We start from the raw sequence: 127,702 nt of genomic DNA, 5'->3' as shown, positions 1-127,702 counted from the left end.
AGCCTCCATGTCCTTCTGGTAGTGTGGCGACCAGAACTGGACACAGTACTCCAAATGTGGCCTAACCAACGTTCTATACAGTTGTAACATCAGGTGCTAATTTTTATACTCTATGCCCCGTGCTATAAAGGCAAGCATGCCATATGCCTTCTTCACCACCTTCTCCACCTGTGATGCCACCTTCGAGGATCTGTGGACTTGCACACCTAGGTCCCTCTGTGTGACTATACTCTTGATGGCCCTGCCATTTATTGTATAGCTCCCCCCTACATTAGTTCTACCAAAATGCATCACTTCACATTTATCTGGATTAAATTCCATCTGCCATTTCTTCACCCAATTTTCCAGCCTATCTATATCCTGCTGTATTCTCTGACATTGTACATCGCTTTCCGCAAGTCCAGCCATCTTTGTGTTGTCCGCAAACTTACTGATCACACCAGTTATACCTTCTTCCAAATCATTTATATATATCACAAATAGCAGAGGTTCAAGTACAGAGCCCTGTGGAACACCACTAGTAAAAAGTCTGACAACACCAGGTTTTAGTCCAACCTATTTATTTGATAATATACTCACAAGCTTTCGGGGTTAGCCCCTTCGTCAGGTGAATGGAGAGTTCTGGCCTCAGACAGAGCATATAAAGCACAGACAGTTTAGAGATTACTGATTAGAATGCGAATCCTTACACCTAACCTGCTGTTCAAGACCTGAAGTGGCTGATAATGTGAGTGGAAGGAGCACTGATCACAGTTTAAAGAGATGTGTATTGTCTCCAGACAGTATAGTGAGTGAGGTTTTGCAAACCCAGGCAAGTCACGGGGGTTACAGATAGTGTGACATGAACCCAAGATCCCTGTTGAGACCGTCCTCATGTGTGCTGAACTTGGCTATCAGTCTCTGTTCAGCGACTCTGCGCTGTCGTGTGTCGTGAAGGCCGCCTTGGAGAATGCTTACCCGAAGGTCAGAGGCTGAATGCCTGTGACCACTGAAGTGTTCGCCAACAGGAAGGGAACAGTCTTGCCTGGTGACTGTCGAGCGATGTTCATTCATCCGTTGTCGTAGCGTCTGCAGCTAGTTCTCCACCCATCCAGCCACCTCTCCTTTTATCCCATGAGATTTAACCTTTTGCACCAACCTGCCATGAGGGACTTTGTCAAATGCTTTACTAAAATCCATATAGACGACATCCACGGCCCTTCCCTCATCAACCATTTTTGTCACCTCCTCAAAAAACTCCACCAAATTTGTGAGGCATGACCTCCCTCTTACAAAACAATGCTGTCTATCATTAGCGAGATTATTCCGTACTAAATGTGCATATATCCTATCTCTAAGAATCCTCTCCAACAATGTCCCTACCACAGACGTCAAGCTCACCGGCCTATAATTGCCCGGGTTATCCTTCCCGCTACTCTTCTTAAATAACGGTACCACATTCACTATCCTCCAATCCTCTGGGTCCTCACCTGTGTCCAATGAAGAGACAAAGATTTCTGTCAGAGGCCCAGCAATTTCATCTCTTACCTCCCTGAGCAGTCTAGGATAGTTGCCACCAGGCCCTGGGGATTTGTCAGTCTTGATGTTCCTTAAAAAACCTAACACTTCCTCCCTTGCAATGGAGATTTTCTCTAACGGGTCAACACTTCCCTCTGAGACACTCCCAGTCAACACGGCCCTTTGTGAATACTGATGCAAAGTATTCATTCAGGATCTCCCCTACTTCCTTGGGCACTAAGCATAATTCCCCTCCTTTGTCCCTGAGAGGTCCGTTTTTTGCCCCTGACAACTCTTTTGTTCCTAACATATGAATAAAATGCCTTAGGATTCTCCTTAATCCTGTCTGCCAAGGACATTTCATGACAAAATTAGCAACAACTTTTATCAATTACAAACAAGAAATAAAATAACCACTATAATGTGTAACTCTTCATGAATAACATAATGTGTTCCAATTAAAACCAAAATCCAATAAACAAGACCTTTTAAACAGATTTATCACTGTACATGATAAAGGTCACTTAATACTAGAATCCTGTTCCCTGGGTTGAATGCTGATTTCAAATGATCTCGAAAACGCAGAGCACCTTGTGGTCTTCAGCTCCCCAAAACATCAAAACACAAGTGTTTTGCTGCAAGAGGCAAACAAGATGTGCTTTCAGCTAACTGGTAAAACTTTCAAAACAAAAACAGAGAGAGAGACTTCTTTCAGCTAAGGCATGAGTGGAGAAACACTGACTGTGGGAGGTGCAGGAATCATGTTTTAAAAAACAATCTCTTAAAGGGACACTGACATCACATCAGTGACTTCGATAAAGAGACTATTTCTAGAGATTTTGTTACCTTATGTAGGCAAGCATGTACTTTCCTCACAGAGGTTGAAAGAAAGGTTCACTGGATAGATTTCTGAGAGGATTATCCTATGAGGAAAGGCTGACTGCGGGGGGCTCTGCTCCGTAAAGTTCAGAAGAATGAGAGATAATCTCACTGAAGCTTATAGGAATCTGAAAAGACTTGACAGGATAAATGCTGAGATCTGAAATAAAAACAGAAAGTCCTGGAAAAATCCAGCAGGTCTGGCCGCATCATAAGAACATAAGAAATAGGAGCAGGAGTAAGCCATCTAGCCCTTCGAGCCTGCCCCGCCATTCAATAAGATCATGGCTGATCTGTCGTGGCTCAGTTCCACATTCCCGCCCTCTCCCCATAACCCTTAATCCCCTCGCTTATCAAAAACCCATCAACCTGCGTCTTAAAAATATTTAGCGAGGTAGCCTCCACCACTTCAACGGGCAGAGAATTCCAGAGATTCACCACCCTTTGAGTGAAGAAGTTCCTCCTCAACTCCGTTCTAAACTGCCCCCCCTTTACCTTGAGGCTGTGCCCCCTAGTCCTACTGTCTTTTTTGAGCAGGAAGAGTCTCTCCACTTCTATCCTATCCATCCCATTCATCATCTTATACGTCTCAATGAGATCTCCCCTCATTCTTCTAAACTCTAACGAGTACAAGCCTAGTTTATTCAGCCTCTCCTCATAGCTCAACCCCCTCAACTCCGGCATCAGCCTAGTAAACCTCCTCTGCACTCCCTCCAAGGCCAAAATATCCTTGCATAAGTACGGCGCCCAAAACTGCACACAGTACTCCAGCTGCGGCCTCACCAATGCCCTATACAGCTGCAGCAAGACCTCCCTACTTTTATATTCAATCCCCCCCGCTATGAAGGCCAGCATCCCATTAGCCTTCCTGACCACCTGCTGCACCTGCAAGCTGGGTTTTTGCGACTCATGCACAAGGACCCCGAGGTCCCTCTGCGCCGTCGCCTGCTGCAGTTTTTCGCCACATAAGTAATAATCCTTCCTACCATTATTCCTACCAAAGTGGACCACCTCGCGCATCTGTGAAGCAAAAGTCAGAGGCCTGAATTTTCAGGAAGGTGAGTGTTTGCCATCTGTCATCCTGAGTCAGCAAGAAACTCATCCAAGCCAACTCTAACAATCCACTGTCACTTCATGCTCAGTTGAACTCCAATTGATATCAGGTGGGACTACCATCTGTTCTTGGACAGAGGTTCCACCTTGGAGATATGCCGGCCAATCAGATTGGCCAATAACTCTCCAACCCCTCCAGAAGTGGTTCTGCAGCACCATGCCTGAGACCAAGTCCCTGGACTGCACTTCAGTGAAGTACCAGGGGTCTTGGGAGAGGGGAAGTTAGGGGATGCCCTGGAGGGTTGGAGAGAGACAATCTTGGTGTCGATGGGTAGGCCTTGGGTAGCGAGGAATTGAGCTGCCAGGTCGATGAGGGGAGAACGCACCCCTCCTGCCCAAGATTGATGGTGAAAATGTTTTCAGCTCCCCATTCTGAGTCATCAAGCGCCTGTCAGCCTAAAAATTGAGGCTGGGTGGGAAAAGGCCTTCACGTGATCATTCAGAGTGTAAAATTCTGGCCAGAGTTGATGCTTCAGGTCCAATATGATTCTTCTTTGGAACAGCTGAGAGCTGTTTACCTGGCTGGAAAATCTCAAACTCAAGGTCAATGTAATTTAGTGCAGAGAAATGTGAAGTGATTCATTTTGGTAGGAAGAATGTGGTGAGACAATATAAATTAAAGAGTACAAACCTAAAGGGGTTATAGGAGAAAAAGGTGTATGAGCATAAATCATTAAAATTGCCAGGGCAGGTTGAGGGCACAGTTACAAATCTTACAGTATCACAGGAGGACATCATTGCATCATGGTAATGTCACTGAACTAGTAATCCAGAGAAGCAGGCTACCACTTTGTGGACATGGATTCAAATCCCACCACAGCAGGTGGTGGAATTTATATTCATTAATAAATCTGGAATTTAAAACTAGTCTTAGTAATGGTGACCATGAAATGGTGACCATTGATTGTCATAATGACGTCCTGGTTCACTAATGTCCTTTAGAGGAGGACATTCCTTTTCTCTAACCATATTCCATTGTCCTTAAATGGTCTGGTCTACATGTGACTCCAGACCCACAGCAATGTGATTGACTCTTAACTGTCCTCTGATTTACTCAGTTCACGGGAAATTAGAGATTGATAACAAATGCTAGCTTTACCCACATCCCATGAAAGAATAAAGGGGAAAAAAAAACCCTAACTTGATCAGGAGGGGCATAGAATAAGGAAATTATGTATAAACCACTGGTTTAGCTTCAACTGGCATATCACGTCAAGGTATGGGCACCACACTTTAGGAAGGATGTGAAAGCATTAGAGAGAGTGCAGAAAAGATTCACAAGAATGGTTCTAGGGATCAGAAACTTCAATTATATAGATAGGTTAGCAAAGCTAAGGTCTGTTTTCCTTGAAGGTAGGAGGTTTGATAGAGAAGTATTCAAAATCATGAGGTGTCTGGACAGAGGAGATAGTAAGAAACTGTTGGTGAGAGGATCAAGAACCAGAAGGCACAGATTTAAGGTAACTGCAAAAAAAGACAATGGCGATATAAGTGAAAACTTTTCGCACCAACAATGATATATGGAATGCAAAGCCTGAGAGTGTGATGATAACAGGCTTTCAGAAGGGAATTGAATCATTCCCTGAAAATGAAATATTTTGCAAGAAAACTTAGGCAGTGGCCCAAGTTGAATTGCTCCTTTAGAGAGCTAGCATGGTTGTGACTGGCTGAACGTTCTTCTGGGCTGTAATGAGGGTGGCTAGCGCTGCTGCCTCACAGCGCCAGAGACCCAGGTTTGATTCCCAGCTTGGGTTGCTGTTTGTGTGAAATCTGCACGTTCTCCCCATGTCTGCGTGGGTTTCCTCTGGATGCTCTGGTTTTCTCCCACAGTCTGAAAGACGTGGTGATTAGATGCATTGGCCATGCTAAATTCTCCTTCAATGTACAAAGAACAAAGAAAATTACAGCACAGGAACAGGCCTTTCGGCCCTCCAAGCCTGCATTGACCATGCTGGACGACTGAACTAAAATCCCCTACCCTTCCGGGGATCATATCCCTCTATTCCTATCTCGTGTACTTGTCAAGATGCCCCTTAAAAATCCATTTCCACTACCTCCCCTGGCCACGAGTTCCAGACACCCACCACTCTCTGTGTAAATAATCTGCCTCATACATCTCCTTTAAACCTTGCCCTTTAAACCTGTATCTGGACAGGTGCCAAAGTTTGGCCTCTTTTAGGTCAAACCAAATAAACAAACTCAAATTAAATTAGGACAAAGTAAAAAGGGGCAGCCTGAACAAAGCAAACTTAAAAAAAAATTAAATTATGATGTGATTATTTGGGTCAATAACGCACCCAAGCCCCTGCGGTGCCCAACGGGTGCGGAAGGCGTCAACTGTGCCCGTGGACACCACATGCTCCCTCTCCAGGGGCACTTGGCCACGAATGTAGCCGCGGTAGAGGGGCAGACAGTCTGGATGGATGGCCCCCTCGATCGCCCATTGCCTGGACCGGTAAATGGCACGTTTCACTAGGCCCAGGAGCAGGTTGACGAGGAGGTCGCCATCCCAACCCATCCCTCTCCGCGCCAGGTGAAAGAGTGGCGACTAGGGGGAGTTTCCCAGTAATTTCATTGCAGTGTTAATGACACCAGTGAACAAACTTTTGACCATTCTGTGAATTGAGGGACTACAAATCCCATCATGCCGTTCAGCACTGCGCATGCCCAGTGCCTTCCTGGCGCGGGGCCTAGCGCCGGCACCGAGCTGGAGTGAGCGCTGTCAACCCGGGAGTGCGGGGTAGGGGGGGGAACGCAGAGAGAGAGAGAGAGACAGACACAGAGTGTACCGGGGGCTAAAACCCTCCTCCAAAGCCTCCGGCCTCTTTACCACAACCGAAGGTGTTGCTGAAGGAGCCCCCGAGATGTCTCAGTTCCCTGCGCCCGGTTCCCAGCAGCGGGCATCCGCGGGCGGCAGGAACAAGGTGAGGGAGGGGGGGAGGGGCGATTGGAGGCGGGGGGGCTGGGGCCGGGGGTGGGGGCTGGGGGGTGGGGGAGGGGCGGCGGGGGAGGGGGAGGGGGACCGGGGGCGGCGCGGGGGAGAGGACCGGGGTGGGGTACCGGGGAGCCACCGCCGCAGCCACTCAGCTGTCAATCAGGCCGGGCCGGCGCTGTCACGTGCTGCTGATGATGTGGGTATGCCGGCGTTGGACTGGCGTAAACACAGTAAAAAGTCAGACTTTTTAACGTGCTGCTCATTCCAGGGGCTTGTGCCGGTCGCGGCGGCGGCGGCTCTGCGCGGACAGCTCCAACTCCAGCAGCAATTCCCCACAGCAGCGAGCAGGGCCAAATTACAGTGTTAGATTTAAGAGAGAGGCCCCGTCAAAGGAACGTCTTCCTGCCTGCTTTTGCTCTTGTTGCAAATTTATGCTCTGTTCAAACCGCACTCTGTTGAAATTTCAGCTCGCATTTTGGACGAGGGTCATTCTTAAAACGTTTACCGTTTCACCGGTGGCACAGTGGTCAGCACTGCCTCACTGCGCCAGGGACCTGGGTTCGATTCCAGTCTTGGGTTCCTGTGTGTGCAATTTACATGTTTTCCCTGTGTCTATGTGGGTTTCCTCCTACAGTCCAAAAATGTGCAGGTTAAGTGGCTGTGTTAAATTGTCCCTTAGTGTCCCATGATGTGTAGGTTGGTGTGCAAATGTGTGTTTATGGGGATAGGGCCTGGGTGGGATGGTCTGTTGGAGAGTTGGTGCAGACTCAATGGGCTGAATAATGGCCTCTATGATTTCTATGATCCTTTGAATTCAAGAGTATGGACTTTTTAAAAAAAATCTTTTACTATTAACGTTGAAGAACGTATGTGCAAAAGCAATTAATAATGCACTAAAGTTCTTACCAATTTAATGTTTTGCTGGTCAAGCGACACTTCTTTTTTTAAGGTGGCATAGTTGTGCATAATAACTGTGGTTGGTAAAGCCAGCATTTATTTCTCATACTTCGATCGTGGTCTGGATTTTGTGGTCTCAATGATAGTGGTGTTCACTAACACTGACAGTGATATCGACAGTGTTCACTGTCATTACGTCTCTGAAATTGATAACAACTACTTCTGGAATCTGTACATGAGTACCAAAACAGGGATATGCAGAATGAAAGTGATTTACTGCAGATGCTGGTGTGACAATACTGTGCTATTGATTTATGTTTAAGGCAGGACTGCATTAAGATTCAGTGTGTTTTTTAAACAGTCGGTTTGTCTGGAAGGAATACACTAGGTGCTGGAAAGCAGAATAATTTTAGCCATGTTTATTTAGAAAGCTTAATGAAGTTCTGCTTATCAAAGGGGTGTTTTCTTGATTAAAGAAATTGAAAGATTAGTTGGGTATACAGGATCATACTGTCATTTGATACTAGAAGTGGAAAGAGCTAAGTTTGTAGCTGGGAAAAACAGCCTCTGAGTTCAGTTGCTAAAGAGGGCAGTTTAAAGATAGAAACCTACAAGTGGCTCTCTCAAAATCTCCAAAGCTGCCAACCCAAGTCAAAGCAAGTATGAGAAAGGCAAAATACTGTGGATGTTGGAGTCTGAACCAAAAACAGAAAATGTTGGAACACCTCAGCAGGCCTGACAGCAGCTGTGGAGAGAGAATTGAACCAATGTTTCGAGTCTGATATTTTGTCCGAGCTAAAGACAAAGAAAATAGGATGAGATTTATTGTGGGGGTGGGGGGTAATGCTGCAATTGATGGGAACGGCATAAACAAAAGGACAACAAAAATGTAAATTATGATGATGAGGACTAGGAATGGTGCTAAGAGCATCCATTAAAAGATCGGACTGTATAAATAACAGAACAAAGGTGTAGAGTATAGGAATGTGGCTGGTGGCACTAGTATGTGGGAGGGGGAGGTGAAACAAGATGGAAAGCAACTTATTAGAAATGGAAAAATGAAAATATAAAGTAATAAAAATGGATTAATGAGATGAAAAGAACAATTGAAATAAAAATAAATATAAAAGGAATGGAGATAGAGGAGCGAGTTCATGCTCCAAAGTTATTGAACTCATTGTTCAGTCCGGAAAGCTGTAAAGTGCCTAGCTGGAATATGAGGTGCTGTTCCTCCAGTTTACGCTAGTCTTCACTAGTGCATTGCAAAAGATGTAGAGATGCCGATGTTGGACTGGGGTAAACACAGTAATAAGTCTCACAACGCTTGGTTAGAGTCCAACCAGTTTATTTGATAGTAATCCCACAAGCTTTCGGAAATCTTCCACATACCTGATGAAGGGACACCGTTTCTGAAGGCTTGTGGGATTACTATCAAATAAACTGGTTGGACTCTAACCTGGTGTTGTGAGACTTCTTACTGCATTGCAAAAGGCCAAGGATGGACATGTGGACAGGAAAGCAGGGTGGTGTGTTGAAATGGCAAGCAACAGGAAGGTCTGAGTCCTGCTTGCAGATGGATTGAAGGTGTTCCACAAAGCAGTCACCCAGGCTGTGTTTGGCCACTCCAATGTAAAGTAAGCTGCATGCAATAGACCAGATTAAAGGAGCTGCAAGTGAGACACTATGTTACCTGAAAAGAGTGTTTGGGCCAGAAGATGGTGAGTGGGGAGAAGGTGAAGGGGCAGTGTTGAACGTTCTGCGAGTGCATGGGGATGTGTTGGGAGTGATGGAGAAGTAGACCAGGTGCTTCAGAGGGAACAGTCCCTGCAGAATACTGACAGTGGGTCTGAGGGGAAGATGTGTTGTGTGGTGGCATTGTGCTGGGATTTGCAGAAATGGCAGAGAATGATCCTTTGACTCCGGAGGCCAGCACAATGAAAAGCGAGGATGGGGGACCCCCTCCTAGTTTTGAGAGGGAGGGATAGGGGTGTGAGCAGTGGCCCAGGAGGAGTCAAAGCAAGAATGCCTGAATTGCTAGCTTTTTAAAGAGGGGTTTATGTCTGAGAAAAATATTGCTTGATTGGAACTGAATAGTAATACATCAGAAGTTTAGTTTGTTTCTTTCATGTTTAAAGATTGTTCAATGGTTAAAGAGTTAAACTGTTTTGTTTTGTTAGAGGTGTAATTAAACCATGTTATGAATAAAGCTTGTTTTGATTTTAAAAATCTCTAAATTGTCAGTGGAATCACTTCTGAGGCAACATGTCATTTCCTCACATTTATACCAAAATAGAAAAATTGTCAGGGTCTAGTCTAGCTTCATAACATACTTTGGAGTTTCTGATCTGGCACCCTAACACTGTGGGGAGAAAGCAGAACTAACATTTCAAGTCTGGATGACCCTTTGTCAGAGCTATCAGAGATAATCAGAAGTTGTTCTCATTGTATTGAATGCTGGAGTAGGCACATGGGGCTGTATGATCTATATCTGCTCCTGTTTCCTGTATTCTTATGCTTTTCTAAAGAACGTTCTGTTGAATTTCCTGCAGATGGCAATATTGAGAAATCACTAAGCTAACCGGAACTTTTTATTAATTCGCAGGGTGTGGGTTTCATTTGCTAGCCCAGCATTTATTGACTATCCCCAATTGCCCTTGAGAAGCTAGTAGTAAGCTCCCTTCTTGAACTGCTACAGTCCATGTGGTGTAGGTACACCCACAGTGCTGTTAGGGAGGGAGTTCCAGGATTTTGACCCAGTGACTTTAAGATCATTGAAAATTTTTGAAAAAGGAGGCATAACAAATTTTTTAACATATGAAGTCACTAGCTTTGCTGAACAATCTGGTTTAGGAAAACTACATTTATTAACTTCTCCATAGTAAACATTCCATAGCTTATTGAAAATTTGTTTTACATTATTTCAGCTCCACCTCTTCAAAATGTACAAAGAGTGAAATAATTTAGTGCATTTTTTTGGTTTACGTCTGCTTTGCTGCCTGTGAGAAATGATCGATGTGATTGGCTGTCTACTCTGCTCGATGACATCATTGTTTCTGGGTCCCCTTGACTTGGTGCTAGATTGAATTAACATTTTCAAAAGTGAAATCCATCCCACAAAGACTGTCGGATCTTTTGAGGTTAACAACAAGCCACGTTACTTTGACCACAAAATCCGGGCTAATGCAGTTGTGCTGCTGTTTCCACTGGTCCCACAAGGTGATTTTTATTGGCAGTTCCAGATGCAGCAGTGCTCAGTGTCAAATGTGAATACTGTTGGCAGATTGGTTTTCTGGCTTCAGTGGAAAGAAACTGCACAAGAGCTACAATGCAAAGACTGTTGTGTGTTTTTTATTTTTTATTGGAAATTTGAGTAGTTGCATCTTCGTGACTGGATGTCCAGCTTAGATTGTCTTCTGCTTATATCACCAAAACACTTTATAGTTATGATTAAAGTAGCTGTATTTATATTTTCTGTACGATTTATTTGCGAATTTGAATCTCTCAGTTGTCTCCTTTTCAGGCTAAAAGCTGAAGTTTCTCCTGGAGCATAATCCATTGTCAGAATTCAATTTATTGGTTCTTCTCAGCCATACAGCCACAATTTACAAACAACAGTATTGACTGTGAACCATTCATCCAACTGCAATGTCAGGAAATGCAGCCTTGGTTCCCCATTCACCAACAGTCTGACAATGTCTTACCTCCCACCCCATTCACCAGTAGTCCCACACCTTACCTACTCCCCCTGCACCCCTGGCCCCCTCAGCTCTCTATTCACTGATAGTCTCGTACTTTATGACCATCACAGCATCTGCTTGGCCACAATGCAAAAATAAAAACCACCACAAAATAAACATCCCAAATCATAATTATTATTAAAACATACCATTTGGAAGCAAAAGTCAACTAATTGCCCTTCCCTTTCTGTTTGTGTGCTCCAATGCAGTGCTACTCCACTGGCTGCATCATGGCTCGTGGAAGTTTTCTATCTTTCACTGGGTGAGACAGCAGATTCCTTGCTGGATGAATTTGAGCTGGCCCGAGAACGATTGGCTTTGAACTCCAGAATTTCGGCATGGATGGCAGCACTCTGGATTGGCTGACTGGCAACAGTAAGGTCACTGGTGAAATTATAGTAATGGAAGGGTGCTTGCTGTCATCCTGAGAGCGTCAGCAAGTGACTGATCCACAGGATCAGGATCACTCACCTGATGAAGGAGCAGTGCTTCAAAAGATTGTGATTCCAAATAAACCTGTTGGACTTTAATGAGATGTGATTTCTTATTGTGCCCACTACAGTCCAATGCTGGCATCTCCACATCATGGCTACAATCCACAGGGTCACTGCTGCAGCAGCACCTTAACAAACCTAGCAATCTGGGTGGCATGGTAGCACAGTGGTTAGCACTGCTGCCTCACAGTACCAGGGACCCGGGTTTGATTCCTGGCTTGGGTCTCTGTGCGAAGTCTGCAGTTCTCCCTGTGCCTGCGTGGGTTTCCTCCAGGTGTTCCGGTTTCCTCCCACGGCCTGAAAGACATACTGGTTAGGTGCGTTGACAATGCTAAATTCTCCCTCCATGTAGCCGAACAGGCGCCTGAGTGTGGCGACTAGGGGATTTTCACAGTAACTCCATTGCAGTGCTAGTGTAAGCTTATTTGTGATACTAATAAATAAACTTTACTGTTCTTAGTAGCACCAAGTTGAACTTGCATGGATGAAATCTGAGGTTCCACTGCACAACCCAGACTTTGGGTGGCTTCTGCTTGTGTTGTAGTTGTAGAATAAACATCAGCAGCAAGTGCTGCATTGTGGTTGGGTCCGCAAATGTGCTCATGGAAAAACGAAACACAAAATATTGCAGATGCTGGAAATTGACAATGTAGAAATACATTGACGAAAGACTTGAATAAGGCACTCACTGAGTGTTAAAATGGGCGGCACGAGCTTGTAGGGCCAAAGGGCCTGTTTCCTTTGCTGTGCTGTTCTTTTTTTCTTTGTTCTTTGTATTGCCAGAAATACTGAGCAGGTCAAGGAAAGTCTGGAAATAAGAACTTGAGTCAACATTTCAGGTTGATGATCCGTCATCCGAGCTAGAAAACATTAGAGATTTAACAGTTATTCTAGTAAAACTATGTTCTCTGGTCCTTCCCAATCTGTTAAACTGGAATAATTGAATGCTTATCCAATCCATTAATTAATTTATGTTCCTCTACCAGGTCTCTTCTAGATCTGTTCTCTAAAATCCAAGATCCTTAAGCCTTTCTAGGTTGCTGAGGTTATTTAATCTGGGAATACTTCTTGTACCTCTCCTGTGAACCTTTTCCATGGTCACCATTATCATCCACCATGTGAAAGGAGCAAAAATAGGTTTTTACTTCTTGGCCCTTTGGATGCAGTCTGATGAGGTGGTACATGATAACATGAAATCCTTTTGATTTGCACCGAATGACTTTATTAGAATAATTAATTTATTAGAATTAATTAAATTAATCTGTGTTAGCTACAGATTCTCAACATTGGTCATGATTTGAATGTCTCTGAGGTCTCTGTGTTCCCCCAACTCCATTGTATGCTTGTTTTTTTTGTTCCACCATTGGGACTGTGTTTTTAGCTGCCTAGGGCTCACGCTCTGGAATTCATTCCCTAAACGTCTTTTCCACTCCACCTCCTTTCCTCCTTTTAAGACAAACCTCTAAACCTACCCCTGTGACCAAGCTTTTGGTCATCTGTCCTAATATCTCCTATGTGGCCTGATTTCAAAGAGATGTAAACATCCTGGAAAGAATAGCACAACAAGATTTCAACTTTCAAGATGTTTAATGCTTTTAGTTATTGCAGTTTTGACTAAATATTACTTGGGCACTTGATACTTTAAGCTACAGAAAAGGCATTTTCACCATTGTGATGCTAGTGTGCCTTTTAAGAAATGTCTTTTTTAATCGTATTCTCTGCAGTTTGTAAGCAGGATTTTTGCTTTCATTATGGTACCAACTGTCTGCTAAAAGTCCTTTCATTGTTTCAATGGTTTAAATAGGGTTTTGTTTATTTTTGCTCTGGGACTCAGGTACTTTCTAGGATTTGTTTTATGACCCTGCATTGTTGGGGGAGGGGAAGAATGTTTGACAAGTCAGATGACAGAAGCTTTTTGTTTTCAGTTTTGAGCTGCTGTTTTTGTTTGGAAGGTTGGACATCAGACTGAAAAGTAGTGTTTCTCTCTCTGTCTCCCTGGTATTGGAAATTCTGCTGGTGAGCTGGAAGCAAGGCTGCTTGCCTTCCTGGAGTGAAAATTCTGCTATTGGTAGTTTGCTAGCTAGTAATTAGAGTCTTTGTCTCTCCTTGGTGTTTTGAGAAGCGGTTCTGACTTCAAGCTTGTTTGTGCGTGTATTAAGAGGGCTGCTGGAAGTTACAACACTGGGAAGTCAGTGTTTCAATTCTCCAACCAAGGGACTAAGTTCCAGCATCACGTGAGCATTTATATTTTCTGTGCTAAACCTGTGGCTAGGGTTTTGTTTGGGAAAGGTATTTAGCTGTTAAAGTTCATATAATATCATAGTTGTTTTTTTTTCCCTTGTTTGTAATTGGTAAAAGTTATTGCTATGTGTTAACTGTATTCTTAAATAAACTTTATTTGTTAAAAGCTCCCTAGTGGATTAGTTCAATCAAACCTGAAGTGAAACATCTCATGCTTACTCTAGCCAAATTCAAATTGCAAAACTTATGATCCAGATAGATTTCATAAAACATTTTGGAGTTTCTGACCTGAATTTCAGCACTGCAGTTTCACAGCGCCAGGGAGTCAGATTTGATTCCAGCCCTGGGTGACTGACTATGTGGAGTTTGCATGTTCTCCCTGTGTCTGTGCGGGTTTCCTCTGCGTGCTCCGGTTTCTTCGCACTGTCCAAAGATGTGCAGGTTGGGTGGATTAGCCATGCTAAATTGTTCCAAGATGTGTAGGTTAGGGGGATTAGCAAGATAAGTATGTGCCGTTGTAGGGACAGGACAGGCAGTTGGGCCTGGATGAGATGCAGAGTTGGTGCAGACTTAATGGGCTGAATGGCCTCCTTTTGCACTGCAGCGATTCTGTGAACTCTTTGAAGCATCAAATTCTTAAAGGACTTCGTAGGGTAGATTCCAGATGGATGTTTTATTCTGATCTGGGAATCTGGAATGAGGGCTCATGGTCTCAGAATTTAACTTAAGACTGTGACAAGGAGAATTTCTTTAATCTGAGGTTTGTGAATCCTCTGAGTTCTCTGATGTTAAGGGAGATGTTGATGAATCTAAACGGGGACTCTAAGAATGAAGGAATGTTGAAATAGAATATAACATGAGATCGAGGAGCAGGAATAGGCCATCCGGCCCCTCGAGCCTGCTCCGCCATTCAATAAGATCATGGCTGATCTTTTCATGGACTCAGCTGTACTTACCTGCCCACTCACCATAACCCTTAATTCCTTTACTGTTCAAAAATTTATCTAACCTTGCCTTAAAAACATTCAATGAGATAGCCTCAGCTGCTTCACTTGGCAGGAAATTCCACAGATTCACAACCTTTTGAGTGAAGACGTCCCTCCTCAACTCAGTCCTAACTGTGCTTCCCCTTATTTTGAGGCCATATCCCCTAGTTTTATTTTCACCCGCCAGCGGGACCAACTTCCCTGCTTCTATGCTATCTACTCCCTTCGTAATCTTATATGTTTATATAAGATCTTCCTTCATTCTTCTGAATTCCAATGAGGATAGCCTCAGTTTCTCCTCATAAGCCACTCCCCTCACCTCCAGAATCAACCTAGTGAACTCTTCTGTACCCCCTCCAGTGCTAGTATATTCTTTCTCAACGAAGACTAAAGCTGTACACAGTACCCCATGTGTGGCCTCACCAGCACGTTATACAGCTGCAACATAACCTTGTTGTTTTTAAACTTCATCCCTCTAGTAATGAAGGACAAAATTCATTTGCCTTCTTAATTATCTGTTGCACCTGCAAACCAACTCCTTGTGATTCTTGCGTAAGGACACCCAGGTCCCTCTGCACAGCAGCATGCTGCAATTTTTTACCATTTAAATAATAGCCCATTTTGCTGTTATTCCTACCAAATGGATGACCTCACATTTACATCTACCAGACCTTGCCCACTCACTTAGACTATTTACATCCCTTTGCAGACTTTCGATGTCCCCTACACACTTTGTCCTGCCACTCATCTTAGTGTCATCTGCAAATTTTAACACACCACACTTGGTCCCCAACTCCAAATTATCTATGTAAATCGTAAACAATTGCGGTCCCAACACTGATCCCTGATGCACACCACTAGTCACTGATCACCAACCAGAAAAGCATGCATTTATCCCCACTCTGCTTTCTGTTAGTTAACCAATCCTCTATCGATGCTAATACATTACCTATGTCACCATTCATCTTTATCTTATGCCTTTGGTGTGGCACCTTGTCAAATGCCTTCTGGAAATCCAGATACACCACATCCTACAGGTTCTCCATCATCTACTGTGCACGTAATGTTTTCAAAGAATTCCACTAAATTAGTTTAACGTGACTTACCTTTCATGAACCTATGCCGCATCTTCCCAATGGGACAATTTATATCCAGATGTCTCGCTATTTCTTCCTTGATGATTTTCTTGATTTTCTTTACTACACAAGTTAAGCTAACTGGCCTATAGTTACCACCTTTTGTCTACCTTGTTTTTTAAGCAGTGTCATCACATTTGCTGTTTTCCAGTCTGCTGGAACCACCCCAGAGTCCAGTGAATTTTGATAAATTACCACTAGTGCATTTGCTATTTCCCTCACCATCTTTTTTAGCACCCTGGGATGCATTCCATCAGGGCCAGGAGACTTGTCTACCTTTAGCCCTATTAGCATGTCTAACACTACCTCTTTTGTGATAATAGCTTTTAGGTCCTCACCTGCCATAGCCTTCTTGTCATCAATTTTTGGCATGTTATTTGTGTCTTCCACTGTGAAGACCGACACAAAATTTCTGTTTCCTCACTTCCAGTTATTACATCCCCCTTCTCATTCTCTAAAGGACCAATGTTTACTTTAGCCACTCCTTTTCTTTTTATATATTTGTAGAAACTTTTGCTTTTGTTATATTATGAGCTAGTTTACTCTCGTAATCCATCTTTCCTTACTTTATAGCTTTTAAGTGGCTTTCTGTTGACCTTTAAAGATTTTGCAATCCTTTAGTTTCTCACTGTTTGCCACTTTGTGTCCATTTGCTTTCAATTTGATACCCTCCTTTATTTCCTTAGATACCCATGGCTGATTATCTCTTTTTCTATAGTCCTTCCTTATCACTGGCATATACTTTTGCTGAGCACTGTGAAAAATCGCTTTGAAAACCTTCCGTTGCTCCTCAGTTATCCCACCATAAAGTTTTTGCTCCCCAGTTTACTTTAGCCAACTTCTCCCTCATCCCATTGTAGACTCCTTTGTGTAAGCACAAGACACTGGTGTTAGATTTTACCTTCTCACACTCCATCTGTATTTTAAATTCAACTGTTCTGTGATCGCTTCTTCCGAGAGGACCCCGAATTGTAAGATCATTAATTATTCCTGTCTCATTACACAGAATCAGATCTAGGTTAGATTGCTCCCTCGTAGGTTCCATTACATACTGCTCAAGGAAGCTATCGCAGATACATTCTCTGAGCTCTTCCTCAAGGCAGCCTTGATTAACCTGGTTTGACCAATAGACATGCAGACTAAAATCCAGCATGATAATTGCTGTACCAGTTTTGCATTCATGAGCTATTTCTTTGTTTATTTCTTGCCCCACCATGATATTATTTGGTGGCATGTAGACTACATCTATCAGTGACTTTTTCTCCTTACTATTTCTAATTTCCACCCAAATGGATTCAACCTTTTTATTCCACAGAACCTATGTCATCTAGCGCAGGGGGGTGGAGTTGTGGAATAAGTAAGATCAGCCTTGATCATATTGAATGGCAGAGTAGGTTCAAAAGGCTAAATCGCCTACTCTAGCATCTATTTCTCTGATCTTCTGAATGTACGTTGTTGCTATTCTCGAATCTGTCTCCTGCTGACCAGAACAGGGAAGTGGTGCAGTCTAACCATAGCCCAATGTTAGTTGATTCCCCAGGCTTGCACTCTGCTGATCTGAATACAAAGTTTTAACAGATTAATACCTCAGGCATAATTAAATGGTTGTAATTAAATCAGAGTTAAATTATAAGAACAGACTAAAGTTGTATGAATGTTTGAAGACTCTCTGGGACCTGGATTCGATTCCCAGCTTGGGTCACTGTCTGTGTGGAGTTTGCACATTCACCTTGTGTCTACGTGTCTTTCCACCAGGTGTTCCAGTTTTCTCCCACAGCCCAAAGATGTGCAGGTTAGGTTGATTGACCATGTTAAAAAAAAATTGCCCCTTAGAGTCCTGAGACGTGTAGGTTAGAGGTATCAGTGGGTAAATATGTAGGGATATGGGGGTAGGGCCTGGGTGGGATTATGGTTGGTGCAGACTTGATGGGCCAAATGGCCTCTTTCTGCACTGTAGGGTTTCTATGATTCTATGACTTAGTATCATCATTATTGGACATGTGTTGTCTTCCAGGTATTAAATCTTTTTATAATTATCTGAATTTTCAGGTGAGAAAAGTACCATTTCTAAGATGTCTTTATTAAACTGTTCTTTGCATCCCTTAAAGGTGCAGCTAAAGCCAGGTCGAAGTCTGATGGACTGGATCCGCCTCACAAAGAGTGGAAAGGATATGACAGGGCTACGTGGAAGACTTATTGTGGTAACTGAGGAAGAACTGGCTAAACACAACAAGAAGACCGACTGTTGGATGTGTATCAGAGGTAGGGCACGAGGAATGCCAGCTTAAAGAGACATCAGTTGAAGTAGTGATTTGAAAAATGTGGAAGATAGCTTATGTTAAACAGAAATGTTTAACAATCATGGACACAGTTTACTTAAAAAGAAAAAAGTGTGGCACTGATAAGACATTTGTCTGGAGCCAGAGGAAATGGGTGAGGTATTAAATGAGTACTTTGCATCAATATTCACCAAAGAGAAGGATTTGGTGGATGAATCTTGAAGGGAATTGCTTGATAGGGCGGACGCAACACGGTTTCATTAAAGGGAAGTCGTGTCTGACAAATTTACTGGAGTTCTATGAGGATGTGTCTAGGGCAGTGGATAGAGGAGAGCCGGTGGATGTGGTCTTTCTGGATTTTCAGAAGGCGTTTGACAAGGTACCTCACAACAGGTTATTGCAGAAGGTCAGGGGACATGGAGTTGGGGGTAGGGTGTTAGCGTGGATAGAGGATTGGTTGTCAAATAGGAGGCAGAGAGTGGGGGTCAATGGGTGCTATTCGGATTGGCGGTTGGTGACTAGTGGGGTGCCCCAGGGGTCGGTGCTGGGGCCTCAGCTATTTACCATTTATATAGATGATCTGGAGGAGGGAACCGAGTGCAGGGTGTCGAAATTTGCTGATGACACCAAGATTGGGGGAAAGGCAAATTGTGCGGAGGGTGTGGAGAGTCTGCAGAAGGATCTAGATAGGCTGGGCGAATGGGCCAGGAAATGGCAAATGGAATTTAATGTTGGCAAGTGTGAGGTGGTCCACTTTGGTAGGAAGAATGGTAGGAAGGACTATTACTTACGTGGCGAAAAACTGCAGCAGGCGACGGTGCAGAGGGACCTCGGGGTCCTTGTGCATGAGTCGCAAAAACCCAGCTTGCAGGTGCAGCAGGTGGTCAGGAAGGCGAATGGGATGCTGGCCTTCATAGCGAGGGGGATTGAATATAAAAGTAGGGAGGTCTTGCTGCAGCTGTATAGGGCATTGGTGAGGCCGCAGCTGGAGTACTGTGTGCAGTTTTGGGCGCCGCACCTGTGCAAGGATATTTTGGCCCTGGAGGGAGTGCAGAGGAGGTTTACTAGGCTGATACCGGAGTTGAGGGGGTTGAGCTATGAGGAGAGGCTGAATAAACTAGGCTTGTACTCGCTAGAGTTTAGAAGAATGAGGGGAGATCTCATTGAGACGTATAAGATGATGAATGGGATGGATAGGATAGAGGTGGAGAGACTCTTCCCGCTCAAAAAAGACAGTAGGACTAGGGGGCACAGCCTCAAGATAAAGGGGAGGCGGTTTAGAACGGAGTTGAGGAGGAACTTCTTCACTCAAAGGGTGGTGAATCTCTGGAATTCTCTGCCCGTTGAAGTGGTGGAGGCTGCCTCGCTAAATATTTTTAAGAAGCGGGTTGATGGGATTTTGATAAGAGAGGGGATTAAGGGTTATGGGGAGAGGGCGGGAAAGTGGAACTGAGCCACAACAGATCAGCCATGATCTTATTGAATGGCGGGGCAGGCTCGAAGGGCTAGATGGCCTACTCCTGCTCCTATTTCTTATGTTCTTATGATGAGTCTGGGCAAGGATGTGTAGGTAGTTTGAGTCGTGTTGAGATCAAAAAGGAGGAGGTATTGGGCTTCTTGAGAAACATCAAGATAGACAAGTCTCCATGGCCTGATGGAATATACCCCAGAATACTGAGAGAGGTAAGAGAGGAAATTGCTGGGGCCTTGAGAAAAATCTTTGTATCCTCACTGGCTACAAGAGAGGTCATGATATGGAGATGCTGGCGTTGGACTGAGGTAAAACACAAAGAAATCCCACAACACCAATTTAAAGTCCAAACAGGTTTACTTGTAGCAAACGCCGCAAGCTTTCGGGACAGCCTATCCCTTCGTGAGGTGGCTAGGAGTTCCTGGTGTTGTGGGATTTCTTTGTGTTTTACAAGGGAGGTTCCAGAGGATTAAAGAATAGCCAATGTTGTTCCTTTGTTTAAGAAGGGTAGCAAGAATAATCCAGGTAATCACATGCCAATGAGCCTCACATCAGTGGTAGGGAATTTATTGGAGAGGATTCTTCGAGACAGGATTTATTCCCACTTGGAAATAAGTAGACGTATTAGTGAGAGGCAACAGGTTTTGTGAAGGGAAGATCGTGTCTCACGAACTTGATCAACTTTTTCAAGGAAGTGACGAAAATGATTGAGGGTAGGACAGTGGATGTTGTCGACATGGACTTCAGTAAGGCCTTTGACTGGTGCAGAAGGTGAAGTTGCATAGGACCAGAGGTGAGCTGGCAAAGTGGATACAAAACTGGCTCAGTCAGAGAAGACAGAGGGTAGCAGTGGAAGTGTGCGTTTCTGAATGGAGAGCTGTGACAAGTGGCGTTTCTCAGGGATCAGTGCTGGAACCTTTGCTGTTTGTAATATATATAAATGATTTGGAGGAAAATGTAACTGGATTGATTAGTAAATTTGCAGATGACACAAAGGTTGGTGGATTTGCAGATAGCGATGAGGACCATCAGAGGATACAGCGGGATATAGATCAGTTGGAGACGTGAGCGGAGAAATGGCAGATGGAGTTTAATCTGGACAAATGTGAGGTCATGCATTTTGGAAGGTCTAATACCGATAGGAAGTATACAGTAAATGGCAGAACCCTTAGGAGTATTGATAGGCAAAGGGATCTGGGTGTACAGGTACACAGGTCATTGAAAGTGGCAATGCATGTGGAGAAGGTAGTCAAGAAGGCATACGGCATGTTTGCCTCCAATGGCCGGGGTATTGAATTTAAAAATTGGCAAGCCACATTGATGTTTTATAGAACCTTAGTGAGGCCGCATTTGGAATATAGTGTTCAATTCTGGTTGCCACACTACCAGAAGGATGTGGAGGCTTTGGCGAGGGTACAGAAAAGATTTACTAGGGTGTTGTCTGGTATGGGGGTCATTAGCTATGAGGAGAGGTTGGAGAAACTTGGTTTGTTCTTACTGGAGCGACGGAGGTTGAGGGGAGACCTGATGGAAGTCTACAAGATTGAGAGGCGTGGATAGTCAGAAGCTTTTTTCAAGGGTGGAAGAGTCAATTACTAGGAGGCATAGGTTTAAGGTGCGAGGGGCAAGTTTTAAAAGAGTTGTACGAGGCAGATTTTTTACACAGAGTAGTGGAACCCGTTACCAGGGGAGGTAGTGGAAGCGAATATGGTAGTGACTTTTAAGGGGTGCCTTGACAAGTGCGTGAATGAGATGGGAATAGAGGGATATGGTCCCCGGAAAGGTAGGGGGTTTTAGTTAAGTTGGGCAGCATTGTCGGTGCAGGCTTGGAGGGCTGAAGGGCCTGTTCCTGTGCTGTAATTTTCTTTGTTCTTTGTTCATTTGAGGAGAAATTTTCAATTTTAATTTGAGGTCAGTCCAACTTAGTCATGATCCATCATGAAGTGGATCTCTTGGTGGGCCCAAGATTGTCCTGGCATAAAATAGGTCTAGAAACGGTCAAGCATTCACTATTTTAAGTGGTGGGGTTTGTATTCGTAACTGTGGCTATGAGTTTGTCAAACTGTCTGAAAAACCCACATATATATTAAACAGGGTTAAATTCCTGTATAGTATCTCTGGAATAGTTTCAGCCCTACATTTGATAACAAATATTTAGTGCAAACTTTTTATGGGTCAATTAATTAATTTTTTAAAAATTTGTTTAAATAATTTTGTAAATGAACTAAAATAAATGTTCAAGACAGAATGCCTAAATTTTGACGTTGCTTGGATAACTAAATGATGAATGCCCATTAGACCTCACTTGTAAACTTCCTGTTTTGACCGTGAGGGAGGAAACACATTACAATGTAGCTGAGTTTCTTTGTCCTTTTCCCATTAAATTATTTCAGACAACTCGTATGAGTCCTAGTTTGCCAAGTCCTAAAAGTATATCCAGTCCTCTTAATATCCCAGTAAACTGTTGCAATGTAGAAAAGATAATGAACAGCTGGTTTTAGCTAACATCACATGCTGAACCTATCACAGAATATATTTCAAAAGTATTTTCACTAATTTACTTTAGAAAAGGTGACCTTGCCTATAGCTGACTTTAGCCTCATTCCAACCTGGATGACTCCTGACTTCTAAAATAAAAGCAAACTGCTGTGGATGCTGGAAATATGAAATAAGAAAGTGTTTGAACAACTCAGCGCGTCTGGCAGAATCTGTGGAGAAGTAACTCTAACTCTTTCTCTGTCCACAGATTCTGCCAGATCTGCTGAGTTTTTTCAGCACTTTCTATTTTTATATTAGCTCCTAACTTTCCTCCGCAGGGACCTAAATATGAACAGAGTTTTGTTAATCCCAATGCCATCAAAAAAATTTTAACTAACCCATGAGTTGTTAAATAACTCCATTTTTTATTCTAGATCATGAATTCTAAGAGTTTGACCACAACTTTCGTTCTACCAACGAGTCTATTATTATCTCCCCCCCCCCCTTGTCAATTTTTCTTGGCATTTCCTCAAAGAACTTGAGACACAACCTCCCCTTCTCAAAACCATACTGCCTATCGCTAGTAAGTCTATTCTCTTCCAGACGTGAATACATCCTGTCCCTAAGAATTTTCTCCAATAATTTCCCCACCGTTGATGTAATTAAGGATATTATCTAATTATCAGCCTCATGGCAAGTTTTGGCGATTTGAGGTTGTAGTTAGGACAGTGAACAAAGAACGATGCAGGACAGGAACAGGCCCTTTGGCCCAACAAATCTGTGCTGACACAGATGACTTTCTAATTTAATATTTTCTTGCCTCTACATGGTCCATATCCTTCTATTCCCTGCCTATTCATGTATCTGTCTAGATGTCTCTTGAATATTGTTTTAGAATCTGCTTCCACCACTTCCTCTGGCAGCTCATTCCAAGCATTCACCACTCTCTGTGTGAAAAGCTTGCCCCTTACATCTCCTTGAAACTTTCCCCCTCATATTTAACCTACGTCCTTGAGAAATTGACCCTTTGACCCTGGGAAAAAGATTTTGACTATCCACTCTGTCATAATCAGCTTCCCCCTCTCCTCTGATGCTCCAAAGAAAACAATCCAAGTTTGTTCAACTATTCTTCTCGGTCTGTGTCCTCCAAACCAGGCAACATCGTGGTAAATTTCTTCTGCATCCTTTCCGATGCATCAACATAGTAGTGTGGTGACGAGAACTGTACACAATACTCCAAATGTGGCCTAACCAAAGTCTTCTCCAGCTGCAACATGATATTCCAATTCCTATACACACGCCTTGATAGATGAAGGCCAGCATGTCACTTGCTTTCTTAATCACCTTGTCCACCTGAGTTGCCACCTTCAGGGAACTGTGGATCTGCACGCCTAGATCCCTCTGTATGCTAATATTTCTAAGGGCTGTACCATTAATTGTATATTTTCCTTCTGCAGCAGACCTTTCAAATCTCATTACCTCAAATTTATTCGGGTTAAATTTCATCTGCCATCTTTCGGCCCAGGTCTCCAACTGATTTGTATCCTCTAACACTCCTCACTATCAGCTACTCCCCCAATTTTTATATCATTTGCAAATTTACCTATATTTTCCTCCAAATCATGTTTCTTGTCACTTCCTCAAAAAACTCAATCAAGTTTATAAGACATAGCCTCCCCTTCACAAAACCATGTTGCCTATTGCTAATGAGCTTGTTCTCGTCCAGATGTGAGTACACCCCATCCCTAAGAACCTTCTCCAATGGTTTCCCCACCAGTGATGTAAGGCTCACAGGTCTGTAATTTCCCAGATTGTCTCTTTTGCCCTTCTTAAACAGAGGAATAATGTTAGCTACTGTCCAATCCTCTGGTACCTCTCCCGTGGCTAAAGAAGATTCAAAGACTTTGGCCAAGGCCTCAGTGATTTCTTCTCTCATCTCTCTCAGTACTCTGGGATAGACCCCATCTGGTCCTGGGGACTTATCCACTTTAATGTTTTTCTAAACTTCCAATACCACCCCCCTTTTTATCTCAACATGTCCTAAAATGTCAACATCCTCCTTTCTGCATTCACCATCCACCATATCCTTCTCCTTTGTAATACAAATGCAAAGTACTCGTTAAGGACCTCATCTGGCTCCACACAGAAATTCCTTCCACTGTCCTTGAGTGGACCTACCCTTTCCTTAGCTAGCCTTTTCCTCCTTTTTATATATGCATTAAAAGACTTGGGATTCTCCTTAATCCTGCCTACCAAGGACATTTCATGGCCCCTTTTAGCCCTCCTAAGTTCCTGTTTTAGCTCTTTCTTGCTATCTTTGTTTCCCCAAGGGCCTTACCTGTTTTCAATTTCCTGAAATTTATGTATGCCTCCTCCTATTTCACTAAGCTCTCAATCTCTCTTGTCATCCAGTGTTCCCAAATCTTGCCATCTTTAGCCTTCATTTTTACAGGGACATACTTGTCCTGAATTGTTAACAACTGAGTTTTAAAAGGCTCCCTTGTATTGGATATATATTTACCCTCAAATAGCCAGTCTACATTCCCTAGCTCCTGCCTAATACTGTCATAGTTAGCCATCCCCCTGGTTTAGTCCTTTTACTCTGGGATTACCTCTATCCTTTTCTTCAAGTATATTGAAACCTATTGTGATCACTTCCTAAAATGGTCTCCCCCACTAAGATATCATTCACCTATCCAGGCTCGTTTCCCAGAACCAGGTCTAAGATAGTCCAATTCAGGAAGGAGCTATCTACATATTTGCATCAAGAAGCACTTTTGGACACACTTAAGAAATTCTGTCCCATCCAAACCCCTGCATTAAAGGAATCTCGGTCTAGAATGGGAAGATAAAATCGCCCATCACAATAGCCCTGTTGTTTTTACATCTTCCCATAATCGGCTGACATATCATTTCCTCCACTTCACACTGGCTGTTGAGAGATGTGTAGTACAACCCTAGCAGCATGATTGCACCACTCCTGTTCTTGAGTTCTACCCGTACCGCCTCACTGCATGATCCCACCAAGGTGTCCTGCCTCTATGTAGCTGTGTCATTCTCCCTAATCAGTAAAGAAACACACGACTTCTTTTGTCACCCCCTCTATCTCACCTGAAGCATCTAAATCCTAGAATGCTAAGCTGTCAGTCCTGCCCTTCTTTCTTCCAAATCTCCGTAATTGCCACAATATCATAATGCCATGTAGTAATCCAAGTTTAAAGTTCATCCACTTTACCTGTCATACTCCTTGCGATAAAGCAAGCACAACTCAGACCATGTGTCCTGTCTAGTTTTGTACACTCTGCCTGTGTTTTTTATTTTTCTTAGCCTCACTTGATCTATTCACTGAGTTCTCCACAGTCTCTGCACTCTCTGGCCTTGTGCTGTGGATCTCTTTCCCCCCCCCCCCCCCCCCCCCACCCCGCCTTATTAATTTTAAATCCACCCAAACTGCACGACCAGATCTCCCTGCTAGGATGTTAGTGCCCTTCCAGTTAAGGTACAATCCATCTTTTTCGTATTGGTGCCATCTGTCATGGAACTGATCCCAGTGGTCTAAAAATCTGAAGCCTCTCTCCTGCATTAACTTTGAAGTCACTTATTAAGCTGCGCTATCTTCGTATTTCTTGTCACGCTACCATGTGGCAAAGGGAGTGCTCCTTCAAACACAACCCTGAGATCCTGCATTTCAGCTGACTTCCTTACTCTCAGAACTCATTTTGCATGGCTGCATTTTCCCTCCTACCTATGTCATCCATTCCAATATGGACCACGACTACTGTCTGTTCACCTTCCCACTTCAGAATGTCCTGTGACCACTTAGAGACATCCTTGGCCCTGTTACCAGGGAGGCAACAGACCATCCTGGAGTCTTGATTGCGGTCACAGAAGCACCTGACTTGCCCCTTACTATTGAATCCCTGTCTACCATTGCATGCCTGCACTTTGATCATAGCAGAGCCAGCAGTGGTGCCACTCTCCTGGCCACTGTTGTCATTGTCCTCTGATACACTGTCCTCCCCAACAGCATCCAAGATAATGTATCTATTTGAGATCCACCCCTTAGGGGGACAGTCACTGCTTGTGACTGTCACTCATCTACCTTCCTCAACCTTGGGTGCGGTCACCTCCATGAAACAACTTCTGTTGTGTTTTATTTAATCTGACTTCTAGTGTTTGCACAACCTTTTAAGCTTTATATTTTTAAGGATAGATGTATTAACATTTTGTTCCTGCTTTTGCATTTCAGTCTGGATTCTATATTTGTGTGATTAATTTACCGCCATTTCAAATGTGTACTTTTTAGTGCCATTCCAAGCACATCTGGTTTTACCAAATCTGTACTCTTTTTATTTCCAATTCCCAAAATTTCTGATTCCTTCACCTTCCCCTTCAATTTCAAATTTGTTTTTCACTACCATTGTTTATAGGTTTCGTTTCAAACCGTAGTATGTTTTACCTTCCATTCAATCTAGTCTGTTTTTTAATTGTTGCTCTTTACTTTTTAGGTTTAGCTCTGATATGTTTTTAAAACTTAGGGTCTGACACTGGGGTCAATTTATCATGGCCAATCAACCTAAGCCACATATCTTTGGAGTGTGCAAGGAAACCCACGCAAACACAGGGAGATTATGCAAACTCCACGCAGACGGTGATCCAAACTGGGAATCGAACCCGCTCCCTGGCGCTGTGAGGCAGCAAGCAGCGCTAACTACTGTGCCATCATGCTGCTATGAACCTGTCTGTTCCCATTCAGGAACTGCCTATCTAGCTGTTTATTTCCAAAGTTTTTATTAATGCTTTAGTTTATATGATGTAATATGATTTTTGAACTGTCCTTCTCTGGCAGGTATTAATATTGTAATCAAAATTATTTAAAATTTTAACATTACCCAATTATGTGCATTATACCAGCCATTGCTTTTTGTTTGTAAATTTTTAAAACACTGTTCAAAATCTTAGAATGTTATGTTGGGGAGTTTGAATTTGTGCTCTCTGGAGTACTAGTCCAGTAGCATCGCCACTAACAGTGTCATCCCAATGTGAACTCCACGCAATAAAAACCTTCCCCAAGACTTCCACCCTGATTTATATATTTGTTTTTACCTTTTCCCAGTATTTTCATTCAGCATTCATTCAGTTGTAATAACCCCAGCTTCCTCTTTGCTATGTGAGCTTCATTAACTTGCTTTCACCAGTACTCAATTCTCTGACGCACCTAATGTTCCTTCTGAGCATTTTATCACTAATCCTTTATGACCACTTGCTGCCATCAAAATTTTAAGTGTAATTTCTGTGCCATTTGATCCACCATTTTTCTCCAACAATATATCACTTGATTGAATGTGTGTAAGACCTCAAAAAATGAATTTGTTCCTTTTAACTTTGTTGAACTCAGTGGAAAAATATTGATTTGACAGTGCAAGTTTGAAAGATTTGACAATGCAATTCAGGGATGTATGAAATGGAGGCCTGTGGATGGTATACCTGCCTCTGAACCAAAATCTCTGAGTTTGAACCCAACCCAGAACTTGATGGCCAAGAGATGTGTGTTCATAATACGGCCAAAATAGGTCAGGTATTAGCCTGCAAATTTTTGCAACACACACCAATGGTAAATCCTTCCAACTTACATCAATAATAGGAGTGGGAGATATTTCTACTCATCCATGTGATACCAATTACTATTTATAGGTCTGGCATGCTTGTTGCCACAGTAACTCTGATTTCCTGTGTGAATTGCAACACAACGGGTTTTCAACTTTCCTGGAATGCCAAAGCGTCTCCTGAAATTGTCATCAATCTCCTAGTGGCGAAAGAAAGCCTTCTGGAAAACCTTAAAACAATGTTATGGGTGGCAAGATAGCGCAGTGGTTAGCACTGCTGCCTCATACTACCATGGACACTGGTTTGATTCCAGCCTCAGGTGGCTGGCTGTGTGGAGTTTGCACATTCTCCTCATATCTGTGTGGGTTTCCTCTGGCTACTTCGGTTTCCTGCTATTGTTCAAAGATGTGCGAGTTAGGTAGATTGGCCAGGCTAAATTGCCCCTTAGTGTCAAGGGTGCTAGCTCGGGTAAATGCATGGAGTTGTGGGGATAGGTCCTGGATTATGGTTGGTGCAGACTCAATGGCCTCCTTCTGCACTGTAGGATTCGATGTGCAGGTGAGATGCATTGGCCATGTGAAATTGCCCTGTAGTATCCAAAGATATATGGATTGGCCATGCCATAGGATTAGGAGGATGGGGTTGAGGGGTGGGCATAGGTGGGATGCTCTTTGGGAAAGTTGGTGCAGACTTGATGGGCCAAATGGCCTTTTTTGGCACTGTAGGGATACTATGATTCTATTCTATTTCATTGATGCCATTGAATTAATTAGGCCATTTTGGTCAACGAGCATCATTATCTTCCCAAACCAGGAAGGATGACCCTGCAGCAATGGCTCATTAATGTAGTCTCTCCCCCCTCCCCTCAATCATTGCACATCAATATCAGTAAGAGAGGTGGGGCAGGATTTTTATTCATGTATCTCTGTTATTAAGCCAACTCATAAACGTAGAATCTCTCTATCTTTGCATGGCGGAGAGTGGGAAATTAGGTGGAGAGTGGACTGCAGCTCCCAGAGGACAGTGTGACCAGGTGGGAGTTTGGGGGAGGGAATGGAGATGTGACTTGTCAAGCAAAGATGGGGTATAGGGTGAAAGCAGTGACTAGGTACAGCTGTGACAGAGGACAAGTAGCAGTTCGGCTGAGATTGAAAGTTGTTTTGTTGCTGATATTTCCACTATCTCTCCTGCTCCTCCTCCCCCAGTCATTGCACATTGATGGCAGTAAGAGAGAGAGTGCAGGATTTTTATTCGTGTATCTCTATTTATGTTTTCAAGCCAACTCCTAAACCTAAAATCTGCTCAGAGCTTGCTGTCGGCTTTCCCTGACATCACTTCCGCTGACATATCTCAGAATTTGTCCAACCAGAGTTGGCAACCTTAGTAACACACCACCTTGTCTGATATATAAATGGCCGGTGTAGGTTTCTCTGGAGTGGACTATACTGAGGCATTTTGTTAATAACATGTATCTGTGATCTATACTGTGAACACAAGGAGACATTTGCAGACCGCATTATAATTTGTCAGAATCTTAAATTTCACAAATATTTACAAGGTGATGACAGAAAAATTTCAACATGCCCTTCAACTTATTGAATTACAGACCAGAGGCATACAGCAATATTCCTCAGCAGCAAATAACGTAATTTCACTTTCAAACATCAAGCTATTAGAACAGTTCCAATTTTCACTGGGCTTGACTGGGACGTTTAGTAAACTGTCTTAATTTTTCAGTTGAACAGCAAAGCCTTTGGAAAAAGTGGACAAAATAAATGCTTCAAAAGATTTGTATTTGTAAGAAAAATGTTTGCAAAGGCAAAATAAGTTTTGAAATGAAATAGAAAGTAGATGTAAGCAAGATCTGACATGTTTGTCAAATGACATCTTGGGAGCGGCAGCATGATTTCCTCATTGTAGATTTGTTTCTTAGAAGCTGTTAATAGGGGAGAAAACACAAGGTATAGTATTGGAGTGAAAACAAGTCGATGCACAAGCTGGTACTTTGGATCATTTTGTTCCAGTTGCTAGTTTGCTTTTTTGTCTCGAGTTGAAAAATGCAGTGTGCCAAAAGCAACATATTGCTGTGATCTTTTTCAGTCATGGTTGGTTGATCACTGTTGATAATCCTCTGCAGATTGGAGCATTCTCATTGATTCCAAGCAATGCCTGCCCCTCACATTCAGAATTGCTTTAGCTTTCTCTCTGCCTTTATGTGGTAAATACATATTTGTGAAAGCTGAAGTCATTTTTTAAATAGTGGATGACAAGTAGCCCTGATAATTGACTGTCATGTTCTGTCTGAATACACTCCTGTGAAGCCCCTCGGGATATTTTATTCCATTTAATTTGCTCTATAAATGCAAATTAAGTGAAGCATTGTTAACTTCAGGAGATATATTCCATGAAGTATAATTCCGTTTAGCTTCTAATATTAAACTGTTACTTTAAATATTTATTTAACAATTATCCTGTTGAACACATATATTTATGTGCAAGACTATGAATGTACAGCAGGGGAGAGGGTAGGAGTCGACAGCAAGCACAGGGATGGCTCTGATCTGGTCTCTTGAAGAGGCTTGGCTCTCAGCAGGTACTTTGATCGGACACTGACATTGACACTGCTGGGTGCCCACAAGCAATCCCACACAGGTTCGTCTGTCGTACTGCCTGCCACAGAGAGGATATAAGATTCTACCCAGAGAAAGGACAATGGAAGCAAATTCATTAGTAAATGAATGCATAATTGAAAAGGAAAAATGAACAGTGCTCTGGGGAAAGAGCAGGAGAGTGGGGCTATTTGAACAGCACATGAGGCAGTCTGCACCATCAGTAGCAGCAGAATTGTATTCAACCGCAATCTGTAACCTCAGCTCAACATATCCCCACTAGGGGATCAATCCTGTTTCAATGGAGAGTACAGGAGGGCATGCCAGGAGCAGCACCAGGCATACATGAAAAATGAAGTGTTCACCAGGTGAACCGCAATGCAGGATTACTTGCGTGCCAAACAGCAGGGGAGCATGCAAAAGACTGAGCTAATTGATCCCACAACCAATGGATCGGATCTAAACTGTGCAGCCCTGCTGCATCAGTCATGAATAGGGGTGGACAACTAAACGTCTAGCAGGAGGAACAGCCTCCACAAATATCACCATCCTCAATGATGGGGGAATCCAGCACATTCATGCAAAAGGCAAGGCTGAAGCATTTGCAACCATCTTCAGTCAGAAGTACTGGATGGATAATTCATCTCGGCTTCCTCCTCAGGTCACGAGCATCACAGATGCCAGTTTTCAGCCAATTCAGTTCACTCCATGTGATATCAAGAAACCACTGAAGGCACTGGATATTGCAAACGCTCTGGACTCTGACATCATTCCAGCAAGCATACTGAAGACTTGTGCTCCAGTCAAGCCGTTCCAAAATAGCTGCAGAATTGCCCAGTTATGTCCTGTCCACAAAAATCTGACTATCCCATCAGTCTACTCTTGATCAACAGCAAAGTGATGGAAAGGATTATCGACAGAGCTATGAAGCAACACTTGTTAACCCAAACCCAGTCAGCAGGTTATTGGTTATGTCAGGACCACTCAACCCCGACCTCATTAGATCCTTGACCCAAATATAGACAAAAGAGCTGAACCCATAAAGGTGAGATGAGACTGACTGCCCTTAATATCAAGGCTGCAATTGATTGAATGTGGCATCAAGGAGACCTAGCAAAACTGGAGTCAATGTGCATCAGGGGAAAACTCTCCACTGTTTGGAGTCAGATACAGCACTCTGGGAGGTAAGTGTGGTTTCTCGAGGTTAATCATCTCAGTCCCAGGACATTGCTGCAGGAATTCCTCAGGACCAACCAACTTCAGCTGCCTCATCGATGACCTTATCTGCGTGGTAAAGTCAGAAATGAGGATGTTTGCTACTGATTGCACAATATTCAGCACCATTTGTGACTCAGATACTGAAGCAGTCTCTGTCCATAAACAGCAAGACTTGGGCTGATAAGTGGCAAGTAAGCCCAAGTGCCAGACAATGACCATCTCCAACAAGAGAAATTCTAATCATGACATGACATGACATGACATTCAGTGGCATTACTGCCGCTGAATTCCCCAGTATCAACCTTCTGGGGTTACCATTGACCAGAAACTGAACTGGAGCAGCCATATAAAAACTGTAGCTGCAAGAATAAGTCAGAGGCTAAGAATTTGGTGCTGAGTAATTCCACTTCTGACTCCTCAATGTCTGTGCACTGACTACAAGGAACAAAACAGGAGTATAACGGCATACTCCTCCTTGCCTGGATAAGTGCTGCTCCAACAACTCTAACTTGACATCGTCCAGGACAAAACAGCCTACTTGATTGGCACCCCATCCACCACCTTCAATATTCAGTTGCTCCATCATCGACACAGTGGCAGCAGTGGGTACTATTAAGAAGATGCACAGCAGCAACTCATCAAGGCTCCTTCAAAAACATCTTCCAAATCCACAACCTGTGTCACTTAGAAGGTCAAGGACAACAGATGCATGGGAAAACAACTACCTGCAAGTTCCTCTCCAAGCTCCACCAGCTCACCGTAAGCTTTTCAATATGGGTGGAGATTTTCATCCCATTCGTGGTGGACACAAATCCTGTTATGGCCAGAAACTATTGCAAGAGGGCCAGAACGAGATTTGTACCTAGGAGATTACCAGTGACGTTTGATTACCGTGGATTAATATATATTTAACTATTTAAAAATGTCTTTATGCTGTTGCTTCTGGGTTTGCTGTATGTACACCCAGCACATGACATCATATTATGAAGCTTGTAAAAGATGTTAAAGATTAATTTGTAGAATAACATTTGCAGGGCACATTTCTCCCAAAAGATGCTAAATGCTGTCTCTGGTGGGAATTGTGGTGCAATTGGATGCTAATTGCAATCCATCCACACTTAGACTTTTTTTTTGGAGTCTGGGTGACTTACACCATGAAAGAGATTTGCGGCATCTAAAGACATCGGTAAGATCAGCTGCTCAGAGATCAGGGTTTTTATTTTTTAAAGACTGCCCCCTGGTCTCAAAGTAAAATCAAAGCTCCCCCCCCATCCCTGTAGACATTGCAACCCTGTGCAAACATGAGGAACTCAAGCAGCCCTTGACCACAGACGGGCAGTCACACCTGTTGCTGAATGTCTGGGTCATCCCCCCCCAAACCCCTATAGCATGCAGTCATCAAAGTGATTCCCTCCTCCCAACTCTTCAAATCCATCCTTCCTGGCATCTGATGACATCCCGCTATGTCACCTAAGGCCCTACTACTTTCAGGCCCTGCCCCCTTTCAGGCACCCCTTTCATGTCCTGTTCCTTACCAATGCCAACTTAGCACTGCCCCTGGCACCCTGGCAGTGCTAACCTGGGTCATCACATCTCATCTCTGTTTTTGGAGTTCAGTAGTGATTCCTGCCAAGTTCATGTTACTCCGGCTGGTGGGAAAATTGCAGGGGCCTGGTGAATTTGGCTTAAAGTAGAATCTGAATATGTAAATGAAGTTTTAAATATGCTAACCTGGCAACCAGATTACCTTACTGGTGAGGTGGGGGCAGGGGAAGAGATATATCTCAAAATTAGCTTATCCCCAGTGCAAATTGTATTATTGCCTTGTCATGAAAGTCTCTGGTCGTAACCGGATTTGCAGCTGCGCGAGAGAGACTGGAGAATTGCCCCTGCTATATTTTTATTGATGTGGGTATGCCGGCGTTGGACTGGCGTAAACACAGTAAAAAGTCTGACAACACCAGGTTTTAGTCCAACCTATTTATTTGATAATATACTCACTAGCTTTCGGGGTTACCCCCTTCGTCAGGTGAATGGAGAGTTCTGGCCTCAGAGGCCAGAACTCTCCATTCACCTGACGAAGGGGGTAACCCCGAAAGCTAGTGAGTATATTATCAAATAAATAGGTTGGACTAAAACCTGGTATTGTCAGACTTTTTACTATATTTTTATTGGCCATCCAATTCTCTGGAGTTTAGAAGCTGCAGAGGAGGTAAATAAAATTTTAAAAGGGATTGGTAGAGTAAATGTAGATCAAATGTTTCCTCTTGTGGGGTAATCTAAAACAAGAGGTATATGTTGAGAGGCAGTAGATTTAAAACTGAGATGAGGAGGAACTACTTCTCACAGAGGGTGGTGAATTTGCGGAATTCACTGCCCCATAGCCGGTGGAGTCTGAATCATTGGTTTCAAGAAGGAGGTAGTTATATTCCCAATAAAGGGCGGCACAGTGGTTAGCGCTGCTGCGTCACAGCGCTAGTGACCCAGGGTCACTGTCTGTCTGTGTGGAGTTTGCACTTTCTCCTTGTGTCTGCATGGGTTTCCGCCAGGTGCTCCGGCTGCCTCCCACAGTCCAAAGATTGGCAGGTTAGGTTGATTGGATGTCCTAAATTGACTCTAGTGTCAGGGGGATTAGCAGGGTAACTGTGTGCAGTTACAGGAATAGGACCTGGGTGGGATTGTGGTCGGTACGGATTTGACGGGCCAAATGGCCACCTTCTGTACTGTAGGAATCCTGTGAACATCTATGAAAATAAGGGTTAAAGGGATATGGGAAGGTGGATTTGAGACCAGGGAAAGGTCAGCCATGACCTGATTGAATGGCCGAGCAGGCATGAAGGACTGAATTTGCCTACTTCCTGATTCCTATGTTTCATTTCTCTGACTGTAGAAAATTCTATGAAACCGGAAATTTATTCTGTGCTTCACCCCATTCTGCTGAGGATTTGCCAGGCAGTAAACTAAATAAGCAGTGGTGATTTCAGACTGCATTTCTGATACCTACGAATTCTCCAAACAGCAGCTTGATATGTTTTGTTCCCTTTTCTTGGGAGAAACTGTGATGTTGAAAGCTTCCTTTAAAGGGTTGTTTGACCAGTATGCATTCACTTCGTTGGTCAGCTTTGACAAATATTTGGCACACGAGTATGTTTCATCGAATCTGCTTTCTTTGACCTATTGTTGACTAGCATCACTTCATAATAACTTGCTTGTAAATATTGCTTTGCAGAGGGCATTAAATAACAGAATAGTGTATGCCACATATGCCTAACTCTTAACAATTCACCACGTTTGCCTTTGTAGGCATGGTTTACAATGTGACACCGTATTTGGAATATCATCCTGGAGGAGAGGAAGAGCTTATGAGAGGTGCAGGAGCTGATGGAACAGAATTATTTGATCAGGTGAATTTGTCAACTAGAAGATTATTTCAGATTAATTTCTCAAATTTTGGGATAGCAATCGAATGTGTTCTTTTGGTCAGTCATTTGTTACAAACAGAGTTGTTGGGGTGGGGGGGGACGGTGTCGGGGCAGTGATTTTTGTCCACAATAGACTCTGATGGGGGTCTGGAACTAGAATCATACCTTCATGTAATAGACCCTCGGCAACAATCTCAGGATCATCCCGCCAGAGCCTCCACTCAACTGTTGCAATTGTTCCCTCTGAGCCCATGATTCTCAAGGTTTAAGAACCCTTCCACTGCAGCCTCTGAATCAGAAGGTGCAGAGTTGGACTGCACTCAGTTAGTCCTACCGAATGCAAACTGGAGCACCAACTCTGAATTCTGGGTTGACAACCAGTGATAATGCACCCAGTGGATTTGGGTGGGGGACCTCTAATCACAGGTGGGTGAGAGACTTGTAATCTACCTGTCATGTAGGAATAGCTAAATTGGAATTGAGATGGTTACAACTCAGGAAGGAGCATTCCAGTGAATCCTTTTGATTTTGTACCTAGAAAACCATACTTTCTACTATTAATATTTCTCTCCTGTGAGAAAGCTGCTTCCCAACTGCGAAGAGATTCCTAGGAAGGAAAACAGTAACTATTCCCTTTTGACCCAGTTCAGATTAAAACCTCAACTAACTTGCTTGAACAATCATCTTTGAAAATGTTGGTTATTTTTATGTAAAAGCATGGTTTCTGATCAACTTCTGGGCTTGAATGCAGATTCTCTACTCAGACATCTGTCTCTCAGTATTATGCTGTTGCACTTGAGCACTGAGTCCCTTTAGTTATGCTACTAGTGGTGGGGCTTTATGCTGCATAAAATGTCCAGTTATTTGCTGCTAATTACATCCTTCCTCCCTGAAGTGAGGATAAATTTGAATCTGATGACTTTCTGATAGTTGCATTTATGAAGAATGAATTATTCATTAAGCTCTTTGTAAGATACAGGTGCAAAACAAAACCATAGAAATGAGAGGGGTGAAGAAGTGTTTTTTAAAGTTGTTAGGCCTCTAAGGAGCAGAAGGCAAAGCAGAATCCTTGAGGAGAGAATTCTAGAACCTAGGCAGTTGATTGCATACTTGACAGTGGATGTTGTGAAAGGTAATTGGGGAGATGGGTTGTGGTTGAATACACAAAAGGCCCAAGTCAAAAGATCAAGTCGGCTGGAGGTTGTTGGAGGTGGGGAGAGATAAAGCCCTGAAAGCATTTAAATGTTTAGATTAGAGTTTAAATTAGAGGCATTGGGTGACTGAGGATAAGGCAGGTAAGCGAACAGGATTTGGTGCAGGATATGATGCAGGAAGCTGAATCATAGGTGAACTGAAGTTCATGGAGAATGCAGAAGGAAGACTAGGCTGGGGAAAAACTTGCAAAATAATCGAAAAACAGAAAATGCTGTAAAATCTCAGCAGGTCTGACAGCATTTGTGGAGAAAGAACAGAATTAACATTGAGTCTGAATTACCCTCAATCAGAGTTGCTCTGACAAAGGATCTCCAGATGCAAAGCATTAGCTTGGTTCTCTCCACACAGATACTGTCAGGCCTGCTGAGATTTTCCAACATTTTCTGTTTTTGTTTCTGATTTCAGCATCCGCAGTAAGTTGCTATAATTGAAGTAGTTGAGTCTGGAGATGATGGATATGGAAATGATAAATTTTGGTGATAAATAGGCTAAGAGAGCAGGTAGCTGTAAATATTGCAGAAATTAGACATGAAAGTATTTCTGATAGAAAGGATACGGGGTCAGAAGCTAATCTTGGGTGGAATAGGATGCCAAGATTGCAAATTGTCAGAGATGTTGGATTCTTCTGAATTAAACATAGAACACTTAGAACCTAGAACAGTACAGCATAGTACAGGCTCTTCAGTCTTCAAGGTTGTGCCAAACTATGTCCAAACCCAAGATCAAGCTATCTCACTCCCTATAATTCTGGTGTGCTCCATGTGCCTATCCAATAACTACTTGAAAGCTCCTGAAGTGTCCGACTCCACTATCACAGCAGGCAGTGTATTCCACACCCCAACCACTCTCCAAGTGAAGAATCTACCTCGGACATCTCGCCTGTATCTCCCACCATGAACCTTATAGTTATGCCCCCTAGTGGCAGCTACATCCACCCGAGGAAATATTTTCTGCACATCCACTCTATCTATCCCCCTCATCATAAACCTCTAAGTCACCTCTTGTCCTCCTCAGCTCTAAAGAGAAAAGCACCAGCTCCCTCAACCTTTCCTCATAAGACCTACCCTCCAAACCAGGCAGCATCCTGGTAAATCTCCTCTGCACTCCCTCCAGTGCTTCCACATCCTCCTTATACTGAGGTGACCAGAACTGAACGCAGTATTCCAAATGTGGTCTCACCATCATCCAGTATAGTTGCAGCATAACCCCACGGCTCTTAAACTCAAACCCCTGTTAATAAACGCTAACACCTATAAGCCTTCCTCACGGCTCTATCCACTTGAGTGGCAACCTTCAGAGATCTCTGGATATGAACCCCAAGATCACTCTGTTCCCCCACATTCCTCGGAACCCTGCTGATGACCCTGTAATTCGCATTCAAGTTTGTCCGACCAAAATGAATCACCTCACTCTTATCAGTGTTAAACTCCATCTGCCACTTTTCAGCCCAGCTCTGCATCCTATCAATGTCTCTTTGCAGCCTACAAGAGCACTCCACCTCATCCATTACCCCACCAATCTTGGTTTCATCAGCAAATTTACTAACCCACCCTTCAGCCCCCTCTTACAAGTCATTGATAAAAATCACAAATAGCAGAGGACCCAGCACTAACCCCTATGGTACACCACTGGTAACTGGTCTCCAGTCTGAAAATTTTCCCTCCACCACCACCCTCTGTCTTCTATGTGATAGTCAGTTACTTACCCAATCGGCCAAATTTCCTTCTATCCCACACCTCCTTATCTTCTTCATGAGCCTACCATGGGGAACCTTATCAAACGCCTTACTAAAATCCATGTATATGACATTGACTGCTCTACCTTTGAGGAGGTAACGAAGTGTGTAGACAAAGAATTCAATCAAATTTGTGAGGCAGGACTTACCCCTCACGAAACCATGCTGACTATCCCGGATTAAACTGCATCTTTCCAAATGGTCATAAATCCTATCCCTCAGGATCCTTTCCATTAACTTACTGACCACCGAAGTAAGACTAACTGGCCTATAATTACCAAAATTGTTAGAAATATCAACTTCAACTACTGACATAGCGTGAACAAAAGTAATTCAACATTTACACAATGAAAATTGGAGGTAAACATAGAAACTTAGAAGCAGGAGTGGACCGTTGGGCCCTTCGAGCCTGCTCACCATTCATCTTGATTGTGGCTGGTCATCAGGTTCAGTATCCTGATCTGCTTCGCCCCTTCCTCTCATATCCCTTGATCCCCTCCTCTCATATCCCTTGATCCCCAAGAGCTATGTCTAATTTCTTCTTGAAATCTGACAACATTTAGGCCTCAACCATATTCTGTGGTAGTGAAATCCACACATTCAGCACCCTCTGGGTGAAAAAATTTCTCCTCACCTCAGTTCTAAAAGGTTTACCCCCTTTACCGCCTTAAGTCATGGGTAGATAGGTTTCTGATAGACAAGGGAATTAAGGGTTATGGGGAGAAAGCGGGAAAATGGAACTGATCCACTTCAGATCAGCCATGATCTTATTGAATGGCGGGGCAGGCTCCAAGGGCTAGATGGCCTACTCCTGCTCCTACTTCTTATGTTCTTATGTTCTCCTCAAACTACGACCCATAGTTCTGGACTCCCCCACCATTGGGAACATTCTTTCTGAATATACCCTGACCTAACCCCTGTTAGAATTTTATACGTTTCTATGAGATCCCCCTCACTCTTCTGAACTCCAGTGAATATAATCCTAACCAACTTAGTCTCTCCTCATATGACAGACTTGCCATTCCAGGAATCAGCCTGGTAAACCTTTGCTGTACTCCCCCTATAGCAAGAACATCCTTCCTCAGATAAGGGCACCAAAACTGTACGCAATACTCCAGGCGTGGCCTCACCAATGCCCTATATAATTGCAACAAAACATCCCTTTCCCTATACTCACATCCTCTCGCTATGAAGGCCAACGTACCATTTGCCTTCTTTATAGCCTGCTGTACCTGCGTGCATGCTTTCAACGATTGATGCATGAGGACTCCAAGATCTCATTGATATCCATTTCTCTCAATTTACACCCATTCAAGTAAAAATCTGTCTTCCTATTATTGCTCCTAAAGTGGTCTTGTGATGCAGTAGGTAGCATTCCTGCCTCTGAGCCAGAAGCGCCAGATTCGAGCCCTACCATAGGAATTGATGACCAAGGAATGTTTAAAGTTTATTTATTAGTGTCACAGGTAGATTTACATTAACACTATAATGAAGTTACTGTGTGGCCATATTTTGGCGCCTTTTTGGGTACACTGAGGGAGAATTTAACATGGCCAATGCACCTAACCAGCGCTTCTTTTGGGCTGTGGGAAGAAACTGGAGCACACGGAGGAAACCCACACAGACATGGAGAGAATGTGCAAACTCCACACAGACAGTGACTCAGGGTGGAAATTGAACCTGGGTCCCTGGTGCTGTGAGACAGCAGTACTAACCACTGTGCCACCATGCTGCCAAATGAGTTCTGACACAGTCAAATAGATTATCAATCTGCAAATCTTTCCAACACTTGATCGTGGCCGGCTGGGAGATTGGGAGAGATTCTTGTTCGGCGACGTATTGGAAAGAGTATCTACTATTGCTATCCATAGCTCCAGACTACAACATTCACTACATACGACACAGAAACTTGGACTCCCTGGATGAATTGTTAACATAGCACTGCTGCCACTGTAAAATTATCTTTTTAATAAACAATAATTGTTTGAGTTCTGAAGTCTTAATTTTGCACTCAGAATTACCCAAAATTAAAAATTCAGCATTTGGAGATAGTGTAAATCTTAACTTGAATCCGAACAATCTTTCAAAATTCAAATTAATTCTAAAACTGCTTGTCAAGCCACTGGGTAAAAACCAAGAAGTTCAGAAATCCTGTTCCAGCATGAGGAAAATACTTGCACTGATAGAGTCACACCGAAGAACCTTTAGAAATACTTTGCACTGTACATACTCAGACTGAAGCATCCTGAGAATTAAATGCATAGGTGTCATTGATATATGTGCAAAATTTGGGAAAGATTTGTTGACCCTTAAGTCTCAACTTTTGAGACTGAATGTAAAAACATAGAAGAAACAGGAGAGACCGTTCGACTCTGAGCCTTCCTTGTGTCACTGAGGGCAGCATGGTGGCATGGTGATTAGCACTGCTGCCTCACAGCACCAGGGACCTGGGTTCAATTCCCAGCTTGGGTCATTGTCTATGTGTTCTCCCCATTGTTGCATGGTTATACTTAAGACATGCTGGTTAGTTGCATTGACCGTGCTAAATTATCCCTCAGTGTACCCTAACAGGCGCCAGAGTGTGGTGACTAGGGGATTTTCACAGTAACTTCATTGCACTGTTAATGTAAGCCTACTTGTGACACTAAGAAATAAACTTTAAAACTTGTCAATGCCGCTAAATAAGATTTGCTACCTCAAATTCTACCTGTTCCCCATAATCTCTGGTCTATAGATCTCCATCTCGAATAGAATAAAGGATGGAGCATCAACAACCCTCTGGAGTATACAGTTCCACAGAAAAGAGATTGTAGAAGGTCAAGTTGCAGAGTTCCTGCTTTCTGTAACAGCTTCACCTCTGAGTTGAGTGTTTTCATGTTTGCACTCATGTATGAGAATAAACACCAGTGTGTGTGTACTTTTGGATTCATTCTCAGGATGTGGGCATTACTGGCATTGGTACCATTCATTGTCCATCCCTAGTTGCCCTGACAAGGTGGCATTGGACTTGTTACTTTACACAGGCTTGCTAGGGCACCTCAGTGGACAATTAAAAGCTGGTCACCTCACTAGTTACATATAGGCCAAACCTATAAGGATGGCAGATTTGCTTCTCTGAAGGACATTAGTGAGCCAGTTTGGAAACATAGAATATTTTTATTTTGTGGATTTAATGACTTGAAATGACCTATTCTAATTGAAACATCTACATTTCAAAAAGTTGTAATATCCACTAATCTTGCGCAAAGCAAGGATTTAAAGAACTGTTTTCTAATTCTGCAATTACAGATAATAGTGCAGCTGCTACACTGTCCATTAGTCCCTTTTCAGGACAATGGTTTAAGCTGCACTATCCCAATTATACCACCATTAACACTTATTTTTTGTGTCAGGCTACTTACTATAAGAACCTTTTAGAACCTCTCAATAATCCATTATTTGAACAAACTCCTGGAGCATTTTGTCAAGAGTAAGTACAGTAAGGATAATGAGCTGTGGTTTTATCCATCTCTCTACAGTTAAACTTTCAACGTATGTTTCACTGCCAAATACATTTTGGAACACTTAATTGTAGAATCACAGGTAAATATAGCACAGAAAGAGGCTTTCTGGCTCTTTGGAGGAGCTATTTAATTAATCCTACTCCCCTGTTCTTTCCCCATACCATGTGACATTTCTCCATGAAGTCTTTATCTAACCCTCTTTTAAATGTTACGATTGAGTCTGCTTCAACCATCCTTTAAGATATGCAATCCAAATCACAACAAAATCACCTTGAATCATTGCCGTATGGTTATCAGTCTCTGCTGCAGCAAACTGGTTCTTCTTATTTACTTTATCAAAACCCTTCATGATTTTGAACACTTCAGTCAAATTTCCTCGTAACCTCTGCTGTGCGGAAAATGCTAGCTTCTCTAGTCTAATCAGTCATGGTAAGGTTGGGCCGTAAAAGCTGTAAGAAGTCTCACAACACCAGGTTAAAGTCCAACCAGTTTGTTTGACAGTAAACCTGCAAGCTTTCGGAAACGCTGTTCCTTCGTCAGGTGTGTGGAAAGTTCTGATCAAAGAAGGGCATATAAAGGGCGTATACCTTTATATGACTATCTGTGATGAAATAGAGTACAGCCTGTCCTGGTCCCTCTTAATTTTAGTTAAGAAATTTCACCAATGCCTCTACTTCCTCCATGAGGCTAAGGAAATTTGCCATGTCCACTACAACTCTCACCAACCTTTGCAGATGCACTATGGAAAGCATTCTTTCTGGTTGTATCACAGCTTGGTATGGCTCCAAAACCGCAAGAAACTACAAAGGGTAGTGAATGAAGCCCAAACTATCATGCAAATCAGCCTCTCATCCATTAACTCTGGCGAGACTTTCTGCTGCTTCGGAAAAGCACCCAGCACAATCAAGAACTCCACACATCCTGGGCATATTCTCTTCCACTTTCTTCCATTAGAAAAACAGGACAAAAGTTTGAGGTCACATACCAACCGACTCGAGGACAGCTTCTCCCATGCTGCTATCAGACTTTTGAATGGACCTACCTCATATTAAGATGATCTTTCTCTCCACCCTAGCTATAACACTACATTATGCACCTTCCCCTTTCCTTCTCTATGTACATTGTGTTTTGTCTGTATAGCTTGCAAGGAACAATATTTTTAACTGTGTAGTAATACATGTGACAATAATCAAATTTTTTCTGGACAAATTCAGGTGGAAAAAGTCAAGAACAACACCTTCATTACATTCATTGAGCTGAGCAAAGCATTTAACTCAATAAATTGTGAGGTTCTGTGGATTGTACTCCAAAGAATTGGATGTCCAAGAAATTTAATCACAACCTTGAAGTTTCTTCATGATGATGTGACTGCAACTCACTTGAGTGCAGGATCTGGATAAACACATTCAAAATCTGGACCAGATGCAAGTGAGGCTGTGTGAAAGCCGCCACACCTGACCGTGGTTATACACCTCATCAGTGATCAGCTACCCTCTAGTGTCGGGATTAAACATTGTCTAGAGGGAAAACTCTTTAACTGCTGTAACCTCCATGCCGTAGCTAAACTGACCATCGTAAATTTGCATGTTCTACAGTTTGCAGATGACTGCAATATCATTTCCCACTCTGCTTGCAAGAAACTTGGCCTGTCCTTGAATGTTGCTAAAACAAACACGCAGGTCAGCAAAATATTGCACTTTGCATATATGTTGAAGGAAAGGTTCTGGAATATGTTGTACTGTTTCTGTGGCAGCCAACTCTTTCAAAAGGCCATCATTGATGAAGAGATCCAACGTTGCATCAGCTACACCAGCTGGCTCAGTCTTCTACAAATTATAAAACAACAATCATACAATATAGAAAAGGCCTTTTGGCCCATCAAGCCTGCACCGACAATAACTATCACTAAAGTAGCACAAATTCATTGACCAGCACTTGCCCAGTGGGTGGCACAGTGGTTAGCGCTGCTGCTTCACAGTGCCAGGGGCCTGGATTTGATTCCTGGTTTCGATCACTGTCTTTGTGGAATCTGCATGTTCTCCTCGTGTCTGCATGGGTTTCCTCCCACATTCTGAAAGACATGCTGGTTAGGTACATTGACCCGAACAGGTGCCGGATTGTGGTGACTTGGGGAATTTCACAGTAACTTCTTTGTAGTGTTAATGTAAGCCTTACTTGTGACTCTAATAAATTAACTGCAACTTGTCCATATCCTTGAATGTTATGATATTTCCAAGTGCTTACCTAAATTCTTTTTAAAGGTTGCAAGGATTCCGGCTTCCACTCCCAGGCAGTGCATTCCAGATTCTTACCAACCTCAATGAAAAATAGTTTTCTCGAATCCCCTCTGAATCTCCCACCCCTTACTTTAAAACAATGCCCCCTCTGATTGACCTCTCAACCAAAAGGAAGAGCTGCTTCCTATTCACGCTGTCCGTACCACTCATAATCGCAATCATGTCCCCTACTTAGCCTTCTCTGTTCTAAAGAAAACAATCCAAACCTATCCAGTCTCTCCTTATAGCTCAAGTGCTCCATCCCAGGCAACATCCTGGTGAATCTCCTCTATGTCCCCTCTAGTGAAATCACATTCTTCCTATAGTGAGGTGACCAGAACTGTGTATGCTTCAGCTGTGGCCTAACTAGCATTCTGTACAGCTCCAACATTATCTCCTTGCTTTAATAATCTGTACCACCGCTGATAAATGCAAGTACCCCATATGCCTCCTTAACTACCCTGTTCACCTGATGTTCCACCTTCAGGGATCTGTGAATAAGTACGCCAAGATCTGTCTGTCCCTCTGAGCTTCCCAGTGTCCTGCCATTCCTTAAATGCTCCCTTGTCTTTTTACACTTCTTCCAAAGTGCATCACCTTGCACTTATCAGGGTTAAATACTATCTGTCAATAGTTTGACCATCTGACCAATCTGTCTGTATCTTCTTGTAATCTAAGACCTTCTTCTTTATTAACCACCCTACCAATCTTGAAGTCATCTGCAAACTTACTTACTTATTCTCCACATATTAACATTCTCTATCATTTATGTATATGATAAGCAATAAGGAACCCAACACTGAACCTTGTGACCGCTGGACGCGTGCCTTCAGTCACTTAAGCAGCCTTTCTGTGTTATTACCAAGCCAGTTTTGGATCCATCTCACCAAGTTTTCCTGAAATCCCCATGCACGATCAGTCTCCCAAGTGGCAGTGAGTGTTTGACAATAAGATCTCCGCAAGGCAACAGAAGTTACAATATACAGAGCAGTTACCATCACCATATCCTGTATTGTAGTGAGACCCAGAGTGTGCATAATAAGAGCATGGGAGAAATTCCATGGACATTGCTTCTGCTGTTTCAGATTCATTGGCGGACTGTCCAGTACATGTTGGTGCCTTCTTGAAGCCGACTCCACGCGCATTCAGGTAAAACTCCTGCAAAAACAACTTCAATGGCCAGATTCTGTTTACTCAACTCTCAAATCGCCATTGTCCTGGGAAAGGCAAAGATTCTTGAAGCTCTCCATGAAGTGAGGCACCTTCACATGTGTTCAGCTTTCAGATGAATACACATAGCATGTGGCCCTACCACTGTAGAGTTCTAAGGTACAGTAGTAGTTATATTTCTGGGCTAGTAATTCAGAGGCCTTTGACTTAGTTCCCGGAGTTCTGTGCAGATAATGGGCAGTGAGATTTCTCCAGTAGTCCATTGCAGTTCCTTTCACGTCAGCCCACGCGGCATCCTGCTCTTGAAGATCCTCCTTAAATGTACTTCACCAGGTCGTCTTTGGCTGTCGTCCACTTCTTCCATCTGCTGGTGTCCATTCTACTGCCACTCTAGCAGGACATGGACTAGTAATCCATAGCTTGTAAATTTAGTGCCCACTGCTTGTGAATTTGAATTTTAAAGGTCTGCAATAAAAAGTTGGTATCAGTGAAAATGATCATGAAGTTATTGGATTAAGTTTACCGACTTCAGGCCTAAAGTTATTATCTTCTACTTTGTACCTGCTTGTCTAATTCTCTGCACTTGAAAGTTACTTGCCACACTGTTTCACTGCCTAACTCATCTACTTTCGCATCCTCTTCTGGTTTGATGGCTTTCACAGTCTGCAAATTGAAACACCACTGCCTTTTTATTATTTTCAAAGTACGGATAGCCATGACTTTTCCATTCATTCTTGCTTCAAGAAAACTCTGCTGCAGGAAATAAAACCCATCATTTATTTTTGTTATAAGGAATGATCTTTGTATGTATGTTGTTGTCCATCTCTCCTTTCAGTTTGTTATGTCCTGCATAGCATGTTTTTCATTTTCCTTAAATAATCTGTCTTTTCATTTCAGGATTTTTTTTTTAAAAATCAGAATCTTTTAAAAATGCTGAAGTAGTGCAGACACATTCATGCAAATCTTAGTAAACCAGTTAATGTGACCATTTTCTTCAAATTTCAGATTCACAGCTGGGTCAACTCCGAATCCATGCTGAAGGAATGCCTTGTAGGGAGAATGGCTTCAAAGCCTAAACCTGTTGCTAAAGGTAACTTTCACTTTCTCATTACATTAGTAAGTGAAGGATCCTCAAAAGAAAAGCCATGGCGTAAGAAGTAGACAGAACAAACAGCTATGTGTCTGTTTGGCATTTCTACCAATAGGTCCATGAAGTACCAGAATTTTTGGCGCAATTTCCCACTGACACCCAAAGCAGTAAACAAAGGAGGGAAATCTATTTCTGAGTCTTTATGCCAACAGCAAGTGTGTTTTCTGTATTAAAACTCAGCTTCAATTCCAGCCTTGGGTCACTATCTACGTGGAGCTTGCACTTTCTTCCCATGTTTGTGTAGATGTCCTCCAGGTGCTCCAGTTTCCCTTCTCAGTCCAAAACGTGCAGGTTGGGTTGATTAGCCATGGCAAATTGACTCTTAGGATGGTATTTTACCATTTTTAGTTATAAGTGCTGGGTGGGTGAGGAATTGGGAGAGTTCGAGATTCATTTTTTGGATGTATTTTTAAGCCTTCCCTTATGCACTCTGGCTGCAAAATTCTGAGCGAGTCTATTGCTCGCTGCAGAAACCTGTGGCCGGGGCTTAACGCAACCAAAAGCTTGCAGAGGGAGATAGTGCTCATGTACAGGCCTCTAATGCTGCATGTACATTAGTAATAGCAGGGGTCTGACAGACAAAGAGAGATGTCAGGCCCCTGCTCCAGCAGGCAGCCTGAAGCAGCCCCCGCCACCCCCAACCCTCAGAAATTGTGGGGCCCAACCGCCTATGGCACTGCTGCCCTCCCCCCACTGATCGCTGCAAAATGCCAGCGGACACCGTCTCCCTCACTCCCCTCGACCAATTGCTGCAGAGTGGCAACAGGTCCCCTCCCCCAATAGCCCCACCCCCCTACTGTCAGGTGGGCATTACCCAAGGACCCAGTGGGCTTTGCCAGTCTGGCAGTGTCCAAGAGCCCCCCTTTATCCTCGGCCTCCCCGGGACCTCAGTGGCCTCCATTTCCACCAGCGAGGCCAAGTTGATTACTCCCTGTTCACGGATAGCATGTTTATTCTTCGCTGGCGAGAAACTTTTCAGGCAGTGTCATCGAGGGTCCGAGCCTGGATGATTGAGCACCAGGTTGGCTAATGACAATGAAATGCTTATATAAATAAATTTCAATAAATTAACCTGCCTCTTACCCATTGTAAAATGGTGCTGGTCACGAAAATCGCTGCTAATTGCTTTATGCCCCACTTTACAGTCGCAACATGATGGTTAAAAACCTGATCTTAAGAGTCAGGAAGATCTGCAGGGTAAATATGTGGGGTTACAGGCATAGGGCCTGGGTGGGATTTTTGTTGGTGCAGGCTGGATGGGCCAGATGGCTTCCTTCTAGATTATAGGGATTCTATGATTCTGTGGATTCTACGATTCTAAGCATAGCTCAATGTTGTAATGAAGGAAACTCAGCAGCTAATTTGTGCACAAAAAACTCCCACAAATTGTAATGTGATAGTTATATAATTTTGTTGTAATGTTGATTAAGGAACAGATGTTGACCAGGACACAGTCAATAATAAAGTCAGTTGTCAGTAATATAGTTGATTTTCTTTTGAAAAATCATCAGGAGACATGTAGCTTTAAATTGGAAGGGAACATGAGCAATTGAATGAGTGTTTTCATCGCTGCTGAAGTTTAGGTCATCTTTAAAACTTTCTTTCTATTAATATTCAGCAGAGCAGCCTATGACTGGAGGAGCTGATGACGTGGTTATGTACGCTAGCTTTTTGCATAAATAATGATAACTAAGTATGCCGTGAGGGAGTGGGATTGCTTGATCTTGGGTTCGGACATATCTCGGCACAACATTGAGGGCGGAAGGGCCTGTACTGTGCTGTACTGTTCTATGTTCTATGTACTGATTAGCTTAAGTTTAAAGTTTATTATTGTCAGAAGTAGGCTTACATTAACACTGCTATGAAGTTACCACAGTCCAACGTCATTTCGGGTACGCTAAGGGAGAGTTTAGCGTGGGCAGTGCCCCGAACCAACACGTCTTTTGGATGTTGTTCGGATGCTGTTGGAAGTCGTAGTGGCTAGAATACAAGGGCAAGGATGTACTTCTGAGGCTCTGGTCAGACCCGATTTGGAGTATTGTGAACAGTTTTGGACTCATATCTAAGGAAGGATGTGCTGGCCTTGGAAAGGGTCCAAAGGATGTTCACAAGAATAATTCCTGAAATGAAGAACTGGCATATGAGGAATGGTTGAAAACTCTAGGTCTGTACTCATTGGAGTTTAGAAAGTTGAGGGGGGTATTTTATTGAAACTTAGAGGATACTATGAGGCCTGGATAAAGTGGATGTGGAGAGGATGTTTCCATGAGTAAGAAAAACTAGAACTAGAGGGCACAACCTCAGGCTGAAGGGACGATCCTCTAAAACAGAGATGAGGAGGAATTTCTTCAGCCAGAGAGTGGTGAATCTGTGGAACTCTTTGCCGCAGGAGGCTGTGGAGGCCAGGTCATTAAGTATCTTTAAGACAGAGATAGGTTCTTGATTAATAAGGAGATCAGGGGTTATGGGGACAAGCCAAGAGAATGGGGATGAGAAAAATATTAGCCATGATTGAATGGCACAGCAGATTCGATGGGCCGAGTGGCCTAATTCTGCTCCTGTATCTTATGGTTGTTGCACATTAGCTGATCAATGTAGATTTTTAGCTTTGCAAACTTTGTATATGCTTGCTCGCTAGATGACAGCTGCTTCTTCCCTTCACTGCGTTTGTTCTCAATGTTTTGACCAGTCTTCACTTCCACTCTCTCTTCCATTTGCCCACCACAAGAAGTAGAAACAGGAGTGGGCCATTCAGCCCCTGAAGCCTGCTCCACAATTCAAGCCCCTTTAAGAATCAATAGGAACATGATCTGACATTCCTATGTTCACTTTCCTGCCCTTCCCCCAACTCTGGATTCCTTATTGATCAAAAATCTATCTAAATAGACAAAAGGGGTGGGATTTTTCTCCATCTCCACAGGTGGTTTTATGGCAGAGGCAGGCAGTGTGCCGTGTGCAGTCGGCAGGATCTTCTGGTTCTGCCATCGTCGACATGGTTTCTCATTGAATGTACGTCTCTCTGCCAGGAAACCCAGGGGAGGGGGTATGAACAGCAGCAATATTTCGGTGCAGGACTCTGCTAACACAGCTCTCTGTCAGGAAGAGCTTCAAACCCCTCAATCCTCTGAGAGAAGAAATTCCTCTTCATCTGTCTTAAATTGGTGCCCTTTTATTCTGAGACAATACTCCTGGTCCTTGACTCTCCCATGAGGGTAAATATCCTCCCAGCATTTATCCTGTCAACCCTTTAGGAATCCTATATGTTTCAATGAGATAGCTCTCATTCTTCTCAATTCCAATGAATAGAATTCCAACCTGTTTATCCTTTGCTCATAAGACAATCCCTCCGTACTGGGGATCATTCCATTGAGCCATCTGAGTTCCCGCCACTGAAATATTATGCGGAATTTTCCCCGAAAAATTATGTGCCATTAAAAAGTCTGAAAACGGGATTGTTCCACACTGGCCTTTTAAGTGAACTCGGCGCTGCAATCTTCCGACATTGTCAGTTTTTCTGACAGCTGTGAGCTTTGAGTCGGTTTGGGAGGACGGAGCCTAAGTATGGCAAGAAGGCCAGCCTCCCCTCTCCCCTTCAGTGGCAACATCGCTACTCCCAACACTGTGGGTCTTTGGCATCGGGGCATCAGGACCCTTCCGAAGAGTCCCCTGATGGATCCCAGACATGCCGCTCGCCCCCCGCCCCATCACGACTGCCTCCAAAGCACCCACTTGCGTGATACCTTGTCAAACACCCTCTGGAAGTCCAAATATAACACATCTATTGGTTCCCCTCTATCCACTCTGGTTGAGACTTCCTCGAAGTTAGTCAGATACGGTTTTCCTTTTTAAAGTTTAAGGTTTTAAGTTGATTTATTAGTAGACTTACGGTAACACTGCAGTGAAGTTACTGTGAAAATCCTCTAGTCACCACACTGTGGCGCCTTTTCAGATACACAGAGAGAATTTAGCATAGCCAGTGCACCTAACCAACACGTCTTTCAGACTGTGGGAGGAAACCAGAGCACCTGGAAGAAACCCACACGAACACGTGGAGGATGTGGCAAGTCTGACATTCAGACAATGACCCAAGCCAGGAATTGAACTCAGGTCCCTGGTGCTGTAAAGCAGCAGTGCTAACCACTGTGCTGCATTCATGGAATGTGCTCACTTAGTCATATTGCAACTGGACAGTACAATTGGTAACACTCCCACTCACTTGCAGCCATGTGACTTTTTGGGTGAAGCAAAAAAAGTAGATAAAATCCCTAGGCCGGTTTGAAGGAAAAATATAATTCTGGGAAATTCCTTCTTTCATACCATTAACACGATGAATTTTGATGTCACGTTGTTTTTATGTTATACTTATAGATCACAGAAACCCTGCAGTGCAGAAAGAAGCCCTTCAGCCCATCAAGTCTGCATGGAACACAATTCCACCCAGGCCTTACTCCCATATCCCTACGTATTTACCCACTAATCCCTCTAACATATGCGTCCCAGGACACTAAGGGGCAATTTCTTATCATGGCCAATCAACTTCACCTCAATCAATCACATCTTTGGACTTTACAGATACTGTTACCAGAATTAACAGTTTGTGTCTTGCAGCAACAACATACTATGTGCATTTTCTGTTTGTTGCTTTGTTGCTTGTGAATTTGTGGTTTACTTTATCTTTCTTTCTTTCCCGCAGTTTCTGAGAATCAATCAGGTTTAAAAGTGCCAATGCCGGCACCATTAAATGGTATGTGAAAAAGAACTGGTACCAATCATCAATTCATCATTTTTGTTGTGCCTAACTCCTGTTTTTAGGCTTGATGTTGTTGCCCCACTCACCAGTTCTAATAACTGAAGGCAGGTCTTGCATTCTGAGTGTTCAGTGTAGCTTCCCAGAATTCTTTGCTCTTGCTTTCCATTTCTCCATAATATTTTTTCAAAGTTTGTTGCCAAAATTGTTTGAAAAGGAAAAGAGGTCAAATTTCAAATCTTTATTCGGGTAAAGTGTATATGGAGATTTAAAAAAAGAATTGGTATGTGAGTAAGTGCATGTGAATATGTGTAAGAAGAAGAGGAAAGTTCATAGTGTCTTGACCTGGCTGTAAACTGCTTTGGAATTGCACATCTTGAAGTTGTCAATTTATGGCTGGCACATGGGAATATGATATTCTAATCAACCCATAAGGGAAGGACAGTTGGGAAATTCCTAACTTAGATCATTTTCATTTTCTCCTTGTAAGGCCTTGTACAGCAAGGTTATAACATGGAAGGGGTTCTCTGACCTCCCTATGGCATGTTTCTCCTTGGTGACAAGTGGCATGCCCCTGCTACTAACAGTGGGTTTTTCCATTGACTACACCCCATGCAGCTGGGAAACCTGGGTGTACCTTTGGTGGGACCAGAAAAACCCCACCGGCATGAACAGCCGGACAATTCCGGCCTTGGTGGGTTTTTTTTCCTCCATTATCCATAATAAATAGGTTTTTCTGCCCTCACCACCTCAATGGGAAATTCTAAAACTACTGTACACTACTAACTTTGTTAGGACCAAAACAAAATATAATGAATCCTGGAAATCCAAAGTGAAACAGAAAATGCCAGAAACACTCAGCCCAGCATCTGTGGAAACAGAAATTGAGTGAATGTTTCAAGTTGATGGCCTTTCATCTGAACTTGCAGAGCTTCCACATGTTCTGTTTAAAGGTCACTGTCCTGAAGTATTGGGGATAATTTTAGCCCCAATAAATGGATGAACTTAATACAAGTGGGAGATGAATAATTTACAAACCTCCAAAATCTTCCCATTTCCAAATGCAGCAGACCCAGGACAAAGGCCAGAGCGATCATCCAGCTTGTAGGGAAAGGTAGGCAACAGAGACCATAGTAAAGTGGTTGACTCTTAAATGGCCAACGTGCCACCTAATTGGATTAAAATTGCTACAGCTTTCACCACATGGATGATGATTCACTACCAACTTCTTGAGGGCAGTTAGGGATGGGAAATAAAGCTGACCTTGCCAGTGATGTTCAGATTCTCTGAGTGAATTTTTATAGACCCTCTGAATTTCGGGCCAGAAATTTCTGACCGCTCACACCAGATCTTCTGGTCCTGCCGACGGCACATCTTTGCTGCAAGTTTCCCAGTGTCGTAGGGTACAGTTAATGAGAAATACCATCGACAACGGCGGGACTGAAGATCCTGTGGCCACGGGAACATACTGGGGAGGCCAGAGAATCCCGCCCTCCCCCACCTTGGGGTCTTTTCTGGGCCCCATAGCAATGACAAGGTTGTCCAATGGGTAGCCATCAGTAGTACCAGTATAGACACAAGTCAATCTCCTGGCAGTCTTAGTTTTCAGAATGAGAGTTTTTGACTAAGCCACTTAAGGCATCTAGCTGCTTTATATAACTGCAAAGGAATGTTTAGCGTTAGCTCATGGTGATACAATAGTTGTCTTTTGTAGAAACACTTGCAGCAACCAATCAGCTACACATGAGCTGACCTGTACTGTCAAGGAAAATAGCATCGGAGGAATTCAGTAAAACCAGTTCCATACAATAATTGACTGGCATTGCCATCTGTTCGAATCTGAGCCGTGTTCCCATAAGAAATTATTTTCATAGCTCTTCTCTTTAAATGGATTATAGTGTAATTGTAAATGTTTTTCATAGGCACAAGTGTTCCAGATGGGCTTGAGAAACAATCCAAAGATATTCCCCTAAGGTAAGCGTTGTATTTCTTTTGTTTGCAACTTAACTGGGGCCAAGTCTTTGTTCTTTATGGCTTAAGTGACCTGTTATACCACTGCCTGTAGTTTCAGTATTTTACATCCACAATACTTAAAGATCTTTACTAAAAAGTGATATTAGTATATGAACAAATTAAAATATTTGGCATTCTTCAACTTGCATAGTAACAAAGATATTATCTGTATGATCTAACTGGCTTAGTTACACTATTCAGAGTGAATGCAAAAAATGTACGAATCATTAAATGATCAGGAGATTATTTGACCTATCACTCGTGCTTGCTGTCTGGGTGGGCTATCCAATTTGGACTATTATTCTGTTCTTTCCCCATGTTCCTTTGTAAAAAAAATGCAAATAATCATTCCCATAGTTTTTCAAAGCTGCTATGGATTGTGAATCCAATGCATAAAAATCTAAGTTCCTGACTTTGTGTTTTGATTGATCTTAAATTTATGCCCTTGAATTCTTGGTTCATTGATCAGTAGAAATCATTTTTCTGATTTTTTTTTTTGTTTTTGCCATCGAAGATTTTAATGTCTGTATCAGTTTTTGCCTTAACCTTATTTTCTGTTGTCTATCTCCATTAATAAGCCTCTGACCCATGTGTCATCTTTGAGAATCACTGATGTGCATTTCCATTACCTTGATGTCCTTCCAAAAGGAACGTGTCCAGTTTTGGGCACAATAATCTAATTGTGATCTAGCCAGTAGCAGGATCAGTTTTGTTATCCATCTGTTGATATTGTCAACAGTGACTCCAGTACCCTTCACTGCTCATTGTCCTTGACAACCATAAGGGACTTTGTGGAAATTGTAACAGGAAATGTACATATGATATGGTGTTAATACCACAATGTTGAAAACTGTACAATGAAATGTAGAAATTTACCTCAAGTTACACATTGTCATAATTTTTTCAGGAAGCAAGAACTGCAACATCATATTAGTATTAGATATTTGATGCAGAAATAGTGCAACGGTGTGGAGGTTTTTCGACTTTTGATAAATGTGATAACCCCCATGATGTGCATGCAGAATCATTAATTGACCTTCCAGTTGTCTCATTGAATACGAATGGGGATTGGTAATAAGCCAAGCAGGTGAAGCTTGTATTCAACGAGCCCAACTAGGAGACCAATTAGTGATTTCCCCAGCAGATGATGGGAGTTATCACAATAAATAATCGAATAATAAGGCAAGAGGAAGATCTAATGTAAATTTTTGAAGGAGTTCGCTGCTTCCTCAAACAGCTGTTCTCAACTTCCAAGAATATTTCCATAAATTTGTAGTTCTTGGGGTTTCACTTCGTTTTTGTAATCTGGTTCACACCCTGAGTTTTCAGCTTTTAATCATGAATTCGGTACTGTTTGCAGTATTTATACAGATGAGGGTGGCCATTCAGTCAATTCTTCCAAAAGTGAAAAGCCTATAGCCCCTCCTTAAGGTATAGAATTGGCTTTTCAGTGATTTTAAGGTATCACCAATTGATCAGAAGTCCATTTCAAGTATTGGAAACACTTCCAAGTGAAGGCATTCTTTCTGACATCAGTTATTTTTTACATCCATTCTCTGTGGTTTTTCTAGTTTTCTGTCAGTTCCCTGTTCTTTGAGCCCACAGATGTTACTCACTCACTTTGGTTTGACTACAAAAATGTATTTTGGGTTCTGAATTAAAAATGTTTTAACATCAACTCTAATTGTTTGTTAAAAATAATGTTAACAATATGGGTATCACTAGCAAGGGTGGCATCTAATGCCCATTCCTAACCTATCCCAAGGTCTTAATGAAGGTTCTCCTTGAACTACATGGTAATTTGATAAAGCAGCATGGTTTTGTTAGGCTAGTTCAGAAGGCAGTTAAGACTCAGCCCCCTTGGTACAGGATGACTGCATCATGGGTAAGGAGGGTATGTCTTCTTTGCTAAAGTACAAATTTGCCTTTCATCACTTGAATCTATGATACTCGACCTGCACTCACGGCCCACAATGATATCGAGCTTTAAGTTTGTCTTTTCTCTATTGTTTGGTATTGTGCATCTTCTGCTGAATGTTCTCTGTCACATTTTTCACACAAAGGATCCCCAGCTGCTTCTTTTTCTAGTTTTTCTATTCCATGTCCATTTTTTGAGACTATGGATGTTACTAATTTCAGTTTGATAGTGAAAATATATCCTGTATTCTGAATTCAAAAGGTTTTGTCATCTACTTCAAATTGTGTTTTTGTTTTAACAATTTTACCAGACATGAATGGTTTCAAACAGAGGATACAATCACAGTTGTTATATATACCAAAAAGAAGGTATGTGCTCAAGAATAAAACCACTGGCAGAAATGCCATTTGATAGATGATGTGTGATCTTAACTGATGGCAATAGTTTTGCTTACCACAGGCGTGTCTAGCATTCTATAGGACATGGCGAAGGACCATGAAACTCAGACTTTGAATAATACTGAGGATCTGTTTAACAGTTAAGAAGCCAACTGTCATCCTTTTGAATTGTGTAACTAAATGTTTAACAAGCTGTGCAAACCTTTTGGTAAATTAAACTTTGAAATAGACTTTGGTCAATTTTAACATTGATCTTAGTTTGAGCTCTGTTGTGTTGCTTTCAGCAAAATATGGCAGATGAATTATTGCTATATCGTACTATGCAAAAAATCTTGCAAGTAAATCCAGAATTTATAACTTGTGGGAATTGAATTATAGACAACTACTTACTTAGTTAAAATTAGATGACTTTGAAAGAACCTGCGTTGTATTGGAAATCATAGATTCAATTTGTTATTGGCATCTCATTGTCCACTTGTGTCTACTTCAAAATGTTTGTGTATATGCATGTATGTACAACCCTCTTAATTCTGTAACAGTTGTTCTACTTAGCTTTTCTCCCATGCTAATATATTTAGTTTGATTTTAATTATCTCTGAATGCAACATTTTGTCTCCAAGATAGTTGTTGCTGATGCCTCCTTAACTCTGAGTAGGCACAGAGAACATCACCCTGAGACTTCTACAGCATTGAGATCAGGTTTTCCTTTTGCTGAATTATTTTTGGATGTATTTTAAAATAGATTTTATCTTCAGCTAGGTCCTCTATGGTCTCATCACTGGTTCTTATTGAGCCACCACCAGATGCCATCAAGTCCCTGACTCAGTTGCCAAGCTGTTCTGCCTCTAAGTCACAATTATAATTATTTTTACATTCATTTAAGCTCAAACTGGCTTTGTAGTTAAAGTGGCAGTGTATTTACAGTGAATAGAAGGAAATGGGTAGGGAGAGTATGAGCATAGTGGGGAGCAGAAATGTTGTGGAAGGGAGCTATAAAAGGAGGAAATGTGGAGGGGGAAATTGGGTAGCAACTGGGGGGTAAGATGAAGCAGAAGAAAGAAATGTTAGGGTGGGGTGGGGTGAACCCAGAGTAAATAAATGTCACTGGCTGCCAATTTTCTCTACACTTTATTGGAATAATGCCAACCCCTCATTTCCTATTTCAGTAGCTTCTCCAGTTCCCCCTCCAACTTACAACCATCAACACCTTTCCTCTCTCCCTGCCTCTTTTCTTTCGTCCTTTCCTTGGCCCACCTATCCTTCATCCCTGCTCCTCTTTCAACTCTGCAACCTCCCTCTCCCAAACATATTTATCCCCTGGTTATCCTAAACACCAGATGAAGTCTTCATACAGCTGTGCAATCTCAGTAGTTTAACCATAGTTTTAGCAAACTGCAGGATCTCACTGAAGTTCATCAAAATGGAAGGTCCCTCCACTTTCCCAGTGGGAAGTGCATGTTAATGTTGGAAGACAGAACAAGTCTGAAAATGAGAGAAAAAGAAATCTGGGTAAATCAAGGGAATATTAAGGGAGCAGAAGCGAAGGAGCAGTAAATCCTTGTGGTCTGCCCTACCCAAGTGCTCCAAAATACCAGGAATCTACTCCTACCCTCGTGCATTTTGTCTATTCTTTTTCAGAAGATTCCTGGTCTCTGAAATGGGAGAGAAGGTTACGGGGTCTGGCAGCAGTGAGGAGGGATACCTGGGCTAAACAGCACGGCAGCAAGATGTATGGGATTTCAAAGCTCTGGAGGAGCTTTTGGAGTTTGGTAAAGCGGCCAGCATATCCTCTGACTTATGTGTAATGTCATGGGAGGTCAACTAGTTGATATTGTCAAGAATCTGTGAAGCGTGCGTTCTGTGTCACTATTAATTCTGTACACTTTTCATGGTGTATAGTTTTCTGGTCACTATTTCTGTCGCTTTCCGGCTTTCTGATTTGAGCACTGATTCAGTTCCCTCAGGAAACTTCAAGCTAGGTGACAGTCTTCCACTTTATTTATTAGTGTCAGAAGTAGGCTGATAGTAAGACAGCAATGAAGTTCCTGTTAAAATCCCCTAATTCCGTATTTTTCCCTGTTTAATAAGCTAAACATGTGATCACCTTGTGCCTGTGTTCTTTCATCTCCCCACTCTCTGCACATGCATTCTTTTTCACACACTACCTCAAACTTCTTTACTTTTAAATTGTTTGATGCCCTTTTATCCACCATATTTTTGTTCTTTCTTTTTTTTTTACTGTTCACTGAAATTCCAGGGCCAGATTTTGGCCAGTGAAGCTGGTAGCTTGAGATGAGAAATTTCCTAACTTGCCAGTACAGTTTCAGTACAAATGTGCCCTGAATTGTGCAATTTTCACTCCATGGAACGGGTGCAAGGTGGAGTTGTGCCCATCGACCACTGAAGCAGGGTGCAGGTAGCCAAGGGGGTGAGCAAATGCCCCTAATGTAAGACCTCCTTCAGTTTCCTGGGACTTTATCACAGTTGCTTCAGAAGCCTTTCACCCAGTTAGCCCCTCACCCCTTTTGGGAGACTGGCATAGTGGTAATGTCACTGGCTAGTAACCCAGAAGCCTAGGCTAATCTCTGGGAACAAGAGTTCAGCTGATGGAAATTAAATTCACTTAATTAATAAATCTGAAATTGGAAGCTAGTAATAGTGACAATTAAACTATCATCAATTGTTGTAAGTTCCCACCTGGTTCACTAATGTTCTTTAGGAAAAGAAATCTGCTGTCCTTATCTGGCTTAGCTTGCATGTGACTCCAGATCCACTGCAATATGGTTGACTCTCAACTGTCCACTGCAATGCCTTAGCAAGCCACTCAGTTCAAGAGCAGTTAAGGATGGGTAATAAATGCTGACCTGATAGCGATGCCCTTATCTTTCCAAAGAATGAAGAAATCCCTCACACCCACCCATGTCCATGACCCTTCACACTGACCCACTGCCATGAGCCTTCTTGACCTTCATGCTTATTTACCCAACAAATTTACAGAACAAATGAGCCACACAATAACAATGGCAAGTATGGAAATGCTGAGGGAAAAGAAAGACCCATTCAGAAATCTTTTTTGGAAAAAATGCTATGCTTATAACCTTATTAAAATGTCAATCAGGCGCATAAGCTGTAACCAATTTACACTTAATAATCTTGTCCAAATATTGAGACATTGACAAAAGAGATCACAGAACAGCTTACTGTAACTACCTAAGTATACCAATCAATCAAAGACCAACAATCTATTTCAGTTGTCAAAACAAAATCCCTGCTGAGTTAATGTATTTGTCAGTTGCAGCTCTCAGCCAAGCTTTTATAATGAGCACAATTGGAAAATCCAGCTATCTGGCCATCTGTTTCTACAGAAACAATTTCTATCCATGTTCAGTGCATTTCAGGTCACAACAACTCACTACCCTTATTAAGTATCACTTTAAAAAAAATTGCGTTCAAGATATGGGTGACATTGGCTCAGGTGTTTTACTACCCATCCTCAGTTGTTGTAGTTTGCACAGCAGGTTATCTTACTAGGCCATGAAGAGTGAACTGCTGCTTGGACTTCAATCACATTGAGGCCAGATTGGGTAGCGATGACAGAATCCTTTCTCTGACAGACTTCAGTGCATTAGTTAAGTGTTTATAGTAATCAGCTTTAATGATCACCTTTTCTGGTACCAACTCTCATTCCTTTCAAAAAGAGCGGAAGGAATTTGATATGATTATTTATAATTTACCTAATGGTACCAGTAATTGAAATGCTACTTGCATGAGAAATGAGCAGTTATTCCACGTATATGTAAATCTGCTTATTTAAATTCTTATTCTAAACCTGTTAATTGTGGGGAGCATAGAATTTGCAGCAGTCCTTAATTTGTGAAAAATTCTTTCAAAGGACATCAACTCAAATTCCGTGATTGTAGACTTGGAAGGTGGTGTGTTAAGAACAGAGGTTCGTCAACAAGAATATTCTTATATCCTTCATCTTGGTATGTAGGTGTTTCACTTGGTTAACCAAATCAGAAAATTAGATGAGTGTGTTCATTATGTATGTTCATTATGTCATTGATATTGTGCTTTTGAAGGCTTTGCTGAAAGTTTGTTGTTTAAAATTCAAGCCTGAATTTGTTCAATGTTGCATGCTTAAAGCCCAGATGGGTCAGCAGCAAATTGTGAAATAAACGGTTTAAACTATTTTAAAGAAAACCATCCACTCCTGTTGTTCTAAATATTTTAAAAATGAAAATTACAAGTAGATTTTTTTGTGATAGCCTAAACTAAAATAAAGTAGGAGATCTTAAAACAGGGCATGAAATACCTCTGGCATTTTTGATAATCCTGGAAATTTTTCTTTGTCCACTCACCTAAAAATATGGGACCTTAAGAAGAGGATGATGACCCATGCAAGTTTTGTCACATTTACCAATAGCTTATAACGTAGTAAAACATCCTGACAAAATTTCACAGAAGGTCTGCTTAACCTGCATTTTGAAGATGAAATGCGTGAGCTCCTTGCACCTCAGGTTAGAGATTAAGATGGACAGGATGATTAGGGAAGGTTAAAGAAGCAAACTTGCAGTGAAAAGGAGGAATTTGAAGCTGTCCTTGATTCTAAAGTAAAGAAGGGAATTTAGCCATGAAGAATTCAAATTCATGTTATCTGAAGTAGAGAAGCAGAACCAAAGGGAATGATAAACATTGAAATCTCCAGCCAGGGGATTAGAGCAGAAAGGAATTGATTAGATCTCTTTTTCTGGAGAAGCATTTGAAAATTTCGCAAGATATGAACTTGAGAGCACTAGAAACAGTTGGTTAAAATGAGAGAAGTTGTTTATAGCAAAAGATCATCAATGGAGCAATATCAGCATTAGATGGAAGGGATATCCTTTGCATCTATGTCAGGATTCCAGTGGCAAAGTGATGGAAGGTGTAATTGGTAATGCTGTTAAGTAATCCTTACTCAACAATAATCATTGCACAGTATTTGGTACCCATTCTCAACTCCTTACTGAAGAGGTCTGCCTGCATGCAGCAAGACCTGGTCTGGCAAGTAACGTTCATGCCACACAAATGCCAGGCTGTGACCATCCCCAACATGAGAGAAGCTGTCTCCCTTTGACAGTCAACTGCATTACTATCACCTGACATTTAACATCTTGGGAGTTACCATTGGCCAGAAACCTAACTGAACCAGCCAGATTACATGAACAAGTTGGAGGCTAGGTATTCTACAGAAAACTCATTTGCTGACTTCCCAAAGCATGTCCACTTGTACAAAGCACAAGTCAGGAATATGGTGGGATATGCTCTATGTTTATGCACGATGAGTCAGTTGCAGCAACACTCAAAAAGCTTGACAAAGTCGAGGACAAAGAAGCCCATTTGATTGTGATTTATCCTAGTGTACCACTTAGTTGTGAAAACAATCAATGTTGGAAGATGCTGCATTAGCGGTTTAAGGCAAACACAGATGGGTAATTAATGTTTCCTTGCCAGTATGGTTCACAACCTGACAAATATTCAGACTAAGATTGGGTAATTTATCACTCGCCACATTGATCTTGGAATCTTTCCATCTAATATGTGGCTTGGTTCCATGCAATGCCTTTCACCCATTCAGCCAATGGGAGCATAAGTGCACAGCATTTAGATGACATTCAAGTGTCTTGATCTCAGTTTCTCGTGCATATGGATTTTGTTTTACTTTAACTGTAAATGTTTTGAAATATTTTCTAACACTAACAAAACACCTCTTTCTTATATAGAGTTAAGCCATGAAGTACGAGAGGTAGTTTCTGGTATGTAGAATTTTAATAAAATTGCCTACTTTCAGGTAGTAGTGAAATTATCATTTAATGTTATTCATACATGAAAATATTTTTGCATTTACTTCCTTGCAAGATAATTGTTCGCATGTATATCTCTAAACGTCTCATTTATAGTAATCTTGAAAAATTCATCAATAAAAGGGTGTCGCAATACACGGTGGTCAGCACTGCTATCTCATGGTGCCAGGGACTCAGGTTCAATTCCAGCTTCAGGTCACCGTCTGTGCAGAGTCTGTACATTCTCCCCATGTTTGCGTGGATTTCCTCCGGGTGCTCTGGTTTCCCGCCACGCTGCAAAGATGTGCAGGTTAGGTTGATTGGCCGTGCTAAAATGACCCTAATATCATTTTAGCATTAGCAGGGTAAATGAGGGTAGCGGGAATAGGCCTGGGTGGGATTGTGGTTGGTCTCCTTCTGTACTGTAGGGATTGTGGTCGGTCTCCTTCTGTACTGTAGAGATTCTATGATTCTAAAATATCAATATATTTTGGAAGCTCTCCATTGTTCACACGACCTATGAGGACAATTTTCCAAGTCCATGATGTCGACTTTGGTTTTATCCTGCCCATAACACATTAGAAATTTAGACAGGGATTTCCCACAGTTTTCTGTTAAATTAGTCTTAAAGTTCATGTTCAACCAAAAGATGTATGTTTCTGATAATTACAACTTTGGCTCCAGCCTAATGATGCGTTGGGAATTTAATGCAGTACTCCTGTACTATACTGCTTTCTGTTAAATACCATTTTCTATGTATCCTGCTTGGTATAAGTAAATTGCGTTTTTTTTAAGTGCACTGCGCCAGTAAGGTGGGAAAAATAGAAGTGAGCCTGAAGAAGCTTAACAGTGCTCTGTGGAGTGACCTTGGAAAACCACAGGAACATCATAACTCGTACAAAAAAAATACTGATGGAGGTATGAATATGTATAATTGTCTCATTTGAACATTATTTTGTAAGACGTAGAGGGTGGGATTCATTGGGCCCCTCAGCCGCTGGCAGGAATCCTGACAGCCTCTGAATTATGCATCAGAGCTAAGAAGGATTCACAGTGGGTGTCAAACCTGATCTGATTCACCTGGCCAGGCCCGATCAGGTTCTCACCCATTCTGTTGCAGTTTGGCAAGACGTTGACGGACAGCTTAATGGTTTTTGCACAGTATAGTGTTTATCTTTCCCTTCACAGTTGAATGCCTCTGTATTACCCCCACCATTATTTAAGGGAAATGTTTACACCAAAGAGGAACTGAAAGCAAATAGATGCTTTTGAAGTTACCTCAGAGGCTTTCCAAACATCTGTGCTCTCTAGGAAGACTGACACTAGGAATAAATGCAGAATTAAAAATATGGGGCTGAGTGAGTAGCTGTGAAGAAGGGACACCTCCATCCCGACATCCTTCTCCCCGCCGAAAGTGACTTCTGTTGTCAGTCAGAGGACTTGAAAGGACTTGAGAGAGAAAGAGAATTCCTTTCTGCATAATGGAATGGTGCTGTGATTTGGAAGCCTGCTCAGTCTCCAAGGGACATGGAGATTAAAGTGACCAAGCCACTTAAATTTTTTCACAGTCCACAGACCAGAATGAAGACGTTGATTATATGGATGTCTGAAATCACCATGCCAAAATTGATATTCAGGTTTCCCAGGACTAAAAGGGGGAGTCGAGCTACAAGACCCCAACCCAGGCGAGGTCAACCCCTTGTTCCCAGCCCGAGCTCACCCAAATCCCAGGACTCTTGAGGGATGCTGACTGCAGTGTGGCAGCATCAGAGGGGCATATTTTGTTTTTATTTCCCACTTGCCTCCTTGACCTCCCCTCAGCGTCCAACATGCTAAGTCCACATTGGTCATGACTGGCATCAAAGCCTGTCTGGTGCAGATCCCACTGGCGAGGTGGATGAATGACAGCAACGGGGCATTGAATCGGGCTTGAAGCCCACTAATGATGTTTAAATTGACACTTTTGTATAATCATCAGATTCCTCTCTGCTCTGGTCAGGAACCTGATCGGAGCCAGCGGGATGGGTCGGGTGAATTAGAAAAGTTTCAAACGGCAGCAATTCCATTTTAGTGGTGATGCCTTAGTCAGTGAGCTGTTGGGATTCCTGCCAGCGATGTACTGGGCTTGTGATTCCCTCCCCTTCCCCGGTAACGGATTAATTCACCTTATTTTATCATTCAGCGCAAGATGGGCAAGAGTGCTAAGTCGAAGAAATCTAGCCCTCCCTGTTCAGGTTCCAACATTGATTAATGCCAAGGAAATGCATGAGACCACCCTCTACTTCAACACTTCCTCCCTTCCTCAGTTCTCTGCCTCATCCTGCAGCACTGTAATCTCCACCCCACATTGGGAAAGGAGCTGGGTCCTGCATCCATCCTGGCCGAGAGAAGGATCAAACTCTGCGCTGTTGGCAGTAATCTGATCCACACTGGCTATCCAGCCAACTGAGCCAGCACCAAGTGTGTCAATTTCTCCGTGAACATGCCTCTTTGTCATTGAGGACTGTAATTGTCGATAGTAAATAAGCCTTCAGGCATAGAAATATCAACTACCATGACGTGACACAAGCTGCACTGCATATCTTCCACAATATGTTACAGTAATAAACCATTATAATGGGCATCAGTTTGTAAGGAATAAGGAATGTAGAGAAGTGTTCTTATTACATACAGATTTATATGAGCAAGTAATCAATTTCAACAATGTAACAAAAAATGTGAAAATTGGCAGGGGTAAATGAAATTAAAGTTAATAATACTAGTAACTGTGTTATAATTTTTAAAAATGCCTTTCTTTCCCTGTCCCAACCCTTAGATCTTTCTTACCGTAAGTGCACCTTACTGTCAAAGGTGGATGTGTCACATGACACAAGATTGCTGTGCTTTCAACTACCTCCTGGATGTTATATGACAATACCTGTTGGACAACACGTTTATCTCAAAAGTAGCATTCAAGGTACAACAATATACAATGACATGTATTCACCATTGCTGACAGCATGTAAACTAAATGCAAAAGAAGTAATGACGTGAATTAGGAGAATTAATTTGAAATTCTATTTTGTGTAACATCTAAGGTTTGTGATGGTGTATGTGTTAAATAGTTCCTTGATTATTAGGTATCCTTTTAACCTAAATCTACTTGCGAGCCATTGATCCACTAGAAGGGTGTGCCTTTTAACTACCAGGGAATTGTCTACACAGAAAACAGTGTGATTTTTGCTTTTATTTGCAAGCAATGATTTATAAATCACATTCAAATCTATTAAGACTCTATAAACTGTGTATTGTGAACAACTTTAATGCCTCCTGCCTCCTCAAGCAGAATTTAAGATTTTCCAACCACTTTCATCAACAAATGCTTGATCTTAGCAGGACACTGCTGTGATTACCTTCCTGGTGTAGTACATTTTCGTTTCATCCCTGTAGCCCTGATCCAACAGCAGTGAATCATGTTGGTGTAATGTTGGCATGATAACCTTCCCTAATCCACCATTTTAAACGTTTGGATCTTGGATGATCGCGGAGTGAAAACATATCCTTACCTGGTATCCATATGGTTCTAGCAGGAGGCATGGTTTGCAGTTTAGTGGGGAAATGATGGTGCAGTGATAATGTCATTGGACTAGTAATTCAGGAGTCCAGATTAATGATCCAGGGACATGAATTCCAATCCCATCACAGCATTTGATAAAACTTAAATTCAACTAATAACATCTGAAATTGGAAGCTAGTCTCAGGAATGGAATTGTAGAATGGGTTACAATAAAGAAGGAGATCCTTTGGCCCAATATCTCTATGCCAGCTCTCTGCCTTTATGCAGTTATTATATGCCACCCTCAGACTTGGCCTGACCTACAACAGTATGATTGACTTTTAACTACCCTCTGAAATGACCTAACAAGTCACTCAGTTCAAGGGCAATTAGGGATGGGCAACAAATGCTTGCCTTGCCAGTGATGCCCATGTCCCATGAAAGAATTTTTAAAAAATTGGCACTAAGAATTACAACTGGATATCGCTCATCCCTCAACAGGGAAACAGCATGGACATAGTCCATATAACTGTTGTCCAAGGGCAAAGAAGAATCCAGGACTCCCTCCTCTCCAAGGCCCAGTGACATAAAATATTGCCTTTTCCATGGCTGTTAGTAAATATGTGGTTTGTTCTAATTGGACCATAATGACATCTTTGACTTCAATTGCTCGACCAAGATGTGGTTTTATTATTCTTCCCTTTCAATTTTCTCTTCTCCTAGATGTTGAAGTGGTTCGGCCATATACCCCTGTGCTACCATCTTTGTGTGCAGAACCAAAGGATGGTGGTCTGACCTGTACAAATATCTATTTAATGATCAAAATCTACCCTGATGGATTGTTAACACCACTTATTGACAAGCTTCAAGTGGGTAAGAGAATGGGTTTTGGTTTTATTTGCTTGATCCCACCGTTCTGCCTTTCGATGAGATGCAGATTAATTCATTGCAATAGTTTTCATTTGCAAAGTTTTTGCATTTAGCCTGAACTAGTGACTCAGCAGTTTGGGTTCTTCAGAATTAGGAAGCTAATTGTGATTTAATTAGTAGGCTAAAAGAGAGTGGGTAGTGAGTGTGATTAAACATGAACAAATAACTGCAGGGGGTGATTTGTGGTTTCTCAGTTTAGATATTGTGAAATTGTGTTAGACAATTAACAAATAATAAATGTTCCCAAAGTTTTCTGATTTTAACAAGTAATCTTCATCACAATCATAAATATAATTTCAAATGAAATATTTTCTGGGTCTAGTTATATTTTTTAAAGAAAAGTTCTTCACAGAATTCATCTGACAGTCATTGATTCAGAGCAGGAATCTTTGGATGGGATTTTCTTGCCAGCAGGATCTTACAGAGGCGGGTTTCCTGAGTGCCAGGTTGAGCGAGCTACGCAAAATACCAACGACATTGATGGGACTGGATGATCCCACTGGCAGCCAATAGCGAGTCTTCTCCGCTGTTGGAAAACATGCCATGTGGGGGATAGAAAATCCTGTCCTATGCGTTTTCTGTGTCCATACAATGTACTCGGAATTGACAACCCAGTTTCAGGTTCACACAGGCAGACATCAGCAAAATTAAATCCTAGAAACTGCTTAATCAAACCTACTAACCACTTTCTTTTGAAAATAAACTCCACTTATACCCTTTCATAGATTAATTTAGTCACTCTAAATCAGCACCCATAAGACAGAAAATTTGAACTGAAACAATAATTATTACAAGTGCACAGTTGGCACCTGATCTGTAAAGAGAAAAGACAGTATAATGGTTCAGATGTATGCTCTTTTATTTCAGCATGATTTGTCTGTTATATTTGATGTAATTTAAGGCCACCGAATCGAACTGTGAAAATATAACCAAAGGCTAATTTAATTTTATGCATATTCTTTGATATTTACTTCAGTATGTTACAGTCTGTTGGTGCCTGCTTCATATATTTTGTGTCTGGATGATACAAATTGCTAACGTTTACAGTAGTAGAAACTTTTATTTTTCTCTGCAGAGGACTATTAATTAAGTTTTATGGCAATGTCTCTTTGTGAAACTGAGACTTTGTTAACAGTAGTATGTCAGCAATGTATTGTGACCTACCTTAATGAATCACTAATTTTTCTTAATCACTTGCACCAGCGTAGCACATGATTCAGCTATGTGGTATATATTTACCAATGAAATGATTGAATTACAATATTGAAAAGGCTGATATCGCAATGAGTGCAGTTTTTCATAAGGAAGACAAGTGCATTAAATGAAGATAGAATTAGGCTTTCGGGGCCAGAGAGGTTGATCAGCAGTTATGACTCAGTGCACTGTCAAAAACCCAGTTATACCTCATTAACAAGACATAACATTCACGGGGTTCAATGGCAATATTATAGAATAAAAGAGAAGGTTCTCATTAATTCAGTGGTTTCTAAAACAAGCATATTGCTAGAGGAAAGATACAAGGAAAACAAATGCTTATAGACTGGCTCCCCTGGACCCGATGGCGTGCATCTTAGCCTCTTAAAAGAAGGGACTGCAGGGATAGTGGATGCATTGTAATCTGCCAAAATTCTCTAGATGCCAGAAAGGTCCGAGTGGATTAGAAAACCACAACTATAACATAACATCTCTGTTCAAGACAGAAAGCAGAAAAGTACAAACAATTTAGCCTAACATCTGTCAATGGGATAACATTCGAGCATATTATTGGAGGCTGCAGCAGGATACTTAGAAGATCAAAATTCAATCGAGCTGATTCAACATGGTTTTCTGAAGTGGAAATTGTCTGACAAATTTATTAGAGTTCTTTGAGAATATAACAAGCAGCCTGGATAAAGGAGTATTGTGTATTTGAATTGCCAAAGGATATTCTGGAAGGCCCTCCGTTAAAGATGTGCAAGATGTGCTCCTGATTTTGAGGTGATATTTTAGAATAGAAACAGGACTGGTTAACTAACAGGAAATAGAGTTGGGATTAACTGTTAATTTCAGGATGGCAATCTGTAACTAGTGGAATACTACAGTGATCAATGCTGCAATCTCAAAATAATTATGATCCTTATTAATGACTTGGATGAAAAGGCTAACTGTATTTTAGGCAAATTTGTGGCCATACAAAGATATGTAGAAAAGTAACTTGTGAGAAAGACACAAAGAGTTGGCAAAAATGGGCAGAATGGTGGCAAGGGGCAGCATGGTGGCACAGTGGCTAGCACTGCTGCTTCACAGCGCAAAGGACCCGGGTTTGATTCCCGCCTTGGGTGATTATTTGGCTGTGTAGAGTTTGCACATTTTCCCTGTGTCTAAGTGGATTTCTTCCTCGTGTTCCAATTTCCTACCACAGTCCAAAGATGTGCAAATTAGGTGGATTGGCCGTGCTGAATTGTCCTTTTGTGTCCAAAATGTGTAGGTTAAGAGGGATTAGTGGGATAAATGTGTGGGATTATGGGGAGAGGGCAGAGAGTGGACCTGGGTAAGATGTTCTGTCAGAGAGTTGGTACAGATTTGATGGGCTGAATGGCCTCCTGCACTGTAGGCATTTTATGAAAGGGATATAAGTAGATTAATTGATTGAACAAAAATTTGACTGGTGTAGCATAAAATGGGAAAATGTGAGGTTGTCCTCTTTGGCAGGAAGAATACAAAAGGTGAATATTATTTAGATGGAGAAAGACTGCAGCTGAGGTTTGGAGGCTCGAAGTCACCTAAGAAACGTGAATCACAAGCTATTATGTGGGTACAGTAAATAATTAGAAAGAACAGTACAGCACAGGAACAGGCCCTTCGGCCCACCAAGTCTGTGCCGACACAGATGCCTCGCTAATCTATTATTTTCTTGCCTCTACCTTTATTCCTTTATTTCCTGCCTATTCATGTATCTATTCAGATACATCTTGAATGTTGTAATAGAATCTGTTTCCACCACCTTCTCCAGCACTGTATTCCAGGCATTCACCACCCTGTGTGAAAAACTTGCCCCTTACATCTCTTTTAAAGTTTATCCCTCTCACTTTCAACCTACGTCCCTAATGGACCCTTCAATCTTAGGAAAATCTCTGACTATCCACTCTATCTAAGCCTGTCTTAATCTCGTAAACCTCTTTTAGATCCTCCCCCTCATCCTCTGAAGCTCCAATGAAAACAATCCAAGTGGTAAATCTCTTCTGCATCCTTTCCAATGCATCAACATCCTTCCAGGAGTGTGACGAACAGAATTGTATACAAAATTCCAAATGCCGCCTAACCAAATCTTATACAGCTGCAACATGATTTTCCAGTTCCTATACTCAACACCCTGACAGATGAAGGCCAGCATAGCATACACCCTTTTGACCAACTTGTGCACCTGAGCTGCTACCTTCAGGGAACTGCGGATCTGCATGCCTAAATCCCTCTGTATGCTAATATTTCTAAGGGCTCTATCATTAACTATATACTTTCCTTCCGCAGCAGACATTTCAAATTGCATCACGTCACATTTGTCTGGGCTAAATTCCATCTGCCATCTTTCTGTCCAGGTCTCCAGCCAATTTATATCCTGCTGTATCCTCTGACAATCCTCCTCACTATCCACTTCTCTCCAAATTTTTGTATAATCTGCAAATTTATTAATCAAACCACTTATGTTTTCATCCAAATCATTTACATATATTACAAACAGCAGAGACCCCTTGCACTGACCCTTGTGGAACATTGCTTACACAGATCTCCTGTTAGAAATGTACCATTCTACTGCTACTCTCTGCTTTCTATGCCCAAGCCAGTTTCGTAATTATTTTACAGTTCACCTCAGATCCCATATGACTCACCTCCTGCTTCAGCCTGCCATTAGGAGCCTTATCGAAGGCTTTACTAATGTCCATGCATACAACATCCATTGCCCTGCCCTACCCTGGTCAATTTGTTTTGTCACTTCCTCAACTCAATCAAGTTTGTGAGACATGACGTCCCCTTCACAAAACCATACTGCCTATCACTAGAAAGCCGGTTCTCTTCCAGATGTGAGTACATCCTGTCCCTAAAAACCTTCTCCAGTAATTGCCCCACTACTGATGTAAGGCTCACAGGCCTGTAATTTCCCAGATTGTTCCCCTGTTTAAGAAGGGCAGAAGAGACAATGTTAACTACTCTCCAATCCTCTGATACCTCGCCCATGGCTAAAGAGGATACAAATATTTTGGCTAAGCCTCAGCATTTCTTCCCTCACCTCTCTCAGTATTCTGGGATAGATCCTATCTGGCCCTGGGGAATTGTTCACCTTAATGTTTTTCAAAACCTCTAATACCTCCTCCTTTTTATCTCAACATGTCCTAGAATGTCAACATCTTCCTTTCTACACTCATCATCCACAACATCCCTCTCCTTTGTGAATACTGATGCAAAGTACAATTAGCAAGATAGCTGGTGTGTTGGTATTTGCTACAAGGGCAATGAAGTATAAAAATAGGATTATCTTTACTACAGGGCACTATTAAGATGACACCATAGTATCGCGCAAAGTTTTGGTCCCCTTATTAAAGGAGTAATATACTTAAACTGGAGACAGTTCAGAGAAAGTTCATTAGGTTGATTTCTGTGATGAAGGAGTTGTTTAAGGAAAGCTTAAGCAGCTTGGGCAGGCAGGTGCTGGCATTTAAAAGAATGAGATCTTATTAAAAATTCTAAGAATGGACTTGATGAGTCCGAGACAGGTAATTTAGATCCAAGAGAGCAGTTTCCACATGAGGGGTCTCCCACTTAAGATGGGAGTGATGAAAAATTTCTTCTCCAAGAGGCCATTAATTTTCAGAACTAATTACTCCAGAGAACAGCAGAGACTGAGCCTTAGATTTTTGATCTACAGGTTATGGTTGCGGGGTTGGGTGGGATTTGTGGCCATGATCAGACGAGCCATGATCTTAACTGGATGACAGAGCTGGTGCAACGGGGTCTAGTTCCTACTCTTATTTCTTAAGAATTGTGTCATTATTTCCACCTTTAACTGCATATGCGGGATTCCAGTTATTGCTGCCAGTTTCATTGATGTTATGATAGAGAACGCTGACAGTTTTGCCATCACTGCAAAATCGAGGCCAGTATTTAACTCTGATGTGGAGTTGCCAGCGTTGGACTGCGGTAGGCACAGTAAGTAGCCTCACAACACCAGGTTAAAGTCCAACAGATTTATTTGGTAGCACAAGCTTTTGGAGTGTTGCTCCTTCATCACCTGGGGCAGCGCGATAGCACAGTGGTTAGCACTGCTGCTTCAAGGCTCCAGGGACTAGGGTTCAATTCCCGGCTCAGGTCACTATCTGTGTGGAGTTTCTTCTGGGTGCTCCAGTTTCCTTCCACAGATGTACAGGTTAGGTTGATTGGCCATGCTAAAATTGCCCCTTAGTGTCCTGAGATGTGTAGGTTAAGGGGATTAGCAGGTAAAATATGTAGGGATATGGGGGTAGTGCCTGGGTGGGTTTGTGGTCGGTGCAGGCTCGATGGGCTGAATGGTCTCTTCCTGCAGTGTAGGGTTTCTATGATCCTATGAAATCTTGTGCTACCAAATAAACCTGTTGGACTTTAACCTGGTGTTGTGAGACTACTTACAATATTTAGTTCAGTGCCTGCAACATGAAGCTTGACATATTAAATGTTTTGTTTCTAGTTTCAACAGTAAATACAGGATGGCCTTTTAAAGTATTGTGGCCTTTCTGTCACTGAAATGTTGTTTTTAACATCCCAATGCATGCAGAGAATGCAACAACAACCATTGCCTAAATAAATTGTTCTCATTACTTCCCATTGATATATTATCCATCAAATTCTGCTAATATTGCCTGTATTCCTTTGAGCCTTTTTTTTCAAGAGTTGTTTATTTTCTGACGTTGCTGTTCAGCTCTGCTCATTAAGCACTAATAAATGAGAGAACTTGCATTTAGTGGAGTTTTTTCATATGACTCGCATCCAAACAATCAGTGCTGCAGTTTAGAATGCTTTCGAATTCATTATGGCCATTACACCCTATTCTGAGTAGAAATTGACATTTCAAAAAATATGCATTGTACATAATATGTAACCTTCTGACAAACTTACCCACCCATGCACTGTCTGGCTAGGCAGCTGTTGAGGGGTTTACCATCAAAACATCTGGTTTTGGGAGATGCTTCACAAGATCATGGAATGGTACAAGTACTGAAGGAGGACATTGAGCCAGTCATGCCAATGCTGGAACAGTTCAGCCAGTCCCGCCATCCACTCTTTCCCAGCAGCCCTGCTTTTTTTTTGCTTTTCCTTAAGGTATTTACCCATTTTCTTTTTGAAAGCCAAGATTTAACCTGCTTCCGTCACCCACTCAACCAGTGCATTCCAGATCATAAGTACTCACTACCCAAAAAAAGTTTCTCCTCTTGTCGCCTTTTTGGTTCTTTTGCCAGAGCCTCAAATCTGTGTCCTCTATAGTTCTTGATCCTTCAACCAGAACAGTTAGTTAATGGATCCCTAAATTCAGAAATGGAGAAGTGAACAAATCCAGGGGGCTGTAGACCAGTTAGATTCACATCAGTGCTCGAAAGAACAATGGAATCTTAATGTGAACGTATAGTAAAACATCTGCAAACTGCAAATATAAGGAAGGTTGTCGACACGGATCACAAAATGAAATCTCATTCTTGACCAACTATATCAAATTATTTGATGAATGGAAAGACTAAACGAGGGTAATGTAGTCTGCATAATAATCTTAGATTTTTGCATGACCTTCAACATGGGGAGACTCATAGCTAAGGTGGAACAGGGAAATGTGGCAAAATGTATCGCAAACCACCTCCAAACAGTCAAAAAATCATAGAGGTTAAAGATAGCTCTGATAAAACAATGTCACAACTTACATTAATGATTTGGATTTGCGGATTGGAAGTTCAGTTTCAAAATTTGAATAAAGCACTTAATTAGGGAGTGTAGTTAATATAAGGGAAAAAGGTGACAATTACATGAAGACAGTAATGAGCTTGTAGAGTGGGCATGACAAATTAATTTCAACATAGATAAGTGTGAGGTGGTGCATTTGGTAGGAAGAGCTAGGAGGCCACATACTGCCTGAATTATAGGAATCAAATAGAATAGAAGTGCAAAGGATTCTAGGAATACTGATAAACACATCACTAATGTAGCAACATAAGTTATTAAAACCGGCTGTTTTGGATCTGGCGTTGTGTAATGAGAAGGAATTTATTGATGAGAGGTGGCTTGCCAGAGAGCTTTAACATAATTAAAGGTATGCTGGAGAAAATGTTTCCACTTGCGGTGGAGTCCAGAACAAGAGGTCATAAATGTAAGGAAATCACTCATAATCCAGTAAGGAATTCAGGAGAAACTTCTTGATGCTAAGAATGGTAAAAATGTGAATTATTTTAAATTTGTTCATAGATGTGTAGATGAGGTGGATTAGCTATGATAAGCGTGTGCGGGGTTATGAAGTGAGTGTGGGGAGAGTCAGTGCAGACACTGGATCGAATGGACTCCTTTTGCCCTGCAGAGATTCTATGTTATGGCATAGCTGGTTAGGCCAGCATTTATTACCCAACCTTAATTACCTTGAGAAGATGATGGTGAGCTGCTTTCTTTAACCGCTGCAGGTATCTGAGGTGTGCATACACCTACGAGCTATTAGGGAGGGAGTTCTGGGATTTTGACCCAACAACAGTGAAAGTATGGTGATATAGTTTCAAGTCAGGATTGTGAGTGGCTTGGAGGGAAACCTCCAGGTGATGGTGATCCTATTTGTCTGCTGACCTTGTCCTTCAAGGTGATAGCTGTCATAGGTTTGGAAGATTCTGCCTGAGGCTCCTTGATAAGTTCCTACAGTGCTTCTTGTAGATAGTACGCACTGTTCATTGGTGGTGAAGGGGCAGTGGTTAGAATCACCCATGTTGTCACCCAAGTCTTGATACTGTTGAGGTCTTACTGCATTTTGACATTGGCTGCTTCAGTATTTGAGAAGTCACAAATAGTACTGAACATTCATGCTGTTCTGTACAATTCTGCTGTTGCTGATGGCCCACAGTGCCTCATGGATGCCCGGTCTTGAGTTGCTAGATCAATTCACAGTCTGCCCAAATTAACATGATAGGTAGTGCCAAACATGGTGAACAATGTGCTACAAGAAGACATAGTTGAGGAGTATAGTGTAAATGCATTCAAGCCCCATGCTTTTTGATGATGCTTCCTCCCAACACTTCGTACTCTGGTGGGGTTTTTTTATAGCAGACGACTAGGGGTACAATCCTGGCATATATGCCTTGTGATGTTTTGGATTAGCTGCAATACACAAAGGATGATATTTAACTGAAAAAACTTGGAGAGTTGAGTAGATGTTTGAGGCACTGAGTTTTAAAAACATATTTGTTTGTGGAATTGACCAGATATAACACTATTGCCGAAATCTTGCTGGCGTTTTACGTCGGCACGGTTTCCTGATGACAAGAGGCATGTAAAGGGAAAGACCATTGACAAGAACAGAACCAGAAGATCCCACCACCAGCAAGTGGCATAGAACCTCCCACCATCGTGGAGGGGAAAGGAAATCCCACCCGATCATTTTTCAGTCATTGACTTTTCTGTGTTTCTGTATTACAATAGTCAGTGACAAGAAATGATGGCGATTGATGGGTAAGGTGACCAGAATATTACTGTTGTGAAAAGTCAGCTATTTGCTTAATGGGCTGAAATGACAGATTCAGGAGAACATTCTATCAACTTTACTGAACATTTTGTTCATGGGAGTTAAATTGCAGGAAAAGTGAGATTGGGATATTATGAGTCATATTTTATGGCTTTAGTGCATTATGTACAAGCATACAGATTTCTGTTAATGCAGTATAACTCGTTGCTGCAAATCTGTTTTAGCATGTTTTCAGCTGCAGTAATTAATGTCATGCCAGTATTATGAATCTACTTCAAGGGAAAAAGGTAATCTATGCTTTAAAATGGGACTGAATTAATTATAGTTAACATTTGAGATCATCAAATTAATTTTTTTGTGATTAATGTTTTAACATGTTAAGAGTAAAAGTTAAGAAAATCATGCCAGGAGCCAAAACTAGGAGCAATGAAGCTCAAAACCATATTTTTCAGATACCACTTCCTTTGTTTCCAAATTAAAAATACAAAATTATTTTACCTGACACTGGTTTGGAAAAACATGGGAGACATGAAGTCAGTTTGAGTGAAATTCCAAACCACAAGTGGAAGAGGGCATTGGTGGGCATTGTTTATGGGCTTCCTGTCAGTGGTTATGGTGTGTGTGCATTGGAAAGTTGAAAGCTCTTGCGGTAGGGTTGGGACGCTGACCAAGAGGGACTTTAGTCTTCTTATGGACTGAGCAAACTAAATGTATAGTGGTACTGTGGAAGGAAAGTTGTGGAGTATGTGCAGGGTGCTTTTTTTTTGGATCAGTGTGTCAGGGAAGCAGCTGGGAAGTCAACCATTTTGGATCTGATATACAACGAAGAGGAGTTTTTTGATGACCTTGTGGTCAAGGGATGTAGTTTTTTGTTGAGCTTGGAGGAGACTTGATTGGATCCAAGGCTGGATGTTGAATCTGGGAAGGATGGGTAGAATGATTCGGGCGACCTGATTTTGTTGAGGTAATTAGAAAACTACATTGCAGGATGTGAAAGTGGACAGGAAACAGCTGGAATTTTGGAAAATTAATGTATGGTTTGCAGCAAATATGCATTCCTTTTAGACACAGGATCCCCATGAAGGAGTTGTCAAGACATTAGAGATAGTGTTTGATCAAAAGAAAAGATCTGTTACATTACCAGGAAGAGTGTTGGGGCCTGAGGATTGGGAGGATTTCAGAGTTTGGTAGTGGAGGTCCAAGAGGTTGATGAGGAGGGTGAGTGAAGAGTCAACTTGCAACAGGCATGGAAGCAGATTGCAGACATTTTTGTGGGTATGTGTACAGGAGGAGATTAGTCATGAGCCCATTGGAGGGAGAGACAAATGGAAATGCGGTGGGTTCATACCTTCTAAGTGACGAAGTTTCTTCTGTTCTCAGTCCTAAATGACCTACCCCATATCCTGAGACTGTAACCCTGCAGTCAGACAAAACAACATCCCTGTATCCAGACTGTCCAGCCCTGTCGGAATGTTATGTTTCAATGAGATCCCTTCTCATTCTTCTAAATTCCATTGAATACAGGCCCAGTCGACCCAATCTCTCTTTATATGACAATCCTGTCATCCGAGAAATTATTCTGATGAACCTTCACTGCACTCCCTGTACGTTAAATATATCCTTTCTGAGATAAGTAGACCAAAACTTCATATAGTATTTCTGGTGTGGCTTCACCAAAACCCTCTACAGCTGCAGTAAGATATCTTTGCTCCTACACTGAAGACTTCATCAATGAAAGCCAACATACCATTTGCCTACCTAACTGCTTGCTTTATCTGCATTCTTAGTGATAGTCACTGGTGTGTAAAGACACTCAAGTCCCTCTGTACATCAACATTTCCCAATCTATCACTATTTAAATAATACTACGTCATTCTGTTTCTCTGCCTGAGAGTAGATGACTTCACAATTATGCATATTAATCTGCATCTGCCCTGTATTTGCCCACTCACTCAACTTGTCTGAGTCACCTTGAAGCCTCTTAACATTCTCACCACTTGCATTCCCACCAAGTTTTGTGTCAGCAAAGTTGAAAATATTTCTGTTGGCTCCCTGATATAAATTGTGAATAGCTGGGGCCCAGCATTGACCTCAGCGAGACTAGTCATTGCCTGCCACTTTGAAAGAGATACATTTATGTTGTGCAGAGTTTTGGTGGGGCCACAATTGGACGAAGCAGTGAGATGACTCCATAGAAGGACCAAATTGTGGGTAGGCATTGATTTTCATTGGCCGTCTCTCTCTCTCACTGAGGGCCCAGGACTTAATATCTGATTTTTTTTTTGATGCATCAGCGGCTGAGGCTGAGACCTTTCTTGGCATCTGTAAGGGATTCTTTAAACATGGCAGCAGGGGCAACCTCCTGGGTGCCATTCCACCATGGTTCTTATCTTGGGTCCACCAATTGAGATGGCAGACCCATCTCTGGCACAATGTGGAGGCGGATTTTCCCAGCAGCCTCACAGTGTAGGCTGTGTCATGAAGTGGAACCATTCCCACCTCCAATGGCAAAATCCAGTTCTTGGTATCACAAAAGTACTCACAATTGACAGTTTGGTTTGGATTTTTTTTTGTACAATTCAACAGAATAAAGCAAAACAAGGAGGTTGGTGCAGAAATTGTATCAATTTGTGTGTGATTAAACTTATAATAGAGATTAATTAATCACAACTTTTCTCAATAATTTGACAGGGATTTTATTAGTTAGGAAATAACTAGCAATATTAGGCTTAGGTAATGCTTTCTCTCATGAATTTGTTTTTATATTTCGTCCAAAGGAGACTGCATACCTGTGAGTAGCCCAGTAGGCAACTTCAAACACTCACAACTTGCAGGAGTAACTGAGCTCATCATGTTGGCCGCTGGTACAGGCTTCACTCCAATGATCAAACTAATAAATTGCAGCTTGAAAATGCCTTCTTTCAGGTGAGTTTGATCAGTGTAATTTCTGACTTTTTTTTAAATTAAGCTGTAATTATTTTCAGGTATTAGGAAATCTTGCTTTTATGTGTTTCACTTTATTCAGCACAACATGGTTGTGAGATTAAAATCCAGTGGCCCAATTCACATCTTCAGTCGTAAATCCAGCTCTGTCAATCCAGAGATCAGGAGAGCAGGGCCAATGTGTTGATTGTTTTCTTGATGACTTTGTGGTCAAAAGGCCCCTTGAAAAGAGTGATCGGGTTTTCTGTCGAGTTTGGAGGAGACTTAGTTGGATCTAAGGCTGGATCTTGAATCTGGGAAGGATGGGTAGAATGATTTGGGGGACTGATTTGGTTGAGATAGTTAGGAAAATACATTGCAGGATATGATGATGTACAGGAAGCAGCTGGCATTTTGGAAAATTAATGTATTGTTTGCAACAAATATGCCTTTTAAGCACAGGAGCCCCAGGAAGGAGATGGCAAGACATTGGAGATAGTGCTCTATCAAAAGAAGAGACCCATTACTTTGCCAGGAAGAGTGTTTGGGACCTGAGGATTGGGAGGATTTTAGAGCTTGGCAGTAGAGGTGTCATGGTGTTGCAGAGAGGAAGCTGAAACTAGTACAGTGCTGAAAAGCTTATCACCATATTCTTAAAAAGTGTGATGACAGCATATCTTAAACATTGCAGAATAGAACTCTTGTTGCTTCTTAATTACTGGCTTAGTATCTTCTTCCTAACCAGGCTTGGAATATCTCTGAAAGGGTGGGAGTTCAGAGATGGTAATCACATGGAGTGAATCCTTTTGGCTGGATAGGGATCCTAGGAGGAGCCTGAGATAGGTTATCCACTCAGCATTCCATGCTTAAGGTCATTGAAACTGATTCAGCTTTGTCGTTTGCACTGTTGAGCTAGGCTGCACCATCATTGAGGATGGGAATGTTGATATAACCTCCTCCTCAAGTTAGTTATTTGTTTGTCCACTGCCATTTTCAACTGGATGCAGCTCGACTGCAGAGCTTTGGTCTGATTTGTTGTTATGAGCTTGATTAGCTCTGTCAGTAGAGTGCCTCTTCTATTTAGCATATGTCTATTCCTGTGTTGTAGCTGCACCAGTTTTTTGGGTACAGCTAGTGCTGCTCCTAACATGTTCTCCTTTGCTCCTCATTGAATTGAGGCCCCACAGGGGGTCGGTTGGTGGGGGCTGGTGGCCCCCGGCATGATTTACCCCAGTTTTCTTGCAAATTCAACACTTAGAATGTTTTTGGGACAATTCCGCCCATGGTATCCATTCAGTGAGGAAGGGAGGCTTAACATCACGAAGGTGGCCTTTCATCAGAACCAGTTTTATTTCCGAATTTTATTTAAAAATTGTCCCATGCAAGGAATAATGTTCTCTAAAATTTGGCTGCTGCACAATCTCATCCAGCTGTAAATTTTCCTGATATGTTCCAGTGCTAATCTCATCAAAATGACATTAATATTGGGATGGTAAAGTGATTAGGTCTGCTGCCTTACAGTGCCAGGGATCCAGGTTCAAATCCAGCCTCAGGTCACAGACTGTGTGGAGTTTGCACATTCTCCCCATGTTTGCATGGGTTTTCTCCCACAGTCCAAAGATATGCGGGTTTGGTTGATTGGTCATGCTAAATTGACCCTAATGTCAAGGGGATTAGCAGGGTAAATGTATGGAGTTGTGGGAATAGGACCTGGATGGGATTGTGATTAGTACAGACTCTATGGGCCCAATGGCCGCCTTCTCTACTGTAGGGATTCTATGAACAGGATGGTGACCTTTCATCAGAATCAGTTTTATTTCAGAATTTTTATTAAAAAAGTTGACCCAGACATGGAACAGTGCTTTTTTAAACTTGGTTGCTGTGAAATCTCACCCAGCAGTTAATTTTCCTGATACGTTCAAGTGTTTATCTCATCAAAATGATATTAACACGGTGGCAGAGTGGTTAGCACTGCTGCCTCACAGTGCCAGGGACCATGTATAGTAACTCATGGGAATGACACTGAAACCAAAACCCCAGTTATGCTCAATTATCATTTTGCAACATAAGGAGAATAATGGAAATAACTAGGCAATCATCTCTAATATCTGCAAAGACCATATCATCTCTCTGTGCTGTTGATTCTATGATAAGTTATATAAGAGATTCACATATCTTGTAATTTTAAAATCTGTTCTTGCAACTCCTATATACAGTTGCCAGAGATGAGTTTTATCGTACTGGAAATACTATGAAGATCACCCAGAAATTTTCATGTGGTTCCCAATGGAATGATGTGATGCAGTCAGACATAATTTCAACGTCCATCCTTCCCCAACTATTCTAGGAAAACTTCATTACTAAAGTAAATCTCTATGTTGAACACAATTTTCCATAAAACAAAAGAACACTTCATGTGCTCTCAATTTTCCCCATTCTCTCAACACTTTTTAAAATTTTGCTCTCTAATATATTTTATTGCAACCTTGTCCTATTTAAAAGCTATTTTTTGCTTTTATCCTTCTACCTTCCTGCTTCCATTATCAAATTTGGAATTGACAGCATGTTTTCAATGTGTGATTTTGTTTTTGCTGTCAGTTGAAAGTCCGTATACTGGGGGTTGACATGGAAACATTTTTGAGCAATGAGGGTATGACCTTGTTATGAGAGTCCACTAATGATTCTTCAGTGATATACTGCTTCAGCTTGTAGCTACTCCTACTAGGAGATCTGCTGTTTTGCTGTATCACCATTGTCTCCATGTGCCACTCTCGCACGTCTGCTGTAGCTCAACTGCACCTGAACTGTAACTTCCATCATCCACATTATGATTAGATTGACTGTTCTTTCTACTGCCCTTGACTTTGTACCCCAGAAGAGATCAGTGTAGCTTTTCAGCTGTGATCAAATGGCTGAACTACTGATGTTTTCTTTTCTGGATATCAATGTTTAGAGTTTTTTTTTGCCCTTGCAATTTCAAGCACCTCTTCTTTGCTCTTGTGATTAAAAAATGAAATTTTAAGCTTACATTTTCTCATTCATATTTCAAAGACTTTTAATTTCTTCCCCAAGTTCCATGATACTCAGAAAGTTGAAGTACATTCCATAGCTATCAGTTGAAGGAAGTGTATTTATTGCAATGATTAGGAAGACTCCCTCTTCCTCAACATGCTTTTGTCAATATCCATAACTATAACTAACAGAAATCTATTGTGAAAATAGTGAACTTTTTTTATTATCGGATATCACAAGTTGAATTTTTGTCCACCAACACTGAGCAAACTGGAAGGCGTTCCCTCAATTCCATCGACCCGCCATTTTTGCCAGGTTGAGAAATGTTGTGACCTGACACTCATTAGTTATGCAATGTATTTCAACTTCCTGAGTATCTTATTCAAATAAACAGATGTCAAAAAACCATTTCAAAAAACAATACACTATGACGGATAAAACTGTCAATCAAGCAAAGCCATTAGTCCCTTTAACATTGTGTAATTGATTGCATTAGTCAGTCTTGGAGCTCAGCCAAGCATGAAGCCGTTTGGCAACTGTGTCCGCAGAAATAGGCTGGACAGATGGCCAGACATCCATCTGATTGATAGGTGTATGCGAATGAAAGATGGCAAATGTTTTCAAAAGATATTTACATTATAATTCCATGAGTATTTCAAAGACTTGCCAGTGTTATAGTATGGTGCATTGATTGTGTGCATGATTCATTCTGGGTGAAGGGGCATGGGAGACATGAAAGAACATGGAGGTGGGTGGGTGGGAAGAAGTTGAATGATGAAAGCTAGAGGGCCTAACAACTCGAAATAGAATCGGGCCCAATATTCAATAAATGGAGCCATGTCCTTTAATGCATGAGCCTTGCCATTGACTTCTCTCCACTTGAGCCTGCCTCAGGAAGCAACAGAACCCACTCCAGCCTGTATCTGTCTTCTGAAGACTGGAATACTGGGTGAATGGGTTGATTTTTAGAAACCAGTAGACAATGGATCGAAATGGCCCAAACAAGATGAAAATAGGGTCTCACATTTGCATTGCGGGCACAACGCAGTCTTGAATCAGATGTCTTTTTTAAAGCTTATTTATTATTGTCACAAATGAGCTTACATTAACACTGCAATGAAGTTACTATGAAAATCCCCTCGTCACCACACTTTGGCACCTGTGATGTGATTTTTTTCCACATTACCTCAACAACATACTCCAACCTAATCTGAATATATCCCTATCCAATCAGCCTTGCTGGTTTAAAATATTGCACTGTTGAGATGGGTGTTGTGAATTAAGAATTGGGATTAATGTGCAGCAGAGAGAATTTCACGTTTTTGTTGTATAATTTTTTTAACATTTTTTATACTGCAGCTTTCCAGAGATCTCAAAAACAGTTAAAAATGACTTGTCATTCTTTGTTCTCTCTTCCCAAGCGAGATATATCTGACTTCTCATTATTTTTGTTGAAAGAACAGGAACTGCACATTGCCTTATGGAGCATTGCATCCCCCCAGTGGGCTGCTATTATTTAAGCTAGCCTTTTTTGTCAAACAAACAACCTTCTGTAAAATACTGATTATAATTAGATGTACAAGGTAACTTTTTTATAGGTGCTTTTGTTTTATTTCAGGAAAATCCAATTGAAGTTCTTCAACAAGACAGAAAAGGATATTGTATGGAGAGAGCTGTTAGACCAACTGGCCTCAAAAGACAAACGGTAACGTAACCAAAGTTTCTTGGACAGTCAAATTAAGTTTTAAGTTTATTTATTAGTGTCACAAGTAGGCTTACATTTACACTGCAATGAAGTTACGGTGAACATCCCCTAGTCGCCACACTCCGGCATCTGTTCGGGTACATTGAAGGAGAATTTAGCATGGCCAACGAGCACATGTTTTGGACTGTGGGAGGAAACTGGAGCACCTTGAGGAATCCCACGCAAACACAAGGAGAATGTACAGACTCCACACAGACAATGACCCAAGTTGGGAATCTAACCCGGGTCCCTAGCGCTGTGAGGCAGCAGTGCTAACCACCGTGCAGCTCCAAGGCTGACAAATTTCTGTATTTTCGTGGGTATGAGATCAAACGAAAGGCCAGGACTTGTGATTCCTTGTTACAGTGTAACATTGACCATTCTTGTTTATTTTAATATGAACATACAAGAATAATGTTCTTTTGTTATCTTAATGATGCTGTTATATGTAAATGTTGTAATGCCCATAACAGAAAAATGAATGATTGCTTCCAGATTAAAAATATGTAAAATTGTTCTGTACTAGAAACGTCTTGTACTCTAGTTCATAACTAGAGTGTACTAAGATCTAGCCCTTGAGTTATTGTACCTTGTTTCACGACTATCAAAATTCTTATGAAGAACTTTTAATTGCTTGAAACTTTCACAGCCTTAAAAAAAACAGTATGTTTCAAATAATATTGCTCATAGATGAAGATGGAAGAGAGACTGATAAGGAACATCAGAGGTGGCCCAGTCGATGATTTTACCCCATCTGCACAAATTTACATGATCTGTGCAATTCAGTTCTGAATTTCAAATTGTTTTATTCTGCTGAATGTTATCACTTGCAAAAGATGGTTAAGAGTTATTCAGTTTCAGGAATATTTTAAATGGGAAATTTTCTCTTTTAGTTAGAAAATTGTACAAGTAACTTAAGATACCTAATCAAAATTTCAGATCAGGCCAATGGGTTGAAATTGGGTCTTATTTCATACCTATTTCCAGCATGAAATGGGGCAAATAACAACCAGATTTGAGTCCCGTGGCAATGTTCATGCAACTTCAGTGGCCACCATAAACAGCATTTGTTTCCAACATTACAACAGAGGCTGCATTTCAAAAGTATTTAATTGGCTACAAAGCATTTCAAGATGCTTTAAGGGCATAAAAGTTTTAGGTAAATACAAGTTCATTATTTTTTTGAGGCTCCTTATGTGCTAATGAGGGATTCAACACTTGCCTAAAGCCTCCCTCCAGAATTGCTAAGAAACTGAATGAACTGGCATTGCAGATTTTAGTCCCTCTTGCGGCCTAATTTAAAGGGAGGACACAATGTTTCAGTTCGTTTTACTTGCCTTATTGTACAACCAGGAGGAGTATCCATACTCCTTCTAAATCCATCACATGCTCTCCATTTGACCTCATTCTGTTCATTGCTCCCCACCTTGCAAGACCTGCAACACATTGTTGACAATACAGATGGCCCAAGTTGCTCTAGAGGAACACTGAGCTGTCCTATTAGATCATACAGGTGTCACAGTTCACTACAATCATTCAGATGATGCCCAAGGCACAATTTTAAATGAATCTCATAATTATTCTTAATTGGCAAGACTTGCACAGTGCAAAGCAAAGGCTGCAGGAAATGTTAGGACAATATATTCTGGAGGGAGGGTTTATTGAGCTCAGGAGTGTGGTTTCAGTCATAAAAATTCAGAACCAAACAAATCACTGTCCTCTGCATCTGAATTCATTTTGTTTTTTGTTTCATTACTGTGGTCCCTGAAAAATACTATCATAACAAATATCAATCGTATCTGTAGTATTGATAAGCTTGATAGCTCGATATTCTATTGTGAGCTGAATCTTTATCTGCAGATCAGAAATCAATGACTACCAAGCCTTTCATGTAACAAAAGATCTTCAACCTATGCAATAGAATGCATGCCAAAAGACATGGCCAAAATATTGGGTGTTACTCGGTAACTAAAAATTACATATTGTAGACATTACATATTCCATTTCAAATATTACTCTCCCAGAGAAAGATTCTTAGCCTATTACATACAGTTAAAAGATGATTAACATACTGCTTTGCTATAGTCCTGATTGCTGTTTAGTCTCTCTGCAAAATATAATTAGATTCATTTTTTTAGAGACGCAGTGCAAGAGTGCATTCTAAATTGCAAATAAAAAGGTACCAACAGTAATTATTATTGAAAAAGAATGACTCATGGCTACATTCCTTGAACAGGCAGCACAGATTTTTCATGTTGTTTAAAAAGGTAAGAATTGTGTTAATTAGTCGGTGCTAGTTTATTTCAGTATGGAAATTAATATGGTAGATTGCAGTAAACATATAAAGTTATCCCCTCTGTCCATCTCTCCTTCTGTGTCTCCCTTTCCATCTCCATCTATCTTAAGCTCTTCCTTCTCCCCTTCACCAGCTCCTCCGCTACATTCTACCTCATCCTCTCTCCCTCTTCCTGTCTCCCCCTTTCAGTCACCTGTGCATCATCTCAGTGCTTTGAGCCAGCTGCGTAGGATCCTGGCTAACTTCCTACTTTTCCAGTACTTGACTGTGAGTCAGCAAATCAAGTAGTGGCCAGGCTGAATTTCATGAAAAGCTGAGATCAGTGAATGGAGGAACATCGAATGTCACAGAGATGTCTGAATGTTAAGGTGTCTGACACAGAAAACTTGAGCTGGAATCCACGTGAAATGAGTTGGGGCTGGCTATGAGTGCGAGTGTAGAACTGAGACACGACAGATCAGCCATGATCTTATTGAATGGCGGGGCAGGCTCGAAGGGCTGGATGGCCTACTCCTGCTCCTATTTCTTATGTTCTTAAAAAGAGATGTGGAAGTGAGTTTTAGCGAAAATGTAGGACAGGATCTTACCAGAATTTGGCAGAGTGTCAGTTCTTGTGAGAAAAGTGGTGTGGAACTCCAGCTCCACTGGTCAGTTTTCTCTCCAGATCTTGTCCCCTTAACGGCCAAATAAAATGAGTGGGTAGAGTTTGCACCGTTAGTCTGGTAAGGCAGAGGCTCCCGGCTCCACTGCGTAACTCCCCAACTCCCCCACCTCGCCCCGCAATTCCACTCTACCACAGACAGATCTGTGCACCCATTATCCCCCCATATTATAGCCGGCATTGCCCCCACCCCCCCACCATGATCGTTGTTGGTATCCCCATCTTTCACAGTGACCCCCCCCCAACCCCAACCACACCATCACAAATAGATGAGTCCTCGCACGTGAGTCTCCTCCATGGCCCACCCGAGGCTCATCTTGGCACTGCCATTTGGCACTGCCCAAGGTTGGTGTTAGCAGTAGGGGGATCCCCAGGACAAGTTCCTATTTGGGTGACTTCATGTAGGCAAGGCCCAAAAATCTAGTGAGGGGACAGATCGGTTGAGCGGAATCTTTAATTGTATTTAAATTCCTTGAAATAATGGGCGAGAATCTTATTTCCATTTATGGGAGTGAACCTGATTGTGTCACTGGCAAGGGGTGGCAAAAATTGGAGATCGAGATCTCGCTGGCAAGCTATTTCCAGGTTTTGCCAGATCATGACCCCCCGCCAACAATCTCGTGGACAGAGCATGCAAGCTCAAGATCCTTATCAAAAACAAGGGGATAACTATGAAGCTCTCTGATCTACTCTTCTCCCCATATAGTTTAATACTCAAACTTTAGAAATAAGTATACTTCCTTTTCAAATGCAAGATTCCAAATAACGCAGAAATCCAATTTTGCTCCTTGTATTTTTATTCTGTACTTCCTGTTATGAAACCCCCACATTCCAATAGCCCCGTTGATAATCTTTTTGCATGGACAAGCTAGTTTTTAATGATGTAGCTAGATTCTTAAATATCAGTTGGTGCTTTTCCTGTTTCTATTTCTACCTGGCAGTCTGTCTTTGTGCAAATTAAGAGAATCCTAAGCGTTGAGTTCAGAATTAAAATCAGGCAATTTGGAGAAACATTTGTTAGATTTGACAATACTGCAACAATTTATGCATGCTGTTAGGGTAAGAAGTATATGAAAAGATGACACATTAGGATGTACCATCTCAAAAAAAGAATTTTTACCCTTCAATTTTAATACTGCTTTTGGTGAATCATAGTGCAGAAGCCCTCCTTGGTGGAGGCTCACTCAACAGGCTGGAGGAAAGCTGTCCCCTTGATTCCGAAAGAAGAATAGCCGTAATAACATTTTATAAAGTGGTTTCACTTGAAACAAAGGACATGCTGGATATGTCAGCAGAGGTTTCTGTCAATTTAACCAAATTTGTTTTTTGTGTTTGTGGTGTGTGCGGCCATGCTAAAAGTGCCGTTTAGAGTGTGATTTTACCATTTTGATTCTAAGTGCAGAATTTGGACACAATTCAGGTGCCCCCATATGTACTTAGCCTGAAAAAAAATCGCGAGTCTGAATCGCACAATGAGCGGGGCTTATCATGCCCGAAATGCTGCTTCTCCGATCGGAGCCTTCAACTGCGCATGTGCAGTTCTAAAAAAAATTCAAAAAACACTCCTTTGTCACATCACTTCTGGGCCACAAAAAGCGGATAAAATGTCCTGGGAGTTCTAAACTTACCTCTTCAGAAGCTGGAGTGCCCGAGACAGACCTTTGCCAAACATGTCTGTTTTGTACCCAATCTGGACGCGCGAATGCAATGGTAAAGGGGGAAACGCTGGTAAAGTTTAAATGCACTAACGTAAGTTTGATGTCAATGCACTTAAATTGGCATCACACCTGTTTCGGGCACAGTGCAGATTGCAGCCATTTTTGGGCCTTGGTAAAATGGGAATCTGCGTGGATGCGGGCACAGATCGTCCTATTCGCCTTGCATCCGAAATTATCGCACCCTCGCATCTGAAAACTGGCACAGCGCAATGATAAAATCGTCCCCTTAGTGTTGTAAAATATGTAGGTTCAGTGGATTAGCAGAGTAAATACATGAGATGACAGGAAAGGGTTGGATGCTCTGTTGGAGAATCAGTGCAGATTTGATGGACCGAATGGCCACCTTCTGCACGGCGGGGATTCCATGTTTTCACTATTGCTTACACAAGTAACATTATACTAGGGGAAGTATAGAAATATTTTCTAACTACTCTAAAGAGTTTCTATTTGTTCAGATGTCAAACAAAGCACAGATGACTGCAAATAAATATGTAAGATGTGTTGTGGTTGCTCAGTTGGCCTAATGCTGTTATTAGCAACTTCAACACAATCAGTCTTCTGGCACAGTATCAAATCTTTCCAACTTCAGCAAGAGAACTTTGAATATCTTAAAAAGTAGTCCAATACACTAAGCATTGGTTAATATTGCAACATTGGAATTTTCATTAAGTAGATGAGGAAACACTGGAGATAGCTATGATGGTTCCCAGTCATTATGCAATTCATCTGTTAATTACCACATTCAGAGCACACAGTAGAATGCAGCCTCAATTACATTTTTTTGAGAAAACATGCCAAGCTACTTTTATTCATTATTGTAAAAATACATACTGCATATACTCCTGTAAAGACAAATGTTTGAGATCAGTTTTTTTACACTGGGTTGATCTACATGGGTAATATTTTTGACGGGCTTAATTTCAGTTGAAACACACCCACCAGCACTCTTGGCATGGCTCTTGAGCTTTCTTTCTCCCCCTCTCTATCTATTAAGGAGTACCTTCCATTCCCCCAACCCCCATCACACACCCCAGAGAGATGGTACCTGTGATTTCAACACTGATGGAGACTAGTAAAAGGAAAGCAAAAGAAAGGGTAATGCTATTGGTACATGTCACGCTGACAGCTCCCAGCCCTCAACCTAGACCTTGACGATGCTTTCATTATGTAAAGTTCACTCTGAACGCTGACCTCAATATCCTGTTTCCCATTTGCATTGTTTGTTACACTTCTTCAACCTGTCAGTTTCTCCACTCAAAGATTAAAATCAATCTTCATTCTTCCTGCCTTAATTGACAAGTAGAAATTAGAAACAATACGGCAAGAGTAACCTTGATGAACAAGGAATTAAGGTTTTTGATGTGTTTGTAGAGATTCTACTTTGGTTCTGAAATTTTTGGGCTTTGATCCCTGAAAAAATAGGATTGACTTTTATCTAAGGCCTATGAAAAACTATGATTTTTCTGGGCCAAGAATCATGGGGTCAACTTTTACACAAGTATATACAGTATATATCTGTATTAAAAACCTTACATCTGTGCATATTACCTGTTAGCTATTGTCAGTACATTTTCCCAAATCCACATTTATCATGATGTGGAGATGCCGGTGTTGGACTGGGGTAGGCACAGTAAAAAGTCTCACCTGGTGTTGTGAGACTTTTTATTGTGCCCACATTTACAGCAACATGTTCCATTCTAATTGTCAACTCCCTGCTCTACCCAGTGATATTGTGTCCTGATTGGCAGGGGGGTGTAACTGCATTGTGACAAGTAAAAACACGTTTCGATTGTAAGAGCATAGGCAATAGAAATATAAAAATTACCATCTCCAATGAGAGAAAATCTAACCGTGCCCCTTTGACTATCAGTGGCATTACTATTAATGATTCTACTATCTTGACCAATCACACCAGCTCCCACTCCCCCTCACCACCCCAGCAAAGTAAACCTCAAACTATTTGCCTAAATTCTCAACTAAAATAAATTTTGGATTGTTAAAGGAACTTGGTTAGCTTGTCTAGGTATAGACTGACCCTGAAATTAAATCTTCTTCCACCTAGAAGTTTTCAAACTAGCAAAATGATCTTAGGATAGAATATACCTAATAGTATATTACAGCAGAATAACTTGTTAAGTTTACCAGTATCTGCACTTGGAATCTTAATTTAGAATTCCAAGATATTATCATTATACGACAGCTTGTGAGGAGATTAATATGAGATTGCAACCCTTTTATACTTGTTTATGAGTATTTCTTGTGTATTGAAGATTATACCATTTGAATAGATGGTAATTAAAGCTAGCTTTTAGATAACAATTCCACTTAAGATAACATATAGGGGGTGATTTTTTGGCCCCATTGACACAAGTGCAAATCCTGTTATTGCTAGAAACTCTTGCAAGAGGGCCATAATAGGGTTTGTGCCTAAGAGATCGCTGCCGCGCCGTTCTCCCCCCCCCCCCCCCCCCCCCCCCGCCGCCCCAACAAACCAGTGGCATCATCAGGGCATGAACATGATTACCATTCATCTAAATGTATTTAAATATTCAAAACCAACTTAGTGCCATATCTTTCAAGAACATCATATTTCTCTTCTGCCAGTGTGACATAATGCAGGTAGAAATCACTACTGGTCTCCAAAAATAGAGACCAGATGTGATGATCACTCTGTGCTCAGAGGCCATGTAACCCCTGGGTAATCAGGAACATGGCAGAGCATTGCCACGGAGTGGGACCTATAGGGGATAGGGCCTTTAGGCGACCTCATAGTTGAGATCCATTAAATGTTGGGGGATGGGGTGATGGAGAGGCCCAATACTGGTGAATAGGTGGAAATTGGTGGAGGCTTGCATAAAGCCGGCAATTAGAAGGGGCCTGGTCTTTTACTTGGATTTGAGATCAGGCCACCCTGGAGCCAGGCTTGTTGGTTTCTTTATGCCCAAACATGCACACAAATATTAATTTTACTTGCAATCCAGTATATATTTTTGAATGGTGTCTCTATTTCAACCTAGGGGATTCTAATTTAGAACTTGTGTCTAAAGTTGGCTGGCTGGCTGTGTCCACAAAGTTTGCAGTCCTTTTTAAAAAATTCTAGCTGAGTCCAAACAAGCTTGCATTGTTTATTGTTCACTGTAAAAGCAGGTTTACTAATAAGTCTTATCAGCTTAAGAATTTTTGGAGGCCATTTTGTTTTCTGGGATATGCAGGTGGCAGGCTGGTTCGCTATTCTTAACAATAGGACAATCCTATTATGAGATCCAATGGTTTCTGTGGTTTTTGACAATGATTCAAATGCTGTACTGTGTCCTTTAATTTTTTACATTACTGAGCCAGTTACCATCTCAGTTTCTTTATTAAATGTGTTACTTCCTTTACATTGCCATTGCTCAATCCTTCACTATCATCATCCAGGAGGTTACCATTGACCAGAAATTTAACCGGACCAGCTATATAGATAGTTTGTATGCAGGTGTAGATTACTTTTTTATTTGAGCATGGATGTGGGCAAGGTTGACTCAGCCAGCATTTGTTGCCCATCTCTAATAGCCCTTGAACTGAGTGGCTTGCTAGGCCATTTCAGAGGACAGTTAAGAGTCATAGAATCCCTACAGTGCAGAAGGCTGCCATTCGGCCCATCGAATCTGCACCAGCCACAATCCAACCCAGGCCACATTCCCGTAATCCCTCATATTTACCCCACTAATCTCCCTATCACTAAGGTGAATTTAACATGGCCAATCAACCTAATCTGCAAACCTTTGGAGATGTCAACCATGTTTCTGTGTGTCTGGAGTCACATGTAGGCCAGACCAGGTAAGGGCGCAGATTTCCTTCTCTAAAGGGCATTAATGAACCAGATGGGTTTTTACGACAATTGTTTCATGGTCATCATTAGACTTTTAATTCCAGATTTTTACTAAATTCACATTTCACCATCTGCCATGGTGGGATTCAAACCTGGGTCCCCAGAACATTACCTTGGGTCATTGGATTACTAGTCCAATGGCAATACCAGTACTCCAGTCCCTCCCTAGATCAGAGGCTAGGAATTTTGCAGTGAGCAACTTGCTTCCTGATTCTGCAAAGCCTGGTCACTACCCACTCAACCACACCCAAGCTCACTGCCATAATACAGGAATGGACAGGTGTTGAAATCAGCAGCCTGCCTGCCATATTTAAGTAGATAATAATCAATTGCTACCCAGCAAAATAACCCCGATAATATGCTGCCAACATTATAGAACATTTGGCATGGGCATCCTGATTTTTAAAAAAACAAATTCTTCAAAGAATAGCAAGGAAAGGGGGTTACTATCTTTGGGACCTCCCCTTTGGGGATTGCAGGGTGGGGGGAGAGCCTGCTCCTCCTCCTGCCCACCAGCAGCTTTAAACCTATCTCCCACACCCATCAGCTCAATCCTGATCTGCCCAAACCTTCCTTTTCCAAGACCCCGGATTTACCTGTCTCTGGGGCTGTAGGCCCTCTTGCTCCCCTTCTTGTAGTCTCAGCGGTTCCCACTCATGCGTTCTTGACACTGCCAGGAGTGATGGAGCTGCAGGTCAGTTGGTTTGGTGGACAGCTTCTGAAGGTAGGAATTCCTATCCAGTAAGGGGAAGAAGTCCCAGACAACCTTCGTTTAGTCACAGTTTGTTACAGCTGGGATGTGGGCTGGTGTGGAGCAATTTCCCCTCCACCTCCCCCTCCCCCCCCAAGAATATTCACCCATGCTGAGTGAATCTGTAACGAAAGGATTATTGTTAGGTAACATAGGGGAAAATGTTAATGAATTCCTCAAAGGGTCTTTAAAATATGAAATGTATTACCATTGAAACTACTAATCACCATATTTGAGGAGAAATTGTGCAAAAGCAGGAAACTTTATGTTGAACCTGATGCTGAATTTTGGTTAGGTCCTAAGTTGGAGTATTTGGTCCAGTTCTGGTCACTTCACTTTAGAAAGAATGTGAAGATAGAGTCACTGATAGCACAGAGAGAGGCAATTCAACCCATCAATTCTGTGCTGACTCTCCACTGAGTAATCTAGTGAATAGTACTCCCTTCATTCTCCCTGTGGCCCTGCGAGTTTATTTTCTTCAAGTGCCCATCTACTTTCCTTTCAAAATTGTTTTGTTTCTTGTTGCATAAAAAAGTTCTTCCTCTTATTCCCTCTGCACCACTTGCCTGAAACCTGTGTTTCGTAGTGCTTGTCTGTCAACTAATGAAAACTATTTTTCCTAATTTACCTTATGTAGATCATTCATAATTTTGTACACTTATGTCAAATCTCCCCTGAAGCTCCTTTGCTCCAAGAGGAACAACCCCAGCTTCTCCAACCTAACTTTGTCATGAAAGCCCTTTGGCCCATGAAGCATTATATTAAGTTTTTTTGCACCCTCTCAATAATCCTCACATTCTTCCTAAGGTATGGTGACTAGAGTGGGATGTAATACTCGAATGAATGCAATTAAGTTGGAGCCTCACTAGATCTTTATCAAGGTTTGGCATAACTTCCAAAGTCCAAAATCCCACGAAGGTTACAAGGAAGGAGCTAGCAAAGAGAAGGAAAACACATTCTTTAGTTGGGGCATGAGCACAGAATTTGAAACTTCAAATTCACATACTTTCGGCAACATTATAGACTACAATTCATACCTCCTCAGAATAACGTAAAATGTAGTTAATTCTGGGTTACTAATATCTTTAAGAAATTGTTGATCTCTGACATCCTGGATCAAATTTGTTATAATTGGTATCTTGAAATTATACAGTTCAAATATTTTAACTTCTTTTAAAATTGCTTAGTTCTTTTCTTTTAATGGATATACTAGCCATTTATTGTAAACAAACTATTGCCTCTGTGGAAGTCAGCAACCAAGGAATTGTTCGTAAGCAGACTGCTTTTGTATATTACTCTTTGCTCAATGTAGTCCTACAGCTTATGATTTGGAAGCAACAATCAGGCAGTAACAGCTGAAAAATAGGCTTTAATTCCTTTGCTATGCAGCAGAAAATAAGAAAAAGTACTTGCATTACAAAAACACTGCAATACAGCAAAATCAGACCCAAATACCTGGTGTAAAATGCCTTTTTGTTTGTTTCCTTAGGTTTGAGGTTGAATATATCCTGTCGCAACCTCACCTTGAATGGGCAGGGAAACGGGGAAAGGTTAAAATGTCCCTTTGTTCTGAATTTTTGACTGGACGCATTGAAGAGTTGAAAACACTTGTGTGTATTTGTGGTCCACCCGCCTTCACCGAGCAAACTGTTGGGTATGATATTCTGCTTCTTCAAATTTCCAGAGTCTGTTTTTGCTTTTAACCCAGTGCCATAGTTTACTTATTTCTAAAGTTTCAGTTGACTCATTATAGCCTTGTGTAGACCTGCTTATTGTTTTGCTGACAATCCCATTCCCCTCCTTGATGGTTGTCTTGGACAGAACCCGATTGTTCACATTTCAGCAACCTATACAACACTGATCCCATCTGATGATCCGACTTGATAATGTCAAATGCCTCCACCTATTACCTCAGCCGGCCTACTGCTGAAACTCTTACCAATGCCTTTGCCATCTTTAGCCTTGGCTAGTCCAATATAAAAACAGAAAATGGTTGTTAAACTCAGCCAGTCTGGCAGAATCTGTGGACAGCGAAACAAAGTTAACATTTCAACATTACAGAGGAGATGTCAGGGGTAATTTTTCACTCAGAGAGTGGTGAGTGAGTGGAATCAGCTGCCGTTGGTGGTGGTGGAGTCGAACTCATTGGGTTCTTTTAAGAGACTTCTGGATGAGTACGTGGGATTTAATGAGATTGAGGGTTATAGAGAGACCTGGTAGGTAGGGATATGATCGGCGCAACTTGTGCTGTAGTATTCTATGTTCTGTGTTTTAAGTCCATCATTTAGAATCAACATGTTAGTTTGTTCCTCCTGCATCAGATTCTGCCAGACCTACTGAGCTTATCTAACATCTCCTGTTTTTATTTCTGATTTCCAGCATCTGCAGTGTTTTGCTTTTATTTGACTATTCCCTTGTTGTCCAACCAGCCTCTCGTCCTCCATCTCATAAATTTCAACTCACCCAAAACATTACTGGTCTATATCCTATCTGACAATAAGTTCTACTGGCCTATCACCTCGGTCCTTGCTGATCTACATTGGCTGCTATTCATGCAATGTTTCCTTGATTTAACACAACCTGATTTTTAAGAATTGCTACAAAAGCTTTTCAATTTGTGCTGGAAAAAATATAGCTGAAATAGAGATTGTTCCTTTTGTTGCTATCAACGTGTTACAATTCAAGGTACTGATACATGTTTGACCAGAAATTGTTGGTATTTCATCATTACTTGATTGCTTTGTTTTACTAAGAGTATTTTATTACACAATATTCAGACTTTATTACTTTACCTTGTAATTTCCTTTATAATTTCTCAATTTTTATGCTTACCTTTTTCTTGTCTCCATTTATTTCCTTTTTCTGATTAGCTCCTACACTACGTGCCTTCAAGTCCTGTTAATGGTATTTAGTATTCAGTTCTGAGTTGCAATGTGATGTGTGGAACAAATGCTGATCAGATACTTGCGAAGTTATAAATCATACATCGTTCAACCATGAAAAGATGGTGTTGGGAGGGAGACATCTTAATAATTCACATCTGTAAATTTGGGATGATTTTAAAAAGACAGATGAATAGCTTAGATCTGGATCCTGTTAGTGTAATGAAACTAAATTATGAAAGGTTGGTCTAATTTCAGTTTGTTTTGATCTTGTCTGGTGTCTTGCATATAAAATCTCAGAGCTTTATATTAGAGTGTGCATAAGTTTTTTTAATACCAGGTTAAAAAATTTTTTAAATCTTTAAGACATTTCAATGCTGCCTCCACCCCCACAGCGTTCCCCCGCACCCCCCCCCCCCCCCCCCCCACCAACCCCAACACTTAGTTCAGTTGCAGCCTTTCACTCTTGAGTTAGAAGGTCAAGGATTCATGTCCCAATCTACAACGTGAGCGCATAATTTAGATGGGGATTTCAGTGCAGTGCTCCTGGTCTGCTGCACTATTGCTGCTGTTGTCTCTCAGATGAGAAATTAAACCATTGGTTTTAATTTTGCTAACGTGGCTTGATGCTGGACTTTGTCAAATGCTGTTGTGCAGCAATTTGGTACGTTGAATGGTTATTAAATGCACAATGCAAATGCAAGCCTTACTTTCTTGAAATAAAGCTTAGAGGATGCGACATGATGAACATTACTGAGTCATGACTGCAAGCTAGTCACTTTTTGGGAATTCCAGGTTATAAGACCTTTAGAAAGGATAGGGAAACAGAGAGAAGGATATGTTAATACAATTACAATATTATTATGATGGGATTCAGATATAGGGAATCGATCAGCACAGACTATATGATTAAAATTGAGGGGGGAAAGGAGGTCTTAAAAGCTACATGTCTGCTGCCTCCTGATAGCAACAGTGAAGTGGCAGAATGTATTAATTCAGAGATTAGTGAGTAAAAGCAGGAATATTTTGGTAGGAGATTTAAGATTTTATATGGATTAGGAAGAGTAGAGTCACTCAAGTCAGAAACGTCGTGAATTTGGATCAATATGTTGTGGAACCAATAAGAGGGCAGGCTCAGCTAGATTTAGCAATGATCAAGGGCCGGACTTCAGTTAATATCAGGGAGGGAGAGAACGTTAGCAATCAGAATATGACATAGATCTGAAAAAGAGAAATATAACACAGTTTCTAAAAGTCTAGATTTTAGTACTGCTATCTGAGAAACAGACTAAAAACAGCAAACCAGTGAAAACACTTATCAAGTAAAATTGCCAATGAATAGTCAGAGGTGTTCAGAATCTTTTTTGTTTGTATATGCCCCAGAGGCAATACTTTACTTACCACATAAAACAGCTGTGGTAGCAAAAGATTGTGTGATCGTACAAAGGAAAGAGCTTACAAAAATGCAAAGCATCCAGGGGACTAGTAGACCAACCAGCAAAGGAAATCAAAATGAATGTAAAAAGGAATTTAGATAGAAATTCGCAAGGAATGCCAAGATTAACAGAAAAAGTTTTCGAAATAGAGGAGAAGACAGTGGGGAGTCCAGGGTATTATGGAGCCTTTTAAAAACAAACAGGGGTGAAATTGCAAATTAAAATAAGGACAAGACAGATTTCATCAAGCTTTATATTATGTCAGTCCTTACAGTAAAATAGAATATATTGTACCTGAGATTCTAGGGAATGCAGGAATGAGTCAAGGACTTGACCTCAATGTAAGCAATAAAACAACATTAGCAAATAAAATAAGGTTGACAAATAGAACCTGAAGTTTTCCACACCAGAATTTTAAAGGAAGTTTAAAAAAACTGGACCAGCCTTATAAAGACTGTAGCTACAAGATCAGGTCAGAGGCTGGGAATTCTACAACAAATAACTCACCTCCTGACTCCCAGAAGATGTCCATACACCCGACTTGTGCCTTGTAGTTTTAATAGGATATTCTTAACTTTCCTGGATGAATGTAACTCGAAGAAGCTCAACACCATCCAGGCCAAAGCGATCTGCTTAAACATTCACTTCCTCCACCATTGATGCACCGTGGCAACAGTGTGTACTATCTAAAAGGTTCACTGCAACAACTTACCAATGTTCCTTTGACAACATCTTCCAAACTTGTGACTTATAACACCTAGAAGGACAAAGACCGCAGACGCATGGGATCACCACTACTTGCAAACTCCCTTCCAAGCCACACATCATGCTGACTTGTAACTATATTGCTGCTCTTTCACTGTTGCTGGATCAAAATCCTGGAACTCCGTTCCTTTCAGATCTGTCGGTGTACCTGCAGCAGATGCCAACTGTGGTTCAGTTTGGTGACTCACCACCACCTTCTCAAGGGCAATTAATTTTGGGCAGTGACACACTCATCTCATGAAGGAATAATAAAAAGGGCACTTACCTGGTCCATTTTGTCTCCTTTAACTCATCAGATTTCCTAACACTTCTGGAATAAGGCCTGCAGATGTTAATAGGAAAGGTTTACCTAAAACAGAGACTGCACCCTCCTTGGGATATTTTAGTAACATATCTGATCAGGCTGCCTATTCTACATTATTTCCAGCTCCACGAGGTCATGAAAGCTGCTTTTTTCATTTTGTTCAAAATGTTTTATTTCTGTCCTAAACAGTTTATATCTTATCTCCTTTATTTGGTAGGTTATCTTCGTACTTGAGTCTAAACAACTTGTGCTTTACTTCTTCCTACTTTTTGACGTAACAGTCTTTTTAGTGAGTGGAATTTTTAATCTTTTTAAACTGATCAACAATAAATGAATGAACTCCCTTAAACCATATTCAACACCAGTTTGTCTCCTCTGATTGTACTGAGTTGGCATTTTAGAAAGGATTTAACACTGAAAGCACATGGGATTGCAGATAATGTCTTGAGATGGATAGAAAGTTGGTTAGCAGATAGGAAGCGAAGAGTTGGCATAAGTTGGTCTTTTTCTGATTAGCAGTCAGTGACTAGTGGGGTTCTTCAGGGATCTATGCTAGGACCCCAACTGTTCACATTATATACTAATGATTTGGAAGAGGGAACTGAATGTATTATCTCCAAATTTGTACATGATGCAAAGTTGGGTGGAAGGGTAAGCTGTGAAAAGGATGCAGAGTTGCTTCAGCATGATTTGGACAGGCTGAGTATGTCAGCATCTGCATGGCAGTTGCAATACAATGCAGATAAATGTGAGGTTATCCACTTTGGTAGCAGTAACAGGAAGACAGATTATTACTTAAATGGGTGTAAATTGAGAGAGGTGGATACTCAACAAGACCTTGGAGTCCTTGTGCACCAGTCACTGAAAGTAAGTGTGCAGCTATAGCAGGCAGTAACAAAGGCAAATGGTATGTTGGCCTTCATAGCGGGGTGTTTTGCTGCAATTGTGTAAGGCTTTGCTGAGAGCACACCTGGAGTATTGTGTGCAGTTTTGGTGTCCATATTTGAGGAAGGATATCCTTGCTATAGAGGGAGTACAGTGAAGGTTTATCAGGCTGACTCCTGAGATTGCAGGTCTGTCATATGAGGAGAGATTTAAACCGGTTAGGATCATAGAATCTCTACAGAAAGAGGCCATTCAGCCCATCAAGTCTGCACCAACCACAATCCCACCCAGGCCCCACTCCCATATCCGTCCACTAATCCCTCTAACCTACACATCTCAGTACACTAAGGGCAATTTTTATTTTGGCATGGCCTAACAATCTAACTCGCACATCTTTGGACTGTGGGAGGAAACCAGAGCACCCAGAGGAAACCCACACAGACACAAGGAGAATGTGCAAACTCCACCCAGACAGTGACCCAAGCCGGGAATTGAACCCAAGTCCCTGGAGCTGTGAAGCAGCAGGGCTAACCACTGTGCTGCCCTGCTTCTACTCTGTTTCTAATTTCTATTTATATAGGACAAACTAATCAATGTCACATTGTTTCATACTCTCGAGCTGCCTCTCATACTTTGCCAACCATGAACTTGTGAGAACCTATTTGAATTGGTTCAAAAATAACCTTGGTTTCCTTTTCAAATTTGTGCTAGATTTTTTTTTTCTCAACTCCTCCATCTTAAACATTTTCTGGTGCTACTTCCTTGTATTTAATCTTTTAAAATAATCTTTTGTACATCTTGAATTCAGTCCAGACTTGTGGATGAAGTTTTCCTTCTGTATGAAATGTGCCTCGAGTGGAACTGTTCCTTGCACAATAGGAACTTTTTAATTGTACATAAATTCAGAGAAAATTTGTCAGTTTTGCTCATTCTAATGCCTGGCATGGAAATCATCAGGAGCTGAGCAGAAGTGGGGGGCTTTTACTGGTGTTACAACGCTGGCCCAAAACTGGGAGTACTTGATGCTAAAATAATGTGGAAAAGAGTTCCATTCCCCTGATAGTGTCTCTGCTGAAACTACAGAGCTATCACCACCCTTGTGATGTTTTGATCATTCTATATAATAGAATATTCTCTGTATTAATTTCTTATGTTGTATGTCCCTACAGCTTCTTCAAACAGTTAGGATTGAACGATGGAGAGATTCATGCTTTCAATGGATAACAGCCAATCAGATACATTTCTGCAACATTAAAGTCATTTTTGATGCAAATGAAGAAAGCCTGCTGAGCAGGTTCAACTGAAAACAGTTTTTGTTGGACATAGTACTGTGCTATGCTTAACTCCTGCCTTAGCTTAGGTTTGTTTGCTGCCTTTGATACAATTATTATGAATGCATTCAGGTTTTTAAATGAACTTGCACATCTGATTTATACTCATGAGAATGATCTGATTGCGCACAATTCAGTATTTTTGAACAGCTTAAGTTTATTTCCTGTATTGTGTTAAATGTGTAAATAGGTTTTTATTAATAGTGACTGTTGTAACAGAAGATGAATATGATGTATTATGATAATGCAATACTCTGTGACCTCAGACAGATTTCTACTGTATTCTGGAAAACTACTGAAAATGGTAGATTATATTTTGTGAATAATTTATAACCATAATGTTCCCTTATTGAGCCTGGAGTATGCACTGATGTCTATATCTCGTATGCAGGCTGTATAAAGTGACTCTCAAATGAACTATTCAATGATATTATTTCTTGAAAAATTATAATTTGAACATTTATAATTTTTTTAAAGAATACAATAAAATATTTATGCAAATCTGAACTGATTTACCCTTTATGTCCAATATTTTCCACAAAAGAATGCGCGACTTCATGCAGTCAATCATAGAGTTATGTTTGAAACTTGGAATCAGTTGTAGTGTAACATGTGGTAACCGAGTGAGAGAGCATCATTTGAGACCTCGATTCTTCATATAAAGTTCTACAGTTCAACTGTGCCTGCAAAGCGAATACCAAAGTTGAGGAAAACTAAATTTTTGATTTGATTTATTATTGCCACCTATTGTTATACAGTGAAAAGTATTGTTTCTTCTGTGCTATACAGAAAGCAGACCATTCATAAAGTACAGGGGGGAAGGGAAGGAGAGGACACAGAATTTAGTGACACAGTCAAAGTTTGGTGCAGCAAAAGATCAACTTAATGTAAGTCCATTCAAAAGTCTGATGGCATCAGGGAAGAAGCTGTTCTTGAGTTGGTTGGGATGTGATCTCAGACTTTTGTATCATTTTCCTGACGGAAGAAGGTGGAAGAAAGTATGTCCTGGATACATGGAGTTCCTTGGTCATGCTGGCTGCCTTTCCAAGGCACCGGGAAGAGTAGACAGAGTCAATGGTAAATGTGTTTTTAAAAAAAAGAGATAAACATAACGGAAGCACATTTTTACTATTAGTATTACAATTCCAGACTAGTGGATGAAAAGAGATGAGTCCAGCAGAAGTACAAATGAGCCTCCTGTATAACATCGAAAATGGAATTGCTGAGTTTTACTTGTTCAACTCATCCACAGACACACACAGTTACAAATATTAATTGAACCCTTGGGCTAGATTAGTTATTTTCAATCCAAGCACACCCATATATTTTCAAATCAATGATGCACATTAAAACATGGCCTGCAAAGCCCATGTCCCCTGGATGAATAAATAAAGCAAACTTTTGCCAACTTTTTACTCAAGAGGTCCTTTAATAGCTAAGAATAATAATCCATGCAGAATTGTGTTCCAGCTTAAGGCTGAAATGGATGTCACTTGCACTAATTGCTTCATTGTTAAAAGATTTCTGATTCAATTACTTAATGATATACAAGTGTGGTCAGGCAGGTATTACACTGAGATATTCTGAATGACTCATCTCATCGTTCTGCATCTTGCATCAGTCTAGTCAATCATCTCAATTCCTTCCATGGGTGCCCAATTGTTTCTGGAGAATTACTTGCTATCTCGTCACTAAATCCCCTGTTACATTAAATCTATCCTTTGATATTTAATCCTGACATTTTCTTTCTCTCAGTGATTCCAATCTGCCTTCTATTGATGTGCGTTCAGCACAGTATCATCAAGATAAAGTTACTTTGGGCAGGGGATTTTTCACCTCCTGTCTTTGGTGGGCAGAAATGGTAGAGGAGGTGGTGAATCAAGGGGGAATCCCAAAATGGCTTTTAGGCCAGTGGGATTTCCTTGCTCGATTTTTTCCACACACCCCCCACTCCTCACCACTAATGATGGAATGGGTATCCCAGTGGTGGATAGAGGAGAGCCGGTGGATGTGGTCTTTCTTGATTTTCAGAAGGCGTTTGACAAAGTACCTCACAAGAGGTTATTGCAGAAGGTCAGGGGACATGGAGTTGGGGGTAGGGTGTTAGTGTGGATAGAGGACTGGTTGTCAAATAGGAGACAGAGAGAGGGGGTCCATGGGTGCTATTCGGATTGGCGGTTGCTGACTAGTGGAGTGCCTCAGGGGTCGGCGCTGGAGCCTCAGCTATTTACCATTTACATAGATGATCTGGAGGAGGGAACCGAGTGTATGGTGTCAAAATTTGCTGATGACACCAAGATTAGTGGAAAGGCAAATTGTCCAGAGGGTGTGGAGAGTCTGCAGAAGGATCTAGATAGGCTGGGCGAATGGGCCAGGAACTGGCAAATGGAATTTAATGTTGGCAAGTGCGAGGTGGTCCACTTTGGTAGGAATAATGGTAGGGAGGACTATTACTTACATGGCAAAAAACTGCAGCAGGCGACGGTGCAGAGGGACTTCGGGGTCCTTGTGCATGAGTCGCAAAAAGCCAGCCTGCAGGTGCAGCCGGTGGTCAGGAAGGCTAATGGGATGCTGGCCTTCATAGCGAGGGGGATTGAATATAAAAGTAGGGAGGTCTTGCTGCAGCTGTACAGGGCACTGGTGAGGCCGCAGCTGGAGTACTGTGTGCAGTTTTGGGCGCTGCACTTACGCAAGGATATTTTGGCCTTGGAGGGAGTGCAGAGGAGGTTTACTAGGCTGATGCTGGAGTTGAGGGGGTTGAGCTATGAGGAGAGGCTGAATAAACTAGGCTTGTACTTGTTAGAGTTAAGAAGGATGAGGGGAGATCTCATTGAGACATATAAGATGATGAATGGGATGGATAGGATAGAGGTGGAGAGACTCTTCCCACTCAGAAAGGACAGTAGGACTAGGGGGCACAGCCTCAAGATAAAGGGGGGGGCGGTTTAGAATGGAGTTGAGGAGGAACTTCTTCACTCAAAGGGTGGTGAATCTCTGGAATTCTCTGCCCGTTGAAGTGGTGGAGGCTGCCTCGCTAAATATTTTTAAGATGCGGGTTGATGGGTTTTTGATAAGCGAGGGGATTAAGGGTTATAGGGAGAGGGCGGGAAAGTGGAACTGAGCCACGACAGATCAGCCATGATCTTATTGAATGGCGGGGCAGGCTCGAAGGGCTAGATGGCCTACTCCTGCTCCTATTTCTTATGTTCTTATGATTACAAATATAAATTGAGAAAACTGAAGGGGGCACAATTTGCAACATCAATTGTTATGTGCTGAGAAATTCTAAGCCCAGCTGAAGCATTTTTTTGTTCTGTTACATGTTATCTAAAACAGAGTTCATGAAAACCACTGGGCATTGGTGAGAAAAATCAAAAGCTGAACTTGAAAGATAGTGAGCTCGAGTCTCAAGGGAAGTAAGTTTAATCTATCTTGGTGTTGAAAGAGTGATTTGAAACTCAGGAGCAAAAGGCTAAATTCACACATGAATTGGTTCTTCCAGAGTGGATAACAGAGACCGCACTGTTCCTTTTCCTTTGGCCCATCAAAGTTAATGCACAGGAGTGAGGTGTTTCAATTCAGGATAACATACTTCACAATATTTTCCATCCATGAAATGATTAGGCAGAGCGTTCATACAGGACATGCTGCTCTCCATACCTAAAGGCCTAATGTTTGCTCTTATCTTTAAAAGTAATTACATCTAGGGCATAAATGTGTAAGTATTTCATACAGTGAATGTTAAGCTGTATCAGTACTGTTTCCATTTCATTTTAACAGCACTGTTAATCAAAGGAATATAAACGGAGAAAGAACCTTCTTCCAGTTACCTCAGGCTGCAACTTTCATTGATAAAAATGATCCTAATAATGAATTTCAAAGTTTTCATTTTAAATACTATGTAATGTTAATTAAGTACAACTTGCTAGCTTTTAGCAAATTGCACTTAGTTAACGTGTCTAGATGGGGTGGCATAGTAACACTGTGGTTAGCACTGCTGCCTCACAGCGCCAAGGACCCAAATTCAATTTGTGCCTTGGATCACTGTCTGTGGGGAGTTTGCACATTCTCCCCATGTCTGCATGGGTTTCCTCCGGGTGGTCCAGTTTCTTCCTAAGTCCAAAGATATGTGGGTTAGGTTGGTTGGCCATAGTAAATTGCTCCTTAGTGTCAGGGGGACTAGTAGGGTAAATAAATGGAGTTATGGGGATAGGGCCTGGGTGGGATTGTGATCGGTGCAGACTCAATGGGCCAAACAACCTCCTTCTGCATGTAGGAATTCTATGTTTCTCTAGAGAGTTTTGCATTATCCCTTGAATCAAAGTGGCACTCTATTGAGTTTAGTGGGAGATCATTCTGCTTTCTGAAGTACATGCAGGCAGGGCCTCCAAGTGGGGGTGAAACTGATAAAGTTGTGCATTGGACTCGTTTTGTCTGAAGACCAGCAGAAATGAACTTTTCCAAGATGGGCGCCTGTACTGCTCGACATTGAGAACAGAGGTCTCACATTCCAGATTGGAAACCTATTTGATTTAATAACTAATGACTAGAACAGTGGAAATGCGCCGTGCCCTTTGGCAGCAACTTCTCCAATATACACTCCCACTGAACAAGTCAGTTCCTGGAAACAAGTCTCAGAAAATGTGCCCAACAAAACTGGCTACAAGAGATCTAGATGACGCAACAAAGCAGGCAAAGCAGCATCACCAAAGGTAAGAGAGGAGGAGATTGAAACCATGGAATGAAAGTACGTATGTGTCTCGGTTGAAGCAGCAGAGATGCAGTAAGGTCAAGAACAAAAGGTCTGTATTTTTAAATTTCAGATTTCCAGCATCTGCAGTAATCTGCTTTTAAAAAGATATGTTTGATATTTGGAATGTCACAAATGGAATCACAAGTAAACAGCAAGAAATATTTTCTGATTGAGGTTTGTAGAAAGGTCATTACTTATGAGAGGATGTTGATATTTAATGGAAAAATGGAAGAAAAATTAGAAGTAGTGCAGAGTTAATGGTTTGTCCACCATTATCAATGATGACGGCCTGTGATTCATTTCCAATTTAATATCGGGTGTGCGTTCTCATATGATTTTCAAGTTCAATGTTCATGAGTAATCGTATCTCTCACACACACGCCATCCGCTGTCACGTTGATCTAAGGACTGATTTGTCCTTGATTTTCATTGGACTGTCTATTCTTCAACACTCTGGGTATGACATACTTCAAGTTTTGACATGTAATTGTGAATCATCTCTTGCCACTTTTTCCTGTTAGCATTGTGCTTCCCTGTGTCAGCTGGATTCATGTAGGCTTTTACAATGGTCTTTGGCGCAATCCTTGTATCTTGAACTAATCACCACTAAAGTGTTCACCAAATTTCTGCTCAAATGAAATAAATTCTTGAAAGCCCGACTATCAGGCATTCAAGCTAAGTGACAGGCCCTCCATACTTCTGCCTTTATTTGTGCCTAAGGCTGGTATATTTACTCTGCAGAGGGCATTAGTAAATAATTTGTTTTGATTTATGAGAAACTGAGCTTTTCTTTTATCCATTCATTGGAGGTGGTTGTTGCTGGCTAGGCCAGTATTTATTGTGCATTCCTAGTTGCTGTTGGGAAGATGATGAGCTGCCTTCCTGAACTGCTGCAGTCCATGTGGTGTAGGTACACCCACAGTGCTGTTTGGGAAGGAGTTCCAGGATTTTCATCCAGCGACAGTGAAAAAACAGCGATGTGTTTCCAAGTGAGGATGATAAGTGACTTAGAGGGGGAACCTCCAGGTGGTGTTCTCCAGTGCCTGCGGCCATTGACCTTCTAGATGGTAGTAGCCATGGGTTTGAAAGGTGCTGCCTAAAGAGCCTTGATGCACTCCTGTAGTGCATCTTGTGGATGGTACACATGGCTGGCACTGTTCATAGATGGTAGAGAGAGTGAATGTTTGTGGAAGTGGCAGCAATCAAATAGACTACTTTGTCCTGATGGTGTCAAGCTTCTTGAGTGTTGTTTGAAGCTGCACTCATTCAGGTAAGTGGGGCATCCCATCACTCTTCTGACTTGTGCCTTGCAGATGGTGGGCAGGCTTTGGGAAGTCAGAAGATGAGTTACTCGCTACAGGATTCCTAGCCTCTGACCTGCTCTGGTAGCCACAGTATTTATGTGACTCGCCCAGTTCAGTTTCTGGTCAATAGCAATCTGCGGGATGCTCCTGGTGGGAATTCAGTGATGGTAACGCCATTGAATATCAAGGGGCGATAGCCATTCCCTGGCTTTTGAATGGCATGAAGGTTACTTGTCAGCCCAAGTCTGGATATTTTTCCAGTCTTGCTGCATTTGGATTCAGTCTCTGAGGAATTACAGATTGTGCAATCACCTGCGAACATCTCTATTTCTGACCTAATGATGGAAGGAAGATCAGCTGCAGACGGTTTGGCCTAAGACACTACCCTGAGGAACTCCTGCAGCGACACCTTGGAAGTCACCTGAATCAGTGAGCAGTGTATCATAATCTTAGAATACCACATTGCAGAAGGAGACCATTCAGCCCATCAAGTCTATACTGACCTTCCAACAGAGTATCTTACGCAGGCTCTCTCCCACCTGAACTTTGTTGGGAAACTGGTTCAGTTAGTGTTTTTCCTCTAATCGCAATGTATGTATCCCAGGGACAGGTTAGTATTTAACTAATATTTTCCTCAGACTAAAGCTGAGTTCCTTTGACACTTCTCAAAAATGGTCAGAGTGCATTGGTGAGACTCTTCTGTGTTGCACAGTAAGGAGTCTCACAACAACAGGTTTATATGGAATTACGAACTTTCGGAGCGCGGATCCTTTCTCAGATGAGGAAATCTCATCTAAAATTCTAAAAAGAAATCTAAAATCTCTGGTGGTATCAATAAGTTAACTGGCCAGTACAGGGTCAGCCCTGGCTGCTATTCTTGTGGTTGCACACCAGGGTTCCAGGTTTTTAGACTATTTTCTCCAGCCAAGTTGAAGGCTCAAACCCCACTGAAAAGCTGGTGATGTTCAAGAGGCAGCAGCAAGTACAAAAAGAAATAGAACCTAAAGAAGCCAGGGAACCAGCTCTAAAACAGGAAAAGAAATAGAGAGAGTGTGGCGATTTTAAAAAATGTATTATGTATTCATGTATTATGATTTTTCCTGTTAAGTCTTAAACAGAGGGCAAAGAACAATTTTAATTTGACAGGCTGCCAGTTAAAAATGTTCGAGCGATCAGGCCATTTAGCCCAAACACATCACCTAACCATCCTCTCCTCTCCCCAGCCCAATCTGTGCCCTCACTCCCTTCAAAGAGTTTTAGGATGTTTTGCTGCATTAAAAGTGCATATAGGTGTAAGTTAATTTATTAGTGTCACAAGTAGGCTTACATTAACACTGCAATGAAGTTACTGTGAAAATCCCCTAGTTGCCACACTCCGGCGCCTGTTCGGGTACACTGAGGGAGAATTTAGCATGGCCCATCCGCTCATTCAGCACGTCTTCCAGGCTGTGGGAGGAAACCAGAGCATCCGGGGGAAACCAATGCAGGACAATATGCAGACTCTACACAGACAGCGACCCAAGCCGAGAATCGAACCCTGGTGCTGTGAGGCAGCAGTGCTAACCACTGTGCCATGGTGGCACCAACTGATCCACAGCTTTGCTGTGATTTGGCAGAAGTTCTCTTTTAACAATAGTGGAACATTGCTTTATCAACCACATGCTGCTACCTCAATCACGACAACAGTTGGCAATCGATTGACAATGATGAAAGAGCATGCATTCAAAATCTGGCACTGAAACACAATCCTCAAAATGCCTTCAAATGCAAATTCAATATTTCAGGAATTTTACACTTCTACATTATTAAATCTTAGCAACCATATCATTGTCAGTTGTGTTAATGATAACTAATGACCTAATACAAATCCTATTAGCTGAGAATCTTCTCAATCATGGATGAATAAATGACTTATTCCCTTTGCCCACAGAGTTCCCCTTGGGGAAGTATATACATCAACTACAGAAATGTCACCAGATTCTTTTAATGGGGTGATCAAAGTGTCAGCAGCAGAAGTTTCAACATTTAAGATGGTTAATCAGTGTTCTATCGAGGAGCCCAAAGCCACTTTTTTCGACAATCCTCATGGAAAAAGATGGTACTTAATAGTTTTGTGGTTGTAATCACTGCTATGTGTTTCTGAGTTGACCTCCCTAACAGGAATACTGGACAGTTGCTGCATTCAAGTAACATTTGTGTTACAATCCTTAGTCATGATGAAATATTAATACAACTTAAAAAAACTGTAAAGGCAGTTGCAGAGTATGAAGATGTATGTAGATGAAGGGTTCGATTTCTGGTAGAATAGACTTGCTCTGGAATAAATGAAGCTGACACCTGGCATGAAATTATACTTTTCACATTTTGCACTTGAGGCATGATCTGAAAGGAAACTTGTTATAGACAAAGCTGCAACAGTTGAGTGAGTACCTCTTCCCCTGTGGTGTAAGACTACATGCTTCTTAATTGTAGTGCTTTACTACAGAATCAGGGCTGAATTTACTCTACCTATCCAAGTGGAGCTAAGTGGGTGTAAATTGAAGTTTGCTCATTTTAAAACCTTTTTAGATTCAATTTCTCTGTGCTCCCTGTCGAAGGCTTCCTATACTGTTCACCGAGTAAGTACGTTGCCTGGTGGTGTACTGAGATATACAGCCCTCTCAGTCTGGTTGTTCTCTGTGGCTGAGGAAATAGGCATGTGAGAGTTCATTTAAATCTTCATAATTAGGAAGAGAAAGATCAAGCCAGTAATATAAAAGAGTTTTTTTTTAGATATATAAAGGGGCAAGAGTGGACTTTGGACCCCTGGAAAATGACGCTGAAGAAGTAGTAATGGGGAGCAATGAAATGGCGGAGGAACTGAATAAGTATTTTCCGTCAGTCTTCATGGTGAACGACGCTAGTGATATAGTAAAAACTCAAAGAGTCTGTGGGCAGAAGTGAGTATGGTGACCATTACTAAGCACTAGGGAAGCTGAAAGGTCTGAAGGTGGATACCCCAGAGTTCTGAAGGCCCAAGACGGCAAGGATCTACAAAAGGTCATGAATGTAGCCCAGTCCATCATACAGACTAACCTCCCATCCATTGACTCTGTCTACATTCCCTGCTGCCTCGGCAAAGCAGCCAGCGTAATTAAGGACTCCACGCACCCCGGACATTCTCTCTTCCAGCTTCTTCCTTCGGGAAAAAGATACAAAAGTCTGAGGTCACATACCAACCAATTTAAGAACAGCTTCTTCCCTGCAGCTGTCAGACTTTTGAATGGACCTACCTTGCATTAAGTTGATCTTTCTCTACACCCTAGCTCTGACTATAACACTACATTTCGCACTCTCTCATTTCCTTCCTTATGAACACTATGTTTTGATTGTATAGCATGCAAGAAACAATACTTTTCACTGTATGTTAATACATGTGACAATAATAAATCAAATCAAATCAAAGGAGCTAGCTGAAGAGATAGTGGAGGCATTAGTGGTGATCTTTCAGGAATCACTGCAGGGAAGGTCACCGCGGATGGGAAAATTGCTATTGTAAAGCCCTGTTTAAGGAGGGAAGGAGGCAAAATATAAGAAATTACAGGCCGGTTAGCCTGACATTAGTCGTTAGTAAGATATTAGACTCCATTATTAAGGATGAGATTTCAGAGTACTTAGAAGTGCATGGTAAGGTTGGTGGTGTTGTGGATGGTCTGGAGGGATGTCAGAAGTTGCAGCGGGACATAGATAGGATGCAAGACCAGGTGGAGATGTGGCAGATGGACTTCAACGCGAATAAATGTGTAGTGGTCCATTTTGGCAGGACCAATGGGATGAAGGAATACAATATCAAGGGTAGGAGTCTTAGCTGTGTTGAAGAGCAGAGGGATCTTGGAGTCCGGGTCCATAGGGCTCTTAAATCGGCCTCGCAGGTGGAAGATGTGGTCAAGAAGGCGTATGGTGTACTGGCCTTCATTAATCGAGGGATTGAGTTTAGGAGTCGAGAGGTAATGCTGCAACTTTATAAGACCCTTGTCAGACCCCACTTGGAGTACTGTGCACAGTTCTGGTCACCTCACTACAGGAAGGATGTGGAAGCTATTGAAAGGGTGAAGAGGAGATTTACAAGGATGTTGCCTGGATTGGGAGGCATGCCTTATGAAGATAGGTTGAGGGAGCTGGGACTCTTCTCCCTGGAGAGACGAAGGTTGAGAGGCGACCTGATAGAACATAACATAAGAACATAAGAAATAGGAGCAGGAGTAGGCCATCTGGCCCTTCGAGCCTGCCCCGCCATTCAATAAGATCATGGCTGATCTGTCGTGGCTCAGTTCCACTTTCCCGCCCTCTCCCCATAACCCTTAATCCCCTCTCTTATCAAAAACCCATCAACCCGCTTCTTAAAAATATTTAGCGAGGCAGCCTCCACCACTTCAACGGGCAGAGAATTCCAGAGATTCACCACCCTTTGAGTGAAGAAGTTCCTCCTCAACTCCGTTCTGAACCACCCCCCCTTTATCTTGAGGCTGTGCCCCCTAGTCCTACTGTCTTTTTTGAGCGGGAAGAGTCTTTCCACCTCTATCCTATCCATCCCATTCATCATCTTATACGTCTCAATGAGATCTCCCCTCATTCTTCTAAACTCTAACGAGTACAAGCCTAGTTTATTCAGCCTCTCCTCATAGCTCAACCCCCTCAACTCCGGTATCAGCCTAGTAAACCTCCTCTGCACTCCCTCCAAGGCCAAAATATCCTTGCGCAGGTGCGGCGCCCAAAACTGCACACAGTACTCCAGCTGCGGCCTCACCAGTGCCCTATACAGCTGCAGCAAGACCTCCCTACTTTTATATTCAATCCCCCTCGCTATGAAGGCCAGCATCCCATTCGCCTTCCTGACCACCTGCTGCACCTGCAGGCTGGGTTTTTGCGACTCATGCACAAGGACCCCGAGGTCCCTCTGCACCGTCGCCTGCTGCAGTTAAGATGTTGAGAGGAATAGATAGGGTGGATTCTCAGAGGCTATTTCCCAGGGCTGAAATGGTCGCTACGAGAGGACACAGATTTAAGGTGCAGGGAAGCAAGTACAGAGGAGATGTTAGGGGTAAGTTTTTCAGTCAGAGGGTGGTGAGTGAATGGAATTGGCTGCCATCGGTGGTGGTGGAGGCGAACTCGCTGGGGTCTTTTAAAAGACTTCTGGATGAGTATATGGGATCTAATGGGATTCGGGGTTATAGATAGGTCTATGGCTTAGTAGGTGTAGAAGTGATCGGTGCAGCTAGTGGGCCGAAGGGCCTGTTTGTGCTGTAGTGTTCTATGTTCTATGTAAAATAGGGGGAAGTCAGCACGGTTTCCTCAAGGGGAGATCATGCCTGACAAATCGGTTAGAATTCATTGAGGAGGTAACGAGCAGGTTAGACAGAGGAGGGCTTGTGGATGTTGTCTACTTGGATTTCTAGAAGGCCATTGACAAGGTGCCAAGCAGGAGGCTGCTGAGCCCATGGTGTTGGAGGCAAGGTACTAGCATGGCTAGAAGTTTGGTTAACTGACTGAAGGCAGAGAGTGGGGATAAAAGGGTCCTTTTCAGGATGGCACTAATGACTAGTGAAGTTCTGCAGGGGTCGATATTGGAACCACAACTTTTCATTTCATATATCAATGTTCTAGATGATGAAACTGAGGGCACTGTGGCTAAATTTGCAGATGATAAAAAGATAGGTGGAGGGACAGGTAGTGTTGAGGAGGTGGGGATGCTGCAGAAGGACTTGGACAGATCAGGAGAGTGGGCAAAGAAGTGGCAGATGGTATGCAACGTGGGAACGTGTGGGATTATGCACTTTGATAGGAAGATTAGAGGCGTAGACTATTTTCTAAATGGGGAGAGAATTCAGAAATCAGAAGTGCAAAGGGACTTGGGAGTTCCAGTTCAGGATCATCTTAAGGTTAACTTTCAGGTTGAGTTGGCAGTTAGGAAGGCAATGCAGTGTTATTCATTGGTCCCCTGTGGTCCCCTGACAATGGCGACCAGACATGATGGCCTCGCCAGTGGATCTGTAAGCCATTCAGGCTCCCCTAGGAGGTTGGGAGCAAGGAGGGTGTCCCTTGGGCATTGGCAGCCTGGCATCCAGGCACTGTCCACCAGGCACCAAGAAGTGACTGTATGGGTGGGGGGGGTGGGATTGGGTGGGGGGGTGAGATGGGGTTGGGGGGGAGGCGAGGGCGGTGGTAGAGTTTGACAAAGTTGTGATGGACGAAAGAACAAAGGAAATGTTTGTGATCATGGCTAAGAGTGCTGATAGCATCCCATTAAAATATCAGAATGTGTAAATGGCAGGACAAAGGTAAGCAGAGTGTCAAAGGACAACCTGAGACATGACTGCCCTCGTGAAGAGGGTGGGAGTGGTGATGACACCACTGTGAGGGGAAAGCAAGATTTGAAAAAAAGTGGACATATAAAATGATGGATGAAATAAAAATAAATACATATGTATATAAGTATCAGTATAAATATCACCCTATTTTCTACTGTCTTCAGCTCTGATGAAGGGTCATCCAGACTCAAAACGTTGGCTTTATTCTCTCTCCACAGATGCTGTCAGACCTGCTCAGAAAAACAGCATTTTCTTCTTGTTCCTGGTATCTAGTAGTCTTGTAAAGCCATTTATTCATCACTTACTGGACTAAGTCTTTAATTAGAACATGTACCTGCTACAATACTGTAACCAGGAGAAAGTTAGGCCACTCGGCCCATCGAGTCAGCCCCGCCTTTCAATCATGGCTGATAATTTTCTCATCCCCATTCTCCTGTCTTTTCCCCATATTAATGGTCCCCTTATTAATCAAGAATCTATCTATTTCTGTCTTAAAGACACTCAGAGACCCGGACTCCCCACTCTTCTGCAGCAAAGAGTTCCACAGATTCACCACTGTCTGGCTGAAGAAATTCCTCCTCATCTCTGTTTTAAAGGATTGTCCCTTTAGCCTGAGTTTGTGTTTTCTGATTCTAGTTTTCCTTACCAGTAGAAACATCCTCTCCATTTTCACTCTATTTTGGCCTCGCTGTATCTTGTAAGTTTCAATAAGATCCCCCCTCATCCTTCTAAACTCCAATGAGTACAGATCCAGAGCCCTCAACTGTTGCTCATACGACAAGGTTTTTAATTCCAGGGATCATTCTTCTGAACCTCCTCTGGACACTTTCCAAGGCCAGCACATTCTTCCTTAAATATAGGACTCACAACTGCTCACAATACTCCAAATAGGGCGTTATACAACCTCAGAAGTACATCCCTGTTCTTGTATTCCAGCACTCTCGACATAACACTAACATTGCATTTGCCTTCCTAACTGCTGACTGAACCTACATGTTAACCTTAAGAGAATCTTGAACAAGGACTCCTAAGTCCCTTTGAGTTTCTGATTTCACAAATATTTCCCCATTTAGAAAATAGTCTATGCCTCCATTCCTCCTTCCAAAGTGCACAACCTCACACTTTTCAACATTGTATTCCATCTGCCACTTCTTTGCCCACTCTCCCAACCTGTCTAAGTCCTTCTGTACCTCCCCTGCTTCCTCAAGACTACCTGTCCCTCTACATATCTTTGTATCATCTGCAAACTTAACAACAGTGTCTTCAGTTCCTTCTTCTTAATGTATGTTGTGAAAGGTTGTGGTCTCAGCACCGACTCCTGAGGCACACCACTAGTCAGCGGCTGCCATCCTGAAAAAGACCCCTTTATCCCCACTCGCTGCCTTCTGCCAGGCAGTCAATCCTCTATCCTTACCAGGATCATACCATTAACACCATGAACTCTTAACTTATTTAACGGTGTCCTTATTTAGCACCTTTTCAAAGGCCTTCTGGAAATCTAAAGAAATCATGTCCACTGGTTCTCCTTTATCTAACTTCCTTGTTACCTTCTCAAAGAACTCTAACAGACTTGTCAGTTATGACTTCCCCTTGATGAAGCCGTGCTGACTCAGTCCTATCTTATCAAGCACTTCCAAGTACTCTGCAATCTCATATTTAATAATGGACTCTAAAATCTGTCATTGACTGAAGTCAGGCTAACTGATCTATAATTTCCCATCTGTGGCTTCCCTCCCTTCTTAAACAGCAGTGTTATCTACTTTCCAGTCCTCTGGGACTCTCCCTGCCTCCAGTGATTCCTGAAAAATCACCATCAATGCCTTCACAATTTCCTCAGCTATCTCTTTTAGAACCTTGGGATGTAGTCCATCTGGTCCAGGTGACTTATCCACCTTCAGACCTTTTAGTTTCCCTAGAACATTCTCCTTAGTGGTGGTCACTACACTCACCTGTGCCTCCGATTCTCCTGGAGCTCTAGCCTTCCACTGGTGTCTTCCACCCTGAAGACTGATGCAAAATAACTATTCAGTTCCTCTGCCATTTCTTTGTTTCCTATTATTACTTCTTCAGCCTCATTTTCCAGTGGTCCAATGTCTATTTTTGCCTCTCTCTTACCTTTTATATATTGAAAAATCTCTTCCTATCTTCTTTTATATTAACAGCTAGCTTACAAGCATATTTAATCTTTTCCCCCTATATTGTTTTTTTCAGTTGCCACTACTCGCTTTTAAAGAACATAAGAACATAAGAAATAGGAGCAGGAGTAGGCCATCTAGCCCTTCGAGCCTGCCCTGCCATTCAATAAGATCATGGCTGATCTGTCGTGGCTCAGTTCCACATTCCCGCCCTCTCCCCATAACCCTTAATCCCCTCTCTTATCAAAAACCCATCAACCCGCGTCTTAAAAATATTTATCGTGGCAGCATCCACCACTTCAACGGGCAGAGAATTCCAGAGATTCACCACCCTTTGAGTGAAGAAGTTCCTCCTCAACTCCGTTCTAAACCGCCCCCCTTTATCTTGAGGCTGTGCCCCCTAGTCCTACTGTCCTTTCTGAGCGGGAAGAGTCTCTCCACCTCTACCCTATCCATCCCATTCATCATCTTATGTGTCTCAATGAGATCTCCCCTCATTCTTCTAAACTCTAACGAGTACAAGCCTAGTTTATTCAGCCTATCCTCATAGCTCAACTCCCTCAACTCCGGCATCAGCCTAGTAAACCACCTCTGCACTCCCTCCAAGGCCAAAATATCCTTGCGTAAGTATGGCGCCCAAAACTGCACACAGTACTCCAGCTGCGGCCTCACCAATGCCCTATACAGCCGCAGCAAGACCTGCCTACTTTTATATTCAATCCCCCTCGCTATGAAGGCCAGCATCCCATTGGCCTTCCTGACCACCTGCTGCACCTGCAGGCTGGCTTTTTGCGACTCATGCACAAGGACCCCGAGGTCCCTCTGCACCGTCGCCTGCTGCAGTTTTTCTCCACGTAAGTAATAATCCTTCCTACCATTATTCCTACCAAAGTGGACCACCTCGCACTTGCCAACATTAAATTCCATTTGCCAGTTCCTGGCCCATTCGCCCAACCTATCTAGATCCTTCTGCAGACTCTCCACACCCTCCGCACAATTTGCCGTTCCACCAATCTTGGTGTCATCAGCAAATTTTGACACCATACACTCAGTTCCCTCCTCCAGATCATCTATATAAATGGTGAATAGCTGAGGCCCCAGCACCGACCCCTGGGGCACTCCACTAGTCACCATCCGCCAATCCGAATAGCACCCATTGACCCCCACTCTCTGCCTCCTATTTGCCAACCAATCCTCTATCCACGCTAACACCCTACCCCCAACTCCATGTCCCCTGACCTTCTGCAATAACCTCTTGTGAGGTACCTTGTCAAACACCTTCTGAAAATCAAGAAAGACTACATCCACCGGCTCTCCTCTATCCACTGCCCTAGACACATCCTCTTAGAACTCCAGTAAATTTGTCAGACACGACTTCCCCTTAATGAAACCGTGCTGCGTCTGCTCTATCAAGCGATTCCCCTCAAGATGCCTCGCTATTTCCTCCTTGATGACAGATTCTAACATTTTACCTGCAACAGACGTTAAACTAACCGGCCTATAATTCCCTGCCTTTTGCCTGCCACCCTTCTTAAACAACGGCGTAACATTAGCCATTTTCCAATCTTCCGGCACTTCCCCGGAATCCAGCAACGTTTGGAAAATAACCACCAAGGCATCCACTATGACCTTCGCCATTTCTTTCAGAACCCTCGGATGCATTCCATCCGGTCCTGGGGACTTGTCCACAATCAGTCCCTCCAGTCTGTTGAGCACCGCCTCTCTAGTAACAGTAATGTCATTGAGACCCTCCAGTCCTACCATCTTTCCATCTCTAACACCCAGCAAATTATTCACATCCTCCTCCGTGAAGACCGAAACAAAAAAGTTATTCAAGACCTCAGCCATTTCCCCATCCCCTACCACTAAGTCCCCCTTCTCATCCTCTAAGGGTCCAATGTTCACCCTAGCCAGCCTCTTCCTTTTTATATATTTATAAAAACTCTTGCTATCCCAATCCTCTGGCTTCCCATTAATCCTCACCGTTTTGTATGCTTTTTCTTTTGCTTTTATGCAGTCCTTAACTTCCTTCATCAGCCATGGATGCCTTGTCCTCCCCTTGGCATATTCCCTCCTCCTTGGGATGAATTGTGCCTCCCGAATAATCCCCAAAAACTCCTGCCATTGCTGTTCTCTGCTAGGCTCCCTTTCCAATCAACTCTGGCCAGCTCCTCCCTCATGTCTTTGGAGTTATCTTTATTTAATTGTAATACCGTTACATCCGATTCTAGCTTCTCCCTCTCAAACTGCAGGGTAAATTCTATCATATTGTGGTCACTGCTCCCTAAGGGTTCTTCCACCTTATGTTCCCTAATCAAATCGGCCTCATTACAAATCACCAAATCCAGGATTGCCTGCTCCCAAGTAGGCTCTGTCACGAGCTGCTCCAAAAACCATCTTAGACATTCCACAAATTCCTTTTCTTGGGATCCACTACCTACCTGATTTTCCCGGTCCACCTGCATATTGAAGTCCCCCATGATTGCTGTAATATTGCCTTTTTCATATGCCTTTTCTATCTCCTGATTTGTTTTCTGCCCCACATCCTGACTACTGCTAAGGGGCCTGTACATAACTCCCATCAGGGTCTTTTTAGCTTTGCAATTCCTCAACTCTACCCACAGAGATTCTATGCCTTCTGATCCTATATCACTTCTTGCTATCGACTTAACTTCATTCCTTACTAACAAGGCAACCTGCCCCCTTTGCTCATCTGCCTTTTGACAGGACACATATCCTTGGATATTTCGATCCCAGCCCTGATTGCCTTGCAGCCACATCTCTGTGATGCCCACAACATTGTACCGGCTAATTTCAATGTGCGCAACAAGCTCATGTATCTTGTTTCGTAAATTGTGTGCATTTAGGTACAACAGCCTCAGTCCTGCGTTGACCACCTGCCGTCTCGTACTTGTCACCTTTTTTGCTCTGTCTGAGGTTAGATTCCTGCCAACTTCTATACCCTCTGTTCTAATACGTGGTCTAGAAACTTTATAAACTTCTCCTGAGCCCTTGGCTCCTTCAACTATTTGGAAGTCCTCAACATTAACCTGCACTTCTACCGTCTCTGTTAACTTTGCTTTTCTAATTCTCCATACAACTGAACCCTCCCCCTCACTATTTAATTTAATGCCCTATCTACAGCCCTAGTTATACAATTCGCCAGGACTCTGGTTCCAGCTTGATTCAGATGAAAACCATCCCATCGGAACAGGTCCCCTCTTCCCCAATACTGGTGCCAATATCCTATGAATTCAAACCCATTCCTCCCACACCAATCTTCGAACCACAAACTTACCTCCTTAATCTTATTGACCCTGTGCCAATTAATTCGTAATCACAAGAATATTTACATAAATATGGATCTTTTGTTTTACCCTTATATTAAGAGACAGTTATACCTTGCATGTGTGGACATCATTAGGGAAGGGGTAATAGGAGAAGCAGAGAAATTAAAAGAGGTAATAGATAATGTGGCTCACTAAATTAAATTAAAAGAACATTAAAAATAGCAGCCTAGAACAGCAAGCAGAGACTGCTATGTTTCCATGGAAACATAAACTAGGCACCCTCATTGGAATGTGATAAGATACAACGGGTAGGAACCTCTGAATGGAATCATTAGACCAAGGACAATGTAAAAGATACCCCCTAGCATTGTCCTCAGGTGGTCTTGTTTCTTTTATGGAAAGGGGGAATCACTGGCCAGGCCACCATTTATTACCCATCCCTAATTGCTTTTAAGAACATAAGAACATAAGAACATAAGAAATAGGAGCAGGAGTAGGCCATCTAGCCCTTCGAGCCTGCCCCGCCATTCAATAAGATCATGGCTGATCTGTTGTGGCTCAGTTCCACTTTCCCGCCCTCTCCCCATAACCCTTAATCCCCTCTCTTATCAAGAACCCATCAACCCGCTTCTTAAAAATATTTAGCGAGGCAGCCTCCACAACTTCAACAGGCAGAGAATTCCAGAGATTCACCACCCTTTGAGTGAAGAAGTTCCTCCTCAACTCCGTTCTAAACCGCCTCCCCTTTATCTTGAGGCTGTGCCCCCTAGTCCTACTGTCTTTTCTGAGCGGGAAGAGTCTCTCCACCTCTATCCTATCCATCCCATTCATCATCTTATACGTCTCAATGAGATCTCCCCTCATTCTTCTAAACTCTAACGAGTACAAGCCTAGTTTATTCAGCCTCTCCTCATAGCTCAACCCCCTCAACTCCGGTATCAGCCTAGTAAACCTCCTCTGCACTCCCTCCAAGGCCAAAATATCCTTGCGCAGGTGCGGCGCCCAAAACTGCACACAGTACTCCAGCTGCGGCCTCACCAATGCCCTATACAGCTTTAAGAAGATAGTGGTGAGTTGCCTTCTTGAACCATTGCAGTCCATGTGATGTAGATAAATATACAGTGCTACCAGGCAGGAGATTGCAGAATTTTGACCCAGCAACACTGAAGGAATGGTGATAGGGTTCCGAGAGGGAGGCATTGGCACAGTGGTACTGTTGCAGGAAATATTGAATGCATTGGTTGTCATGTCCCAAAATTCTATAGACTTTGGAGCAATTCCTACAGATTGGAGGGTGATAAATGTGACCTGATTACTTAAAGAGACAGGGAGATAAAAATGGAGAATTACAGGCTGGATAGCATGAAATCAGTGAGGAAGATGCTTGAATCCATTATAAAAGATGAAATAACAGAAAATTTGGAAAGTATTAACAGGATTGGAGAAAGGCATGAGTTAATGAAAGATAAATCATGCTTAACAAATCTACAGGAGTTTTTTGAGAATGTAACAAGTAGAATAGACATGGGAGAACCAGTGGATGTAGTCTAGCTGGACTTTCAAAAGGCTTTTCATAATGTTCCACATACGACATTTGTGGAAAAACTAATGCAAGTATGATTAGGGGTAACGTACTGGCATGGATCAAGAATTGGTTGATGGCAGGAAAAGAAGGAGTGGGAAGAAATGAGTATTTTTCCAAGCGGTAGTCAATGGTTAATGGGGTATAACAAGGATCAGCGCTCAGGCCCCAGCTGTTCATGATATAAATAAATGACCTGGATGAGGGAACAAAATGTACCATTTCCAAGTTTGCCAATGACACCAAACTGGGAAGAATTGTAAGTTATGAGGAAGATGCAAGAAGGCTTGAAATTAATTGAGACAAGTTGAATGAATGGGCAAAGACATGGCAAATGAAGTACAATGCAAGCTAAAGTGAAGTTATACATTTGGGTGTGGAAAACAGAAATAAAAGCGAACATTTAAATGAGAAGTGTAGACATATGAAGGGATCTGGGTGTCCTTGTACACCAGTCAATGAAAATGGAGAGGCAGTGTAGCAAGCAGTGAGGAAAGCAAATGGCATGTTGGTCTTCATTGCAAGAGAATTTGAGATCAGAAGATATCTTACTGTAGTTATACAGGGTCTTGGTGAGACCGTACATGGAATATTGTGTGCAGTTTTGATCACACTACCTAAGAAAAGATATACTTGTCATAGAGGGAGCGCGGCAGAAGTTCGCTATGCCAACACCAGGATTGGGGGACTGTCCAATGAGGAGAGATTGGTTTGACTGGACCTGTATTCACTAGAATCTAGAGGGATGAGAGAAGATCTGGTTGAAATGTATAACATTCTAACAGGGCTGGACAGACTGGGGAATCTAGAATCGGGGACACAGTCTCAGGATAGGGGGTAGACCATTTAGGGCTGGGATGAGGAAACAATTCTTCACTCAAAGAATAGAGAGCCTGTGAAATTCTCTATCACAGAAGGCTGTGGAGGCCAAATTACTGAATGGATTCAAAAAGAGATTGATTTTTTTTAGATTTAATGGCATCAAGGGAGAAAACAAGCATATGGCATTGAGATGAGAGGATCAGCTGTGATCATATTGAATGGAAGAGGAGGCTCAAAGAGCTGAATGGCCTACTCTTGATCCTAGTTTTATAAACCAGGGCTGTACTTGCAATCTTGATTAATGACAGCTATCTCCAGAAAAAAAGCAAAATGCGAATACATGAAAACCATGCCTCCAGTAGAGCTATTTTGGAGCATATATGAGGCACATTCATGCAATGCTTCCATTGATTAGAGCTCTGGAGCAAGTAGGGCAGCTTCACAGTTTGTCCATTAAAATAAAAGGCGGACTTCCTCTCAAGAAAGTTGTATAAGTTCTCATTCCAGGCAGACCCCTTTAGATGGGTTAGCAGAGAGTTGGCATTGACAGCCATTCAGCATAATATCAATAAACTCAAATAAAGAAAGATATTTAGATTTTTGTCTGACTGGCGTTTATTGGTTACTTATACACCCTTGGCAGCACTCTGGGAGGGACCAAGGATGTATAAGTAACCAATAAATGCCAGTCAGACAAAAATCTAAAGATCTTTCTTTATTTGACTTTATTGATATTATGCTGAATGTTTGTCAGTGCCAATTCTCTGCTAACCCATTAAAGGGGTGTGCCTGGAATGAGAACTTGTACAACCTTCTTGAGAGGAAGAGCCCTCTGCTGACCCTTCTACCATGTCCATGGTGCTGGGTCTCCAGCTGACAGCAGTTTCTCCAGAAGATGTTTGTGGTATGGTTAAAGACCACTCTCATGGCAATGACCCTGTATCTGAAATCCAACAATCATAGCCACCTCTAAATATTTGGCGTTACTCATACATTCCTAGGGTGATTCTGTTCTGTGCTTGAGGGACCCCAGCAGAGAGGTCCTCAGAGATACCTGAAACTCCATGATTCTCTGCGTGTTAACTTGGCTTCACCAACATTTTTTAAGTTTACTGGTTACATCACAATACTGGCATCTCCTCACATGTTACCCTCATCAGCCTTAATTTTCTAAGCATGGCTGTAAACATAGCACATTTCTGAAAGAGGTGACAATTGACAAAGCAAACCAACAGCTGCTAAACTCTTAGCACTTGCTTCTCTTTTTTTTAATTCATTCGTGGGACATGGGCATTGTTGGCAGGCCAGCATTTATTGCCTATCCCTAGTTGCCCGAGGGTAGTTGAGAGTTAACCACATTGCTGTGGATCTGGAGTCACGTGTAGGCCAGACTGGGTAAGAACAGCAGATTTTCTTTCCTAAAGGACATTGGTGAACCAGATGGGTTTTTCTGACAATCGACAATGGTTTCATGGTCATCAGCAGATTTTTAATTCCGGATTTCTTTTATTGAATTCAAATTCCACCAGCTGCCATGGTGGGATTCGAACCCCGGATCCCAAAGCATTAGCTGAGTTTCTGGATTAATAATCTAGTGATAATACCACTGAGCCATATCTTTATCCTTATCTAAGTCATCATATGAAGGGTTAATAATGATGCGTGTAATGGTGCCTATAGCTTAACAATTCTTTTGACTAATGGTATAACTTCTTCCTCATCTTCTCCTAACCAAGGTCCAAACCTCACTCCTTGTACACACTTTATATTTTCAGAGAGACCATTGAAATTGGAATAACTCAGGATGCAGAATAAATCCCTTGCTCAGGATTATTTTAATGGCACCCAAATGAGTAACTTTATCCATTTGCTGTTAAGATTGCTCCTGGAATTGAATGACTGACTGAGATGATCAATAGTCCTTTAAACAAATAGAGATGGGGCGGCACAGTGGCACAGTGGTTAACATTGCTGCCTCACAGTGCCACGGAAACGGGTTCAATCCTGGCCTCAGGTCACTGGCTGTGTGGAGTTTGCACATTCTCCCCGTGTCTGCTTGGTTTTCCTCCGTGTGTTCTGGTTTCTTTCCACACTCCAAAGATGTGTGGGTTAAATTGATTGGCCATGATAAATTGACACTAGTGTCAGGGGATTAACAGGGTAAATATGTAGGATTATGGGAATAGAGCCTGGGTGGCATTGTAGTCGGTACAGACTCGATGAATGGCCTGACCCTGTACCCTAGGGATTCTGTGGATCTCCGCCTCTGAAGACACTGCCACAGCTTTTGGAGGGAACCAGACTTGTCAACCATGGGAATTAACACAGAGGAACTCTTTAGACTGTGCTTAATTGAGTTTGATCAATGATATAATGATTTAACATGATTATGTGATTATATGTCCTTACAACTGAATGCCACCCATTGATTTGACCTCATCTTCTTGATGACTCCCAGAATCCTGAGCTTCATAATTCACTGGAAGGAAGTTTACCTGTACCACAGCTCTTGATTGCTTCAAAGAGGTTCTAAGCATCAACGTGAGGGTTTGCTGATTTCACAGAACAGCTACAATTATTTTTGTTAGATCCTGAGTAGAAAGTGTACAGCAAGTAGGTTCTAGCTTCAGTCATTCATGGTTTCAGCTGCTGAGGTGAGGTTAGATTTGCCATGTCATATACCATTGAGTTTCCTAGGTCGCCAGTCAGACCTGGTCACAAACCTCACGGTTGACAATATGGTTTTAAGCTTGAGCATCTTAACCTAATATTAATATTCAGACTATCAGGCGCTCCAGTATGATTGCCATTTTGTAAAAGGCCAGCATTTTACCTGCTAAGAGATCCTCTCATGTTAAGTTAAGCTGCCCATGGTGCACGGTTTTTCAGCAATGTTGAACAACAAAATTGTAAATTCAGGAGCGGCACAGTGGCACAGTGGTTAGCACTGCTGCTTCACAGTGAGGAAGGACGCAGGATCAATTCCGGCCTGTCTGTGACTGTCAGTATGCAGTTTGCACATTCTCCAGTGTCTGTGTCAGTTTCCTCCGGGTGCTCTGGTTTTCACCCATAGTCCAAAGATGTGCGGATTAGGTTGATTGGCTGTGCTAAATTGCCCCTGGCGTCAGGGTAAGTATGTGGGATTATACGAATAGAGCCTGGGTGGGATTGTGGTTGATGTGAATTTGACGGGCCGAATGGCCTCCTTCTGCACTGTAGGGATTCCATGGAGACAGAATGGATGAGGTGCTCTCCCTGCCTGCCTTTTCTGCTCCTCGCAGACAAGTATCTATTGTGGCATCAAAAGCAGATACAAGTGGGATGATTCCAAAAAGGAAATGGAACAAGAAATGCCATGCCTGATTGCTTGGCAGTAGAGATTGCATTATGGACAGAATCTCACAATGAGATGTTATTCAAGTCCTAAGTTATATAAACACATTAAATGTAACCTCACCAGTTGTGCCTATATGTGTTTGTATTAATAGTTAAAAAGAATGAGTCATAGATGTCCCTGGGAAACGAGCATTGACATTCAGGGTGATTTATTTTCTCATTCTCTCTTGGTGTACCTGCTTCATTCAATTAGGGCAGTTACTAACCCAGTTCAGACTGTTTTCTTAAACAGGGAAGGCTGATACATTAAAAACAAGCTTGCCAGTGCCCTTGCACAGAGTGACATCCTACTCTGAGTGTTTGGGGCTTAAGATAAGTGTGGGAGTTCAGGAAAGTGGGAGAAAGGGTATTGCTGTGTCTGGTTTTCTTTACTGTGTGCACAGGTCAGTGGGGCAGATGCAGGCCAAAGCAGGAAAGCTGGGGTATGAGTTGTAGTAGCACTGCAGCATTAAGTGAACACATCTGTGTAATATCACAGTAAGTGACTGATAGGTGAGTCTTTCTGCCTTCTACCTTTCTGACTTTGGAAATGAAGGCTAGGCAGGAAAACAGAAAATGTGGAAAGTAAAGATTAGTGATATCCGTAAAAACAAATTGACATTCTAAATGAAATATATTTAATTAAATAGTAGTTTAATTGTAGTTGGGATAGCATAGTCAGGTGAACAGGTACTGTTCTCTGAAGCCAAGATCAAGAGTCTTGAAGGCTGTGTTACCAGCCAGGTACCAGGATTTGGAACATCTGCTCTGGGCTGGAGAGGAATCTGGGGGGGGAGGGGGTGGATCTGATGGTCGTGGTGCATGTAGGTACCAATGACAGAGAGAGAATGAGCAAGGAAGTTCTGTGTAGGCAGTTTGAGGAGTCAGGCACTAAACTAATGAACAGAACCTCCAAAATTATAATTCCTGGATTATTAGGTGAGCTGCATACAAATTGACCAAGGGGTACATAAAATTATGAATACGTGGTTTATAGACTGGTGAGGGAGAGTGGCATTAGAACTGGGGAAGGTGAGGGCTGTACCTTTGGGATGGCCTACATCAGTAACAATAATTTTAAAAGTTCAGTTGTCCCCATTTTAATTGCTGTCCCATGTATAATTAGAACATCAGTTGATCATTTGAATACTTTACAATGTAAGCATCTCCCTGAACATTTGAAGAAGAAAGGCTAGAGAGTTAACATGTTGACAATATATTGACTAATCATTTAGCAGCATTACATTAGCAAGCTTCATCAAATCACTCCAAGTTAGTTTGATAAGTTCTATTCTAGATCCGATTGACACTTTTATTACATCTCCAGCCTCAGAGGATACCTGCTCAGCTTTTGGAGGGAATCATTCTCATCAGCCATGGGAATTTACACAGAGGAACTCTTTAGACCGTGGCTAATAGAGTTTGGTCAATGATATAATGGTTTAACTTGATTATGCAATCAAACAACCTTACAACTGAATGCAACCCATTGATTTGACATCATCTTCTAGATGACCCCGAGACCCTTTTAGCTTCACAATTCACTAGAAGGAAGTTTATCAATAACATAACTCTTGATTGCTTCAAAGAGGTTCTAAGCGTCAGTGTGAGAGCTTACTGATTTCACAGGGCAGCTACAATTATTTTTGCTTGATCCTGATTAGAATCTGAACAGCAAGTAGGTTCCAGCTTCAGTCATTTATGATTTCAGCTGCTGAGGTGAGGTTATATTTGCCATGTTACTACTTTTGGGCTTCCAAGAGCACCTGACCTCAAACCTCACAATTGACAGTACGGTGAATCACCCACTTCCCTTTTTAGGATGCCTGTCACATTCTGTTCCACTCAGGTACTGAAATCATGCTGCTTGTGATCTTTAGGGATAGAGGTCTCTTTCTCTTTCTGAAGGTGAAGACTGGAATCTGCAAGGAAATAAGTCTCTATCGATGAGATTCTTCTGTTTAGGGATGAATCCTTCTCTGGAGGTTGTTATATGAGAATCAGAAGGCAGGTGTCTATCTGTATTTCTGTCCAGGGGTGTTAGAAAGCTGGAAATCTAGCATCCGCATGACCATATCTGTTCTGTGTTAATTTTTAAAAAAACGTATGTTGCCACATCAACTCGGACTGCTTGGGTCAGGGGAGGGAAGGGTGGTGGTTAGTTTAGGTGGCTGGTGTGGATTAGGTTAGGACATAGTTGTAAACCCCCTGGGAGTGATGACTTTCTCGCTGAGTTGTATTCGACTTTGTGGGACTGGATTGGCCCAGATCTGCTGGAGGTACACGAGACTATGCTTCTGGACGGGTGCATGTCAGAATCCCTCACCTACATTACCCTCATCCAGAAGGTGGAAAGGTAAGAAGTTAGAAATTGGTGACCCATCTCACTGCTGAACGTAGTTTATAAAATTCTGTCCAAGGTTATTGCCATTTGGGTCAGGTCTGCTCTGGAGTTGGTGATCATCGCTGACCAGACCCTGCAGGAATATATCTGATAGCCTCGTGTGGCAGACCTACCTCATCAGCCTGGACCAGGAGAAGGTTTTTGACAGGATGTCACTCACCAACATAATGGGTGTGCACTCCAAAATGGGGTTTGGGAAGGGATCTGCAATTGGATCCAACTGCTTGACACAAACGTCAGTAGAGTAGTAGCTTCAATCAACGGGTGGGAGTCAGAAAGCTTTCCAATTAAATCTGGCACCTGGCAGGGCTGCCTCTCTCCTCCGTCCTGTTTGTGTGTTGTATAGAATCCTTTGCCGAGTCCATCAGGAAGGATCTGGGCATGAGACGAGTGATGATCCCAGACAGTGGACGTGCTCAAGTCAAAGCCTTAACATCTGCCACTGGTTCGAAATGGCCTTGGACGCCAAGGTAAATCATGGCAAGAGTGAGACCAATGTTCTTCGGAAATTGGGCTGACCGACCCCTTGTCCCCTCTACTGTCCATCAGCCTGAAGTTGCTGGGGGTATGATTTGAAGGGGCAGGGCATGTGTTAGAAGCTGGAAGGAGTGAGTAGGTACAATAAACCACAAACTGGGCATGCGGAGTGATGTTCCTTCTCCTGGTAAGAACCTGGTCATTGGGTGTGAGGCACTCACAGTGTTGTTGTATGTGATGCAGAGCTGGCCCATTCCTCATATGGAAATTACCCAAGCTATTTTTCGCTGTTGGTCAAAAATGGACCGCATTACTAAGGACGCGAAGCACATACGTGTAAAGGGGGAAAAAAGCTTGCCAAACATCTAATCCTGATGGCCTAGTGTGTGTCTGCATCAAGCCATACAGGGATCCTCAATCCACAACCACCAAGTGTCACTCCTTGTTGAGGTTCTACCTCTCCCTAGTATCGCATTTTTGATTTGATTTGATTTATTATGTCACATATATTAGAATACAGTGAAAAGTATTGTTTCTTGTGCGCTATACAGACAAAGCATACCGTTCATAGAGAAGAAAAGGGGTGAATAAAAAATTAATGTTATAGTCATAGCTAGGATGTAGAGAAAGATCAACTTAATGCGAGGTAGGTCCATTCAAAAGTCTGACGGCATCAAGGAAGAAGCTGTTCTTGAGTCGGTTGGCACGTGTCCTCAGACTTTTGCATCTTTTTCTTGATGGAAGAAGGTGGAAGAGGGGGTGTGTGGCGTTCTTGATTATGGTGGCTGCTTTTCCAAGACAGCAGAAAGTGTAGACAGAGTCAATGGATGGGAGACTGATTTGCGTGATGGACTGGGCTTCGCTCACAACCCTTTGTAATTTCTTGCAGTCTTGGGCAGAGCAGGAGCCATACCAAGCTGCAATACATCTGGAAAGAATGCTTTCTATGACGCATCTGGAAAAGTTGGTGAGAGTCAGAGTGGACATGCCAAATTTCCTTAGGCTCCTGAGAAAGTAGAGGTGTTGGTGGACTTTCTTAACTATAGCATCAGTTTGGAGGGATCAGGACAGGTTGTTGGTGATCTGGGCACCTAGAAACTTGAAGCTTTTGACTATTTCCACTTCTCCCCCAGTGATGTAGACAGGGGCATGTTCTCCTCTACACTTCCTGAAGTCGATAATTATCTCCTTAATCGATGAATATGGGTCTGGCCATGCTCCCACGGAACGCTCCAAGTATTTGGACGGTACTATACCACCTGTTCCTCATGAAAAATTTTATGTAGGGAAATACCTTTGACCTGAAGTCTATGAGGAAGTGGTCTGTATGTAATGTTCTAGAGGCCCTATGGGAAAAGATGGTTGATCCAATTGGATGGTTCCCTGAGTAAACTGTCAGAGTCATTTGGCAGGATATCTCATCAACAGAAGTTTCAACCAAGCACCAAAATCCAGCTTGACTAGTGCTGAGAAAGGCCCTCCATGTCAGATCCTTTCTACATCCCTAGAGTCTCAATCCATCTGCACATTCCCTGAAGTAGCTGTGATGGTGAGAAGATTGTTATCCAGCTCCTTATAGAAAGTGCCTTTGCAAATAAAGTCTGAAGTGGGATGATATGGTTTTTGTCAAGGTTCATCCCGAGCAGCTCTATGACGCAGGACTCTGTTCCCTTTGGGCTGTTCCCAGGGACGCACTGAGACAAAAATTCAATGTTGTCAGAGGATCATTAACTCAGTGAAAGATGCTCTTTGTTTTGCCTGAAACTTGTTGATCTTCCAAAGTAAAGAATTGTCCTTGACAGAGTGCTACAGACCGGCATGTTCCAAAACCCAGGACTACATACTGAGAGACACACTAAATCCTGGGGCAAATCTGCAGAGACACAACAAAGAAGCTCACTAATACCTTTCAGTCACAGTGAACTGAAAACCCCTCACGCTGTATGACTCATCGAATGCATGCAGTGAATATTATACACATCACAATTGTATTGAAGCACCTCGGAGTGCAAGTTGTTCTAAGTAGACAACTTAAATATCTTTGCACCATTTGAAATGACCATTTTGAAATGTCTGCAACATTTCTTTGGCTATATTGAAGCATTTCAAGAGTGTAACATGATCTATATAGAGAACCTAAATATTACTGCACTATGTGTGCTAGCTGATTTGTAATGTTCTTTCAAATATTTCACAAAGTATACTTGTGCAAAAAAAAATGTGTGATTGATCCATCTGAGGTGGATTTAGGGGTTGCTTCCTTGACCCTACCCGCAGTGTAGGGTTGTGGTGTTGTGCATCAGGCCTTACAGCAGAGAACTGAGGAAGATGATTTCTCTTCTCTTGCGTTTTCTGAAATGATACATCAGTTGAGAAGCTGAGACAATCATAGAACATAGAACATAGAACATTACAGCGCTGAACAGGCCCTTCGGCCCACAATGTTGCGCCGACCAGTCTTATTTTTTTAAAAAAACATTGACCCACTAATCTAAACCAATCCCTTTTCGTCCA

General features: G+C 42.1%; 1 protein-coding gene across 3 annotated transcripts; it reads left to right on the top strand.

The window, feature by feature from the left end:
* The first annotated feature begins 6,275 nt into the window (after positions 1–6,275).
* On the top strand, positions 6,276–99,188 carry cyb5r4 (cytochrome b5 reductase 4). 3 transcript variants are annotated; one of them, XM_080192817.1, is made up of 17 exons: positions 6,341–6,413; positions 11,268–11,433; positions 18,024–18,177; positions 34,881–34,981; positions 45,904–45,988; positions 50,742–50,792; positions 52,718–52,769; positions 55,037–55,094; positions 59,017–59,110; positions 60,887–60,919; positions 61,742–61,864; positions 63,762–63,902; positions 65,205–65,354; positions 76,899–77,046; positions 81,674–81,760; positions 92,586–92,750; positions 98,538–99,188. In XM_080192817.1, the coding sequence occupies exons 3-17, from the start codon at positions 18,051–18,053 to the stop codon at positions 98,590–98,592; spliced, it is 1,470 nt and encodes a 489-aa protein (XP_080048943.1). In that variant the 5' UTR covers positions 6,341–6,413; positions 11,268–11,433; positions 18,024–18,050; the 3' UTR covers positions 98,593–99,188. The 3 variants fall into 3 exon arrangements, with proteins under 3 accessions (XP_080048942.1, XP_080048943.1, XP_080048944.1); XM_080192818.1 differs by lacking the exon at positions 6,341–6,413 and adding an exon at positions 10,731–10,935; XM_080192816.1 differs by lacking the exon at positions 11,268–11,433 and having other exon boundaries at positions 6,276–6,413.
* The last annotated feature ends 28,514 nt before the right edge of the window (positions 99,189–127,702 follow it).

This window comes from Carcharhinus amblyrhynchos, chromosome 7, assembly GCF_965287045.1.
Source record: "Carcharhinus amblyrhynchos chromosome 7, sCarAmb.v2.hapA, whole genome shotgun sequence".
Classification (NCBI taxonomy): Eukaryota; Metazoa; Chordata; class Chondrichthyes; order Carcharhiniformes; family Carcharhinidae; genus Carcharhinus; species Carcharhinus amblyrhynchos.
The sequence above is the reverse complement of the archived record's forward strand: the minus strand, read 5'-3'. Positions and strand labels throughout refer to the sequence as shown.

What these genes read in the sequence shown, in the direction of transcription:
- cyb5r4 (XM_080192816.1), top strand. Translation starts at nt 6,354, where the DNA reads ATGTCTCAGTTCCCTGCGCCCGGTTCCCAGCAGCGGGCATCCGCGGGC. An exon ending in AATGCCGGCACCATTAAATG is followed by an intron (nt 50,793 to 52,717) that starts GTATGTGAAAAA and finishes TGTTTTTCATAG; the next exon opens with GCACAAGTGTTCCAGATGGG. An exon ending in CAAAAAAAATACTGATGGAG is followed by an intron (nt 61,865 to 63,761) that starts GTATGAATATGT and finishes CCCAACCCTTAG; the next exon opens with ATCTTTCTTACCGTAAGTGC.